General features: G+C 43.9%; 2 pseudogenes; both read right to left on the minus strand.

The window, feature by feature from the left end:
- Positions 1 to 36,884: 36,884 nt before the first annotated feature.
- LOC147965812 (uncharacterized) lies at positions 36,885 to 38,582 on the minus strand (annotated as a pseudogene).
- A 913-nt stretch (positions 38,583 to 39,495) lies between these two features.
- LOC147965813 (uncharacterized) lies at positions 39,496 to 60,996 on the minus strand (annotated as a pseudogene).
- Between the last annotated feature and the right edge of the window lie 83,183 nt (positions 60,997 to 144,179).

Genomic DNA, 144,179 nt, shown 5'->3' on the forward strand with positions numbered 1-144,179 from the left:
CATTATTTTGGGAGGATCGCTGGCCGGACGGATATCGCATCGAAGATCTAGCACCTGCAGTGTATGCGAAGGTTACAACGAAAAAGAGGAGCTCGAGAACGGTACAAGAGGCGTTTGTGAACAACGCATAGGCACTAGACCTGGGGCCAAACCTGGGGATTCAGGTGATTGAGGAATACTTGCGTCTGTGGCCCCGACTGCAGGAGGTGGATCTCCAACAAGGTGTCAACGACGTGGTCTCCTGGTCCTGAGAAAGACAGTGTGATTACACGGTACAATTAGTGTACGCGGCCCGGTTCGTAGGCCGGGAGGTGGTTCCTACAGCAGAGTTCACGTGGAAGTCGCGTGCACCGCTCCAATGTCGATTCTTTGCATGGCTTGTCATGCGTAACAGATGCTGGACATCGGATCGGTTAGCAAGAAGAGGGATACCCCACCAAGACGCCTACCCCTTCTGTCACCAAGAGGAGGAAAGCATCGACCACATATTATTGAACTGTGTGCTGGCCACAGAGGTATGGTACCAAGTTGCGATAGCAATGGAGGCACCAGGATGGACCCCAACAACGGATGACTCTCTGTGCGTCTGGTGCCCTAGCAGAAGCAAGGATGGACAACATATTAAAGATACAAGGGCCATCCTTTTGCTAGTGTTTTGGGAGATATGGAAGAATAGGAATGCAGTCGTCTTAGATCGAGCGACACCGGCTGCAACTGTGGTGTTACAAAAAGTGGAATGCGAAGGAAGGGCATGGCAAGCTGCATGCAAGTTCAAAGGAGACATGGGGAGGTTCTTAGGAGCACTCCATCGGTGGGCTAGGCATGAGTAATATGTAGCATGTATCTATGTGTGGATGACTGTCAGCGTGTGGGTGTGGCTTGAGCCACTAAGCTATAATTTGATGTAACTGTAAATGGTGGCGGGTTTCTTATATCCTTTCACTTTCTATATAGATGATACGCATGCTATGCGTATTTGAGAAAAAAAACAATGATTTGTTACGGTGATGTCACATGTCGATTAGTCTTTTTATGATGCGGCATTTTCTATCAATGACAAATAATGTTACAAAACATATTTACGACAACACATGTATGACTATCTTGATTTTATCATGAAACCGTCACGGATGTATACGAATCACTAAAAACATGATCTACTATGACAAACTTGTATCATCAAGGATATGTCTTTTCTTTAGTGTACATAACCATATCCAAATAGATCCATCTATTAGATATGTTTTTTGCAAGAACCATCTATTAGATCTTCTTAATTGTATCTAAATAGCCCAAGCCGGTAGATCAATAGATCATCATAGTTACACTTACATAGTTCTCAAACAAGAAATATTTATAAGTATATATTTCAATTATTAGTTGGACTATAAAATACAACTAAAGTCTTGAAGTAAATAACTTTTTTATGCCAGCTACACAAAAATGACAAAATCATGTATTTATAGCACATGCACTATTCACTATAAAATTACGTGTTTTTTTACTAACCATATAAAAACGTATTTCGTGATGAAATTTTACACACATCTAGTATATACATCAATAAGTACTTGTGTATTTTTCTCCAGGTTTTTTTGAAACTTAAAAGGTTGACTGTGAATGTTTGAAAATTTCAGACTCCATGGAGCCCAAGAGCAAAAAAAATTCTCACTCAGAAATAATCAATAGCATTAGATTTTCTGTAACAGATGTTTCAAAATATTTTGTAGATTATAATTTATTTATTTACTTAGAAACAATCAATATCATTAAACCTTTGTTATTTCAAAATAAAGTCCAAGTACACATATAGGAATGTAAATTTGTGTATTTTGCAATGAATGAGTAAACCAAAGAAAACAATATCTTCATAAGATACTTACTAGTCTTTGGATTCACTGACGAGTCCGTCGATTCGTCTCCCCTCCCCTGACGGTGGCCGGTAGCACAGAGGGGAATCCCGGTGCCTTCGCTCCGGTTAGTAGTTTAGGTTAGGATTTTTTAATCAACACAGGCGCGATGACCGGATGGATGGAGATGCTTCTTCTTTGAGTTTGTTTTCCGAGCTCTGATCCTCCTCAAGTTCGTCCTTCTGGACGTAGTCGACAGAGCTCCGACGTGGATTCCTGTCATCTCCTTGGGGCGATAAGGTTATGTTTTCTCATCATGTGGCAAGAGTTGGTGTCAGCTGCTTTAGATCTATGCAAGGGTCTAATGGTGACAACTACGCCCCAGGGCGCTGGTCCATAGGAGGCATGTGCACGAAGACTTCCCGGTTGTCGTCGGCAAGGTCAAGCCGGCTCCGATAGGAAGCTGCGACAGTGGTGCGTCGACGACTCATTCTGACGGTAGTAGTGGTTGCTTAGTTTTCTTGAAATTTCGATCTCATTTTTATTATGTTTGATATGTTGTGTACTTCCGGTGAATTTTTATGACAGTTCTGATTTTTTGAAAAAGTAGTTTGATTAGAAGGAATCGTCACTACCTCTTCCATCACCATATCTGTTTGTTCTATGACCAGGCCATCGAATCGATGGAGCACTTACTGCTAGCCTGCCCCTTCGCGCGGCAAATCTGGCATGACTCAGTCGCATGGTGCTACCCCAATCCTGCCGTGCCCGCGCCACTTGATTGCTTCCTGGATTGGTGGCTCACCACTTCATCTGATGCCCCGTCTGCCCGCGAAAAGGGCATGAGTATCATATGGTGGTATTGTAGTACGAACTCTAGGGTTGTTTGTGAAACTTATAGGGATGACTCAATAGATTGTTCAGAAAGATAACTTTGAGGTGGTTCGCTACCTACAACAATTTCATCTTATGTTCACCGCAATTGATAACAATTTTGGAGTAATTCATCTATTCAGATCATTCCATCTGCATCACCCGAGGGGTAATTAAAAAACATTAATACATGGATTAATTGATGCCAAAAGATGCATGCGTAAATCACAAGATTTTATTTTCATAATTATCGAGGGCGCTCCATATTGTTATCCAGCCGTGCGATGACAAAAAATAAATGGCCAGTCAATTTACACAAAGAGTACTACAATACTACCCTTATGAATTGAATACCATAATTAAGCCACTCAACGAAAAGAACACCTTAATTAATTAGTCGCGCGGTAACCTCCACCCAGCAGACAGAGAAGCGCAATGCAGCGACATGCTGAGACAACATGGTCGAGGAGCAAACCTTAGTGGGGCAACCACCTGAAGTTCGAGATCCACTATCCCGCCATCGATCGTGATGGATGTGCTCCAATCACGCTGCCGCCGACCACGAGGATTGAGCTCCATCTATCTCCTGCCGCCGACCGAGGATTAGCCTCCTATCACGCCGCCACCGCCGACCGACCGATGATTGACCTCCTATCCAGTAGCCGCTGCCTAGGCCGCCACCGGCATCACTATTTGCAGAGAGGCTGTTTTTATTTTTTGACAGATATCCGTAGAGCGGCTACCCTAAGTATCAACTCAATTAATGCATGCTCAAATGTACAGGGTAGTACATCATATACGGTTATGTCACGGCAACCATGTCTCACCTACGTTGTCTTCTCACACGGATTGTTTTGGAAATAGTGTGTGAAGTTGTAATACCAAACACAAACGACATGTATAAACCGTGTGTCATATACAATAGAGCGCGATAAGTAGTTCCCGACCATTAGCAGACCCCCACAGTTTCCCCATTTCCCCCAAATCCCTAGATAGCTTCAAAATCCCTAGCCCCCCAAATTCCCCCACGTGGTGCTAACATTGGGGGAATGCGGACGAGTGGTGCTGATGGTTTCGGTGTGGCTGCTCCTACTCGTATCGCTGCCACGACAGCGGTCGCTGATGAGCACTTGCCTAAGGTCATCAGAAGGTTGGTGTACTACGGATCCGAATTTTCCCGTCAGCTTTCAATCTATCCCAATGTTTTTTAGCATGTCCAAAGTAGCTCCTTGCTAAATCCATCCTGAATGACCCCCCACCAGGAAAGCGATCTGCCGCCGGATCCAGAGCATGACTCCAGACTCCAGCAACATGAGTTCGGCTCCGAGTTTTGCGCCACCGAGAAGTACCAAAAGCTGAGTTGTGTGCACGGGCACACTCCCGCTCGACGTGTATGCATGGAGGGATTCGACATTGGCAGGCGGTTACTCAGTTGCCCCTTAGAGGTTAGTGCTAAGTTCATCATTTTACTTGAGTTAATGCCACTGCTCATCCTGAATACTATTTAACATTGGCAGGGATATGAGGCTTGGGCCTTTGTTGACTGGCTGGATGAAGAATGGCATGGCAAGGTTCGGAGTGTTATCAGCAAGCTCACAGAAGATAACGTAAAGCTGAAGAAGAAACTTGCTGATCTGGAATGTACAATCAGTATGATGAAGCAAGAAAGAATCAATCATAGGCAATAGATGAAAGAAAGAGACAAGAAGGAACTAGCATGTGTAGTTGTGATTGTCGCATTAGCCATGTTCTGCGTTGTTTGCAATGATGATTAGGGGTTTTGTTTGATTATTACTGGCTTCATCAATACGAAGAGCTCAACGTATTGCTTGCCAATTGTCCTACTCCCTTTGTACCGGTGCATAAGTCACATTAGGAAAACCAAAAAAAATCCCAAAACTTGTTCCCTATTTTTCCCCTGAAAAAAGAAATCAACCAATAGGAGTTGTGGGCCATGTATGCATTCAATGACTTCAGACTACGTAGCATAACATGCAACGGTCAATTCTCTGCATGCAATGGTATTGTTTAGCAAATAAACATCAAGTTCACTCATTTTTCCCCACCTTGGTCGTTGGTACGAAGGGAGTATGAAAAATGCTTGTTTCACATTTGGATGCTCCAACGTAGGTGCATAATTATCACATTGAGAACCATGCAACTATGGGAATTTGGAGCGACTCGGTACTAATAATTGCGGCGGTTAGATAATCCGCCAATCCCCCGCTTCAATTGACATTCCTCTTCTCTCCATAACCCTCTTCATTGCCCACCATCTTCATCGTCCTAGCCGGTCGCGCTACACACTCTGCAATCTTACTTTCTCACAGTTTGTATACATACCGCAGCCATGTCGAGTGACAACGAGAACGACAGTTCCGCCAATAGTCTTGCGCCCGATGATAGGTCAACACCGGAATCATCCCACTCGTCTTCCATGAGTCCGCTGTCGAGCCCAGACCTCGATTTTATCCGGATCATGGAAGGGACGCCACCGCCCAAGTCGTCAGACGACAACCAGATGGAAGAGGAGCCGTCAGAGGATGAAGAAGAGGACGACAATGATGATGAGGAGGAATGGTTGAACGAGGAGGATGACGACGACATCAACGGCGATGACGACGACGATGGCGATGAAAAGCTAACTGTCAACGAAAAGAAGCGTCGTCGCCAAAACGATGTCCCGGGGCAATCCAACAACAACAACAAGAAGAAGGACTAAATTAAGTAGACTATATATATCTCTGTTGTCATTCGCTCATAGTAATTCGTTATCTATGTTTCCCCTATCAATCCCATCGCATATGGTTAGCAGTACGCAGTCGACAGAGATCTTCGACATTATCGCCCGTAGGTTGGTTTCTTGAATTGTGTGCCTTGTCGAGCACATAATTCACAGAAAAAAGTTGTATGCGTTGTCTATAATGATCGCACACAATTCTGATTACTGACCCGTTTGCCGGATATCACACACATCTTGTTACGCCGAATCGTTTATGTTCTTGTCGATCATCGAAAACAATTTATCCGAGTGAACTGTATGCCGTATATCACACACACCTTGATATGGCTATCCGTTTCTGTTGTTTTGGCTCATCACAAATAGTTCATATGGATCAATCGTATGCCTCGCATTGCAAATGCAACTATAATCTGAATTGTGTTTGATGTCTCCGCCATCGCAAAATATTTCGTATTATTTTGGATGGTTTTATTAGATCACAGTTTGCGATTAATGCATCACACATAGTTTCGTCGAAGGCTCTCTGATTGTAGTGTCGCATTAGCAGCATCTTGCAGTAGTGCTGGTGAAAGTATGAACCCTAGGCCTTGTTTCTAAGCATTGATATACCATTTTGCTCGTTGTTTACTACTTGCTACCTTGTTGTTTTGATTATTTCAGATTACAAAAACCTATATCTACTATCCATACTACACTTGTATCATCATCTCTTCGCCGAACTAGTGCACCTATATAATTTACCATTGTATTGGGTGTGTTGGGGACACAAGAGATTTCTTGTATTTGATTGCAGGGTTGTTTGAGAGAGACCATCTTCATCCTACACCTCCCATGGATTGATAAATCTTAGGTCATCCACTTGAGGAAAATTTTCTAATGTCTTACAAAACTCTACGCTTGGGGATATTCAAGGAGACCCAAGTGTTGGTGTCAAAACCGGCGGATCTCGGGTAGGGGGTCTCGAACTGTGCGTCTAAGGCGGATGGTAACAGGAGGCAGGGAACACGATGTTTTACCCAGGTTCGGGCCCTCTTGATGGAGGTAAAACCCTACGTCCTACTTGATTTATTCTTGATGATATGAGTATTACAAGAGTTGATCTACCACGAGATCGGAGAGGCTAAACCCTAGAAGCTAGCCTATGGTATGATTGTATGTTGTCCTACGGACTAAAACTCTCCGGTTTATATAGACACCGGAGGGGGCTAGGGTTACACAAGGTCGGTTACAAAGGAGAAGATATACATATCCGTACTGCCTAGCTTGCCTTCCACGCCAAGTAGAGTTCCATCCGGACACGAGACGAAGTCTTCATTCTTGTATCTTCATAGTCCAACAGTCCGGCCAAACGATATAATCCGGCTGTCCGGATACCCCCTAATCCAGGACTCCCTCAGTAGCCCCCAAACCAGGCTTCAATGACGATGAGTCCGGCGCGCATTGTTGTCTTCGGCATTGCAAGGCGGGTTCTTCTCCATATTTTGAACGTTTGTTAAGTAGTGTCTGGTCCCATAAATGTTTGGACCTCTTGGCTTTTGTGCCCAATAAGGGCCATCTCCCATGCGTCGAATGAATACGAGGCGCCAGGGCGTTTTTACATTCGCCCCCCTAGCCAGATAAATAAATTGTCTATTAAAGGGATGGGGATTCTTAGATCTGATCCATACCATCCTCCCTCAGCGAGAATCCATCAAAGCGCGTTTCGGAAAGATCCATTCCAGCACGGCCGACCTTGCAGCTCCTCCTCCCGCCCCCGTAGCCCTAAGCCCGGTGATTGGGAGAGGTGTTCAGTCCCACACAGTCGATTAGTCGAACTGCAGACTAAGGGATTTCTCCCTCCGGCGTATATGGTGCCCGTTCGAGCCGGGCTTGCCACCTACAGTGGCGGGGAGCAAGCGGAGAGCTTTCCCTGTCCCTCTATGGGGGAGCGGGTCTGCCTTGTTCCTTATTTATTAAGGGGACTCGGATTTCCAATTCATCCGTTCCTCCGCGGGCTCCTGTAGTTCTATGGCCTCCAATTACACAATTTCACCCCTGCCTCCATTGTACATATCGCCGGCTATGTTGCTCTCTACGAGTTGTTCCTGGGCTGCGAGGCTCACTTCGAGCTGTGGAAAAGGCTATTTTGCCTCGTCCCTCGCACACAGAGGGGGTCACTTTATCAAGTGGGCGAAGCCGAAATATGGCGCATCGCCGGTACCGGATACCTGTCCGGTACCCCGAAGAAGTCGTCCGAAGACTGGCCTTCGGAATGATTTTATATGGAGGACGTTCCCCTTCCGGACCCTGTTCGGCAGGGTCTTCCCGAGTTCAGCAATGCTCCTTTGAAGAAACGCCGAAGTTGGCGCCCACGGAGCCCCCAGGTGGAAGACAATGGAGAAGTCCTCTACCTGATGAACCGGATTAAACCACTGGCTCAATCAGGATTGATACTAATTGAAGTTATGTCGATTTGCATAATGCGGGGAGTGCAACCACTTCAATATCATGGGCACCCCTTGTGGTGTTTTAACGGGGCGAATGATGCCACTCGCTGCGGGCGTAAGGGTCCGGACAATGTTGCCGCTTTAGCAAAAATTCTATCCGAATTGTTCAAGGGATAGGAAGAGGAGTTCATCCGCATCAAGCCACGGGATGGATTCTCCATGTACAATCCTCCAAGCTAGGTAAGTTATATCTCCTTACTACCATTTTCCCCGCATTCTTTGTCGTAAGTACTCACCTTGCCACTTTGCGTCAGGAACTGCGAAAAGCCATAAAGGAGGTCAGCAGCCCTTCTCCACAACCAGAGGACCCTGACCGGGCCCTCGACTCCAGACTTGAAGAAGATCCGGTTATATTCGTGGAGCTGATAGACCGGAAGTTCTATCAGTTAAGCTGCGATGATGCCATGGTGGCCATTACGGCCGCTTATCCCGGACTGCTTCCTGCATCGCACGTAAGAAAACCAAAAAATCCCAACTCCAAAAACTAGGATCCCCTGTTAGACACTTCACCTACCATATACATATGGCGTTTTTACAGGGAAGGCATTCGAGACGCCCTGCCGAACCCACAGCAACTTGCCAACAAGAGGCACCGAGGCTGGGCAGGCCAAAAAGGAAGGCGGTCAGGACGGAGACGCTGGCGCAAAGGTATAATAGAAACCCTGCTCCGTGGTTGTCTTCTTTCTCGAAATGTAACGACGCCCATGTTTCTTTAACAGAAAAAACGCTCGCCAGAATATGTCCGGCGATGTTGCTAATCACGCTTCCACCAGTCGGGCGCTAGGACCGGACATAGAGGCGGAAGCGGATATGGGGCGGGCGCCGGATAATCCCCCTATAGAGGATGCAGATAGATTATCCACTACAAACTCCGAAGTGGAAAGCGCCATGAATCATAGGCGCCACCAGGCCGTACTCCGTGACGCTTGTTTCTCACCAGAGGCATTTGATGCCTTCAATTCTGGAGAGGCGTACCTCCGTGCTGCTCAAGATGGTCTAGCCAGAGCCACGGATCAGTCTGTAAAGGATGTACGGGTAAGTAAATCTGACGATTTATATGTATCAGTAGCCCCTGAGACTTGAAACAGTTAGTAGAACTGATTTAAGGATCATCTTTATTGTGCAGGTTCTTACAGAGAAGAATACTAGGCTGTCACAGGAGCTGGAGGAATGCAAGACCCAACTGCGGGCCGCTGTTGCCGCATTGAAGGAACCGAAAAGGTCTCCCGCTGGTAACATTTACTTTAAAGAATGATGGTTACCATATAGTGTGCGGCGTGGCTGCAGATCTAACAATAGATGTTGCAGGTGAATCCGGAGGACCAACATGTCGTGCGACAACTAGAGGTTGGCAAATGCGTGCTGACTGAGGTTAGGTGGGAGAAAAACAATCTCCAAGATGCCAATATCAAGTTGAGCATGGAACTAAAAGACGTTCGAGCCCAGCTTGCAGACTCTGAGAAGGAGAATAAGAGGCTTCGGCGCGACATTTTCAGTAAGTGCTTGAACGAATCCTTTTGAAGGAGTTCGGCGAAGAAGCCAACTAACAGCGTTATGTCTGTAGGTATGCTGACAGGTCGTCCCGCGGAGGAAATGCCCGGGTCTACGGGTGATCTTCTATCCGAGCTCTCACATCTGCACGAACAAGTTCGGCAGGTGATGCAAGGTGTTGCCCAGGCATTGTGGCCATCCGTCTCCCTGCCAGAAGGCGTTGTAGAGCTTACGGAGAAGCTCAAGGGAGCACGGCGGCGCTTCCGATTATGGAAGATATCGGCCTGCCGTCAAGGTGCCAGAGAAGCCCGGGCCATGGTGAAGACGCGGTATACCAAGGCTGACCCAAATCACATGGCCGAGGTCGGACCTATGGGGCCTGACGAAAAAGAGATCCCCGTTAGCTTAGTTTATGGGCAAGTAGAATTAGCCGCGAAGTATTCCCAGCAGGATTGTAGGCTAGACCGCCTGTTGGATGGTATAGAGGAGGAATTTAGTCAGTTTGCATGACTATGTAATTAAAGTGACATGTATAATGCCTTCTAGCCGGATTGTAGATCATTTGTCTTGGCGGACCTTTTCGCTTCAACCTCGGGACCCGATAGTCCGGAGTGTATCCGAATACCCGTTCAGTTATATAAGAACCGGGGTATGTGTGGAGACCAGGCGTAGGGGTCATTAGTGCTTGAACACACAAGTGCCCAACTAGTTATGTTATATTACATGGGTAGTAAGAAACATCTTCCAGGGAGAATAGTTCCGTTAAGGGTTCCTTTCCCTGGGTAAGCATGCCCTAAAGTGCATGTCCAGACTGTGATAGGAAACGTAGGAAAAACATCTGGGGGCAGATATGGAAAATAAATAAAAATCATCTTTTGTTCACCGACCGAATATTCCCTTAAGAACGCTAGCTTTCGGCTTCACCCAGTCTGAGGTACACATCCGGCTGACCCGGCAGTAACAATCGCAGAGGTGCTCCCCTTATGCCCTAGCCAAATTAACGGAAACGTAGGGCATAAATACAAGAGCCAGGCAACCCATCTTGGCCAAAACTTAAGTCATATTGATGCATATAATGGCGAAAAAAGGTACATGTGGAAGCATAACACATGTGCGGGGCACGAGGCTCAGATAAATAAATAAGCTTCTGTGAAAGAAGCCCCCGGGTATGATGAGCGCGGCTAGCGCATCTATAATGTGCAAGCGAGGCACAAGTTGGCCTTTGAAGGCCTAAAGAAGGAATAAAAGAAAGAGAGAAAGAAAAACAAGGCAGATAATGTATATGCAAAAAATGGACAGAGGAAGTAGACGAACATAGACTCCGGCACTAGGCTTAGAATCTTCGGAGCCTGGCCGCGTTCCATGGGTTCGGCTCGAGTCGATTAGTCGACGCATCCCACAGTCGGTACGCTCCACCGATCAGAACTTGGTCAATAATGAAGGGACCTTCCCATTTGGGCTCGAGCTTGTTCTTTTTCTTATCCGACAGGCGTAGAACTAGTTCGCCAATGTTATAAGTTTTGGCCCGTACTTCTCTGCTTTGGTATCTGCGAGCCTGTTGCTGATAAAATGCGGAACGGGCTTTTGCTACGTCACGCTCCTCCTCCAGGGTGTCCAGACTGTCCTGCCGATCGAGCTCGGCTTCTCTTTGTTCATACATGCGCACTCGAGGTGAGTCATGAATTATGTCACAGGGCAAGACTGCCTCTGCGCCGTACACCATAAAGAAGGGTGTATATCCGGTACTACGATTCGGCGTGGTCCGCAACCCCGAGAGTACGGAGTCGAGCTCCTCTACCCAGTGCGTGTTAGACTCCGTTAAGGAATGCACTAATCTGGGTTTAATGCCGCTCATTATAAGACCATTTGCTCGCTCAACTTGGCCGTTGGTTTGTGGGTGATAGACTAAAGCATAATCGAGCTTGATGCCCATTTTGCTGCACTAGAGTTTTACCTCATCGGCAGTGAAGTTCGTGCTGTTGTCAGTGATGATGCTGTGGGGGACGCCATAACGGTGTACGACCCCGGATATGAAGTCTATCATCGGTCCGGATTCGACTGTTTTAACAGGTTTGGCCTCTATCCATTTGGGGAATTTATCCACCATGACCAGTAAGTATTTTGTCTTGTGGGTTCCCCCTTTAAGGGGTCCAACCATGTCAAGCCCCCAGACCGCGAAGGGCCACGTAATGGGGATTGTTTGGAGGGCGGTGGGTGGCATGTGGCTTTGATTTGTAAAGAGCTTGCAACCGGCACAACATTGGACCAAGTCCTATGCATCTGCCCGGGCGTTGGCCAATAGAATCCTGTACGGAAGGCCTTGCTTACAAGAGCCCGGGCTGCGGCGTGGTGACCGCCGAGTCCGTCGTGAATTTCTACCAAAAGGTTCCGCCCTTCCTCTTCGGAGATGCACCTTTGAAGGACTTCGGTAGTGCTTTTTTTATACAATTCTCCCTCATGGACCTTGTAGGCCTTAGATCGCCGCACTATGCAGCGTGCCTCATTTTGGTCCTCCGGAAGTTCTTGCCTAGTTTGGTACGCCAGGCTATGATGGCCATTATTATGTGGGCTGAAGGTGTTATTTCGGTGGCGGAGCCTCCGATTGTGTCAGAGTGTTCGGTATCGGGTATTTTGGCCGGGTCCGGACTATTGTTACCGATGTCCCCTTCCCATACTACGGATGGCTTGAACAGCCTCTCCAAAAATATGTTGGGGGGACTGCATCGCGTTTTGCACCGATGCGGGCGAGGATATCCGCCGGCTGATTGTTTTCCCGAGCCACATGGTGAAATTCGAGCTCCTTGAATCGAGCTGACATTTTTAGGACGGCGTTTCGGTAGGCCGCCATTTTCGGATCCTTGGCGTCAAAGTCTCCATTTATTTGGGATATTGCGAGGTTTGAATCCCCACGCACCTCCAGGCGTTGAATGCCCATGGAGACTGCCATCCGAAGACCATGCAACAGAGCTTCGTATTCGGATGCGTTATTGGAGTCTGTATACAATATTTGCAGTACGTACTGAACGGTATCTCCACTTGGGGACGTCAGGACGACGCCAGCCCCTAGACCAGCCAACATTTTATAACCGTCGAAGTGCATGATCCAATTGGAGTATGCGCCGTACTCTTTAGGGAGTTCAGCCTCCGTCCATTCGGCGACAAAGTCGGCCAATACTTGCGACTTAATGGCTCGTCGAGGTTTGTATGTTATGTCGAACGGGAGGAGCTCAATGACCCATTTGGCAATCCGGCCCGTAGCGTCGCGGTTGTTTATAATATCATTAAGTGGCACTTCCGAGGCTACCGTAATTGAACACTCTTGAAAGTAGTGTCGCAACTTCCGGGATGCCATGAATACTGCATAAGCTATCTTTTGATAATGTGGGTACCGTGATTTGCATGGAGTGAGGACAGTGGATACATAGTATACCGGCTTTTGAAGAGGGAATTTATGTCCGTCAGCTTCTCGTTCGACGACGAGCACTGCGCTTACAACTTGATGAGTTGTCGCAATGTACAACAACATTGGTTCGCCGATGTTTGGCACGGCCAGGATTGGGTTGGTTGCCAAAATGGCCTTTATTTCTTCCAATCCGACTGTGGCAGCGTCCGTCTACTCGAAGTGTTCGGTGCACCGAAGGAGGCGATAAAGGGGTAAAGCCTTTTCTCCTAAGCGGGAGATATAGCGGCTTAGAGCCGCCACGCATCCAGTTAACTTCTGGATTTGTTTGAGGTCTGTTGGGGTAGCCAACTGTGACAAAGCTCGGATTTTGGCCGGATTAGCTTCAATACCTCTACTGGAGACAATGAAACCAAGGAGCTTTCTGGCTGGTACGCCGAAAACGCATTTTTTTGGATTGAGCTTGATGTCGTATGTTCGGAGGTTGTCGAATGTGAGCCTCAAGTCGTCTATCAAAGAGTCGACGTGTTTGGTTTTGAGGACCACATCATCTACATATGCCTCTACAGTTTTGCCGACTTGTTTCTCCAGACATGTCTGAATCATGCGCTGATATGTTGCGCCGACGTTTTTGAGCCCAAAAGGCATTGTGTTGAAACAGAAGGGACCGTATGGTGTGATGAATGCCATTGCGGCTTGGTCGGACTCCGCCATCTTGATTTGGTGGTAATCGGAGTATGCGTCGAGGAAACAGAATGACTTGTGTCCTGCGGTAGCGTCAATAATTTGATCGATGCGGGGGAGGGGGAAGGGATCCTTTGGGCAAGCTTTATTGAGGTCCTTGAAATCGACACAAAGGCGCCAGGATTTATCCTTCTTTGGTACCATCACCAGGTTTGCTAGCCAGTCCGGGTGTTTTATTTCTCTGATGAATCCGACCTCCAATAACTTGGCTAGTTCCTCTCCCATGGCCTGTCTCTTAGGTTCGGAGAAACACCGAAGAGCTTGCTTGACCGGCTTGAATCCTTTTAGGATATTGAGGCTATGCTCGGCCAGCCTACGTGGGATTCCTGGCATGTCTGAGGGATGCTAGGCGAATATGTCCCAATTCTCGCACAGGAACTCTCGTAGTGCGGTGTCCACGGCGGGGTTTAACTGTGCCCCGATGGAGGCTGTTTTTGTAGGGTCCGTTGGGTGGACTTGGAATTTGACTATTTCATCCGCTGGTTTAAAAGAGGTGGACTTGGATCTCTTATCGAGTATCACGTCGTCCCTGTCCACGGTGGAGTGTAGCGTGGTTAATTCCTCGGCTGAGAGGGCTTCGGATAATGCCTCAAGGGCCAATGCGGCTGTTTTGTTTTCGGCGCGGAGTGCTGTGTCCGGATCACTGGCGAGGGTGATGATTCCGTTGGGCCCGGGCATTTTGAGCTTCACGTACCCATAACGGGGTACGGCTTGGAAGATCATGAACGCCTCACGTCCTAAAAGGGCGTGGTATCCACTGCTGAACGGGGCCACTTGAAATGTATTTTCTTCGGACCTATAGTTCTCTGGCATACCGAATACCACATCTAGTGCGATTTTCCCAGCACATCGTGCCTCCCGACTGGGTATGATTCCCCTGAAGGTTGTGCTACTTTGCTCAATGCGGTTCCAGTCTATTTCCATTTTTTGAAGAGTTTCCTCATAGATGAGGTTTAATCCGCTGTCGCCGTCCATGAGTACTTTGGGAGTCGAAAGCCGTCCATAATTGGACTGAGGACCAGTGCGGCTGGTGCTCGGGCTGTTTGGAATTTAGGTTCGTCACTTGCATTGAAGGTAATAGCCGTGTCACTCCATGGATTTATTACTGCTACATGGCAGATTTCGGCCATGCTGCGGAGTGTTCGCTTATGCCTATTATTTGACGCGAAGGTCTCAAAGACTGTTAACACCGATTTGTTATCCACGGGATGGTGCTCTGTGGCATTTGGGATAAGAAGATCCTCACCACTTTTGGCCACCTGCTAGAGTATCCAACATGCTCTAAGGCTGTGCGTTGGTATTGTATCCGCTGTACTATGAATTTTGCAGGGTCCGTTAAGCCATCCCTCTAGTACGGTTCCATGCCCTGTAGAGGGTTTTTGTTTCTTTGCAACTAGCTCGGGTGTCTTATGATAGTGCACCCTTTTACTTCGGACTGGGTGTATATTCGGAGCCGGATTATCCCAAAATTTCATTTCGGTTTCCAGGCGCTTTCCATCGCACAATACTTTCATACTATGGACGCCAAGTCAGCGAAGTGTGATATGTCACGGCGACTTAAGGCGTTAAGGAATCCCTTGTCCGTGCAATTATTGCAGAAAAGTGAGATTGCATCTTCCTCACGACAGTCCTTAACCTTGTTCATCACAAGGAGGAATCTGGCCCAATAATGATGTACTGTTTCATGGGGCTCTTGCTTGATGTGGGAAAGATCGTTTATGTCTGGGTGTGTGGGTGGATTTGAGTCCGAACCCCTACCCGATCTGAGACCCAGGGGCCGAGGAGTTTCCAATCTTGGAAGTTCGGGTTCTGGAGTGCTGCCCGATAAGTTTGGCCCGCTGCCTAATTCTAGGTTCAGGGCTTGGGTGATGCCCTCCCGTAAGCGGGTATCTGGCACGGAGAGCTCAGGAATCCGTACATAGTCAGTCCTCAAAATAGAGGATGAGTTGTCGCATTGTTCCTCCACCACCGCAACGTGATGGGTGACCGATGGAGAGTTAATCTCCCTTTGATCAGGTTTAAGCCCAATCCGATCATAGTCCATAGCGACTCCCAAGGCGGCGATGCGATCCAAGAGTTTGTTTAGGAAAGAGAGCTCCATTGGATCCATCTGCTCGGCGAATTCCGAGCCGGCATGGAGGCTGTTTTTGATGACCCGAGAAGTCATCGTCGGTGCAGCGGCCGAACAGGCAGTCATGACGAAACTGCCTAGCCGGAGAGTTTGGCTGACAGCCAGAGCTCCCCCGGCGGTAATGTTGTTTTAAACAATGAGATGAGGCATCCTTCCTTACGGCGACGTCACAGAGGAACTCTCAACGAAAGCACCAATGTCGGTGTCAAAACCGGTGGATCTCGGGTAGGGGGTCCCGAACTGTGCATCTAAGGTGGATGGTAACAGGAGGCAGGGAACACGATGTTTTACCCAGGTTTAGGCCCTCTTTATGGAGGTAAAACCCTACGTCCTGCTTGATTTATTCTTGATGATATGAGTATTACAAGAGTTGATCTACCACGAGATCGGAGAGGCTAAACCCTAGAAGCTAGCCTATGGTATGATTGTATGTTGTCCTACGGACTAAAACCCTCCAGTTTATATAGACAACGGAGGGGGCTAGGGTTACACAAGGTCGGTTACAAAGGAGGAGATATACATATCCGTACTGCCTAACTTGCCTTCCACACCAAGTAGAGTTCCATCCGGACACGAGATGAAGTCTTCAATCTTGTATCTTCATAGTCCAACAGTCCGGCCAAAGGATATAATCCGGCTGTCCGGATACCCCCTAATCTAGGACTCCCTCACCAAGCGTCTAAGCTTGGGGATGCCCCGGATGGCATCCCCTCTTTCGTCTACAAACCATCGGTAAATTGCTTGGAGCCTCGTGTATTATACGAGTCATTGCTTTGTTTGCTTTTTAGTTTGAAACAATCATATTTTGCTGGACACACCTTTTGAGAGGGACATGCGTTTATTCGTGATTTGTTAGAATACTCTATGTGCTTCACTTATATCTTTTGAGCTAGGCAGTTGCTCTAGTGATTCACTTATATCTTTTAGAGCACGATTGTGGTTATATTTTAAAGAAATAGTTGCACTCTCATGCTTCACTTATATATTTTCAAGAGTCTAATAAATAGTAATGGCGATATGCATGGGTTATTAAATTGGTCCTAGTATGATAGGTATTCGAGAGGGATGTAACAAAAACTTTCATGTAGATCACTGAATATGATAAGTTTGATTCCTTGCAATAGTTTTGCGATATTAAGATGGTAATATGTGGGAGGTACTTGTGAACGATTGTGGTTTAGTAAGAATATTGGTGTTAAAGTTTGTGATTCCCGAAGCATGCACGTATAGTCTCTAGTTATGCTAAGAAGTTGGAGCATGCTTTATTATTGATTGTCTTCCTTATGGGTGGTGGTCGGGGAAGAGCGATGGTATTTTCCTACCAATCTATCCCCCTAGGGGCATGCATAGTAGTAGTACTTTGTTTTGAGGTCTAATAAAGTTTCACAATAAGTATGTGAGTTCTTTATTACTAATGTGAGTCCATGGATTGTACTCACTCTCACCTTTCCACAATTTGCTAGCCTCTTCGACACCGTGCATTGCCCTTTCTCACCTCGAGAGTCGGTGCAAACTTTGCCGGTGCATCCAAACCCCGTGATATAATACGCTCTATCACACATAAGCCTCATTATATCTTCCTCAAAGCAGCCACCATACCTACCTATTATGGCATTTCCATAGCCATTTCGAGATATATTGTCATGCAACTTCCACTGTTCCATTATAATGACACACATCATCATTGTCATATTGCTTTGCATGATCATATAGATGACATAGTATTTGTGGCTCACAGGGACGGAGCCAGAAAATGAAGATAGGGGGGGGGGGCAAGAACTCGAAGCACTAAAATCATAATAGGATACATGGTCATATACCTAGTAAATAATGAAATATCTAGATATTTAATATATGTCTGTTGTTCTATAATAATAAAAAATTCATATCTATTACCCCGCAAAAAAATCATATGTATTACTTTGAGTCGGTGTTTCGTTGCATTTCGTTTGCATTAGCATCATGTTCACATGGCAGCGAGCTTGAAACAATTGGCTTAAAAATATGAATTGATTCAACCCTTTCTCTTTGTGTCTACACAAATGCAATCAGGCGTCTATTGAACAAACGTTCAAGTAATATCCATCCAGCAGGATAGAATGTGCATCATCTGATTTTGGCTAGCGCGACCTGAATGCCTGATTACGAACACATATTGCCAGCACGTCATTGGCAAAGACGCCTGCACACCATAGCATGCACCCTAGTAGATTCCTTTGACAATTAGACTAATTAGAATTTACTAGTTAGTTGATGTTTTCAGTTCTACAATTCCACTTATACAATCTGAAGGCATAGATAAACTAATCTAATGCTGAAAGTAAACTAACCCCTTTTTCTTTTGGTTTGGTCGCTCCCTGTGGCCAGCCGGATGGCAGCACGCTCGTGATCATGGATCGGCTACACTATGGCTGCCTGTCCCCTCCCCTCAACGAAGAGATTCGACTCAAGATCTCAGGCGGCCGGCGGTACACTCGATCTCAGGCTAGTAGCGGGGAGGTTGGAAATGAAGCGATTAGATGAGATCTAAATCATGCGTATGTTTTTTAGGGATGAAACTATGTGTACGTGCATAGTGTTTCTAGCCTGGCCCTTTCTCCTTTCTTATAAGATTTGGGCCTTTTATCAGTATACATGGGACCTCGCAATGGGAAGGACAACCGCACAGGGGGGCGAGACATGCCATGGACTCTGTATGTACACAGAAAATTAGCTGGTAACTGATCGGTATAACGGGGCGACGCGATCGTTAGGGGGGGGGTCTCGCCCCCCTCGTCCCCCTTGAATCCGTCCCTGGTGGCTCAGCCACCGTTCATCATTTTTTATACATGTTACTCTAGCATCATTGCACATCCTGGTACACTGCCAGAGGTATTCATATAGTCATATGATTTAGTTTCATCGAGTTGTAAGTAAATAGAAGTGTGATGATCATCATTATTAGAGCATTGTCCCAATGAGGAAATAAAAAAAGAGAAAAAAGAGGCCAACAAAAAAAGTGAGAAAAAGAGAGAAGGGGTAATGTCACTATCCTTTTCCTTACTTGTGCTTCAAAGTAGAGAGTCCAATGTTGTCACTTTAATATACTAGTGGGAATTTTTCATTATAGAACTTGGCTTGTATATTTCATTGATGGGCTTCCCCAAATGCCCGAGGTCTTCATGAGCAAGCAAGTTGGATGCACACCCACTTAGCTTTTAGTTTGAGCTTTCATACACTTATATATCTTAGTGCACCCGTTGCATGGCAATCCCTACTCCTCTCATTGACATCAACTGATGGGCATCTCCATGGCCCGTTGATTAGCTGCGCTGATGTGAGACTACCTTCCTTTTTTGACTTCTCCTTATTAATATCTACCACTGCATTCTATTCCACCTATAGTGCTATGTCCATGGCTTGTGCTCATGTATTGCGTGGGGGTTGAAAAATTTGAAGCACGTTAAAAAGTATGAACCAATTGCTTGGCTTCTCATCGAGGTTGTGCATGATAAATACTTTGTGTTAAGAAGATGGAGCATGACAAGAAGATATGATTTTGTAGGGACAAGGTTCTTTAGCATTTTTATTTTGTAAGACATGATTGTTTGTTAGTATGCCTGAGTATTGATGTCTTTATGCCAAATTATAGACTATTGCTTTGAACCATTCGGATCTAAATATTCATACCATAAAAGAAAGATTACATGATGAACATGTTAGGTAGCATTCCACATCAATTTTTTGTTTTTGTCATTTACCTACTTGAGGATGAGCAGGAATTTAGCTTGGGGATGCTTGATACATCTCCAAGATATCTATAATTTTTTATTGTTCCATGCTATTATAATATCAATCTTGGTTGTTTTATAGGCAATTATATGCTATTTTATATCATTCTGGCACTAACCTATTAACCTAGTGCCTAGTGCCAGTTCCAGTTATTTTTGCCTATTTTTGGGTTTCCGGGAAATCAGTACCAAACGAAGTCCAAACGCTATGAAACTTTTTGATGGGTTTTTTCTAGATAAGAGAGACCCTAGAAGCTTCGAGAGGAGACCAGAAGGCAAACGAGGAGACGTCAAGGCAATAGGGCGCTCCCTGATACCTTATGGGCCTCGCGTGGCTTCGTCTAGCCTAATTCCACTTCTATAAATTCTTAAATATTGGGAAAATAACAGAGGGCCACCCGAAACAGTTTTTTCGCCACCGCAAGCTTCTGTTCTTCCGCGATCCCATCTAGAAGCCTTTTCCGGTACTCTACTAGATGGGGAATTGATCACGGAGGGCTTCTACATCATCCTTGCCGCCCTTCTGATGATGCGTGAGTAGTTCACCACAGACCTACGGGTCCATCGCTAGTCTCTAGATGGCTTCTTTTCTCTCTTTGATCTTCAATACCATGTGGTCCTCATCTTCTTGGAGTTCTATCCGATGTGATATTCTTTTGCGGTGTGTTTGTTGGGATCCGACTTATCCATTTGGTTTGGCCAGCTAGATTGATTTATCTTGCAATGGGAGAGGTTCTTTGTGATGGGTTCAATCTTGCAGTGCTCTATATCCCAGTGACATAAAGGGACAAGACACGTATTTGTATTGTTGCCATTAAGGATAAAACAATGGGGTTTATTCATATTGATTGGGTTTACTTTGTCTACATGATGTCATCTTGTTGAAGGCGTTACTCTGTTTTCTATTTCATACCATAGATGTATGCCTATATACATGATCATTGCCTTGAATATTGTCAAAACTATGCGCTTTTCTATCAATTGCCCAATTGTAATTCGTTCACCCCCTGTATGCTATATGCTTGAGAGAGAAGCCTCTAGTGAAAACTATGCCCCCCGGGTTTACTTTTATCATATATAAAAACACAAAAATACCTTGCTGCAATTTTATTTCTTTTATTTTGTTTTACAATTTATTTATCTGTCTACCACTACAAGATTTAATCCTTGCAAGTAACCACCAAGGGGATTTACAACCCTCTTGTTCGCGTTGTGTGCAAGTATTTACTTTAGTGTGTGTGCAGGTGGTGCTAACGAGGTTCTGCGTGGTTCATATTGGATTGATAACCTTTGTTGTTAACTGAGGGAAATACTTATCTCTACTATACTGCTTCATCATCTGCTCTACGAGGAAATCCCAACGCAGCTCACAAGTAGCAAGAAGCACTCTCAAAGTGCAGTAATAGTAGTAGATGAAGATGGATGTCGGTCTACTTGTCACAGACGTAATGCCTGTGTACTGATCATGCCATGAATAACATCATAATTATGCACTTTTCTATCAATTGCTCAACAGTAATTTGTGTACCCATCATTGCTATGTTCTTGAGACTCTAGTGAAAGCTATGGTCCTCGGGTCCATTGACCTCGTATTACTAAAACCCTAAAAATCTTGCTGCAACTCATTATGTTTTTATTTAGTTTTACAATTCACCATATTATATTAGTTCTACCACTTTCAGAATTAATCCTTGCAATTAACGAGTATAAGGGGATTGACAACCCTCTTACCTGCATTGGGTGCAAGTATTTGTTTGTGTGTGTGCAGGTACTATCGACCTTTGTTTGCATGAATCTCCTATAGGTTCGATTAACCTTGTTTTTTTACTTAGGGAAACTATCTGCTACTATACTACTTCACCCTTCCTCTTTGGGGAAACCCCAACGCCTATCACAAGTAGCAAAAGAATTTATGGCGCCATTGCCGAGGAGACTTCATCAAACAAATAAATGTCCCTTCACACACATTTATCATTTACTTGTTCTACTTTTTATTTTCTTTATTAATTTCACTAAAAATGAAAAATACCAAAAATATCTTGTGTGCTTTATTTGCTCGTTGTTATGGCTAGTTCTTCACATGTTAGGACGTAATAAACAATTCTGAAAAATTAGGACACAATAAAAAAATTGCATAGCAGTAGTGTGTATGATTTTTGGACATTCCAGTAAAATGTGAAAATTCAAACACTATAGGAAAAGCTTTTGGTTTTGCACTGCACTACACATACCAAACAAGCAATTTAAACACCCCAAAGGTAATTCTTTGCACATTTTTTATAATACAATGGATTTGTACAAGGGGACAATTATGTTTGTTGAAAAGTTTCTATAATTCAAGATTCACAAAGTTTCCGTGGGCGCGCACAAAAGTTCAAGGATATTCCCCACTTCAACGGTGCTCGTCTTTCTCACTTTCACTTTTCTTTCTGAAAAGTTTTAGGTTCCCCTCTATATTTTTTTGTAAACTTTTTAAAAGCACACAAAATAATAAAACGACCCTCTAAAACCGTCGGGTTGTGTCCCAAGCAACGCTTTCTTTAAAGTCATTAAGCTAGGCATAAAGTGCTCAAGTAATTGATCCATCCGAATCCCAAGGTATATCAAAGCCAATTTTAATTAACAATGATTTATAACTTAGTACTGATAACAAAGCAATATATATCATAGAAAAATGGAGTCTAACTCTCTTCCTATGAATCAACATGTCATAAAAGCACAATTCATGCATACAAGTAAAGGCCAATGCATAGTATAAATAGTTTCTTGCAACTTTATCGCATTAGAAATATAGAGAGGTGGAGATGTCGTTCCTCTCTCATAATAATTGCAAGTAGGAGCAACAGGCACTTGCATATTATATTCATTATAATCATCACATGTAACGGTAAACACAACCCATCAATATGGTTCTTAATAAGTGCAAACTTCTCTGATATAATGTAGTTGGGAGAATTAAAAAAACATAATAGCACTATCATGTGTGGGTGCAATAGAAAAAAGTTTAATTTTTAACATGAGGAACTATAGCAAGTTCATCTTCATAAGAATCATTCATATTGGCATCTTGGCCATAAGCATAGCAACCATCAAGTTCATCAAAAAGGGATATTTCAAAAAAAATCTAAGGGATGATAGCATTCATCCTTCGGTAAGTACAAAGGGAAATTGAACAATGTATGAGTTGAAGAGTTAATATCATTAGAAGGTCGGCATGAGTAGCTAATCCGTTGTTCATCCTTTTGTTCTTCGCCCTCCTCCTCATCTTTTTCATCTAATGGTCTCACAGTTTCATCAATTTCTTCTTCCATAGATTTCTGCAAAATATTAGTCTTGTCTTGGACATCGAAGACTTTCTCAATAAATTCATTTATATCGACATTGTATTTATAATTCTAATAGCAATATTTAAGTATATCATAATTTTTAAATCTGTAAAGAGCATCATCACACTTTTCATATTTTTCAAACAAAGATTCAATTCATAAGCACACTTAAAAGCAACAAATTTTTCTATTTGCTCCACATCATAGTAATCATATACACCATTAGCATAAGAAGCCAAGGTTTCATTATCATTAAATTCACATTGAAAGGGAAGGTGTGGATCCTCCATCTTAGAGCAACAGGTATAATCATACCTTAAGCACAAATTCCGAGCATACCAACGCAAAATTTTAATTTGATCCCATAAGTGTTTTGCTTTTTGAGACGAGCGATAATCCTTAAAGTATTCCCGGTGATCCAAAGTATCTCCCATTATCAACTTGAATGGGGATTTATCAGTATTATCAAAGTAGTGTTTAATGTTTTCCACATAACCAACATCGAGGGTTTTAGGAGGTTCCCCATCTCCATGAATATCAAGTACAACTAATTTTTTTGGTATTTCATGTTCCATATCCATAATTAATTAAAGATATAAAACAACTTACAACATAAATAAAATCTACTTAGAGATAAAGCCAACAAGCGCACACGAGAATATTGCCCTATGCTATTGCTCCCCGGCAACGCCACCAGAAAAAAGGTGTAGATAACCCACACGTATAGGGGACCGTTTGTAGCCTTTTTTGATAAGTAAGATAAGAGTGTCAAACCCAGCGAGGAGCTAAAGGTAGAATTTATATTATCTTCAAGTTCTATCAACCACCAATACACTACACACACCAACATTTGCTTTACCTAGAATAACAAGAAATAAAACTAATTTGCAAGAATTAAACTTGAAGTATTTTGCGAGATAATAATAATTAGTTGTTTAGTAGAAAGGTTTTTGGAGAACAATAAGAGAGATTGTCCATAGGCAATTGAATATAACACGATAGATACTTAGCATATGCAATGAGGGAGAGCCATACACTAACATAGTTTTCGTATTTGGATCATATGCACTTATGATTGGAACTCTAGCAAGCATCCGCAACTACTAAAGTTCATTAAGATAAACCCAACCATAACATTAAGTAAAAAGTCCCCTTTACTCCCATACTCAACAACCCCCTTACTCGGGTTTAAGCTTTTGTCACTCTCGCAACCTACTATAAGTGAATCATGAACGTATTCCAACACCCCACATCGGTAATTCCCACCTGTGTGCGCGTGACAGAGGGCACCATAGGACAACACCACATTAACATCCAACTCATATCAATCACACCATACCACAATAACCCGTGGGACAAAAAAATCTACTCAAACATCATAAGATGGCAACACATCATTGGATAATAATATGTGGCATGAAGCACCATGTTCAAGTAAAAATTAAAGAGGGAAATAAGAGGTTACACTGCTGCATAGAGGGGGAGAAACTTGGTGATGACAGCGACAAAATTGTTGGTGTAGATCACCATCATGATGGCTCCCCCGGCGGCACTCCGGTGCCACCGAAAGAGAAGGGGAGACGGCCACACCCTTCTTCTTCCTTGGCCTTCCCCTTACATGGGAGAAGGATTTCCTCCTCTGGTCCTTGGCCTCCCCGCCCACCTAGGGGCAGGAGCCCCTCTAGACTGGATCTCTCTCTCTATCTCTATTTCTTCTCTACTTTGCGTCATTGTTTTCTGGACAAACACTGTTTCTTAAATATCTGGAGATACGTAACTCTGATCAGGCTGAAATTTTAACATGATTTTTTCTAGACGTCAGCTTCTTTGCACCTGAAGGACAGCTCCAACCGACATCTGAGGTGGCCACAAGCCTGCCTGGCGCGCCCTAGGGTAGGGGTGTACCCCTTGAGCTTGTGGGGCCTGTGGGCCACCCCTTTTGTTGATTCTTGCGCCAAAAATCCCATATATCCCATACAATTTCTCCGTAAAATTTTATCACGTTTGGACTTTGTTTGATATGGATTTTCTAAGAAATACAAAAACATGCAAAAATAGGAACTGGCGCTAGGCAGTAGATCAATAGGTTAGTCCCAAAAATAATATAAATTGTTACCAAAAGTATGTGAAAGTTGGAAAATAATGTCATGAAACAATCAAAAATTATTGATATGACGGATACGTGTAATGCACTCGCAAGACCATCTGATTGCTTTGATCTTCCTTGTGTGAACCTTCTTGTATTTGGTCATTGCTTCACAGTCAGTGAAGACGATCCCCTGCGTGAAAACTTGTTGTTGCCATGCGGTGTTCGTGGACGAACCCGGTGCATCACCGCGAATGGCACGTGCAGACCTCCTCGAAAACATCTACAAAATAATTTTTCAGTCCAATACAGTGAAACAATATTGATCCTACGATAATCACAACATCATACTCCTCTAAAAACATCTATGAATGCAAGACAAACTCAAAATTTAGATATAAAATATGCATACCCTAGACATGGCAATGCTAGGCATGTAGAACATGGATTCACGAAAAATAAGTTGGGGATTGGAGGATAAACATACCGTAGATTGATCACGAGGAAGGATTTGAACTGAAATCATATGAGTAGGGAGATCAGGAAAAGTCGTGGTAGGGTTTCGATAGGTTTGGAGGAATAAGAAGAAGAAAGGAAAGAGATTAGGGAGAAATACTGCTACTTGTGAGCTGCGTTGGGATTTCCCCGAAGAGGAGAGGATGATGCAGTACAATAGAGATAAATATTTCCCTCTATTATGAAACCAACATTATCAATCCAGTAGGAGAACCAAGCAACACTATGTAAACAACACCTGCACACAAACAACAAATACTAGCTACCCAACGCGTAGAGGGGTTGTCAATCCCACAACGGTATTGAGAAAGATTAAATTGTATAGGTTTTGATAAATATATCTAATAAAAATAAAAAATAAAATAAAATAAATAGAAGAAAATTGTAGCAAGGTCTTTTTGGTTTTAGTATATGATAGAAAATATACCCCGAGCCATAGTTTTCATTAGAAGCTTCTCAAGAAAATAACATACGGTGGGTAAAGAAATTAATGTTGGGCAATTGATAGAAAAGCAAATAATTATGACGATATCCATGTCAATGATCATATATATAGGCATCACGTCCAAGATTAGTAGACCGATTACTGCCAGCATCTACTACTATTACTCCACACATCGACCGCTATCCGACTTGCATCTAGTGTATTAAGTTCATGGAAAAACGGAGTAATGCCTTAAGCAAGATCACATGATGTAGACAAGAAAAACTCACGTATGAATAAACCCTATCTTTTTACCCTTAATAGCAATGATACATGAGTGTAATATCTCTTTTTGTCACTGAGATTGAGCACCGCAAGATCGAACCCATCACAAAACACCTCTTCCCATGGCAAGAAAAATCAATCTAGTTGTCCAAATCAAACCAATAATTCAGAGAAGAAATATGAGGCTATAACAATCATGCATAAAAGAGTTTAGAGAAAACTCAAATAATATTCATGGATAGATTTGATCATAAAATCACAATTCATCGGATCCCAACAAACACACCACAAAAAGTCATTACATCAAATAGATCTCCAAGAACACCAAGGATAACATTGTATTGAAGATCGAAAAAAGAGAAGAAGTCATCTAACTACTAACTACGGACCCGTAGGTCTATGGTAAACTACTCACACATCATCGGAGGGGCAACAAGGATGATGAAGAACCCCTCCGTGATTGTTTCCCCCTGTGGCAGAGTGCTGGAAAAGGCCTCTAGATTGGAACTCGTGGTTCTGGAACTTGCGATGGCGGAAGTGGACTCCCCTAAGGGTTTTGGGATCTTAGAGTATTGAAAGTGCAACTATCCCTAGGTGGTTTTGGTAATTCTTAACAACATATAGCTCATTGAGCTAATGCTATTCCAAGATTAATATTTCAGGAAAAGCTCAATGAATGGCATGGCATGGATGAGGAATGTGGACCCCTCAAAATATTAGGGACAAAAGGATTGGCTCAAGCTCAAAGCTCAAGACTCTACATTTTATATTTTAGTGGTCCAAGATCACATTGAGTCTATAGGAAAAGCCAATATTATCAAGGAGGGATGAGGTGTTGTTTAATGAGGTTCTTGCTTCATAGTGCTTAGTGATATGCTCCAAAACCCTCAACTACCTTCCCACATCCACATATGACCTAAACCAAAAGTCAAACTCGGCCCTACCAATTCTTTCTATCCGGCGCCACCCAGTTTCAAATGTCATAGCCACTGCCACAAACCCTAGGCAAATCGGTCTCACCGATAGGGATTTCGGTCACACCGAGATGGGGTTGTAATCTCTCTGTTTCCCTTCGTAACATTTCGGTCCTACTGAGATGAGCGATCGGTCCCACCGATATTGCAATGTAAACTCTTTGTTTCTCTTTCATAACATTTCGGTCCCACCGAAATGAGCGATCGGCTCCACCGAGTTTACCTGACCAACTCTCTGGTCAGCTTATTACCAAAATCGGTCCCATCGAGTTTGTGTAATCGGTCATGCCAAGATTACGTTATGCCCTAACCCTAACCATATCGGACCTACCGAGTTGCACCTCAGTCCCACCGAAAACCCTAACGGTCACTAGGTTTGCTAAATCGGTCTGACCAAGTTTTTCACTTTGGTCTCACCGAGATTGGTAAATTGTGTGTAACAGTTAGTTTTTGTGTGGAGACTATATATACCCCTCCACCCACTCTTCATTCATGGAGAGATCCATCAGAACATACCTACACTCCCAACCTATATTTTCTGAGAGAGAACCACCTACACTTGTGTTGAGACCAAGATATTCCATTCCTACCATATGAATCTTGATCTCTAGCCTTCCCCAAGTTGCTTTCCACTCAAATCATCTTTCCACCAAATCCATATCCTGTGAGAGAGAGTTGAGTGTTGGGGAGACTATCATTTGAAGCACAAGAGCAAGGAGTTCATCATCAACACACCATTTGTTACTTCTTGGAGAGTGGTGTGTCCTAGATTGGCTAGTTGTCACTTGGGAGCCTCCGACAAAGATTGTGGAGTTGAACCAAGGAGTTTCTAAGGGCAAGGAGATCGCCTACTTCGTGAATATCTACCGCTAGTGAGGCAAGTCCTTCGTGGGCAATGGCCATGATGGGATAGACAAGGTTGCTTCTTCATGGACCCTTCGTGGGTGGAGCCCTCCGTGGACTCGCGCAACCGTTACCCTCCGTGGGTTGACGTCTCCATCAACGTGGATGTACGATAGCACCACCTATCGGAACCACGACAAAACATCCGTGTCTCTGATTGCGTTTGAATTCTCCAAACCCTTCCCTTTACATTCTTGCAAGTTGCATGCTTTACTTTCTGCTGCTCATAGACTCTTTGCATACTTGCTTGAATTGTGTTAAGACTGCTTGACATGTGATAAGATAGCTAAAATCTGCCTAAGACTAAAATTGGGAAAAGGATATATTTTTATTTGGTCAAGTAGTCTAATCACGCCCTCTAGACATACTTTCGATCCTACAAGTGGTATCAGAGCTTTGGTCTCCATTTTCTTTGATTTCCATAGCTTTTGGTGGTCATAGCCTTGGTTTCACAACCTAGGAGGGTATGGCGTCTAGCGAGGGAAATTATCACCATAGAGGTCCTTACTTTGATGGTACAAATTTTGCTAGTTGGAAGCATAAGATGAAAATGCATATTCTTGGACATAACCCCGCCGTTTGGGCTATTGTGTGTGTAGGCTTGCAAGGTGAATTCTTTGATGGGAGAGAACCGAATCGTGAAGCTACCGCGAATGAGTTGAAGATGCTACAATACAATGCTCAAGCTTGTGATATCCTCTTCAACGGATTGTGCCCCGAAGAATTCAACAAAATCAGCCGTCTTGAGAATGCAAAGGAAATTTGGGATACTTTGATTGATATGCATGAAGGTACCGACTCCGTCAAGAAATCCAAGTTGGATGTGCTTCAAAGTCAACTTGACAAGTTCAAAATGAAGGATGGTAAAGGTGTCGCTGAAATGTACTCTAGGCTTGCTCTTATCACAAATGAGATTGCCGGCTTAGGAAGTGAAGAGATGACCGACAAATTCATCATCAAGAAGATCCTAAGAGCCTTGGATGGAAAATACGATACCGTATGCACATTGATCCAAATGATGCCAAATTACAAAGATCTCAAGCCAACAGAAGTCATTGGAAGAATTGTTGCTCATGAGATGTCACTCAAGGATAAGGAGGAGCTCCATAACAAGTCAAGTGGTGCTTGCAAAGCCTCATGTGAAGTTCCCACATCATTAAGTGAGAAACAAACCTTCAATGAAGAATTGAGCCTAATGGTGAAGAACGTCAACAAGTTCTACAAGAGTAGAAGCAAGGAAAGGAGTTCCAAGTCAAGGTCCTACAATGACAAAAGATCTTCTAGTCGAGAGCGAAACTGCTACAATTGTGGAAGACCCGGACACTACTCCAATGAGTGTACGGCTCCCCACAAGAGAAGAGAAGATTCTCCCAAAAGAAGAAGTAGAAGAGAAGAATCACCATCAAGGGAGAGAAGGAGTAGGGATGATCGATATGAATGAAGACACCCTCGGAGAAGCAAGGATTCGGAAAGGAAGGACAAGTCATCAAGGAGCTACACAAAACGAAGACATCAAGCTCATGTTGGTGAATGGGTATCCGGCTCCGACTCCGACAATGACTCCGAGAGAAGCTATCACTCCGACTCCGAATATACTCAAGATGAAGGTGTTGCCGGACTAGCACTTGTGTCAACCAACTCCTACGACATATTTGATTCACCAAATGAAGGAATTGGAAGATGCTTCATGGCCAAAGGTCCAAAGGTATCACATCCTGATTATGTTGATTTCAATAGTGATGAAGATGACTTGTTAGGTGATGATGAGTTACTTGTTGACAACTATAGTGATGAATACTATAATGAAACGAATGACAATGATAAGGAGAAGATTGAGTCTCTAACTAAAGAACTAAACACTCTTAAGTTAGCTCATGAAACTATCTTAGAAGATCATCGAGAACTTTTAAGGACTCATGAGAAATTACATTTTGAGAAGCTCAATCTTGAGCAAGAGCACGAGTTCTTAAAGGCAATCAATGATGATCTTCACAAGAAAAGTTCTTCTTACATTGCCAAGCGTTTACTCTTATCCACTTACATGCCTCAAATCAACTCTAGTAACAAGAACAAGAAGGATTCTCCTTCTAGTAGTAACAATAATCATGCTAAATCCAATGTTGTTGCTTCTAGTAGTTCTCTTGATGCCACTAATGATTCTCTTAGCCAAGTTACACTTGAGCAAGAAAATAGCTTATTGAAGGGAATTATAGAGAAAGGTGTTTACAAGAGCCTTGCTGGGAGTAAGCAATTTGAGGAAATTGTACGCAAGCAAGGAAGGCACCGGAAGAATCAAGGTATTGGTTTTGAACGAAAGTTCAATGCCAATGGAGTTGAGTGGGAAGAAGATCAATACCCCAAGATGAAGTTTGTTCCTCAACAAGAGAAGTATGATCCTACTTCATCCAAAGGGACACAAGCTCAAGATGATCTTCCACCACAAGACCACAAGTAAAAAGGCAAGGACAAGCTTGAAGAGGAAATTGATGCATTTGAAGAAGCTCCTAAGGCCTTGGTAAAGTGGGTTCCCAAGACTACATCAAGTTCCACTTCATCAAGTACAACTACAACTCCGAGGATTCCCATCAAGATGGTGTGGATCCCGAAGAAGAAGAACTAGAGAGTTCTTGAGGGTGACTCCGCCAATACACTTCACTCTTATCATTTTGGCAAGAACAAGTGCAATCAACTTCCACATCTTGCACTAGTTCAAGGAGTCACAAACCCTCTTGTTGGTAAGACAAGGGACAAGGTAATCTAAAGCTTTCATAGACATCATCTTGTGTGTGCATCACTCAATGTCTATGGATATCCTTGTTTGTTCCTTGTGGGACTAACCCGTGTAGGTATTGAAAGTGCAACTCACTCCAAAGGATAGCTTCAAATGATCTACATCAACATAGAGCATCCACATCTTCAACACCTACATGAAGTCATCATCGACAAAACCCAAGGTTAGTTCATCCCTCTTAGGGGGGGATCTCACATCTAGGGGGAGCTTTACTCTAACAATTGAGTTAAAGCAACTCTAATGGTCTGAACACAACAACGCTTTATGTAAAAGTGGTAACCCCACTTGTGCTAAAACGATGAGTATGACCTATGATCAAATGTTCTCATTTGACTCCCAAGTCAATATACTCATATATAGATGACCTAGTCATCACCAATTGCTTGATAGATGCTAGAATTGTTTGTGTATGCTTTGCCACATATTTCATTTGCCATTTTATTGTGTGAGCATGTTGGTTGTATAATTTACCCATTCGAGGACATCCACTTGTTGTTTTGATTGATTGGTTTCCTTTTCTTTTGGCCAAGTGGATGGACAAGAATGCCTAAGAACCTTCTCTAGCTATCTATGCTTTTCTCATCTCAAAATCTATTCATGCTGCATCACAAAATTTGATCAAGTCAGATTCGAACCACTCTGCGTGAGGAGCACTCAGAGTCCCCGATTCGTCATAGACTTAAACTTCCCAAACTTCTTTGTGCGTTTCGGTCTGACCGATTCACCCATTTCGGTCATACCGAGATCACTAAGTCGATCTAGGTTTTCTACCTCGGTGCAACCAATTCGAACCTTTCGGTCACACCGAGTTTCAGTAACTGCTTGCAGTTATGAATCTCGGTGCCACCGAGTTGTTCCACTCGGTCACACCGACAGGGTCGGGCTATATATACCCACGGGTCAAATTTTGGAAAACTTTCCGAACCTCCTCGACCCGCGCTTAGCCCGCTCTGCCTCCAGGGTCTCCGGATCGTCTTCCTCATCGCCAGCGGCCTCGTGCCGCTGGTCTCCGCGCCGTCAACGGGAATCAACCCTGCCGTTGCCGCCGTAGCGAGTTCATCACCGAGCTAGGGTATGAACTCGATCACTGTGTTGTTCTATCTCCGATTTCCCAGCACATTGCTTTGCCATGTATCTTGCCACGATTGAGATCATTCTATCCAGTCAAAACACTCCGTAGTTTAGTCGTGAATTAAGAATTTAGGGTTAGGTTTCCGCTGAAACCATCTCATACCCACCGAGTTGTGGAACTTGGTACCACCGATTCGGCTCAGGCCATTGCACATGTGGTTCTCGGTCTGACCGAGAATTGCAAATCGGTGTGACCGAGTTCAGGACTTTGTGAAACCCTAGCAGTCTCGGTGCCACCGAACTGTGACTCGGTCTGACCGAGTTCACTAGTTTAGGTTCCAACAGCTGCTTCGGTATCACCGAGTTTACAAATCGGTTGATCCGAAATGCTTGCTGTGGAAAACTAAAAGTAAGTTTTTGACTCATTCTTTTGCAAAAACCTCTGCATTTTGTGATGCTCATCCACTCTATCTCATCTATATCTATTCACAGGGTATGCTGTCAGTGTTTGCAATATGTCTGATCAGAGTGACAGCCAGAACAGGTCAGAGGAGCAGGTTCACCTGAGTGAGGGCACTAGTCCCTCTAGCAGTTCAAATGATGGTAGCAGGAGCACCCCAAGCAACATACCCAAAGCTGCCACCAGGGCCAGAAAGAAGAAGACCTCTGAATCTGAGGATGAAGACTATGTGGCAGTTGAGGATGAGGCCACTTCCAACAAGAAAGTGGTTAAGAAGGAATATAGCACTGCTGCTGCCACCAAGCCAGGCATGAAGCAAAAGGTTCCTGCAAATAGGATTCCAATGTCTAAGGCCAGAGCATCTACTCAAGTCCCTTTGGAATCTGAACCCAAAGAGGCTGCTGCAGAAGAGGAAGGAGAGGGTCAAAAATACCACTGCTAGAGTGCTTGGGAGATCCTCAATCATGAGAGATTCTGAAGAGGAAGAAGAAGATGCTGCACCAGCACCCAAAGCTCAGAAGCTTATGGGTGATGCCATCAGGGAAGGGGTTGTTCCATCTAAGCCTAAGACTGCTCCAAAGGCTGAAAGAACAAGGCCTCAGTGCCTGAAGCTGAAATGGAAGAAGAAGATGATGCGTCACATGTCTTGAGGAAGCTGAAGCCAAAAATCCCAGATCACAATGATGCTCATCCAGTTGCTGAGAATATGAAGATCAGGAAGGACTCGGGTATGATGCTATGGAGAGAGTCAGATCCATATGCCACCAGGAGAAGGACTGCTGTGGATTACATGTTCCATACAAAGGAACAACAGGACTTTTATGAGACCATCTTGCTTGACAAGAAGCCCATAGTGTGTGACATGAGATGGGTCGACTGGGATTACATCAAGAAGAATGAGGATCACTATCCAGGTGTACATGACAATTTCAAGGCTTGTGGAGTCGATGAGTTTGTGGCTGAGAAGCTCACAAAATGGAATGATGAGCTCATCATGCAGTTTTACTCCACAGCTCATTTCTACCCAGATGGAAGGATTGTCTGGATGTCTGAATGTACGAGGTACCAGTCCACGGTTGCTGAATGGGCGAAGTTGATCAATGCCCCAAAAGAGAGTGAAGATGACTTGGATGTCTATGCCAACAGGAAGAAGGATCACAACACAATGGCACACATGTACAAGGAGATCCCAGATGTTGCTCTTGAGACACATAAGTTTGGATCTGTACATTACCTTCTGTCAGGCTTGCCAACCATCAACTGGATCCTCAGGCACACTCTCTTGCCAAAGTCAGGTGATCACAAGATGATCAGAGGCCATGCAATTAACTTGCTTCACATCTTTGATGTCCCACAGAAGTTCAAAGTCATGAGCCTAATAGTTGAAACTATCAAGAGGACAACTTTAGATCAGAAGAGGAGTTGTGGGTATGCCCCACAGATCCAGGAGATGATCAACTCCAAGATGGGTACTGGTACATATCTTCTGGACAAGGAGCACATGCCTATCTATCCAGACTTCAAGGACAACACCGTGGTTATGAATGAGGATGAACCATCTTTTGTGCACGCACAAGCCAAGAAGGAGAAGGCAAAAGCTGAAAAGGCTGCAAGGATGCCTACTACTGAAGAAGCATCTCAGTATCTCCTGAAGAGCAAGCAAGATCAGCTTGGCTACCTGATTGCATCCACTCTGAGGATTGAGAAGGGACTGGCCACTCTGACTCAAAACCAGGAGAGCCTGGAAAGAATCGTGGAGCAAAAATTCTATGACTTGGATGTGAAGGTAACTGAGATTCAGTCTATTGTGGAGCAACTTCAAGATGATATGCAGGAGAGGAAGGGCAAGACAACCACTGATGCATTTGCCAGAGTGCCTAGAGCTCAGAGGTCTGCTGCAGTGCCTGTTGCAGACACCAGAGCCACGTCATCTGCACCAGCTACAGCTTCTGTGCCACCAGCTCTAGCACCTACTCCATCAGCTCCGTCTACTTCGACTGAAGCCTTCGTTCTTGGAGTTATCTGGACACCACCACCTGAAGACCAAGCCTGAGAGACGATTTAGTACTATGCATTTTCTAGGAACTTTTTGGTAACTTGTTGCCAAAGGGGGAGAAAAATGTATAGATCAAAGGCTTCGAGAGAGAGCGTTGCTTCTTATTCTCTCTTGCTTTGGTGGTTGAACTTTATTTGCTTTGCCTGTTTGAGATACCTTTTGTCTATGTGATACTTGGATGATCATGTGTTTGATCATATGCTACCTTAATGCCTGTTGGATGACATTATCTTTTTATCCCTATATAATGCTTGGTGATGAGTGCATGCATTTAATTATTATCATTTTGAGCGCTCCACCAAGATGTATGTGACATGGAAGAGTAACCCATGAGCCTAACTATTTGTGCATTTGCAGTCCAAAGCAAATCATAAACTATGCACAAATTTAGGGGGAGCTCTTGCTTTTCGCATACTTCTCAAAGCGACAATGTTTTTCACTCTTATTATCATTTGTCGAAGCTTTGATCTATATGTTGTCATCAATTACCAAAAAGGGGGAGATTGAAAGTGCAACTATCCCTAGGTGGTTTTGGTAATTCCTAACAACATATAGCTCATTGAGCTAATGCTATTCCAAGATTAATATTTCAGGAAAAGCTCAATGAATGGCATGGCATGGATGAGGAATGTGGACCCCTCAAAATATTAAGGACAAAAAGATTGGCTCAAGCTCAAAGCTCAAGACTCTACATTTTATATTTTAGTGATCCAAGATCACATTGAGTCTATAGGAAAAGTCAATACTATCAAGGAGGGATGAGGTGTTGTTTAATGAGGTTCTTGCTTCATAGTGCTTAGTGATATGCTCCAAAACCCTCAACTACCTTCCCACATCCACATATGACCTAAACCAAAAGTCAAACTCGGCCCTACCGATTCTTTCTATCCGGCACCACCGAGTTTCAAATGTCATAACCACTGCCACAAACCCTAGGCAAATCGGTCTCACCGATAGGGATTTCGGTCACACCGAGATGGGGTTGTAATCTCTCTGTTTCCCTTCGTAATGTTTCGGTCCTACTGAGATGAGCGATCGGTCCCACCAAGATTGTAATGTAAACTCTCTGCTTCTCTTTCGTAACATTTCGGTCCCACCAAAATGAGGGATCAGTCCCACCGAGTTTACCTGACCAACTCTCTGGTTAGCTTATTACCAAAATCAGTCCCACCGAGTTTGTGTAATCGGTCACATCGAGATTACGTTATGCCCTAACCCTAATCATATCGGTCCTATCGAGTTGCACCTCAGTCCCACCGAAAACCCTAACGGTCACTAGGTTTGCTAAATCGGTCTGACCAAGTTTTTCACTTTGGTCTCACCGAGATTGGTAAATTGTGTGTAACAGTTAGTTTTTGTGTGGAGACTATATATACCCCTCCACCCACTCTTCATTCATGGAGAGATCCATCAGAACATACCTACACTCCCAACCTATATTTTCTGAGAGAGAACCACCTACACTTGTGTTGAGACCAAGATATTCCATTCCTACCATATGAATCTTGATCTCTAGCCTTCCCCAAGTTGCTTTCCACTCAAATCATCTTTCCACCAAATCCATATCCTGTGAGAGAGAGTTGAGTGTTGGGGAGACTATCATTTGAAGCACAAGAGCAAGGAGTTCATCATCAACACACCATTTGTTACTTCTTGGAGAGTGGTGTCTCCAAGGTTGGCTAGGTGTCAATTGGGAGCCTCTGAAAAAGATTGTGGAGTTGAACCAAGGAGTTTGTAAGGGCAAGGAGATCGCCTACTTCGTGAATATCTACCACTAGTGAGGCAAGTCCTTCGTGGGTGATGGCCATGATGGGATAGACAAGGTTGCTTCTTCGTGGACCCTTCGTGGGTGGAGCCCTCCGTGGACTCGCGCAACCGTTACCCTCCGTGGGTTGAAGTCTCCATCAACGTGGATGTACGATAGCACCACCTATCGGAACCACGACAAAACATCCATGTCTCCGATTGCGTTTGAATTCTCCAAACCCTTCCCTTTACATTCTTGCAAGTTGCATGCTTTACTTTCCGCTGCTCATAGACTCTTTGCATACTTGCTTGAATTGTGTTAAGATTGCTTGACGTGTGCTAAGATAGCTAAAATCTGCCAAAGACTAAAATTGGGAAAAGGATAGATTTTTATTTGGTAAAGTAGTCTAATCACCCCCCCTCTAGACATACTTTCGATCGTACAAGTATTTATAGAGGCGGAGGTAGGTCAAAACAATGCTCGTGGGCCCCACTTTCATCTTCTCGTGGCCTCCAAAAGCTTCGAGGGTCTCTTATCACGAGAAAAAAAATCTCCAAAAAGTTTCGTAGCATTTGGACTTCGTTTGGTATTAATATCCCGCAAAGTAAAAAAAATAAGCAATCCTGCAAAGTAAAAAATAAGCAAAAAACAACAACTAGCACTAGGCACTGAGTTAATAGGTTGGTCCCAAAAATGATACTCTCCCCGTCATGAAATTCACGTCGCAGGGGGTTTCAAATTTTAACTACCGCATATTTTACAAAAACACCCATCTGCAAATTCGAATTCTCTCAAAGCAACCCGCACGCAGGCTCAGGTCGCGGGAAGATCCTGCCGCCGACCGGGCTCAAGGCCGGTGGAGCTCCTGCCGCTGCTGCATCTTATCCTGTAGATTCTCCCCTGCTGCCGGCCACTGACTCCGCACAGGAGCTGCCCCCACTCCAAAAATGATCCCGTCTCCTCCTCCTCCGGCAGCGGCGTCCGCACAGGGGCTCGGTGTCGTCGCACCTCCTCAGTCCTTCCCGAGCATACCAGGAGCTCCACCACGCCGATACCTACGCCCTCCTTGAGCCACGCTTGCTGGGAAGCCGCTGATCGACGGAATCAGTCCCGTCTGCTCCCACTCCGGCTGCCAATTCCGCACACGAGCTCAACGCCATCGCTCCTCCTCTGGTTTCCCCGAGCGGCTCAACAGCTTCAGGGTGATCTTCGGTTCCTCCAGGTCACTTTTCCCCTGTCCATTGGTTGCTAGTTCGCCTAGCCGTGGTGGTCCGCCGCTTGCTGCCATTGGAGCTCGTCAGTAGCTCCTCCGGTGATCAAAAACCGATGCCACTGCCATTGGAGTATTACCGACGGTCGGGTGCGTGCACGCTCGCCCATGCTGCATGCTTGCCGGTGGAGCTCGTGCTTGTGCTGACCTGCTGTTCTTCGCTGTTGATCTTCTCTGAAGAAGGTACAATATAATCTCTGGTCTTCTGCTATCCTTCCCTTGTCGATTGATCTGTAGTAACTGTTATTGTTGTAATCCCTTCGTCATGCTGTTGCTTGTTGTATCAAAAATTAACTCATAAGATATGTGACTTAGATTAGTCATTCAAGATAACACTATTTATGCATGGCACATGAGTACAGACCTAATAATTAAGTAACTAACTTGTGTTAAAAAAATGCACTCCACTCCAATTTAGCATGGATTCACAAGCACATAGATGCATCCACAGCTCTGGGACCTCTATCAGTACTAGAGGAACAAACAAGAGAATGGCTGTAGAAACTATTTGTACTATGATTTATTAGAAAGAATGTTGTCAAACTAATGGAATATCGTCCGCAAAATGATCTGGCAAAATATTAAAACAATAAGCAAAAATAAGAGAGTAGAGATGTTTAACTACCCAAAATCCACCAGTGGAGTGGTACAAAGTTCAATAGCTAACAATACGTAGTAAGGAGAATTTTGCATGTCCGGCTAAACCACTTACTGCAAGAAGAATATGTACTTACCCCTTGCTCCATGATCCAATAAGTCCTTCAGATTCTTGCCTGCTGAATGTGGTACCATTATGACAGGAATTGTCACACTAAGTGAAGTATCATTGTTAGACAATTTTGAGCTACTATCTGGAAATGTTTAGGTTGTAAAAATGTTCAGTTTCTGAATATTCTAAATAGGCCTTCGTAAAAGATACGAAACCGAATTGAAACAGTTTTGGCAATGCTTGGCAATCCTCAGATGTCAATCTAGAAACTACTCCCATCTCTTTGAATACTTCTTCACCCTTATGATTTAGCTGCTGATATTATCTGGGTTATTTAGATTAACTGAATTATTTGGATTACATAAGTACATAAACCTTGTTCACACTCCTTGGTATGTCTAGCTTTGTGATTTACTCCAGTATCTGCAGTCCCAGCTTTTATGTTTAGCTCTACTGATGATTATCTCTATTGGCATGGCCGTGATCTTGCCTTACTTAGAAAGGCTACTGAATTTATATTCCTAGGACTAAACAAGTAGCATAGTTTTATTCCTAGCTATTTCTTGTTATACGGATTAGATGCGTCCGCTGTCCATGAGTTGTGCAACCGACAAATTCTGTCAAATATACTATAGCTATCTATTAGTGCTGTATATTATTCAGGTACTAATCAATTATGAGAGGTTATAGACATATTGCAAAAAACAAAGTTTTAAATCATGGTTATTGCACGGCCATAAAAATGCAACTGAAGATACTGGAGGCTACTATACATTGTGTAAGTGTTCAAAAGACATCAATTACAATAATTTATAACTAATCTAAGATATATCCCCTATACTCCTATTGGTGTGTGTTTGTTTAAAAAATGAGAATGTTTCAGTTTCTCAACGTATAAAAAATGCCTGGGTTTTGTGAGCTGAAAAAGATCATGAATGATCTGTTATGGTTCTTTTTCTGAAAAAAGTTCACCTTGAGCATGAGTGGTACTTCTTGTCCGCATAGAATTCACCAACTATCATTTCTCTCTATGCCTGGCTAGTCTAGTGAACTGATGTATGTGGTTGCAATGGGAGGATGGATTGGGCTTCTATTCTCGGTGACGCTATCGAGTACCTCAAGGAGCTCCTGCACCAGTGACAACAAGGCTGATTTCCTAGGGGTTTCATACCTACTATGTGCTTATGTACTGAAATGCAACTGGCATGATGGAACGTCAGGCACACCACATGAGCTGAAATCAATGCATAACAATGGAACTTGAATTGAGTTTCAAAACAAAACAAAGCTTTAGTCTGAATCATTGGATCAAACTAGAAATGCTCACATCAAGGAGAAAATTGAAAGTTTTGACACTAACTTTAGTCTGAATCTTAGCATCGACTAGTTTCAGTACTCATCTCTGAATCTGAAATCTTGAACAGGAGCTCCAGGCGATGTCGGCCTTGAGGTGCTGGACGATGGTGCAGTGGCTGAACATGAGTGGACGGCGTCTTCTACCTTCTGGCGACGGCGACACAAGGTGGACGGCGGCGTCGACTTGCTGGCGAAGGAGCTGCGGCATGGCGGGGCCATCGGCCGAAGATGACGCAGAAGGGACGAGGTGGGGCTGCGGGGGAAGGGATGAGGTCGATGGAGGCTAGCCGGCGAGGAGGTGATCCACGACCCGCAGGGGAACCAGGTGGCGGCAAAAATTGAACCTTGTGCTTTCTCTGTTTTGGCATGGGAGACGAGGTGACGACGTGGTGCGGCGGAGAGGGGCATGGTACGTGGGATGGAGGGGGGAGGCAGCACCGTCGCCGGCGTGGGGCGTGGGACGGAGGGGGGAGGTAGCGCCATCGCTGGCGTGGGGGAGCGATGAAGAGAGCGAGGAAAGAGACGTGGTGGACTGCAGGTTTGGTTGGGACAATTCGAAGGACGAAAATGCAAAAACGCCCTTGCGACATGAATTTTGGGACGGAGGGAGTATAAAATTGCTTGTAAATGTATATAAAACATTCAAGATTGATAATATAATAGAGTGGAACAATCAAAAAATATAGATTCTTGGAGACATAGCAAATACCTTCTTCGTCAGGCTGTTTATGGCCGCCAGAGCATCATACGACTGGCCATACGAGCGGGATGATACGTCTCCAACGTGTCTATAATTTTTGAATGTTCCATGCTATTATATTGTAACATCCCAAATTTTCAATTTGGAATGTTATACATTAGGTCATCATGCATATCATATTTTATTTTGCTTTTGGTTTTGATCCTAGAAAATCCTAAGCAACTCAAGGACCCACGGAGAGAGTTGGGGATTTCGTTATTTACATATTTGAGTTTTCTCAGATTATGTAAACAGGATCATTTGATTTTATTTATTTTATCATCAATTATTTCTATTACAAAAATATGAGAGAGGGAATAAAATGACTTTCCCAAAATATAGAAATATTGAGGATTTAATAAAAAAATCAAATAAGTTTTATTTCGGAGTTTTTCGATATTTTTATTTGAATTTAGGAAAAATGCGCATTTTTCAAAGTTGTAGTTTGGGCCCAGATAAATGTTCACTTTATCGGGCTTGATTTTAGGAACCCGACAAAATTTATTTCGTGATTTTTGGAGTCCGTTTAGTATTTCTTTTTATTTTTCTTCCGAGCGGATTTATAAAAAAAAAACTGGAACCGACTCCGGGCCGTACCCGGCCAGGAAACCTCCGCCCGGGGCCTTTATATAGCGCCCGAGCCGGCCCAAGGAGGAGCCCCGCCGCCAGCGCCCGACATAACCCTAGCCCCAGCCCCAGCCGCCGCCGCCACCGCCGCCGCCACCGGAGTGCGCGCCTTTCGAGGTTCGCCGCCGCCTCGTTTTCCGTGCAGTTTTTTTTAGAATTTTTTTTCTGTTCGTCGTTTTTTTCTTTTTCGTCGGATTTTCCGCGGTTATTTTTTGATCGCGATTTCTGATCCGATTTTCGTTTTAGTATAACTTTTCGCTCGTTTATCGGAATCAGGCGATTCAAGCGCCTGGAGTTTCGTCTCGAAACCCTCTTTCCGAATAATCAACTTAAACAAGTTTTTGCTACAGTAAAATTTGCCCTAGATCCAGATTACTAGAACGAAGTTGTTTTCTTTCGCCATTTGATTTCTTTTGCTTCGTTCGATTTGATTCTTTTTGCAAACCAGGGTTCTTAAGTTGAACTTTCTGGTTAGATCTTCTATTTGAGTTTTACCTGTGCATTAGATGAGTACTTATTGTATGCTTGTTGTTTGTCTGCGATAGAATACCCGGAGTGCGCTGCTTGTTACTTCGAATCTCTAGGTTACTCGGATCATCAGCAAGGCAAGTAACACTTTGATCATACCTTTTCTACAACCCAGTTTTATTGCATTAGATCAATCCTCACACATTGCATGATTAGGATCTAATTAAATTGTGGGATGGGATGTAGATGAGGTAGTACCTATTACCTGTTTATTATCAAACCTTTGGGAGTTACTTCTACGTTTGCTTATTATGCCATGCTATGCCAGTAGACGTGGATTGGGTGAGTGATATCCATGACAGATGTGAGATTTATAATTAAGGGTTTATCTAAGGTGGCAACCTAACACACATCTGGGTGGATTGAGGCACCTGGGGTTACCAGGACTTGCCTGTTTTCTTTTGGACCGCCACCCAGGCTCAAAGGGATCATGAGATTATTCATACTAGAAACTTCCGTGTGCAGCCACAAGCTATTATGGGCTCTAGCATAGTTGACTAAGTCGTGTGAACTCTTACAGTGGTAGACTAGCAGATGTAGGGGTTGTAGGTGGTACGGTCTACCCATCGTAAGGTGCAAACGCTTCTGAAAGACTATGTCTCGGTCATCCGTTTTCTCAAACACCCTGTAGTGCGAGAAACCAAACGGAGGCGATCGAGTCTTGTGGGGAAAAGTGCGCAAACCTCTGCAGAGTGTAACAAACTAATCATGATTAGCCGTGTCCCCGGTTATGGACATCTTGAGTATCTAGTACCTGGATTATCATGTGAATCTCAACATGTTACTCTAAATTAATTTTGTGGGATTTTAATGATGTTACTTAATTGGGATTGAGGATGCTGTCAACCATTCTCAATGTTTCACAACCACCATGATAGTAATTAATTTTATTCCTTTGCAGTAGGGAAAAATTGGCTTTACGCAAAACTGTAACCATAGAGCTTTCCACCAGCCAAATATGCATATAGTATAGTTGTTGCATTCCATTACTCTCTATGTGTTACCTTGCCAGCATATTCCATGTGCTGACCCGTTTCGGGCTGCAACGTTAATGTTGCAGACTTTTCAGACGATGATTGAGGAGTTTTAGGTCATGGTTCTATACTCAGTGATGCCGTTGGAGTTGATGGACTCACTTATCTTCCAAGCCTTCCGCTATTATCGTTATTAGATGGCCTTAAGCCATATTTATTGTTTTAAGTTCTCTTTTGAGACACTCGATGTAATAAGTGTGTGATTGCTACTCTGCTATAAATCCTCCGAGTACTGTGTGTTGTCAGCATTACTGATCCAGGGATGACACCGGAGCACAGAGATCAGACTGTTTGAGGTCTGGTCGCTACATATATTATCTGTGTTGGATGTTTTATATGCATTAATATGCTATTTTATATTATTTTTGGGACTAACTTATTAACCCAAAGCCTAGTGGCAGTTTTTGTTTTTTTCCTTGTTTTGGAGTTTTACAGAAAAAGGAATATCAAACGGAGTCCAAACAGAATAAAACTTTCACGCTAATTTTTCTTGGACTAGAAGACACATGTAGGACTTGGAGTTGAAGTCAGAGGAGTCCCGAGGTGGCTACAAGCCACAGGGGCGCGCCCCGGGGAGCGTCCTGAAGGATTGTGGGCCCCTCAGAGGTCCTCCAACCCTAATCTTTCGCCTATAAATCACAAATATTCCCAAACGACTAGAAGCGTCCACCAAAATACTTTTCCGCCGCCGTAACCTTCTGTACCTGTGAGATCCCATCTAGGGACCTTTTCTGGCACCCTCCCGGAGGGGGATTCGATCACGGAGGGTTTCTTCATCAACTCTATTGCCCATCCGATGAAGCGTGAGTAGTTTACCACAGACCTAGGGGTCCATAGCTAGTAGCTAGATGGCTTCTCTTCTCTCTTTGATCCTCTATACCATGTTCTCGTTGATGTTCTTGGAGATCTATCCTATGTAATCTTCTTTTGTGTTGTGTTTGTCGAGATCCAATGAATTGTGGATTTATGATCAATTTATCTATGAATATTATTTGAATCTTCTCTGAATTTTTATATGCATAATTTGATATCTTTGTATTTCTCTTCGAATTATTCGTTTGGTTTGGCCAACTAGATTGGTTCTTCTTGCAATGGAAGAGGTGCTTAGTTTTGGGTTCAATCTTGTGGTGATCTCACCCAGTGACAAAGTAGGGGTAGCGAGACACATATTGTATTGTTGCCATCAAGGGTAAAAAGATGGGGTTTTCATCATATAGCTTGAGTTTATCCCTCTACATCCGTTGCATGGCAATCTCTACTCACTCACATTGATATCTATTGATGGGCATCTCCATAGCCCGTTAATACGCCTAGTCGATGTGAGACTATCTCCTTCTTTTTGTCTTCTCCACAACCACCATATTTTATTCCTCTTATAGTGCTATATCCATGGCTCACGCTCATGTATTGCATGAAAGTTGAAAAAGTTTGAGAACATCAAAAGTATGAAACAATTGCTTGGCTTGTCACCGGGGATGTGCATGATTTAATACATTGTGTGATGAAGATGGAGCATAGCCAGACTATATGATTTTGTAAGGATAACTTTCTTTGGCCATGTTATTTTGAGAAGACACAATTATTTTATTAGTATGCTTGAAGTATTATTGTTTTTATATCAATATTAAACTTTTGTTTTGAATCTTATGGATTTGAATATTCATGCCACAATAAAGAAAATTACATAGATAAATATGTTAGGTAACTTTCCACATCAAAAATTCTATTTTTATCATTTACCTACTTGAGGACGAGCAGGAATTAAGCTTGGCGATGCTTGATACGCCTCCAACGTATCTATATTTTTTTATTGTTCCATGCTATTATATTATCTGTTTTGGATGTTTTGTATGCATTAATGTGCTGTTTTATATTATTTTTGGGACTAACTTATTAAACAGAGCCCAGTGCCAGTTTCTGTTTTTCCTTGTTTTTGAGTTTTACAGAAAAGGAATATCAAACGGAGTCCAAACCGAGTAAAACTTTCGCGATGATTTTTATTGGACCAGAAGACACTCATAGGACTTGGAGATGAAGTCAGAGCAGTCCCGAGGTGGCCACAAGCCACCGGGGCGCGCCCCTGTGGGGGGCGGGGTGCCTTGAGGGCTTGTGGGCCCCTCGGAGCTCCTCCAACCCTAATCTTCTGATGAAGCGTGAGTAGTTTACCACAGACATACAGGTCCTTAGCTAGTAGCTAGATGACTTATTTTCTCTCTTTGATCCTCAATACCATGTTCTCCTTGATGTTCTTGGAGATCTATCCGATGTAATATTTTTTGCGGTGTGTTTGTCGAGATCTGATGAATATTGGATTTATGATCAGTTTGTCTATGAATGTTGTTTGAATCTTCTCTAAATCCTTAGATGCATCATTTGGTATCTTTGTATTTCTCTTCGAATTATCGGTTTGGTTTGGCCAACTAGATTGGTTCTTCTTGCAATGGGAGAGGTGCTTAGTTTTGGGTTTAATCTTGCGGTGATCTCACCCAGTGACAAAGTAGGGGTAGCGAGACACGTATTGTATTGTTGCCATCAAGGGTAATAAGATGGGGTTATCATCATATTGCTTGAGTTTATCCCTCTACATCATGTCATCTTGATTAAGGCGTTACTCCGTTCTTGTGAACTTAATACTCTAGATGCATGCTGGATAGCGATCGATGTGTGGAGTAATAGTAGTAGATGCAGGCTGGAGTCGGTCTACTTGACACGGACGTGATGCCTATATTCGTAATCATTGCCTTGGATATCGTCATAACTTTGTGCTTTTCTATCAATTGCTCGACAGTAATTTGTTCACCCACCATATTATTTTCCTTCAAGAGAGAAGCCTCTAGTGAAACCTATGGCCCCCGAGTCTATTTTCCATCATTTATTTTCAGATCTATAAACCAAAAAACCTAAAAATACCTTGCTGCAATTTATTTACTTCTATTTTTTTACATTTAATAATCTTTTATATCTATCCCTATCAGATATCACCTTTGCAAGTGATCGTGAAGGGATTGACAACCCCTTTATCGTGTTGGCTGCAAGTGTTTGATTGTTTGTACATGTGCATAGATTGAGGCTTGCTTGTATCTCCTACTAGATTGATACCTTGGTTCTTAACTGAGGGAAATACTTATCTCTACTTTGCTGCATCACCCTTTCCTCTTCATGGGAAAAACCAACGCAAGCTCAAGAAGTAGCACGTGACCACTCGTATGGAAGGTCGTCGTTCTCTCTGCCAATGAAATTCTTTCCGTGCATACCTCATACGACCGTCGATGCGACCGGCAATGCTCGCATGAACACCGTCAAATGCTCTATTCTTCTTTCTCTTCTGGTCAAGGGTGTCATATGACCGCCCATACGAGTGCTTGTGCTCGCTCGAAGCATCGTCATATGCTTTGGACTCTTTCTCTAGTTCTGCGAACAGATCATACAACCGCCCATATGAGCATTAGCACTCGCATGATACGCCGTTCATGACTCTGTTGCCTCTTGTTGTTTTCTGTTGGAACCACCAGGAAGGCATACGACTAGCCATACGACCACCTTGGTCGCATGAAATTCCATCTTTGCATCTGTTTCTTTCGAAACTTCTCTTCTCTAAAAATTCTGGTGGGGTTAGTTCCAACATAATACATAGGCATATATCTAGGAATCCAAACATAAGTACAACACATAATAGTTTTGCACATATCAAAGCCTTCATTAGAACGACTCTTCCAAAGTCAACCTCTTTAACTAGAACTTCAACACTCTTTTTAATGAAACAAAAATAAAACTTACTTTTCTACTTTATTTGCGTGGGTTGCCTCCCACGAAGCGCTTATTTTCGACTGGATAGCTCGACCATAGTGAATATCATGTATGTGCAAATGCACCGAGACTATAACTTCTAGCATTGACAATAATGTTGTCTCTAGTGTAGGTATTCATTTTCTTTTTCCTGGCGAAATGTCTCACAAATGGATCTTTTGCAGGCAAGTCAAATCGTACATTCCCCTCAAACACATTTATCACAAATTTAATAGACCTTAGAAACGGCCCACCAAGAATTATAGGAGCAATTAGATCTTCATGCATATAAACTATCACAAGATTAATCATGATAGGGCAATCATTTATTTGAACTATAACTCCATGCTTAATTCCTACTGAATGAGTAAAAGTAGATTAGCCATAGTCAACCTAATCACAGTAGTAACATAAGGACCTAGATTGAGACTATCATAAACTAACTTAGGGATAGTGGAAACACTAGCACCTAGATCACATAAAGCATTGAATTTATTTAAACCAATATCAATCTTTATAGTAGGTTCAAAATCATCTTATTGCTTAGCAGGAAACTTACTGTACAACTTCTTTGTTTCATCATCTAACTCATGTACCTTGGATGCAATGTGATCAACAAAGACATTATATGCCTCGTTATTTGTTACCTCAGGTAGTGGGTGCTTCATTGCTATCATCTTCACAAAGTCTGCAATGGTGTAAGTGTATTCTGGCTCATGGCTCTTATCAAGCTCTTCTGCGTTTTCTTCATTGCTTACCATCATGTTGACATCTTCAACTGGGTTGGGTTCCTATTTCCCTGCAAACTTGGCTAAGATTAAGGTTTGGCTCTCTACAATTTTAGCCACTTGTGCTTCCATATTCTTGGTTCTTCCATCAAGAATCTACACATCATTTGTTATTCCAAAAATCTTAACGGTCAAATGACCAAGTAAGTTATCATGTTTTTCAGAATATTTTTTTAAGGTGTCATTCTGCTCATTTTGACTAGCAATAAAAAAATCAGAGTATCCTCAAGAGTATTTGTATTGCTTTTGCTACCTCCATTAAAATTGTTGGGTGCTCCTCTATTATTAGGATAAGGTAATCTAGGAGCATATCCATTATTTTTCCAGTTCGGATTATAGCTATTGCGAACAATAAAATTAACATCATTCACTTCGTCATCAGTGATGGCATTCACTTTTACCTCTTCATTACCTTTCATGACGTAGATGAGTTCATTAATTTTATCTGTCAACTTCATATTCTTTTCTTCCACCGCATTGACTCTTTCGGTGGTGATACGTCTCCAACGTATCTATAATTTTTGATTGTTACATGCTCTTATATTAACAATCTTGGATGTTTTATAATCATTTTATATCATTTTTGCTACTAACCTATTGACATAGTGCCAAGTGCCAGCTGCTGTTTTTTGCATTTTTTTACATCGTAGATAGTCAATACCAAACGAAGTCCAAACGCAGCGAAACATTTTGTGGAATTTTTATGGACTAGAAGACATCCAATGGGCCAGAGAAGCACCTCAGGGGTTCCCCAAGGGGGGCACAACCCACCAGGTTGCGCCTAGGCCCCCAGGCGCGCCCAGGTGGGTTGTGCCCACCTCAGTGGCCTCCCGCACCGCCTCTTTGCTCTATAAATACCCAATATTCCAGAAACCCTAGGGGAGTCGACGAAAATCAATTCCAGCCGCCGCAGAGTCCAGAACCACCAGATCCAATCTAGACACCATTACGGAGGGGTTCACCACTTCCATTGGTGCCTCTCCGATGATAGGTGAGTAGTTCTTTGTAGACCTTCGGGTCCGTAGTTAGTAGCTAGATGGCTTCCTCTGTCTCGTTTGATTCTTAATACAATGGTCTCTTGGAGATCCATATGACGTAACTCTTTTGCGGTGTGTTTGTTGGGATCCGATGAACTTTGAGTTTATGATCAGATCTATCTCTTTTTATCCATGAAAGTTATTTGAGTTTCTTTGATCTCTTATATGCATGATTGCTTATAGCCTCGTATTTCTTCTCCGATATTTGGATTTTGTTTGGCCAACTTGATCTATTTATCTTGCAATGTGAAGAGGTGCTTTGTAGTGGGCTCGATCTTACGGTGCCTGATCCCAGTGACAGAAGGGGAACCGACACGTATGTATTGTTGCTACTAAGGATAAAATGATGGGGTCTATTTCTACATAAATAGATGTTGTCTACATCATGTCATCATTCTTATTGCATTACTTTGTTTCTCCATGAACTTAATACACTAGATGCATGCTGGATAGCGGTCGATGTGTGGAGTAATAGTAGTAGATGCAGGCAGGAGTCGGTCTACTAATCTTGGACGTGATGCCTATATAATGATCATTTCCTGTATATCGTCATGATTATTTGAAGTTCTATCAATTGCCCAACAGTAAATCGTTTACACACCGTTTGCTATCTTTCTCGAGAGAAGCCACTAGTGAAATCTACGACCCCTGGGTCTCTTTCTCATATTATTTTCCTTTGCGATCTATTTTATTTAACTTTTTTTTCAGATCTTTTAAACCCAAAAATACCAAAATACCTTGCTGCAATTTATTATTATTTATTTTATTTGGTGTTAGATCTATCAATCTACTACAATTTATTCACGCCCGTTTGCCAATTTCTGGCGTTGTTACCCGAAAGGATAACCCCTTTAATATGTCGGGTTGCGAGTATTTGTTATTTGTGTGCAGGTGCCATTTACGTGTTGTAGCTTGGTTCTCCTACTGGTTCGATAACCTTGGTTTCATCACTAAGGGAAATACCTACCATTGTTGTGCTACATCATCCCTTCCTCTTTGGGGAAATACCGACGTAGCTTAAAGCCGTGATCAAAAGGAATTTCTGGCGCCGTTGCCAGGAGGATCTTCAACATATACCAGGTTCCTAATCACAAATCTCATCTCCTCGCAATTTACAATATTTGCCATTTGCCTCTTGTTTTCCTCTCCCCCACTTCACGAAAATTTGCCATTTTATTCGCCCTCTTTTTCGTTTGCCGTTTTCTTGTCGGATCTGTTTTTGAGTGCAATCTTGTTGTGTAGTCATCATGGCTCAAGAGAACACCAAGTTGTGTGATTTCTCAAATACCAACAACAAAGTTTTATTGGCACTCCGATTGCTCCCGCCACTAGTGCGGAATCTTGTGATATTAATACTGCTTTGCTGAATCTTGTTATGAAATATCAATTTTCCGGTACTCCTAATGAGGATGCCGCATCCCATCCTAATACCTTCGTGGAATTATGTGATATGCGAAAGAGAAAATATGTGGACAATGATATTGTGAAGATGAAATTATTTACGTTTTCTTCGCGTGATTCTGCAAAAAAAATTCTTCTGCGGCTCGCAATAGTATCGATTCTTGGAATAAGTGCAAAGATGCTTTTATAACTAAGTATTTTCCGCCTGCAAAAATTATTTGCCTTAGAACCCTGATACGTCTCCAACGTATCTATAATTTTTGATTGTTCCATGCTATATTATATCCTATTTTGGACATTATTGGGCTTTATTATACACTTTTATATTATTTTTGGGACTAACCTATTAACCGGAGGCCCAACCCAGAATTGCTGTTTTTTTGCCTATTTTAGAGTTTCGCAGAAAAAGAATATCAAACGGATTCCAAACGGAATGAAACCTTCGGGAACGTGATTTTTGGAAGAAACATGATCCAGAGGACTTGGATCCTACGTCAAGACATCAACCAGGAAGGCACGAGGTAGGGGCGCGCCTACCCCCCCCCCCCCCCAGGCGCACCCTCCACCCTCGTGGGGCCCATGTTGCTCCACCGACATACTTGTTCCTCCTATATATACCTACGTACCCCCAAACTACCAGATACGGAGCCAAAACCCTAATTCCATCGCCGTAACTTTCTGTATCCACGAGATCCCATCTTGGGGCCTTTTCCGGAGCTCCGCCGGAGGGGGTATCGATCACGGAGGGCTTCTACATCAACACCGTAGCCTCTCCGATGAAGTGTGAGTAGTTTACTTCAGACATTCGGGTCCATAGTTATTAGCTAGATGGCTTCTTGTCTCTTTATGGATCTCAATACAAAGTTCTCCCCCTCTCTTGTGGAGATCTATTCGATGTAATCTTCTTTTGCGGTGTGTTTGTTGAGACCGATGAATTGTGGGTTTATGATCAAGTTTATCTATGAACAATATTTGAATCTTCTCTGAATTTTTTATGTATGATTGGTTATCTTTGCAAGTCTCTTCAAATTATCAGTTTGGTTTGGCCTACTAGATTGATCTTTCTTGCAATGGGAGAAGTTCTTAGCTTTGGGTTCAATCTTGCGGTGTCCTTTCCCTATGATAGTAGGGGCAGCAAGGCACGTATTGTATTGTATTGTATTGTTGCCATCGAGGATAACAAGATGGGGTTTATATCATATTGCATGAGTTTATCCCTCTACATCATGTCATCTTGCTTAAAGTGTTACTCTGTTCTCTTGAACTTAATACTCTAGACGCATGCTGGATAGCGGTCGATGTGTGGAGTAATAGTAGTAGATGCAGGCAGGACTCGGTCTACTTGTCTTGGACATGATGCCTATCACTACAAAAAAATACACTTCCGTGATGATACGTGTTTGTCACAGTAGGTCGCGTTTTTTATCATGCATGTACATCCATGACAAATTTATGACAGAATCAAGATAGTCATACATGTGCTGTCGTAGACGTGTCAGGTCCGCGTTGGCACATGTGTCACTCATCCAATGGGCGAGACGCGCTGATGATATGTTGACACGTGGACCGGCCCATCAAGTTTAAATGGGCCGGCCCAACTGAAGGTCCACAAGATTTTGCGGACCATAATGGGACGGCCCAGCTAAAGGCCCACGAGATTTTGTGGACCATAATGGGCTGGCCCAGCTAAAGGCCCACAAGATTTTGCGGGCCATAATTGGTCGGGCTAGGTAAAGGCCCACAAGATTTTTGTGTGCCATAATGGGCCGGCCCAGGTAAAGGCCCACAAGATTCTTGCTGGTCATAATGGGCCGGCCCATCTAAAGGCCCACGAGATTTCGCCGACATTATTGGGCCGGCCCAGCTGTAGGCCCACAAGATTTTGAGGACCCTAGTAGGCCGGCCCATTAACTGGTTGCCATGTTTTGGGCCAAATGCCGGCCCATATTTGATCCGGTCCATTAATGGCCTGCCATGCTCCGGGCCTAATAGTGGCCCATATGAGATCCGGCCCGTTAAAAGCCTACCATGTTCTGGGCTAAATTACGGCCCAGATCAGGTCCGACCCTTTAAGAGGCTTTGGGCTCAATTATGGCCCATATCAGATTCGGCCCGTCAACTGGACACTATGCTTTTGGGCCCACTTGCTAAAGGCCCACTTAGTAATTCGGCCTGATATTAGTTTTGGCCTGTTAAGGGCCCGTTTAACATTTCGATCCTATATTAATTTCGGCCTGTTAAAAACCCGTCATATAGTTGGGCCTAACTACGGCCCGGTTTGCATTCGGCCTGCTCGCAGCCAATATCTGATTGGGCCAAACAAGGACCGAGACAATTTTGGCCTGTTAAAAGCCCGTGATTTGATTCGCACAATCATGGGCCGGGGTTCAGTTCGGGCTGCTGCCGGCCCGTGAGCTATTCGGCACGTTTTAGGCCCAACCTACATCGTGATTGCATGATGACCCGATTATGTACCGTAATTTTACGGTTTGGCCGGTTTACTGCGAAGACAGGATATATATATATATAGTAAAATAACTGCAGCATCGTGAATAAGAAAAAACGTAGACTATACAATAAAGAAATTACGGCATATTACATCCACTGGGCATCAAAGTTCGCCCCTATGATAATAAAGCACAAGCAGATAGCAGATTACATACACTGGGCATCAAAGATTGCCACCAGTGCAAATAAACACGCCGACAAAATAATATACAAAATCGACAACACTTCAATAGAGTTCAAGAAAGGTTAGCCCTGCTGGGGAGCTGCAGCGCAAGCAGTTGCACAAGGTGATGATACTGCGCTTGTTCAACACTTATATCTTCCTGACTCTGAAATATAAACAAGCAGACAGATGACAAGTTTTGCACATAAAAGTATAAGTGCTGACAATTCATCACATTTCTTACTGACAAATAAAGTGACACAGTTTAAAATTGCATTAACACAATATGGTATTGTTCAGGTCAAGACATGGCAGGAAATGACATTGTGAAGGAGTTGGCAGCTTCACGACACCACTGGATTACAGATCAAGAACTCATAAGTATCAATGGTTAGTGTGCTGTCAATTTATACCATTTCAGATTGGCAAATAAAGAGACGGTTTAAATAATAGTAGAATGATATGACATTGTTCATAGTTAAGACATTGCAGAATATGACATTGTGCTGTAGTGGGTAGGTTCCCCACATCACTGGATTACAGATGAAGAACAGAAGCATACATGCAGTGCAAAAGAAGATCACTTGCTCTGTATAGGTTAATTTACATGGTATGAAGAAGGAACTAGGTTGTACAACTGAAAACTTAAATTGAGAAAGGACAAACTTTTGTTTATGAACTACATAATAAACTTTAAATAAGCAATTTGATGCAAACACCAAAAATAAACAGCTGTTGCAGTCATGCCTAACCAAATATATACAACAAAGTCTGAAGGCTTGAGATGGACAAACGTACATTATTGGTGAAGACAGGCTCTATAAAGGCCTTGTCCATGCTGATGGTGATCGGGGGGCAATTCAAGAAGTTTACCACAGAATCTTCTTCAAAAGCATTGCCTTTATTCTACATTTTGTTAAGAGTAAATATAGATGTGATAATATACAAAAAATGGAGAATATTTAAGATAAGATGAACAGTGATGCTACATAACCAAGTAGCTATAAATGTAAGTGCAGCGATACAGGCAAAAGGTACATCCAAGAGCAATGCACAACTAAACTTCTTCAGTACCAACCTTATGGTAAGAGTAAATATAGATCTGATGTGTAGAAAATGGAGAGCAAAGGAAAATAAGCTGCAGAGTGATGGTACATGAACAACTACCTGTCATTATAAGTACACTAATAAAGGACAACATGTACTTACAAGAACAATGCAGAGCTAAAAAAACATTGGCATTGGATATATTCTACACTAATGTAACCATTCATACAGTCAGATAATTTGGAGCGAACAATTGATAAGCAAGCTATCATGCATACTGCTGTCACATAATGAACCAGGTATGTATGCAAGTACTGTGATACAGGACAACAGGTACTAACAAGAGCAAAGCAGCGGGCATCATATTTGCGATATCCTATCGTTCTTGTCAAACCGGAATTCTTCTTTGAGCAGATTTCCTGCAAAAAAGATCCGTAAGGCACATGCGTAAAAGTAGAAGTTCAAATTGTCATGTGATTTCATAGACAATACCTCATCCTGGGAACGAAACCAGTGCATAACAAGGTTTTTCCATTCAATGTCTTCTAAATTTAGCACAGGAGACTTCACCGAAAATTCGTTTATAGACTTGCCATCAAAGTGTGATTTCCTCAGGAAACACCGATATTACTGCAATGCTTCCTTGAAAAAAACAAGCAAGCTTTGCTCGTCATGACTATCCAGATTGACAATCAGCAGAAAACAGGAAAATAATAACCATGAATAATAGCACTTACACGTAAGTTGGACAGGAAGATGTGAAAATGGTGTTTGTCTTCACAATAATCTTCCCATGATGGGAATATATGCACGTAGTCCCGAACAACATTGAAAGCATTGTCTTTTAAACTGGGAATAAATGGAACGGGGTTCCAATCTGCATGAATTGGTCATCTCTGCAGTTGGGATAGGTCTTCGGCCGGTGGACTTGTTGTACTTTTTGCTGGAGTGGGATTTTTCTGTGGTACAGCTGGTGCTATGGCAAATGAAATCGGTATTCCTTTTGCTGGAGTGCAGGTCATGTGTGGTGGGGCTAGTGGTGGGGCCAGTGAAGTATGGGTACAGTCTGCTGGAGTCGGTCCTACATTTTGTGTCACTGGTTGTACAACCAATATAAGTGGGGTGCTGTCTGATTTCTCCCGCACCACCACGTTTTTCAAGGACTTTGCTGGTGCTCCTTCAGGTTCGGCAATCACCCTCTTCCTTTTTGATGTCTGATGCACATGAATAACATTTGAGTGGAAAAACATGGTATGTTGACAGATGGAATATGTATTGATAATGGATGTGCATGGCATCTCGACATATATGATGAGTAAACTAAGCAGATGGCGGTGCAACAAAGTAGAAGAAATGCAAGACAACATATGCAAGATACCCGCAATCAATAAAACATCGCCAAGTTAGAACAGGCACCTTGATGGGTGAACAGGACAGGCCATCTGCCTTTGACTCCTCGAGGTTAGAATAGTCATTAGGATCATATTCTGAACAAGAATCAACAGGTGGGGAGCGTATGAGTTTCATTGCATCCAGAATGGCACTCAATGCCTTGGTGCCAATTTTGTAAGTCATTGCAGTGTTTAGCTTCAAGAGTGGACTGCTGCTAGTGCGACACAAAGCAGCTACACAGATCATAGTGTAGATATAACAGGAAAACCTTAAGCATCAGAGTAAAATCAGTAAAGTGGAACTTGCTGGAATATATGTGCTAGTATTGCCGGTACGGCTAGAAAGGCCTCGGATACCAGCTCTCTTCAAGTGACGGTGCGGTACTGTTAATATCAGTGTAACTCTCAAAGGCGACACAGCTCCCCACATTTCCTTGCTATTCTTATAGGATTCAAGTGGGCAGGCCACTACAAATCCTATTCCTATGTCTACAAGATCCTACGAATCAAAGAGGCTCAAAGTGTCCATCACAACCGACCGTATAAACCTCTACACTGCAAGTCCCTTCTCATCTTCAGTACAAGGAACATACTCTACTACTATCATACTCCCTCCGTTCCAAAATATAAGTCTTGGTAGAGATTTCCACTATGGATCACATACAGATGTATCCAGATACATTTTAGAGTGTCGATTCACTCATTTTGCTCCATATGTAGTCCATGGTGGAATCTATACAAAGACTTGTATTTAGGAACAGAGAGAGTACATATTAAAGAAGAACGGAAGAGGAACATGGTAAAGAAGAGCAAGCAGATTTTGGATAATAAAATGTTGGTTGCGCAGTGCCCACACATGATGAACCAGAGTGCATTAAGAATGCAACTCCCAGCTGTCTCTCGACCATTTCAGACGGTTGGATGAAGATCCTACGTCTCCTAACCCTTCTTCTTCCTCGTCTCTGATTCTTCCCATACAGAACACCGCACGGGCCGCCGGCCGGACCACTGGCCCCCACCGCATGTGTTCCTCCGCCACCCCCACCCCACCCCCGCCCCAACCCCCACCCGCGTCGATTTTTCTTCATTCGGCGAGGCCCCACAACCACCCGAGCCCCTTCGATCGCACCAGCGAACTCTGGCGATCTCTGAAAAATCGACTGACCCAATTTTGAAATTTAGTCTACTGTGATTTAACTAGTGTGGAATATAAAAGGGGAAAACCATAAGCATTGGGAGTATAGTGTTGAGCGTGCCATGGCGGATCTGAAGGTGCAAACCGGACAAAGGCAACTTCGCAACCAATACAAGAAATCAGAGTAAAGCAGTGGCGATCTATTTCTTGCTGCGATAAATAAGTTGAGCAGATACGAAAGAGTACCGCCTCTGGTGCGGCGCCGTGTACGCATCTGCTGGGAATTTGACGGTGCTGCGGTAGCGATGGATGTCGGCGGCGTGGAAGTAGATCTAGGAGGGTAGACGGTGGCGGCGGGGCGCGGTGGACGAGACGGTCGTAGGAGCGGCGCCGGCAAGGTGGACGATGGCGAGGATGAAGGGAGAGGACGGGATGCAAGGATCCTGGTCTGAAGCCGTGGATGAGAGAGGTCGATCTCTTGTAATGGACGGCGGTGTCGGGGTATCAGCTCCAGCATGGTGGAGGAGGACGGCGGTGGATGGGGTGGGGTACGGCGGCGGACGGAGGAGGGTGGGGTGGAGAGGGTGTTTTGGCGCCCACGGAGTACGAATGGGGAAAATGGAGGTGGAGAGGAAGGGGGGAACCATGTATTCAGGGCGCGCTTGTCTCAAATGCGAGGAAATTTACTAACTTAGCCCTTGTTTCAAATTTCTACTACATCACAGCAACATTAGTCGGTTGGGGATAGGACGGTAATCTCGCACACACCGAATATTTGCCGACAAGAGTTTGTTTTTGGCGCCCACCGTGTATGAATATGAATCGGGGAGGGAGTCGATTTTGGCCGAGGACACACTGTGTTTTGGCGCCCACCGTGTGTGAATCCAGGTGAGAGGCGGTTACGACACGTTTGGGTGAAATTACAAACCTACCCCTATCGAAACCTATAGAAATCCAGCAGATAGGCTTTGCATGGCAGGGATAGGTAGTAGTGATTTCCATCTCGCAGATTTTGGTTTTGGGCGGTTACTGTGACTTCCCCTGCTTCGTTCAAATTTTGCAGAGTGCACGTTTACCGTGCCAACTCAATTCGAATCCCGTTTGTGTTCTATTTTTTTTCCGGGCGGGATCCATTTTCAATTGGAATTACATTCTATATACATCATTTTTTATATATACTTTCAAAAGCACAACAAAGAATTATGCTCCTTTATATGTATAATATGATTTACAAATACAACGATCTCGAAATCATAAGGTTGAATTCGAAAAAATTTAACCAAATTATGTTCTACTAAAATGTATGGATCAGTAATATCTACATATTAAATAACATAGATGTGCGTGAATTCATATGAGTATGCATGTTTGATAGATCAATTTTGGTTCGAGTATGGATTACATGTATCATCATCTCGAATTCAAATATTTGAATCCGTTTTTTGTTCACTCCTTTCACGCCCATCTCTCTCGCATGCATGCTCCTTCAGGTAGCTATCACTCTCTTTTCTCCAGCTCACCCGCACGCTCACTTCATGTTTCTCCTATCCTCGCAAACATGGTCTCTCGACGTCTCCCTTGAGAAGTGTCACACTCTCCCTATCATTATACATTACACGGTTTTCATTATCTCTCACGTCTCTACTGTTCTCTGGTATCACTCGGTACCTAAGCTTTATTTTTCACCACCACACACACAGTCTCCACTCGTCTTTCACTTTGTCTTTCTCTCCATGGGATTCTCTCACACACCCTATATGTCTCTACATATGACTCATACCACTAAAATTACTCTCTCTGTCTCTCCTGTAGACACAACATTTGTTGCGGTCTCCTTTTCGTCTCCATCCCAGACTGACAGTATTCATTTGTTTATCGATCAGACAACCCCGACTACCGTCTCCTCTCTCTTTCTCATAGACACACACACAACACCTGCTTCCACTCCCCTTCCCGACTACCGTCTCTCTCTCACACACAAAACTCTCGCTTTCGCACCCCGACTCGTATTTCTCTCACAAACATTTATCGACTAGCTAGCCTCTAGATAGGTTTATACACCCGCACACTCGTGCTTCCACCATCGCATACATGTCTCTCTCGCGCTCCTTGTATCTATGTAGATTTTTCTTCCCTTCTTGAGACACGCCCTCTCGATCATGCACACACACACTATCGCCTCATTTTAAGCTGATACCTATCGCACACACACTCCTTGTGTCTTTGTCACACATGCACTCTGTCCTCCTCCACTCTCCCTCTCTCTCACACACACATGGGCTTTTTGCAACAACTAGCAAGATGCACATGCGTTGCATGGAACATCAAGATGCATTTGTATGAGTAGTTTATCTTGTGGGGGAAAAGGATGAATGTGGGAAAGCCTTATTAGCAAATGTGGAGAGGGGTGTGCGTATCTTTTTGCAAAATTGCCATAGTTTCCTTCCTATCCGTTAGATATAGATCGGACGGCCTATATTGCAGGATGGCAGGCACACGATCATCACCGACAATGCTCTTTATAAGAGTAGGGATAAAAAATAGTGTTGGTGATGATGGTGGGCCTGCCATCCTGCAATGGAGGTCGTCCGATTTATATCTGACGGATAGGAAGTAAAATATGGCAATTTACCCGCACTCTTCACCACATTTGCAGATAAGGCCTTCCCTCGTTCATCCTTTTCTCCCAGAAGATCTTGATGTTCCGTGCAACGCACGGGTATCTGCTAGTAAGAGTAGAAATTAGACATATACCACTTCTCGAATCTTGAAACCAACAACATTCCTCCATTATCTTGTCAAAACCACCAAAGGAATATATTTTGAGTGAAACATAACATATTTTTAGTGATATACGTATTTCAAAACTAGACTTTTTTCTATCAAATCGGTGAATATGTATTAATCTACTTTGATCGTGTGGCAAAGCATTGGCACATTGCTAGTAGTTATTATAATTTTTTGGACACCAGAAAAATGGTGGAGTACATATACGAAGAGAAGAGGCGCACGCACGCAGTCGACCTCTCGCTGTCTCGCACACATGAGTGTTACGTAAAGGCGACATTAACAAATAAACCCTAAAACCCTAGGTGCACGATTGCTGCATTTGCGGGTACCGGGTACGTGGTGGAGCACCTTTGTAGGAATAGTTAGCTTGCGTGATAATTTGATCCATAGGAGTTGATGGTCGGGACCACAGGTGAACGACTTGGAGCGCGGTGGCTCGCCAGTTGCCACAGATTGAGTAGCCACGTTTAAAATATCATTTTTTTAGTGGGGTTAAGAGTTCCGATTTTCAATGGCGCGTTATAAGTAGTAAGTAATTTTTAGAACGATTGGTATGGAGCGAAAATGGAATTCATAGTACTACGTACCTCCTTGGCGTATGGTTGTATGGTTTCTTTTTGCGATGGAGGTTGTATGGGTTTATATTGCTAGATGTTGAACCTGGTAGTTCTAGGGCAAATACTATGGTTTAGATTTAGATGTTGGTTTTCAGTAATGAAATTCGGAAGGGGAAACCCTTCTTTGATTAAAAAAAACTACTACCTCCATTCTGGTTTACTAGTCCCCATCGTACTTTGGGTCAAAGTTTGTCCACGAATTTTACTTGTAAAATGTGAATGGAAAACGAGATTTTGTTATACCCAAACAAAAAAGGACTGGAGGGAGTGATTTCTATGACACGGGCGCGACCTCTCATAGCGCAGGCATTGAACCGGCGCGCCGGCCAAGAGGGCCGCACTCGCTGCAGGCCCGACTGAGCGCGCCTCCTCGCCGCGTGCAACCAGCTTAAGACTGCCCCGCCTGCCTTCATTGAATCCGCGTGTGTGCCGGCAACATGTCCTTTCGCGAGCCGACAGGCATTTTAGAACACAAAAAATGACTAAAATATAATTAATTTACGCATGGTCTTGACTTGTTGTGCTCGCACTGGTAGCAGGGACTAGTAGAGGATTTTCTTTATTTATAACTCTCCTCACATTTTTTTGGCTTTGAAGTGAATCATGGTTGTGGAAATTATGTATGAATGTGCAGATATCTATGAACATGAGTTTGATGTGGAAATTGAACTTGGAATGTCGGGCTTGCGCGTGAATTATACCATCTCCAATGCTTCATCTGTTATTGTTCGGAAAGTAATTGCTGTTATTACATGACCCAAAAAAACATTTTGTGCCACATCAGTAGATGCACGGACATCACAACAGGCATGCTGACTGGATAAACATTTGAACCTAGCTATTATGAAGGACATTTTGTATTGACAATAGTTTTAGATAGCAGGAGACACCTGGCTTGCTCTGCCTCTGCTAGCTTATTTCTGGCTTCTTCCATCTCTTCTTTGGCTTGGGTGAAGAGAGCATCTAATTGCTCTTTTCGCTTCTTCAGGAACTCAGTTACATTCTCAAGGGCTGCTGCACGCTTTCTTTCAGCATTTACTAATGCCACGAGGACACGAACAACTGACGACTCCACCTGGCTTGTGTGTAATCCAGCATCATCTAGGAATTTGCACCTTGTGTCTAATCCAGCATCATTAGGGAACTGGCATGCAACACCCCGGTTATGATTTACCTAAGATGTAATCCAACTCTTGTCGTTTCCGGCGTTAAGTTATTTTATTTTCTCGGGTTCGGGTTTTTGTCTCCGTGTGTTGTTGTCGTTGTCATGCATCTCATATCATGTCATCGTGTGCATTGCATTTGCATACGTGTTCGTCTCATGCATCCGAGCATTTTCCCCGTTGTCTGTTTTGCATTCCGACGCTCCGTTCTCCTCCGGTGGTCATTTCTACCTTTCTTTCATGTGTGGGGGTTAAACATTTCCGGATTGGATCGAGACTTGCCAAGCGGCCTTGGTTTACTACCGGTAGACCGCCTGTCAAGTTTCGTACCATTTGGACTTCGTTTGATGCTCCAACGGTTAACCGAGGGACCGAAAAGGCCTCGTGTGTGTTGCAGCCCAACACCCCTCCAATTTGGCCCAAAACCCACCAAAACCCTCTCCATCATCTAGAGTGTTCGATCACGATCGTGTGGCCGAAAACCGCACCTCATTTGGACTCTCCTAGCTCCCTCTATGCCTATTTAAAGACCCCCTCCGAAATTCTCCTTCTCCTCTCCCCGAAACCCTAGATCCGCCACCTCGCGCCACGCCGGACACGTCCAGTCCGGCCGGACACGTCCGCCGCCCCTGATGAATCGCAGGCCGCCACGTGGGCAGCCGCACCCACCTCGCCGATGGCCCGCCCGAGCCCGCGGGAGGCCCCCGTGGCCCATCCCCGCACGCCGCCCCACGCCCTTCTCCTTCCCCATGCCCGGTGCCCGGCGCCGCCGCGCGCCATCGCCGGCCTCGTTGCTCCGGCGAGGCACCACCGCCCGACGCCACCACTGCACCGTCGCCCGACGCCCCATCGCCGGCGCCCCTCTCCGTCGCCTCCGCCGCACCGCCCCAAGTCCCACTCCAGCCGCCCCACGATCTCCTTCCACTCTGGCGGTCTACTTCGTCTCGGGCGAGCTCGAGGCGAACCTCGGGAAGCGTGCAGATCTCAGATCCAAAACATCTTGGTTGACTTTTTGCCCCGAAACCCTAACTATTTTGCTATGTTCGTCGTGCCGTTACTCCGCATCCGTAGCTCCGTTTTGGGCATATAGCATATCAAAATGTTCGTCTCAGGGAGCACATCATTTCATCTCATTGCATCATTTTCATTTGAGTTCATCTTGATGCCCGAAATGCTGTTGGAAGAGTGCTATTTGAGATAATTGTCAGATCTGCTGCTCCATTTAGATATTTGTCATTTTTGCCATGATTATTGTGTGCACCATATGCCCCTGAGCTCTACATGTGTTTTGTTATATGCTTTGCCATCTTTCCAGAGGTGCAACCCATGTATTTTTGTGATGTGTGTGGTGACTAGCACAAGCTTGCAAACTGGTGCATTCGTTAATGCTGATTTCAGGGACTTAGCAATTCCACTAAGTCCTTGATCTGTTTATCTCAATATGCCATATGTTCATGTTGTTTCCTAGTGATCCGTGCCTCTTTTGAGGATGATCAGTAAGGATGTTTTGTTAATCTTGTAGTGATCTATCCATCCATGTCTTTGTTTGCAATTATGGAGCACCCTAGCTTGAGTCAATCGAGCTCTACTTTTGCTATTTCGTGAATCTGGGAAGATTGTCTAGTTGTAAGCGATTTTGCCGAGGATGTTGTAGTTGATCCGTGCATGCTATGATATTGTTCTTACCATGTCTAGCTTGTATAATGTGTATTCTTAACGGGTGTATGCTTAGATTGTCATGACTTGCTCTATAGTGAGTGCATCGAGCTCGTAAACATGCCTACTTGATATCTATTTTGCATGCTCCAGTTTTTCACTAAGTCTGAGAACTGTTTATGTTTTTGCCATGTTCACATGCTTGCAATTGTATTTTCTGATCCCTTTTGGCTCAAGGTCACTAAGGGACTTTTGTTAAGCTCTTTGAGTAGCTCCATGCCATGCTTTACTTTGCCATGTTCAGGTCCTGTAGTATGTAGTTTTCATGCTCCAAAGTGTGCTACCTGATCTGAAATTCCAGACAAGTGTTAATTTCACTAAGTCTGAAATCTGTTTACCAAATGCATTTTTGCCATGCTTGTTTGAACCTGTTAATGGATGAATTGGCCGTAGCTCAGTGTTCATCTTTTGTTAAGCATCATGAATGGATCCCTGCCATGTATTTTGTTGTCATGTTTGAGTGCTGTAGCATGTTCATCTTGTTGCATTTGGATGGCTACTTGCTGTATATCGCAGACCGGTGCCATATTTGAATTGCTTGCCATTTCCAAACCGTGACTCCGATTCCGGCGTTCTTTATATCGTTTTCAAGCGATTTAATCTCACCTTTCCAGTGGCACACTTGGTTTTCAAAGTTGAGGCCAGGTTCATTCATTCCTTGTCAAATCTTGCATATGCATCACATATCGCATCCCGCATAGCATAGCATGTTTGCCTCATGTTGTTTGAGCTTTGCACGTGGTTGATTGTGTTCCGTTTGCTTGTTTTTCTTGTTTGGGAAGAGCCGGGATACGAGTTCGCTAACGAGGAGCCCGTTGCATTTGCTTTCGAGGATCCAGTCAACTCTGACAAGTTTGCAGGCAAGATGATCATACCCTCGAAATCACTACTATCTTTGCTTTGCTAGATGCTCGCTCTTTTGCTATGCCTATGATATGATGCCTACCACTTGCTTATCATGCCTCCCACATTGCCATGTCAAACCTCTAACCCACCATGTCCTAGCTCAGCCCCTCTTATAGCGTTACTAGTTGTAGGTGAAGATTGGAGACCGTTCCTTGATGGAACATTATTTACTTGTTGGGATATCATTATATTGCCTTGTTATCTTAATGCATCTATATACTTGGTAAAGGGTGGAAGGCTCGGCCTTTCGCCTAGTGTTTTGTTCCACTCTTGCCGCCCTAGTTTCCGTCATATCGGTGTTATGTTCCCGGATTTTGCGTTCCTTATGCGGTTGGGTGATAATGGGAACCCCTTGATAGTTCGCCTTGAATAAAACTCTTCCAGCAATGCCCAACCTTGGTTTTACCATTTTCCACCTAGCCTCTTTTCCCTTGGGTTTCCGGAGCCCAAGGGTCATCTTATTTAAACCCCCCGGGCCAGTGCTCCTCTGAGTGTTGGTCCAACCGAGCGATGTCCGGGGCTACCAGGGGCAACTCTGGGCTGGCCTACCCGACGTCTTGCTCATCCGGTGTGCCCTGAGAACGAGATATGTGCAGCTCCTATCGGGATTTGTCGGCACATCTGGGTGGTGTTGCTGGATTGGTTTTAACTTGTCAAAGTGTCTTGTAGAACCGGGATACCGAGTCTGATCGGAATGTCTCAGGAGAAGGTTTATCCTTCGTTGACCATGAGAGCTTGTCATGGGCTAAGTTGGGACTCCCCTGCAGGGATTTGAACTTTCGAAAGCCGTGCCCGCGGTTATGGGCAGATGGGAATTTGTTAATGTCCGGTTGTAGATAACTTGAACCTTAACTTAATTAAAATGAATCAGCTGTGTGAGTAACCGTGATGGTCTCTTCTCGGCGGGGTCCGGGAAGCGAACACGGTGTTGGAGTAATGCTTGCCGCAGGTTGTTCTCTAGTTATCTGTGCATGCCTTGCCTTCTCTTCTCGCTCTCTCTTGTGAACAGGTTAGCCACCATATATGCTAGTCGCTTGCTGAAGCTCCACATATTGTACCTTGCCTTACCTATAAGCTTAAATAGTCTTGATCGCGAGGGTGCGAGATTGCTGAGTCCCTGTGGCTCACAGATTACTTCCAAACCAGATGCAGGGCCTGATGACTCCGTTCCAGATGACACGCTTGAGCTCAAGTGGGAGTTCGACGAGGACTCACGCCGTTATTATGTGTCTTTCCCTGATGATCAGTAGTGGTGCCCAGTTGGGGCGATCGGGACCGTGTCGCATGTTGGGTTGGTCTTTTATTTTGGCACCGTAGTCGGGCCATGAGTGTTTGGATGATGTAATGCTATTTATGTACTTTGATTGACGTGGCGAGTGTAAGCCAACTATGTATCTCCCCTTTTATTATCTATATATCACATGGTATGTTGTGAAGATTTCCTAACTTGCGACATTGCTTTCAATGCGGTTATGCCTCTAAGTCGTGCCTCGACACGTAGGAAATATAGCCGCATCGAGGGCGTTACATGGTACCTTGTGTGTAATCCAGCCTCATTTTGGAAACATGATCTCGAGGTTGACCATACTTCCCTTCTCGCAGGAACTGCATCCTGACATGAAGTTGCTTCTTTTTTAGATCAATACTCAGAGCAACCTAGATCCATTTAGTAGAAGCAAGATAAACAGAACTCGGAGAAGCGAATTCAAAAGGAAAAAAATAAAACAGACTACAAGGTGAGAACACCCACTTCCTACATCAAGCTAAAAATGAAAGCATTAGGACAATTAAGACTCTTCTTATTACACATCGAAGAACACCACGCTTAATAGAAATAGAAACTACAACATATACACATCGAAGAACACGAGGCTACATGAAAGTAATTGAAAGGGTGTTACTTACCAAAGCTCATTTTACAGGTTCGGTGCAGCTCCTCTTTAACTTGCCACGCTCCTTGAAGATGTCCCGAGTATCCCGTGTTTGGTCTTCATTGCTCCTCTGCATGTTCGCACTCGTGGTTTTAAAATCTCAACATGGCAAGAAAAATATACTACTAGTAATACTCGCGCATCTTGTGAGCAACATTAAAGCACTCGTCTGCCATGTTAGAGCATCTCCAACAGAATCGCAACGCGCGGCGCTTTAAAAATCTCAACATGCTATCTCTACTCTCTTCTCTACTGTTATATTTATTTAATATTTAATATTTAATATTTATCTCTCCTTCCTTTACTGCCTACTTTTTTTCTCTGTACTTTTTTTCTTGCAATATAGGCCGTCCGATTTATATCTGACAGATAGGAAGGAAACAAATGGGAATTTTGCAAAAAGATATCCATACCCCTCTCCAGATTTGCAAATAAGGCCTTCCCTCGTTCATCCTTTTCTCCCACAAGATAAACTACTCATACAAATGCATCTTGATGCGTGCAACGCATGGGCATCTTGCTAGTACTAAAAACCTTTCCATCATTTGCCACACTACTGGTTGCAGATGAAGAACCTACCCAAGCACAGCGCGATACAAGAGCGACGCACAATTACAAGCTGATATTCTGTTGGACAATGGAGGCTATAACCAATTACTTTTACGGGAACAATAGCACCCAGGAAATTTGAAGGGTAGGTATGAACAAAATTGGAACTGCACATGTACTGCTAAGTGATTCAATACACACATTACCAATCGAGGAGGAGAACGATGGTCACGGCGGCCTCTGTGAGTCATGGTCGGCAACGGGAGTCAGTTCATTATCCACGACGGTGGTACTTCTGCGCTTGGTGTCGGCTTCCGAGAAGCAGATCCGAGGCCGTGGAAAATGATGCCGGGGAAGAGGCTCCATTTATGATGACGATGGTGGACCAGCTCTAGTGCGGCGTACGAGGTCGTCGATGAGGTAGATGCGCTGCGGTGGACGACTACGCCGATGTAAAGGGGAGGAGCACGAAGGCTGCGGTGCCGTGGAGAAGTCTATTTTGCGGTGGGGATAGAAAATGGGGAGTATTCATGTGTACTACTCTGGGTGCCGGGGTGGGGTTGGCTGGGTAGGGTGAACCTGAAGTTATGAAAATAGCCCCCTACCAAGCGTCATCCGTAGGCCTGTTCCGAAGGCTATGATGGTAACTTCCCACTGCTCGAATCAGGGTCGCGGGAGATTTTCCCGCCGACCTCAAAATTTTGTGACACTGGACTCCCCGTGTGGCGTGTTGAGTGATTCGGCTAAGCAACTGGCGAGTAGTAGTAGTAAACTTTGCATATTAGTTTTGACCGAAGTCAAACTTGCTAAAGTTTGACCAAGTTTATAGAAAAATATAAACATTTACCATAACAAATATGTATGATGTGAAAGTACATTCAATAATGAATCTAATGGTATTTATTTGTTATTGTATATGTTAATATTTTTTGTTATAAGCTTTCCGAGAGTTTACAAAACTTGACTTTGACCAATGCTAATACGCGGACTTAAATAAAAACGGAGGGAGTACACATTTGTTTTCTTAGTTTGTAGTGAACTAATCATTTGTTGAAATTGTGAAATAAATATATTAGGCTATTGACTTCGAATGTAATGGTCTATACAATTCAATAGTTACAATCATTGTGAAATCCCAAGATGTATACAAGGTCTGTAGTACTTCACAACATGCTCAAACTCACATAATCCCAGTCAAATGAGAATCTAAATGCATTTCATAGTTATTACTTTGTAGGATGCAACAAAAACAACCATAACTCTACATCAGCCATTATAGAAGCAACATTTTGACATATCCCAATGTGTGAATGAAACATGCAGAGAGAGCTTTTGAAGATGGAGCAGATAGGGCGGGAAAGATTGTATGTATGTGGACGAGAGAGTAGGAGACAAACCTAACGAGACAGAGAGAGAGATAGAGAGAGGAGAGAGGAAGAAGTTAGGTCTGTGAGAAAGATGGATACATGTAATATACATGAGATGCGTGTGCATCTGGATTCTGTATACGTGGAAGGAGAAGATACAACATGTTTGATGAGAGAGCTTGAAAAACATGGACGAGAGGGGAAGGATCTCGTGGGTTGAGGGATTGAAAATTTTGTGCGGTGGAGAGAGGGATTCGTAATTTTGTGCAAGAGAGAGAGAGAGGGTGGGGGAGGAGTCAGTCAGCCGTTGTCACATCACCCTGCTTCCAAAGGACCCCGCATTCTCTAGCGTGGTGTGGTCGCCATCTTCGATCTGCTCGATGCCCTCTTTGAAGATTGAAGTATTGTGCATGTTGGGGTGCAAAGAAGCACAAGCAATAGTGGTCGCCGTATAACCTTGGATGGGGATGAATTGTGTGCTTGGGGGAGTGTGTGTGTGTGTTGTGTTGCGTGTGTCTCTCTCTGTGTGTGTGTGTGTGTCAGATATTGAGAGAAAACGAACATAAGGAGAGAAATGGGTACTCACGAAGAGATTGTGCGGGCCTTGAGGTGGGCAGGGGCCGGGTGAGGGTGTCAAAATGTGCGCGTTGATGCATGTGTTGCATGCGACCGTGCGGGGGACAGACGAATCGAGAGAGATGGTTGTTGTGTTACAGATGCTCCTCTCTCTGTCTCTCTGTCTCTCCCTCCCTCTCTCTCTGTCACACACACACACACACAAGTAAACTAGAAGACCGTTCTCTCATGTAGACACAACGTGTCGGCATCTGTCTATGTCTCACTCATGCATGATCATTTGCACATTCACACCTCTCTATGTCTGTATCACACGCACACCGTCTCCACATTGCCCTTCCGCCAAAACACACATATGGACACATACACACGTTCTCTCTCCGTCACACACACAAAATCAGTATTAAAAAAACTAGGGCACACCTAAAACGTCCAAATCCAAATAAACACGAACTGGAGCTAAACTCAAATATATGGAAATATTGCAGCGTCAAGAATTTTCACAGGAAAAAAAGTTGAGTAATATTCGAGGATTGTTTTCACACACACAAAAAGGTTCGGTGGATATCCTTCGAGCGCGACACGATGATGCACCGTTCGATCGACCACACGGTCGCGGTTCACGCGCTTGCACATGATTCCGTAACGTGGCTGTGGTACTAACTAATAAAAGCACTGCCTAAGTCTAATGCTTACGTGTACTAGCACGGTTTTCTTTTAAGTTTGACTAACCTTATATATAAAACTATAGTAAGCTCCCACACGCGCACTCATCAATATGCCGCCGCCGTTGCGCTTGCTGGCGCCCGCCTACTCCGGCCAACAATTTCTTGCCCATCACTGCCGTGTCGCCGCCATCCCTGTGCCATGAAGCCGAAGGCTCGCCCGCTCACGTCGTCTGCAGTCCCTCCTCGCGATGTCTCCGCGCTGCCAAGCACGCGAGCAGCTGGTGGAGCCGCGTCAATGCACGCAGCGTACGAAGAGGAGGACGAGCGCGTGCTCCAGCACGCCGGCGAGGAGGAACTAGCGTGTCATTGTCGTCTCCGCCCGTGCTGAGGAGGCGCGCATGGTGGCTGTCGCGGCGGAAGCCGGTCGCGCGCGCGTCGAGCCCGCAACCGGGTGTGGGCGCGGAATCTACCTTCGAGACCTTGAATGCCACGTGGATCCTGCAATCTGAAGGAGCAATTTGGGTCAGTCGACTCATGTGAGCCGTTTGATGGAACATGGATGGCTAGAAGGGCTTCTTCCACCTCTTCTGCCGTCTTCTTCCTTCACTTCGTCGAACTTCTTTCACAAATCGACTGACCCAAATTATACTACTAGTACGAACGTATTAAGTACAGTAGAAACACGAAGATATGAGCAGTAGTACCAACTGCAAGAAGAATAGCAGTAAGACATAGTACTAGTACTACTGTACGTACTAAAGAGTTCAAATAACGAGAAAGAACATAAACATAGTTCTGCTGGGGCCTCAGCACAACACACCCTTGAAATAAACTAAGCAACTAGTCCGCTTGACACTGCAGTAGAACCAGCATGAGCGACGGCACTGCCACCTACTCGGAGTCCGAGTCCACGTCCTCGACTTCATCCTCGTCCCTCTTCCTCTTCCTCTTCGCCGGTGCTTCTTTGCTTGAACCGGACACTGGGCTCTGCTTCTTCATCCAACCCTTGTAGATATTTAAACAAAGGTAGGCATCCATTGCTGCGTACAGGATGTGATCTTCATCTAATGTCTTCGACTCCCATGCATGATGAAACTCATGATGAGGTTTCTTAAGTTTAGCGTACGAAGGATCAATCATGGCTGCTGCCAGGGTCAGCATTGAAGGTTGAGAGGAGGACACCAGGCTTGCCTTCTAGAGATCGAAGGGCTGGCCTACAATGAGACCTATCCGATGCAGGACATCCCTGTCGTTCTTAAAGCCTACAGTAACGAATTTCACTCTTTTGTCCTTGAGTAAGTTCTTAAAATGCTGGCACTCAACGTCGGCATGGCATATGTGGTAGACCAAGCAAACGTTATGTACGCAAACCTGGATCACGGCGGGCTTCTTCCTCTCTTCGTCCTTTAGATCCTTCTCTCGTCCCAGGACTGTGGTGTACTCAACATCTAGCCCAGCGACCCACTCATCCGTTGAACTGTTGAACATGCGTAGGAAGCGAGCAAGCCATGCTTACACCGTCTCGCATCCACGTGTGTAGATGACGATGAACTGATCATCGGTGATGGCTCTAACCTGGTACTCAGCGGCGACCATGGAGATTTGGGAGGCCATGGATTTTGGAGGAGGGTTAGGAGAAGTTGAACTGTTGTACCCCACACAAAACACTGGGAGCGAACTAATGTGAAAGGACGGGACGACTGGGAGCGAACTGTTGTAAGGTAGAAGACTGGGACGAGTAGGGCATGCGAATGGCGTGGGGTTGCTGGCTTGCCCGGTGGATAAATGGCTGCAAGCCCCCAAAGAGTTCTCGAGAACTATGCGGGACCCAGTAGATGTCATGTCTACTTGACCCATATCATAGGCCTGACGGTATAGCTTCTGCCTGTTCGCACGCCATGCCGGCGCGTGGATGTAACTTCACTTAATTCCGTCAAACGTCGCGCCTCCCACGACCTTCGCCTCCCTCGCGCGGTCGCGCCCTTTGTGACTTCGACTGGCTATAAACGAGCAATTTTTTTGCCTTTTTTTAGACAAGCAATTTTTTTGCCTACTCCGCATGCATGATACTCCCTCTGGTCCTTTTTACTCCCGTCAACCGTTTGCAAAGTGTTTGACCAAATTTGTACTTTTTTTTGAATACCAGCTTATATTAATTAACCAGCCACACCAGTACACTCATTTGATACAATATTCACCACACAAGGTGGTACGTTATTTACAAGAATACCATCTAATCTATTGTCAAAGCTATACTTAGTGATTAAGTGTGCCACCTTCTTGGCCGAACGGCTAATCTTTGACAATTGAAGATTGTTGATCAACTTCGAGATGCTTAATGCTTTCATCTTCAGGTCACGCATAGCAGACCTGTCATAGTCCCCCGATGCAAGAGACGCTACCACAAAAGCGCAATTAGTCTCTAAAATTATAGGAGTATGAAGAGAAATACCTATATAGAGACCGACAATGCAAGCGCTAAGCTCCGCTTCCTCCACGCTTTGACAGGCATCAATGAAATCCCAGGACCAAATTTATACTAAAAATATCAATATCTACAATACTGATTATAATGAGTATAAGAACTATGTTTTATAATGAGTGTAAAAATATTGATTTGACATTGTGAATGTTGACACATTTTTCTATAAGTCTGGTGAAAGTATAGGTACATTGACATCAGACAAAACTTAAATGCACAATGCAGACTAGTTCCTCCGTCCAGGTGCATGCCATGTCCTATCTTGTCATCACAACAAGGTTAGTGTCGGTGTCAAAACCGGCGGATCTCGGGTAGGGGGTCCCGAACTGTGCGTCTAGGCCGGATGGTAACACGAGGCAGGGGACACAATGTTTTACCCAGGTTCGGGCCCTCTTGATGGAGGTAAAACCCTACGTCCTTCTTGATTAATACTGATGATATGGGTAGTACAAGAGTAGATCTACCACGAGATCAGAGAGGCTAAACCCTAGAAGCTAGCCTATGGTATGATTGTTGTTTGTCCTATGGACTAAAACCCTCCAGTTTATATAGACACCGGAGAGGGCTAGGGTTACACAGAGTCGGTTACAATGGGAGGAGATCTACATATCTGTATTGCCAAGCTTGCCTTCCATGCCAAGGAAAGTCCCATCCGGACACGGGACGAAGTCTTCAATCTTGTATCTTCATAGTCCGAGAGTCCGGCCAAAGGTTATAGTTCGGCTACCCAGACACCCCTAATCCAGGACTCCCTCAGTAGCCCCTGAACCAGGCTTCAATGACGACGAGTCCGGCGCGCAGATTGTCTTCGGCATTGCAAGGCGGGTTCCTCCTCCGAATACTTCATAGAAGATTTTGAACACAAGGATAGTGTCCGGCTCTGCAAAATAAGTTCCACATGTTGTCGTAGAGAGAATAATATTTACACAAATCTAATCGGCTGACGTATTCTGTAGCGTGTCATCACGCCACAGCCAAGCCTTTATTTGAAGCGTTTTTCTTCAACCAGCTCCACACATAACGCGAGGCGGTTTCTTGACATGTCTTGTCAAAGCAGAGATCGTGTTCCCCCAATTACGGGATTCTCATTAATACGGTCGTGGGTAACCCAACCATGTCTAGGACTCCTAGATTATAGGTAAGTCCAAACGGGCATGGTGAGGACGCTTGATATTCACCCTCTTTATAAAGGGACAAGATTTTCGTTTTTCCCTCTCGTGCTCAATCGAACCCCTCCCCCGCCTCGAGTTCTAACACCCAAAGCCCAGGTCAGGTGCTCCGGATCTTCAATCATGTCCGGATCCAGCCTTCAAGGCCGATGGATGCCCTCCTCCGTCACGGAAGAGGATATCAAGAAGTTGAGGGAGGCCAGATACCTGATCGCCGAGGTTTCGCATCGGCTGCCTGCTCGAGGGCAGGTCGTCCCCACTCCCGAACCCAACGAGAACGTCGTGTTCGTCTCCCACTTCCTCCAAGGCCTAGGCCTCACTCTGGATCCCTTCGTCGGGGGTTTGATGTTCTATTACGGGCTAGATTTCCATGATCTAGCTCCGGACTCCTTTCTCCACATGTCGATATTTATTGTCATGTGTGAGGCCTTCCTCCGCATTACCTCTCACTTCGGCCTGTGGCTCAAGACCTTTGAAGTGACGCCGAAGATGATCGGGGGGCAACATGCAGCGTGCGCAGGCACGTCAATAAGCAAGATGGTAGGAGCTCCGTGGCCGAAAGGTTCCTTTCCAGAGGTGTCCGGATTATGGCAACGGGAGTGGTTTTACATCACGGCTCCCAGATGTGCCAAGTGGGCGGCTGCCCCCGCTTTCCGCTCGGGCCCCCCACCACAACTGATGTCATGGATTAGCAGAGGACTGAGCCAAGGACGTGCCTATACTGCAAAGCCGCATTCAAGATCTCTTCGAGGGAGATTTTAATTTGGTTGTGGTAGTGCAAGTTATGCTGGTTCATCGAGTCCAGCCCTGCAAACGCCGGCCCCTTCGCTTATGGGAGTTCAACCCAGAAGGACCACGTGCTATTCAAAGTTTCCCCGGCCTGACGCACGAGGAAATGTACAAGTCATTCTTCGGACCTCAAATAGAGTGTCCGGATACTACCGAGGACGTGGGCCTGAGCAATAACCGCACCGCCGAACAAGTAAGTAATCCTCTAGCCGAACACACCTTCTTTTATTTATCATGACGTCATTCTGAGAAGTCGCTCTTTGACCAGGACTGGCTAACAAAAGCGAAGATGATTCGGTGTTCGGCCCCCCTCCCTGAGGGTTTGGAGAATCCGATACTGGAAAAGATGCTCGAGCTAGCACCCTGCCCGGAGCCCTCAAAGGAAGATAAAGGGGGGAATAATGAGGTCGAGAGCGGGCCCCCATCGCTACCAATTCCAACCGAGGGAATGAGCACCTCCGTGAAGGAGGATAACCAAGGATAAGAATCTGACCTTCTCTCGCTTCGGGGAAGGAAGAGGACTGCCTCTGAAGATCTGGAAACCGAGGGTTCCAAACGGGAGAAGAAGTCTCCACTAGAGGGTCTTGCCTTGGAGGGTGCTTTTGCCGCATCAAGTCCGCGCGAGGATCAGCTCTCCAACGAGCTGTAAGTAATCAGAAAGTATTTTAATAGAGGAGATATACTACCTTACCTCTGAGGAAAATGACCGAAGCGTTTATCTTGCAGTTCGGATCTTAGCCCTTCTCAGCAGAGCTCGTCTTCAGGGGATCTTCTTCTGGAGATGATGGAGAGCGGAACGCCTCCCCCGGACTCCCCCGCTCAAGAAGCGGGCGACCTTGAAGTGTCGCCGCGGAGGGCCTCTCCGGATCCGGCGAGGCCAAAAGATAATCCTATAGTCACCCGAAGTCCCCAGCGTTCGGCTCTTGAAGAGAGCAAACAAAAGAGTCCGGCACCGTCTGGTATGCGGTCGGACGTACTGAGGGAGCTGTTGGAGCGAGCGACCATCTCAGAAGAACACCGTATGTTGATGGGTACAGTGATGGAAAGAATTTCGTCCGCTGAAAGCGGATTGCATGGAGCCTTTATGAGTCTACTGACGGGCTTTGAGGTACGTGAAACGATATACTTTTTTATAGTAGCGCACATTTTTAGGTGTGCCCTGTGTAGATAGTAGCCCCTCAGACTATGGTCGTCGTCGAGAACGGCGGCGAACAGAGGATCGTAGTCCCAAGTAATAATCATACCGCTTTATGTGCAGGTGATGCGAGCTCCGGTGGCTGGCCGGACTAATGAGTTTGCCAAACTAAAGCAGCAACTGGATGCGGCAGATGCCGACATCGAGCTTGTTAACAAGCGGCTTGACGAGGCACATGGTAAGTAATGTTTGTCCGGTTAACATCACATAGTAAGAGCAGCATGATGCCAGTATCTTTAATATGTTGTGACTGCAGACGAAGCTGCCATCATGGAGACCCTTCGGGCGGAACTTGCCCGAGCCAAGGAACAAGCAAGAGTTAGTAATGTGGCTGCTTTGAAGGCGACCGAAGAGTTAAGAGCCGAGAAGGCCGCGCATTGCGAAAGCAAAGAGAAGATGGCCAAGATGGCCGTAGAATTAAAAGACACTGCCGACCATTGCCAGTTCCTTGAAAAGGAGAACCGAGTGAAGGCAGCGGATGTTGAAAAGGTCATGATGGTGACCAAAGACACTCGCTCTGCTATGAGGGAGAAGAAGGAGGAGTTGCGCGAAGCTGGGGATATTGCGGCTGGGAAGCCCTTTCTCCTGTAGAGGAAGTTCGGAGATCCGCGGTATGCCCCTCTGGATCGGCTGTGGAGTTCGGCAGACGCATATATGGACTTGGCGGCAAGCGCTGTCGATGCGGTCGAATACTTCCAAGATCAGACAGATCATGAAGTGGACAAGCTGTTCTGGTCGCAATTTAAAGTTCCAGAGCGTCCGCTTCCCTTGACTGATCAACTAGCCGAATGGGCCAAACTTAATAGGTTGTCCTGACTTGCCATGAGGTCCGTCGTAGATCATTTGTGGCCGGAGAAGCCGAAGCCGAACAACTATTTCAGCTTAGTGCAGCAGTTCCTTGGTGCGGTGCCGTGCATCAATGCGATGAAGAGGTCGGCGTTCATAGAATGCTCGCGGATGGCCTTTGCCCATGTTAAAGCATACTGGGCGGAGATGGATGCTACCACTGTTGCGGCGCAGGGTTCGGCCATAGGCCGAGTGGCTGCCGAGCACTATTTCGAAGAGGTTCTCGAGGGTGCTCGTTTGATAGAGGCCCGGTGCTCGAAGAATATTATGTTTGAGTGATATGTATTCCCATTGTAAACACAATGTTTTTATGAAATTTATTAAGGCTGTGTTTATACTTTTGCCTGAAAGTAATATGATGCCTCCTGTTCGGCCGTTTATGTATACATGTGTATAACCTGAAAGATTGCAGTCGTCGGCTTCAGCCCCCACGCATATAATGTGGAGGTGTTCGCAGAAGACGTGTGTTCACACTTAACCCAATGTCTTGGTCCTATTAAGGAGGTGATAGCGCAGCGAACGAGGCAACCGGACTATAATGCTTTAACACTTTCACTTAGCCATAGGAGTTTGACGGTGGGGCTACTATATAGCCCCTATTGGCTCCGCACTCTGCCAAATTTGGGATGCGTACATGCCTGGCCGGGAAACGGTCCTTCGTTAAGGCGGAGGAATTCTAACATTCCGATAAGTCATCGAGTGGTTGACCAGTCTCATGCTATATCATGACAGTCAGTTTTCGGCTTTCTCTACTGAGGTGCTCGTCCGGATGACCCGGGGCACAATCGCAGTAGTTCTCCTAGTGCTACCTTAGCCGATAGAGCTGAACTTAAGGTACCAAAACATAGGAGCCGGGCAAACCCAACATTTGACCAAAGACATGATTCGGAGCTGATGCATGTAAGGCCAAACTCGCAACGCCGAACACTCCCTAAGGTATTCGGTCTTTATTGTATAAACCGGGCCTAGATAGTGCCCTTTGTAAGAAGCCCCTGGTGTCCAGGTACGTGCATTATTCTGACGTGGCCACATGCCAAGACGCCAGCATCCTTCTCAATTGTACTGAGAATCCGAGGGATGTGTATCAACAAGAGACATTAAAAAAGGTTGACGCAGGGTCTTAATCTAAAAAGAATCCTTGAGGCGGGTCCCTGCTGCACGTCTGCGCCTGTGTCTCCATTGTGCCGTATCCTGGACGGGTGTAGCACGGTGGTCATCTGTAAAAGAGAGGAACTTAGGTGAAAAGTTGTCGTGTGAAAAGGTAGGTTTTAAAGAAACCATGTAAATTTTAAGATGAGTGAAAATTGCCACTTGTCTGCGCGCATTGAGCCCCTTGTGTTTGTAATATGGGTGTGGCCCTCAATCCGGTATGAATTACATATAGTTGTGCCAGACTCGTCTAACCGTGTCCGTGGTCTTGACGACCTATCGAATGGTTTAGTTGGTGAGGCCGTTTTTAGTGTGCGGCTGCTAAGGCAATCGCATTATTTTCGGCGCGCAAAGATCGCTCAATATTTCCGTTCACTGTAATGATGCCACGTGGACCGGGCATCTAGAGCGTGAGGGAAGCATAATGCGGTATTGCATTAAAGCGAGCAAAAGTTCCGCGTCCAAGTAGTGCTTGATAACCACTTTGGAACGGAGCAATGTGGAAGGTTAAATGTCCGCTACAAAAGTTACCGGGGAAGCCGAATATAACTTTTAGTAGCAGGGAGCCCGTGCAGTGAGCCCCTGGGCCTGGCATTACTCCTTTAAAGGTAGTGCTGCTATGGCGGATTTTCGTTGGGTCTATCCCCATTTCACGGATTGTATCCTGGTATATCAGGTTTAAACTACTGCCACCGTCCATCAAGACTCGTGTAAAGTGGTATCCGTTAATTATTGGGTCTAATACCAGGGCAGCCCATCCTGCGCGCCGGATACTTGCTGAGTAATCACGATGGTCGAAAGTGATCGTTTGAGACGACCAGTGGTAGGACTTCGCTGTGATAGGCCCTTGGGCATGTCTCTCTGGGAGTGCCGCTTTGCTTCCCTTGATCATGTGTAACACGTTGACTGTTTTGACTTCTGGTGGAAACTTCTTTTGTTCCCTAGTGTCTTGCTTGAGAGGCTCATCCTCGTCTTCGCTTGGTGTATCCTCCCCCTTGTGTACGGCGTTGAGCTTGCCGGACTGCTTGAAGACCCAACATTCTCTATGGGTATGATTAGCGGGTTTACCAGGGGTGCTATGGATCTGACATACTTGGTCCAGAATTTTGTTTAGGCTGGACAGTTCGCCTCTGGCGCCTTTAGAGGGCGGCTTTTACTGACTTGGCCGAGAGCTTTTGAATCCGGCATTTACTGCCATGCTCTTCGTGTTGTCTTCTTTATTCCGGCGTTTGTTATTGTTGCTGCGCCGTGATTTCCCGTTTCCATCTCTAGCTTCGGATGTACTGGGGTCGCTGGTGCTACATTTGGCTAGCCAGCTATCCTCACCCGCGCAAAAGCGGGTCATGAGGCTTGTTAATGCTGCCATTGTTCTCGGCTTTTCTTGGCCGAGGTGTCTGGCAAGCCATTTGTCACAGACGCTATGCTTAAAAGCTGCCAAGGCTTCGGCATCCGGACAGTCGAATATTTGGTTATTTTTAGTAAGAAACCTGTTCCAAAGCTTTCAGGCTGACTCTCCTGGCTGTTGAGTTATATGACTCAAATCGTCCGTGTCCGGAGGTCGGACGTAAGTCCCTTGAAAATTTGCGCAAAAAGCGTCTTCGAGCTCTTCCCAGCTTCCAATGGAGTTTTCGGGGAGGCTTTTAAGCCAGTGCCGAGCTGGCCCTTTGAGTTTGAGGGGTAAGTATTTAATGGCGTGGAGATCGTCTCCTCGGGCCATATGGATGTGGAGGATATAGTCCTCAATCCAGACCCCAGGGTCTGTTGTTCCGTCGTATGCCTCTATGTTTACGGGTTTGAATCCCTCTGGAAATTCAAGGTCCAGCACCTCATCGGTGAAACATAGGAGGTGTGCGGCACCCCTGTATCTGGGCGTGCCGTGGTGTTTGGATGTTTGGTGTGTTGCATCGTGTGCTGGAGTGCGCTTGCGCGGTCCATAGATGGATCTAGTTGCTCCGTCCTTTTGATGCGAGCACTTGCATGGATCACGTATTGGCTTTTGTGCGGCGTTGCTTGCCGCTCCATGTTGGCCGTGAGGTCATCTATCCGGCGGGGTGGCCGTTTTAATTTTTGGTTGCGGGGGATGTAAGGCCTCCTCATCGAATTCAGGTAGCAACTTCCGCTTTGGGTAGCTCTTGGTGAGGCGATTACCGCCATACTTCGCTGCTGTGTTGAGTACTTTACTCCATCTGATTTGGAGTGTGTCTTGCACCGCCTTAATCCTTTGCTTCTGCCTTTTTAGACTCCTCGCGGTGGCAACAAGCCTTTGATGGGCATTCTGTTGCGCCGGGCGTCTGTCCGGTGTTATGTCCTCCGGACTATTATCCTTGACAGAGTTGGTTTGTTCGGTTTGATTCTCCCCGTTGCCGTGGTCCGGCAGTGGTTCGCCCTGCTCTAACGCTGGGTCTATATGATCATTATTTATCTCAAGGTGGGATTTGGGGCGGCGCTTACACCGCCGCCATGACTGCTTCTTGAGGGGACAACCCTTCGTTGCGTCCTTCCGTTCCTCTTCGTCGTTTTCCTTTGGTGTGTCCACCATGTATACGTCATGTGATGAGGTGGACGTCCAGTGCCCTATGGGCAGTGGTTCCTCTTTGTCTCTCGCATCGTCGTCCATACCGTTGATGTCTTCGGAGTCGAAGTCGAGCATGTCGGTTAAGTCATCGACAGTGGCTACTAAGTGGGTGGTGGGTGGGTCGCGAATTTCTTCGTCATCCGCATCCCAGTCCTGCCGGACATAGTTCGGACAGGATCCTCCTGATAAGGAGAGATACCTTAACGAGTTCAGTATGTCGCCAAAGGGCGAGTGCTGAAAAATATCCATGGAGGTAAATTCCATGATCGGCGCCCAATCAGATTCGATAGGAACGGGCGCAGGCAGTTCGGAGTCCGTGGCCGGAGAAGGATCTGGCAGTTTAACAACACGACTCTCGTGCAAGGTAAGGTCGATGTTAGGCTCGATCGCCGCTGAGGGTAAGGCCTCCGTGGCGGGGTCCATCCACCCGTCCGCGGAAGGCGCAGCTGGCTCCAAATTGAAGGTCTCAGCGGCTGCCGGTGCGATCTCCTTAACACTGTCCGATGGGAGAGCTAAGTCATACTCATCGTGACCGCATGGCGCACAAGGCAGAGGCTCGAATCCATCGAAGATCAAATCTCCATGGATATCGGCCGTGTGGTTTAAGCTTCCAAACCTGACCTGGTGGCCAGGGATGTAACTTTCAATCTGCTCCAGATGGCCAAGCGAATTGGCCCGCAGTGCAAATCCGCCGAACACGAAGATCTGTTCGGGGAGAAAAGTCTCACCCTGGACTGCATCGCTATCGATGATAGTAGGAGCCATCAAGCCTAATGGCGACGACACAGAGGAACTCTCAATGAAAGCACCAATGTCGGTGTCAAAACCGGTGGATCTCGGGTAGGGGGTCCCGAACTGTGCGTCTAGGCCGGATGGTAACAGGAGCCAGGGGACACAATGTTTTACCCAGGTTCGGGCCCTCTTGATGGAGGTAAAACCCTACGTCCTGCTTGATTAATATTTATGATATGGGTAGTACAAGAGTAGATCTACCATGAGATCAGAGAGGCTAAACCCTAGAAGCTAGCCTATGGTATGATTGTTGTTTGTCCTATAGACTAAAACCCTCCGGTTTATATAGACACCGGAGAGGGCTAGGGTTACACAGAGTCGGTTACAATGGGAGGAGATCTACATATCCGTATTACCAAGATTGCCTTCCACGCCAAGGAAAGTCCCATCCGGACACGGGACGAAGTCTTCAATCTTGTATCTTCATAGTCCGAGAGTCCGGCCAAAGGTTATAGTCCGGCTATCCGGACACCCCCTAATCCAGGACTCCCTCAGTTAGCTATTATAGTACCACTACCTCCCTTCTAGTTTAAAGGGATCGATTCAAAAATTTCACCTACTCTTAGCAAGATAGTAGAGGCGGTGGAATAGTTTTTGAAGTCTGCAAAAGTACTCAACTAGTGCTGTCGTTCTTCACAAAAAAATGTGTTTACCAATGCATGCATGAACAGTAGTTACTCTAATCCCCCTCTCTTCTTTAATTCTTTGCCACATCAGCATGTTTGCTATTCCCGTGTGCATGATACCAGCTAAGATACCACCATTATGGCCATCCTTAATCATCGCATGCAATAATTTAGTGCACCTTGAAATATGAACATCTGTGGGGCGTGTATGTTTTTAATGACTTGAGACTCTACCTAGCCCGGCATGCAAGATGACTTATTATGCACCATTCCCCATACCTGCAGGAAGCCCGTTCGTCTCCAAATCTTTTCCTCTCCATGTGTGGAAACAATATGCCTGCCAAACTCTCCTTCTCCCTCCGGCGGTCCCACCACTCCACCCCATGTGAAAAAATCTGCATGCATGACTCTCCTCCCCCACGCTCGTCCAATCCGTTGTGACCAGCAATATTTCCACCCCTTCGCTCCCCCGTAATTTACTCCAACAAATATGCCCACGTAGCTGTTACTTAACTGCAGGTGCATTGGGTCACTAACATAAGGGCCCAACAGGGGTCTGGCCCACATGTCAGTGACGCAACTGGACCTGCAGTTAAGTCAGTGCAGCTCAGTCCATATCTTACGTAGGTGTGCCATTGCTCGCTATAAATACTGCGCCTCCCACGACATCGCTATCTCCTCCCCCTCACGTTCACGTTCATCGCTATCTCCTCCCCCTCCGTCTCACGTCGACCACCATGGCATCGCCCCTCCCAAGCCCTAGGAGCCCCTCGCTGCACTGCGCGGACGGTCATCCGTCGCTGTTCCATTCCTCGCCGCCACTAGTCGAGGAGGACGCATCGGTGTTCTGCTCCTCGTCGCTACGCGACGCGTCGCCATTCCGTTCCTCGCCGCCACTAATCGAGGAGGACGCGTCGACGTTCCGTTCCTCGTCGCGACGCGACGCGTCGCCATTCCGTTCCTCGCCGCCACTAATCGAGGAGGACGCGTCGGCGTTCCGCTCCTCGCCGCGACGCGTCGAGGTGGACGCGTCGGCATTCCAAATCTCGCCAGCACGCACGCCGGAGGACGCGTCGGCTCCCCGCTATGAGGAGAACACCGCGCCGCATGCCGAGCCCCCTAGCCTTGAGGAGCTTTGGAAATAAATTGATGTCACCTTGTGGGAGGCTTTGCCTCCAGCAGAGCGCTCCAAAATAGAGGCAGAGAGGAAGGTCGAGGAAGAGAAGCGCACCGCGGAACAAGCTGCCTAGGAGGCCTATGTCGCGTCCGAGAGAGTCAGGCGATTGGCTCTTTGGCAGAAGGCTCATGCGAGGGCCGTGAGGGTGGCGGAGGATGCCCGTGCTGACGCCCTGAGTGCAGTTGGGCCCAAGTGCCTCATCTTCGCTTGGCGGTACGTGGACCGGGTGCACGCCTCCAGCGAGTAGGAGTACCTGTTGGCGCCGGATCACCACACCGGTGAGATCGCGCTCGCCCGCCGGCAAGCCGCCAATCAGCACCTGCTAGTTGTGAGGCTGAGGAAGAGGCGTTGTGTCGGCGCGCTGGGAAACGGCCGCGCACCAGGGCACTCGTGGCGCGCTGCAAGCGCTCCTGCGAGCACCGTGGCTTTTAGGAGGAGTATAATTTTTGTTTCGTAAGGCGATCTCATTAGTTTTGGGACGCGAATGATAAATCCCGAACGTTCAGGAATTTTTAGCGTCCTTAATTAAGTATGTAAAAGGGAAAGTTTGGAAACCTTGTGTATTCGTACGCATTTTGCAAGTACGTGCATATAGCACAAACTTTACTATATACTATCGCACTACACGTCTCTCTCGATATATACTTGCAGACTGTGCTACTCCCTCCGTCCAGGTCAATAAGTCATCTTTGGTTGTGCACCGTGACCAAGAAGGAGGGAAGATTTATACACATAGACAGAGGGCGTACTACTATTACTTATGTACGTGCAAATGCACATTTTAACATTAAGATGCGGTTTTTGTAAAAGTAGAAAAACAGCACTAGTCAAGCTTGTGAAACGATTCAATGCAAAACAAATGCAAAAATGCTCATTTGATTGTTTACTTTTAACTTCCTTCTCTGTGGTTATTTCTCTGTCGTACTTTGTATGGAGTATCTCACTGGTTGGAAAGGCATGCAAATTCCCAAACCGCTTCCTACACCCTGTATCGAATTTTTTGCCTAACAAGTCGTGCCGTGCAATTGGAATTCCAACTTGAGTACTACTACTAGTAGGAGTACCAGGGGCCAATTCTTTTAGGCTTCTAGATTAGTAATCCCATAACTACTACCTCCGTCCTGGTTTATTGGTCCCCATTGTGAGCTGTGTCAAATTTTGATCATAAATTTAACTAATGAAATGTTAGTGCATGTCACATGCACTACTCCATCCGTCTAGGTGAGTAAGTCATCTTAGGCTGTGCATCGTGACCAAGGAGGAGGAGAAAACGAGAAATGTTTATGTTTATTTGCTAATTAATAGTATTGCATGCAATGAACTAACCACTACATGTCGTGTTTGATATCTCAAGTCATTAAAAGCATGCACACTCTTTATCTCTTATTGGTTGATATGTCAAGAAACAAGAAACGAGGTAGAAGTTAATGCACCGCGCCTAAGTGTTTTGGGATTATTTGGTTTTCGTAAGATGACTTACACACCTAGACAGAGGGATTACAATGGTGAGGAATAAACCAATTAAATCTTTGGTCAAAATTTAGCACAAATTACAATGGTGAGGAATAAGGTGGTGTTTGGTTCTGTAGTCCTAGGACTTTTTCTAGTCCCAACTAAAAATTCCCTAGTCCCTAAAAAGTCCCTCCCTGTTTGTTTCCAGAGACTAAAAAGTCCCTAGTCACTTCCTAGAGGTTATTAAATGACCATGTTGCCCCTAGTATATAGAAAAATTACAATCAAACAACACCATGGGTGGCGGGCCAATGGGTGCATGAAGGGGCATTGTTGGAAAAGTCCCAAAAAGTCCCAAAAAGACTCTCCTGGAGTGTCTTCTTCATTTAGTCCCAAATGCCTAGTTTAGTCCCTAAAAAGTCCCTCCCGTTTGGTAAAAAAGTCTCTAAGAGGGACTTTTTCTAGTCCCTACATAAAAAAGTCCCTGGAAACAAACACCCCCTAAACCAGGACGGAGTAGTAGTTTAGAAGCCCAAATAAATGAGTAGTACTCTCCACTGTGACTAGTCTTGTGGGAAAAGTTGGGGAAGCCGCCAAAAGAACTAGCCCTAGGAGTAGTAGCTAGGGATCGAGTGTGCGAGATGAACCGGAGAAAGTAATTGTAGAGAAATGAAATGCAAAAAAGACGGAGGGATGTGATGGTTGCTTGTCCGATTATTTTACCAGGCCACTTATTACTGGGAGTGGTTGGGTTTTGTGATATGACGGCTTTACTGCCGCGCCACGAGCGGGGTGAGAGGTGAGACTCCCGTGCAGCGCCGCCCTCTACACTTGTACTACATAGATCGTGGTTTATTAGTCCCCCATTGAATTTGACTGAAGATTTAACTGACAAAATGTTAGTGCATGTCAACGAAAACTATATCGTTGGATTCGTATTTGAACATAGTTTTGAATGATATAATTTTAGGTGACATGCACTGATCTATAATGTTAGTGCATTTATCGTACTATATATAATGTTAGTTCCATTTTTGGTCGTACTAATCTATAGTAGTAAGGTGCCCGTGCGTTGCACCGAAGAGTGAAATGCATTGATCGGGGAGTTGTTTATTTTGACAAAGGATGTGGGGGTCATCTCATGTGTAACGGGTATCGATAGGTTTCTTCGGATATTATTTCATCTCTAGAGCTCACAAACATCCGAGTGAAATAGATAAAAACGTATCTTTTGCAAACAAAAGCGTTCAACTGTTCAACCTGCATCCAAAACTTGTGAAGAAATAACACTTATTGTGCTTTGCAAGAAATGATCTTTAAGAATTTGTTTTTGAGTATCGATTATTATACATGTTGGCTACAGATGACATGGCACTTTCTTATAGTCAACAGTTGGCTATGCAATTAAGTAATATTAACCATGCCCTTATACACCTAGACGGAGGGATTAAATCAGGATGACTTGCAAGCGGGAAGAGGAGATGTAAGAAATGGTTCATCGTAAGTCTTTCACCAGTACTGTAGTAAAAATTCATACATGGAAGATTCTAGACTAAACCATAAACGGATACACTTTTATTCATGCGCGATACTCCAATAGAGCAAGATCCTGCATGGAAGTCTCCACATGCTTAGACAGCGGATTACATTGAGCGACTTCGAACAGGAAGGACAGAAACACATACGGTGCAACGGGAGCAGCACCGTTGGCATTGAGGTTGTCGCCCATGTCCAAACACCACGTAGACACGGTCTTTGAGCACGGTTTCGTAGTCGTTCCACGCTCGGGCATTGAAGTTTGTATCTATTTTAGATTAGAATATACTACTCCTCCGGTGCTAGTAGTAGAGCAGAGTCCTACTCTACTACTCTACTCAAGCAAGTTAGGGCATAGCACTGTAGGGAGTACCAGTACTGTGATCACGCAAGCAAGTTGTCTGGCATCGACATGACCCTACGCTGCTGGTATGTGTCTCGTAAGTCAAGCGACGTGCTGTAGTCATCATCACCTGTCCACTTCCCGCAACACATATTCGCTTCTCCATCTTTGTCCGCACATAATCTCGTCCAATCTTCCACTCCGCTAAGGCACCTCCCCCCCTCGTTCGAAACCCAAGCACTAACAATGGCAAAACCGAGCAGTGTCCGCTGAAAGAGTGGCTGGAATTCGCTCCCCACAGAGGTAATCAAGCTCATTGTTTCACGCGTGGACAATCTCAGTACCATGCCGCTCGCCGCGTGCTCGTCGGGGCTGCACCGTTTACTCAAAGCCCTCAGGCCGGAGCTTTTTAAGCCAGCTCTTTGCTTGCTGATGCCGCCTAATCTTCAGAAACAGCGTGTCACGCAGCATAACGATCGTAGGGTGGCGAACATCAACCCCCTTGACTGCGATCCGATCCCCGTCAACCTCAACTACATTAACGGTATGTATTGGGTCGACATGAACACATCTTGGATGGTGCTCGTCGACGGTCGCGGTAGCTGGATGCTCGTGGAGGTCTACACCCGGCGATTGACCCCCTTCCTTCGATTAACACTGCACTGCTTTGGCACCGCGGCCCAGAATACTCGGAATCTTACAGTAGCCAACATGATACCAAGTTTGATTTGCTCAAGGTTGTAATCTGCCAAGTGCCCACAAGATCTGCAAATTATAAAGACTTCAGGCTAATTGCGTTCTTCAACCGCGGTCTCGCCTATCTAACAGGTCACTGCGGTAAAGTGGATAAATCTGCACGTCCATCGCAGGATCATACATCCTCCATGGTTCTCTGATGCCATTGCACACAAGGGCTTCATTTACGCTGTCGACTCCTTCTATGGCTGGATGTATTGCTGGCCTACTCCAGTCATCGCTACAAACGACTATTACAGCAGTATGTTACTTTCCTATGATATCATGATGGCTTTCTTATATTACTGTCAACATTTGCTGAAAAAATATTCATGCTCATAACATGATGTTCTTAAGATTGACTAAATCAACAGCCCTTTTTTATTTGACTCCAACTTGATATGATGTTGTAGGCCGCCTGGTGTCCCTACCCTTCCTAATCCCAAAACCTTTCAAAGAAAAGCGGCATGGCAGTTGCAGGTAGTTCCTGGCTCGATCAGACAACGGCGAAAGATTGATGATCGTTCGTACGTACCGGACGTGTTGTTTCACGGAATACAATCACAGTCACTGCAAGGTCTTTGAGCAGGATCCCAGCTTCTCTGGGCCTTCAGGAATTTTTGACTGGAGGCTGGTAAGTAGCCTTGGTACACGCTCTCTGTTTGTCGGACTGAATTATCCGATTAACCAGGAGATAACCGACGGCAAGGATCATGATGGCAGCACGGTTTCGTTCATCAGGCAAAACTATGTGTACACAACGTACCATGCGTCTCTGCATGCACCATACCCTGATATATGCCGCCATGCTCTGCAGCCCAAAGTAGGAGAGAGGGTCGCAAGTATCAAACTTCGACCTGCTGGCTGGAGTTTCCCCCGTCAGGCACCCATCTGGTTCAAGCCGTCAGCCAATCTCCACAGCTTAATAAATAGTAACGTCTAACTGAGCCAGTTAGTTAGATGCGTACACTTGGTGTAGTAGGATATTTATTTAGTTTGATGCATACACTTGTTCTTTTTTGGTAGCCCTTTTGTAATGATGGTTGATGTTTGGTTTGGAAGAGAGAGCTGCATCTTCACTCTTCTGGCCTGCTTACTGCTTCTGTTGCACCCCCAGCCCTGGTTGCTGCTGCTGTTTTCAATGTACAATCAATAGTATATTTCGTCTATTGGTTGAATAAATGTGTTGTTAGAACGAAAAACAGAATGTTTTGGAAGTCATTGCACGGTTCGATCCTTTAGTGCCCCGTACCATACGTAGCGCATACTACTTTTCATACGGAACACATTTTCCAGTTGTTGATAACATGCAAACCAGTGATGAAGGCCCAATAGAGAAGCCCATAATTAACTGGAAGGGAGGCTCTCACATGAATTCGGCCCAGGTACATGCTCATGGTCCCCTAAACATAAATAAGTAAATAAATAAATAAGCTAAATGCTCATGCACCAGTTCTTTGGGAAAATAGGTAGCCCAGTATTTCTTTTTGAAGAATACCCAAGCTAGGCCTATTTGTTTTCTCTGAATTACTGGGCTGCAAATCTTTCAAGACGAGGAGGGATGCATTCCGGCCTGACTTAAGAGTATGGTCAATGTATGTTAAAAGTAATATCAAAAGGGGTTGAAAATTCCAAAAAAAATTATAGCAAATGGGATATAAGTTTCTTTTTTTGTTTTTGTTCTTCACTGATATCTTATACGTATTTCATTGGATTTAACATGACATAGTACTAATTTATTTTTAAATTTGTTTTAGTATGGCTATTAATTTTTGGATTAAGAATATCTCGTTCCCCAGCAAAAATTTGCGAACTTTCAAAATTTCCAACATATTTAGTTAAGTTTTTGACCCTGGTACTGACTAGAAAATGGCCAGCAATTCTAAAAATGGAAAATGGGTTGCAATAAATTCCATATGAATTAGAAAATGAGTAATTTTTTTAAAAATAATAGCAAATGGGTTGTACACACCACAGATTTCGAGGCTGACTTGTTTAGGCCAGGCTTTGTCAGTGAACACACGATTCTAGCAGCAGTGACTATTGGATGTCCATCCAACGGCCGACGTGCTTCTTCAATTTCTGATCTTCCTGCTCCAGCCGCCTAACTAGGGCCGGCGGGACTGCCTGCTCCCTCCTCTTGTGGCCCGCTGTGATGCCGCACAGGCTTCCTCGGCCCATCCTACTCCCTCCGCTGGCCTAACCGCACGCAATCAACTGCCTCCTTATTACGCGAAAAAATGATTCCTCCCACTGACATCTGGGGCACACCGGTTGGGAGGCTGACCTGTGGGCCTACTAAGTTGACGCATATGCAGGGCTTGTCAACTTAGTCAACAAATGATTCTAGCAGCAGTAACCGTTGGATTTGAATTGAACGGTCCTGCTGCTTCTTCAATCGCTGCTCTTCTTGCACCAGCCGCCCAAACCAGCGCCGGGGAGACCGCCTGCTCCTGCCTCCAGTGGCCGGCTGTGCTGCCGTTGAGGCCTCATCGCCCCTACTACTCCCACCGCAAGCCAGGCCCTGCGGCGACGGCAGCCTCACACCGCAGCCGAACGAGTGAACCCTCGTACTCCTCTCCGGGTGGGCATCCACTGCCGCGTCTTCCCCAGCTCTGCATCGTCCCCTTCCTAGGCCTCGCCGTCGTCCACCGCCTTGGTGCTCTCGGCGCGGCGTGGTCAACGTGGTCAACGACATTCCATCGGAAGAGTACTATACATGGAGAGGCTGACAGCTGGGTCCACGGCCACAACCTAGTTTTTTCGTGATTTGCCAAGTAAGTCGCTTTGTCAGGCCTGTTGGGCTGCAAATGTTTCAAGATGAGGAGAGCTTTCATTCGGCTGGCCGAGAAAATGGCCCATCAGTAATGAGAAATGGGCTGTACATTTTTAAAACACATCAAACCGGCAATTAGTTTCAAATATCTTTTTTTTCATTTCGAGATTTTAAATTACATTAATTTTTATGCATGGAGAATTTGTTGGATTTTATATTGATATACATTTATTTTTAAAATTAGTTTGAATGTGAGTCGAAATTTCGGGATTAAAAATAGTTTGGACCGCACCGAAATATGCAAAATTTCGTATAATTTTTTAACCGTGGCCACAATATGGGCTGTAATGCTAACAAAAAGAATATGGGCTCCAAAAAAACCTTAATAATTAGCAAATGGGCTGTAAATTATTAGAAATAATGGCAGATGGGTTGTATGCTGTTTTCCACAGATTTGAGGCTTTCCTAAAAAAAGGTTGACGCACAAGCAGTGACTATTGGATGGCTATCCAAGGACCGTCGTGCTTCTTCAATCTCTGCTCTTCCTGCTCCAGCCGCTCAAACAAGCGCGGCGGGACTGCCTGCTCCCTCCTCCCCGTGGCCGGCTCTGCTGCCGCGCAGGCCTCACCGCCCCACCGTACTCCCATCGCTGGCCTAGCCATCCCTCTACTCACCCACACCTACTGTTATTCTCCGGCGACGGCAGACGAACCAGTAAACCCTTGTACAGTCATACTCCCCTCCGCATGGGAAACAACTGCCGAGTCTTCCCTACCTCCGTGTCGTTCCCTTCCTAGGCCTCGCCGTCGTCCACCGCCTTGGTGCTCTCGGCATGGCCTGGTCAACATGGTCAACGACCGACATGCATCTGAAGTGGACTGTACGTGGAGAGGCCGACAGCTGGGTCCACGGCCGCACGCAAGGAAATGCCTCCTTATTACGCGCAAAATAATGATTCCTCCACCTGACATCAGGGACCCACCGAAAGGCCCTCTGTATTTCACAAAAAAAAACGTTACCGCCACTGACAGCTCGGACCCACCAGCTATATCTTCGCACGCAAGGAAGTGCCTCCTTATTACGCACAAAAAAATGAATACTCCCCCTGTTAGCTGGGACCCAGTATAGTGGCAGGCTGACTTGTGGGCCTACTAAGTTGACGGGGACGGAGGGCTTTGTCAACTTAGTCAATATGCACGATTCTAGCTCCAGTGACCGTACGATGTCCATCCAACGGCCGTAGTGCTTCTTCAACCTCTGGTCTTCTTGCTCCAGCCGCCCAAAGCAGCGCCGGTCGTGCCTCATGCTCCCGCCTCCCGTGGCCGGCTGCGATGCGGCGGAGGCCTCACCGCCCCCTACTACTCCCACCGCTGGCCAGGCCATCCCTCTACTCACCCACACCCCCTGTTATTCTGTGGCGATGGCAGCCTCACACCGCAGCGAACCAGTGAACCCTCGTACTCCTCTACGCGTAGGCATCCACTGCCATGTCTTCCACGGCTCCGCGTCGTCAATGTGGTCAAGGAACGGCTTCCATCGGACGTGGACTGTACGTGGAGAGGCTGACAGCTGGGTCCACGGCCGCAGCAAGGAAGTGCCGCCTTATTATGTGCAAAATAATTATTCCTCCACCTGACAGCGGGGACCCATCGGACGGGCCACCGTATTTCGCGAAAAAAACGTTTCCCCCCTGACTCCTGGGACCCACCAGCTACATCTTCGCACGCAAGGAAGTGCCTGACAGTCGGGACCCACCTGGTCGAAGCGTACATAGCGTTGTCATTCTGGTCGCGAACGTGTACGTACATATATAATGGTGGATGTAGAGGCGCGCACGTGTCGTAGTAGAGGCGCGCACGTAGCATGTACACATACGTACAGCGACCAGGGTGCAAGAAAGAAAATACGGCCACGTATGTGTACATACGAGCGGGGTCTCGAACGCCTACTCACGCATACGTACAGCCAGGGCTCGTGTACATGGCTGGGTCGGAATGGAGAAACATCATCGTCTCGTGTTCATGGGGAGGCAATGGAATGCGTCGTGTTCATGCGGAGGCAACGGAATGCGTCGTGTTCATCGGGAGGCAACGAAATGCGTGGGAGCCAACCGGCTGGGTCGGAACGAAATGCGTGGTCGTGTTCATCGGGAGGGCTCGGATGGAACAGGCGATGGAAACGAGGCCTGGCGTACCGCAAAACGGAGGAAACGAACCTCCTATGTTCGGAACAGGGTCCTGTTGATCGGGAGGGGTGTGGCGTACCGCAAAACGGAGGAAACGGACCTCCTACGGTCGAAACGGGGGTCTTGTTGATCGGGAGGGGTGTGGCGTACCGCAAAATGGATGAAACGGACCTCCTACGGTCGAAACGGGGGTCCTGTTCATTGGGAGGGGTGTGGCGTACCGCAAAACCGATGAAACGGACCTCCTACGGTCGAAACGGGGGTCCTGTTCATCGGGAGGGGTGTGGCGTACCGCAAAACGGGACTCCACGGGATATCGTTCATCTCCACCGCCGACCTCCTCCAGCCTCCACGGGCTACCGTCGACCTCCTCCAGCCTCCACGGGCTCCTGTTCATCCAGCCTCCACCGCGCGCTACTCCACCGGCTATTGTTCAACCACCCCTCCACGGGCACCCCTCCACCGTCTATTATTCATCCAGCCCTCCACACCACGGGGTCTTGTTCAACCACCCCTCCACGGGCACCCCTCCACCATCTACTGTTCATCCAGCCCTCCACCACACCACGGGGTCCTGTTCATCCAGAGGCAACGCCACCGCTCACTGTTCATCCCTGAGGCAGCATCGATCGGCTTCAGTTAGCAGCAGTAGCGAAGGAATCGCTCGATCGGGTTCCGTTAACAGCCATTGATCGATTGCTCGGGTTCAGTAACGCGTAGCCTGCAGTGCAATCGCTTGGGTTCAGTTAGAGCCCAACGCCTCACTCGGGTTTAGTTAGAGCCAATACCTCGCCTACACGCGCATACGCGTACGAGAGAAACGCGCATCGCTCGGCCCCCGACCTCCCACCATAACCGGGAACTCCCCGAAATTTTCCACGCCCTCACTTCTACCACGGTTTTTTCCGTCATGGACGGCCCAAAGAATGTCATGCAGCTGCGTCTCTAGCCCGCCCAGGACGAAAAGCCCAATTTCTGTCATGATTTTTTGTCATAGAAGTAGGAGCCAACCACATCTTTGATGATACCAGGTTTTGTCACAATTATCATCATAGAAGTGTCATATGTATGACAGGAAAAAATTTCGTTCGGCCCAAAATGTCACGGATGTCTTTTTTGTAGTGTATATACATGATCATACCTAGATATTCTCATAACTTTGCTCAATTCTGTCAATTGCTCAACAGTAATTTGTTCACCCACCGTAATACTTATGCTCTCGAGAGAAGCCACTAGTGAAACCTATGGCCCCCAGGTCTATTTTTCATCATATTAACCTTCCAATACTTAGTTATTTCCTTTGCCATTTATTTTACTTGCATCTTTATTTCTCTTTATCATAAAAATACCAAAAATATTATCTTATTATATCTATCAGATCTCACTTTCGTAAGTGACCGTGAAGGGATTGACAACCCCTTTATCGCATTGGTTGCGAGGAGTTTATTTGTTTGTGTAGGTGCAAGGGACTCGTGCGTGGCCTCCTACAGGATTGATACCTTGGTTCTCAAAAACTGAGGGAAATACTTACGTTGCTCTGCTGCATCACCCTTTCCTCTTCAAGGGAAAACCAACACAGTGCTCAAGAGGTAGCAAGAAGGATTTCTGGCGCCGTTGCCGGGGAGTCTACGCAAAAGTCAACATACCAAGTACCCATCACAAACACTTATCTCCCACATTACATTATTTTCCATTTGCCTCGCATTTTCCTCTCCCCCCACTTCAACCTTGTGGTTTTATTCGCCCTCTCTCTCTCCCTCCTCCTCCTCTTTCTCTATTTGCCTCTTTTTGCCCGTCTCTTGTTTTCTTGTGTGTTGGATTGCTTGCTTGTCACGATGGCTCAAGATAATACCAAATTGTGTGACTTTACTAATATCAACAACAATGATTTTATTAGCACTCCGATTGCTCCTCTTACTGATGTTGAATCTTGTGAAATTAATGCTGCTTTACTGAATCTTGTCATGAAAGATCCGTTTTCCGGCCTTCCTAGTGAAGATGCCGCTACCCATCTAAACAACTTGTTTGATTTGTGTGATATGCAAAAGAAGAAAGATGTGGACAATGATATTGTTGAATTGAAGCCATTTCCTTTTTCTCTTAGAGATCGTGCTAAAACTTGGTTTTCGTCTTTGCCTAAAAATAGTATTGATTCGTGGAATAAGTGCAAAGATGCTTTTATCTCTAAGTATTTTCCTCCCGCTAAGATCATCTCTCTTACAAACGATATTATGAATTTTAAGCAACTTGATCATGAAGATGTTGCACAAGCTTGGGAGAGGATGAAATTAATGATACGTAATTGCCCTACACATGGTTTGAATTTATGGATGATTATACAAAAAATTTATGCCGGATTAAATTTTGCTTCTAGAAACCTTTTATATTCGGCCGAGGGAGGCACTTTTATGGAAATCACTTTAGGAGAAGCTACTAAACTCCTAGATAATATTATGGTTAATTATTATCAATGGCACACCGGAAGATCTACTAATAAGAAAGTGCATGCGATAGAAGAAATTAATGTTTTGAGTGGAAATATAGATGAACTTATGAAATTATGTGCTAATAAAAGTGTTTCTTCTGATCCTAATGATATGCCTTTGTCTACTTTGATTGAGAATAACAATGAATCTTTGGATGTGAGTTTTGTTGGTAGGAATAATTTTGGTAACAACGCGTATAGAGGAAACTTTAATCCTAGGCCTTATCCTAGTAATTCCTCTAATAATTATGGTAACTCCTACAACAATTCTTATGGAGATTTTAATAAGATGCCCTCTTATTTTGAATCTAATATTAAAGAATTTATTACTTTGCAAAAGAATTTCAATGCTTTGATTGAAGAAAAAATGCTTAAGATTGATGAGTTGGCCAGGAACATTGATAGAATTTCCCTTGATGTTGATTATTTGAAACTTAGATCTATTCCACCTAAGCATGATATCAATGAGTCTCTCAAAGCTATGAGAATTTCCATTGATGAGTGCAAAGAAAGAACCGCTAGGATGCGTGCTAAGAAAGATTGCTTTATAAAAGCGTGTTCTTCTAGTTTCCATGATAACAAAGATGAAGATCTCAAAGTTATTGATGTGTCCCGTATTAAATCTTTTTTTTGTAATATGAATCTTGATAATGATGGGACTAAATATGATCCACCTTTACCTAGAAGGCGTTCCAAAAATTCAGAGTCTTTAGATCTTGATGCTAAAATTGTTAAAAGTGGGCTTGAAGAAGTCAAAACTTTAAATATCGATGAACCCACTATTTTGGATTTCAAGGAATTTAATTATGACAATTGCTCTTCGATAGATTGTACTTCCTTGTTGCAATCCATGCTAAATTCTCCTCATGCTTATAGTCAAAATAAAGCCTTTACCAAACATATCGTTGATGCTTTCATGCAATCTTATGAAGAAAAACTTGAGTTGGAAGTTTCTATCCCAAGAAAACTTTATGATGAGTGGGAACCTACTATTGAAGTTAAAATTAAAGATCATGAGTGCTATGCTTTGTGTGATTTGGGTGCTAGTGTTTCCATGATTCCTAAGACTTTGTGTGATTTGCTAGGTTTCTGTGATTTTGATGATTGCTCTTTAAACTTGCACCTTGCGGATTCCACTAGAAAGAAACCTATGGGAAGAATTAATGACGTTCTTATTGTTGCAAATAGGAATTATGTGCCTGTAGATTTTATTGTTCTTGACATAGATTGCAATCCTTCATGTCCTATTATTCTTGGTAGACCTTTCGTTAGAACGATTGGTGCAATTATTGATATGAAGGAAGGGAATATTAGATTCCAATTTCCGTTAAGGAAAGGCATGGAACACTTCCCTAGAAAGAAAATTAAATTACCATATGAATCTATTATGAGAGCCACTTATGGATTGCCTACCAAAGATGGCAATAGCTAGATCTATCTTCGCTTTTATGCCTAGCTAGGGGCGTTAAACGATAGCGCTTGTTGGGAGGCAACCGAATTTTATTTTTATTCCTTGCTTTTTGCTCCTGTTTAGTAATAAATAATTTATCTAGCCTCTGGTTTGGTTGTGTTTTTTGTGTTGAATTAGTGTTTGTGCCAAGTAGAAACGTTGGGAAGACTTGGGGAAAGTCTTTTTAATCTTGCTGTAAAAAACAGAAACTTTAGTGCTCACGTGAATTGCTGTAATTTTTATTTTGAAAGTTATATTTAGTTAATTCATTTTGCAGATGATTAATAGATAAATTCCTCACGTCCAGAAATTTATTTTGGAGTTTTTGGGGTTCCATATCTTGCGTTAGCTACAGATTACTACAGGCTGTTCTGTTTTTGACAGATTCTGTTTTTCGTGTGTTGTTTGCTTATTTTAATGAATCTATGGCTAGTAAAATAGTTTATAACCATAGAGAAGTTGGAATAAAGTAGTTTTAACACCAATATAAATAAAGAATGAGTTAATTACAATACCTTGAAGTGGTGTTTTGTTTTCTTTCGCTAACGGAGCTCACGAGATTTTCTACTTTAAGTTTTGTGTTGTGAAGTTTTCAAGTTTTGGGTAATGATTTGATGGATTATGGAACAAGGAGTGGCAAGAGCCTAAGCTTGGGGATGCCCATGGCACCCCCAAGATAATCTAAGTACACCTAAAAGCCAAAGCTTGGGATGCCCCGGAAGGCATCCCCTCTTTCGTCTACTTCCATCGGTAACTTTACTTGGAGCTATATTTTTATTTACCACATGATATGTGTTTTGCTTGGAGCGTCTTGTATTATTTGAGTCTTTATTTATTAGTTTTACACAATCATCCATGTTGTACACACCTTTTGAGAGAGAAACACATGATTCGGAAATTGTTAGAATACTCTGTGTGCTTCACTTATATCTTTTGAGTTATATAGTTTTTGCTCTAGTGGTTCACTTATATCTTTTAGAGCACGTTGGTGGATTTGTTTTTATAGAAACCATTGTTCTCTCATGCTTCACTTATATTATTTTGAGAGTCCTACAAAACAGTGTGGTAAATTGCTTTAATTATGTTAGGCATTCAAGATTAATAAAAAAATATGAGTGTGTTGAATACTATGAGAAGTTTGATACTTGATAATTGTTTTGAGATATGGAGATGGTGATATTAGAGTCATGCTAGTTGAGTAGTTGTGAATTTGAGAAATACTTGTGTTAAAGTTTGTGATTCTCGTAGCATGCACGTATGGTGAACCGTTATGTGATGAAGTCGGAGCATGATTTATTTATTGATTGTCTTCCTTATGAGTGGCGGTCGGGGACGAGCGATGGTCTTTTCCTACCAATCTATCCCCCTAGGAGCATGCGCGTAATACTTTGCTTTGATAACTTGTAGATTTTTGCAATAAGTATATGAGTTCTTTATGACTAATGTTGAGTCCATGGATCATACGCACTCTCACCCTTCCACCATTGTTAGCCTCTCTAATACCGCGCACCTTTCGCCGGTATCATACACCCACCATATACCTTCCTCAAAACAGCCACCATACCTACCTATCATGGCATTTCCATAGCCATTCCGAGATATATTGCCATGCAAATTACCACCGTTCTGTTTACTATGACACGCTCCATCATTGTCATATTGCTTTGCGTGATCATGTAGTTGACATTGTATTCGTGGCAAAGCCACCATTCATAATTCTTTCATACATGTCACTCTTGATTCATTGCATATCCCGGCACACCGCCGGAGGCATTCACATAGAGTCATATTTTTTTTCTTAGTATTGAATTGTAATTGTTGAGTTGTAAGTAAATAAAAAAGTGTGATGATCATCATTTTTAGAGCATTGTCCCAAGTGAGGAAAGGATGATGGAGACTATGATTCCCCCACAAGTCGGGATGAGACTCCGGACTAAATAAAAAAATAGGCCATAAAAAAGAGAAAAGGCCCAAATAAAAATAAAAAATGAGAGAAAAAGAGAGAAGGGACAATGCTACTATCCTTTTACCACACTAGTGCTTCAAAGTAGCACCAAGATCTTCATAGAGAGTCTCCTATTTTATCACTTCCATATACTAGTGGGAATTTTTCATTATAGAACTTGGCTTGTATATTCCAATGATGGGCTTCCTTAAAATGCCCTAGGTCTTCGTGAGCAAGCGAGTTGGATGCACACGCACTTAGTTCTTTTTGTTGAGCTTTCATATACTTATAGCTCTAGTGCATCCGTTGCATGGCAATCCCTACTCACTCACATTGATATCTATTAATGGGCATCTCCATAGCCCGTTGATATGCCTAGTTGATGTGAGACTATCTTCCCCCTTTTGTCTTCTCCACAACCACCATTCTATTCCACCTATAGTACTATGTCCATGGCTCACGCTCATGTATTGCATGAAGATTGAAAAAGTTTGAGAACACCAAAAGTATGAAACAATTGCTTGGCTTGTCATCAGGGTTGTGCATGATTTAAATACTTTGTGTGGTGAAGATGGAGCATTGCCAGACTATATGATTTTGTAGGGATAACTTTCTTTGGCCATGTTATTTTGAAGAGACATAATTGCTTAAGTTATTATGCTTGAAGTATTATTATTTCTATGTCAATATTGAACTTTTGTATTGAATCTTTCGGGTCTGAATATTCATACCACAATTAAGAAGAATTACATTGAAATTATGCCAAGTAGCATTCCACATCAAAAATTCTGTTTTTTATCATTTACCTACTCGAGGATGAGCAGGAATTAAGCTTGGGGATGATTGATACGTCTCCGATGTATCTATAATTTTTGATTGTTCCATGCTATATTATATCCTACCCCCCTAGGTGCGCCCTCCACCCTCGTGGGGCCCACGTTGCTCCACCGACATACTTCTTCCTCCTATATATACCTACGTACCCCCAAACTACCAGATACGGAGCCAAAACCCTAATTCCACCGCCATAACTTTTTGTATCCACGAGATCCCATCTTGGGGCCTTTTCCGGAGCTCCGCCGGAGGGGCTATCGATCACGGAGGGCTTCTACATCAACACCATAGCCTCTCCGATGAAGTGTGAGTAGTTTACTTCAGACCTTCGGGTCCATAGTTATTAGCTAGATGGCTTCTTTTCTCTTTTTGGATCTCAATACAAAGTTCTCCCCCTCTCTTGTGGAGATCTATTCGATGTAATCTTCTTTTGTGGTGTGTTTGTTGAGACCGATGAATTGTGGGTTTATGATCAAGTTTATCTATGAACAATATTTGAATCTTCTCTGATTTTTTTATGTATGAGTGTTTATCTTTGCAAGTCTCTTCAAATTATCAGTTTGGTTTTGCCTACTAGATTGATCTTTCTTGCAATGGGAGAAGTGCTTAGCTTTCGGTTCAATCTTGCGGTGTCCTTTCGCAGTGACAGTAGGGGCAGCAAGGCACGTATTGTATTGTTGCCATCGAGGATAACAAGATGGGGTTTATATCATATTGCATGAGTTTATCCCTCTACATCATGTCATCTTGCATAAAGCGTTACTCTGTTCTCTTGAACTTAATACTCTAGATGCATGCTGGATAACGGTCGATGTGTGGAGTAATAGTAGTAGATGCAGGCAGGAGTCGGTCTACTTGTCTTGGACATGATGCCTATATACATGATCATACCTAGATATTCTCATAACTATGATCAATTCTGTCAATTGCTCAACAGTAATTTGTTCACCCACCGTAATACTTATGCTCTCAAGAGAAGCCACTAGTGAAACCTATGGCCCCCGGGTCTATTTTCCATCATATTAATCTTCTAATACTTAGTTATTTCCTTTGCCATTTATTTTACTTGCATCTTTATTTCTCTTTATCATAAAAATACCAAAAATATTATCTTACCATATCTATCAGATCTCACTTTCGTAAGTGACTGTGAAGGGATTGACAACCCCTTTATCGCATTGGTTGCGAGGAGTTTATTTGTTTGTGTAGGTGCGAGGGACTCGTGCGTGGCCTCCTACTGGATTGATACCTTGGTTCTCAAAAACTGAGGGAAATACTTACGCTGCTCTGCTGCATCACCCTTTCCTCTTCAAGGGAAAACCAACGCAGTGCTCAAGAGGTAGCAAACCCAGATCATGAGTTTCAAGAAATTTGAACATGAGCATGTTGCAAAATCTTGGGAAAGGATCAAAAATGATGCTAAGGAATTGCCCAACTCATGGGTTAAATCTTTGGATGATCATACAAATTTTTTAGGCGGGGTTGAATTTTGTTTCTCGTAATCTTTTATACTTCGCCGCGGTTGGTACTTTTATGGAAATTACTTTGGGTGAAGCCACCAAATTTCTTGATAATATTATGGCGAATTATTCACAATGGCATACCGAAAGAGCCCCTACTAGTAAAAAAGTTAATTTGGTTGAAAAAAATTCTTCTTTGAGTGAAAAAGTTGACGCTCTTATGAAATTGGTTGCTAGTAAAAGTGCTCCTATTGATTTCAATGATACGCCTTTGTCTACTTTGATTGAGCAAAATAGTGATGTTTTAGATGTGAATTTTATCTCGCGAAACAATTTCAATAACAATGCTTATAGAGGTAATTTTAGTCCTAGGACTTTTCCTAGTAATTCCTCTTAATTATGGTAATTCCTATGCAAATCCTTCTTATAATAATAATAGGAACACCTCTGATCTTGAGAATAATATTAAAGAATTTATCAACTGACAAAAAGCTATCAACACTACCATAGAAGAAAAGTTAAATAAGATTTATGATTTGTCTAGAAGTGTTGATAGAATTTCTCATGATGTAGAAAATCTCAAGATGAAAATTTTTGTGCCTAAGGTTGAGGAATCAATTAAAGCTCTTTTTGTTTCTATGGATGAAAGTAAGAAAAGAACCGCTATGCTTAGATCTATAAGAGAATTTTTAGAAAAAACGTTTTCTAGTGATTACTTTCGTAAAAGTGATGAAGATCTGAAAATGATTGGTGTTTCTTCTATTGATTCCTTGTTTAGTAAAGTTAAAATTGACAAAAAAGGGATTGGAGAAGAGTCAACTTTAGTTAGAACGCGTCCTGATAATTCGGAGGGTGAGAATCTTGTTGAGAAAATTGATAAAAGTGGGTTTGAAGAGGTCAAAACTTTAACTAGTGATGTACCCACTCTTTTGGATTACAAAGACTTTAATTATGATAGTTGCTCTTTGATTGATTGTATTTATTTGTTGCAATCCATGATAAATCCACCCCATGCTTATGAACAAAATAAAGCTTTTACTAAACATATTGTTGATGCTATGATGAAAGCTTTAGAAGAAAAGTTGGAATTAGAAGTTTCAATTCCTAGAAAATTGCATGATGAATGGGAACCTACTATCAAAGTCAAGATTAAAAATTATGAGTGTTTTGCTTTGTGTGACTTGGGTGCTAGTGTTTCTACAATTTCGAAAACTTTATGTGATGTGCTTGATATTACCGATATTGAAGAATGTTCTTTAAATTTTCACTTGGCGGATTCTACTATTAAAAATCCTATGAGAAGAATTAATGATGTTATTATTCTTGAAAATAGGAATTATGTGCCCATATATTTTATTGTTCTTGATATTGATTGCAATCCGTCTTGCCCAATTATTCTTGGTAGACCGTTTTTACGCACTATCGGTGCCGTGATTGATATGAAAGAAGGCAATATTAAGTTCCAATTTCCTTTGAGGAAGGGTATGGAAAACTTCCATAGAACAATAATTAGGCCACCATATGAATCAATCATGAGGGAATCTTGTGGATCTCGAAACAAAGATGACAAAACTTAGATCCTTTGCTTTATGCCTAGCTAAGGGCGTAAAACTTTAGCGCTTGTTGGGAGGCAACCCAATGAATACAATTTATTTTTACTTTTTTCTTTCTGTTCTTGAGTGTTAGCACAATTATGCTAGTGTTATAATTGTTTGTTTTATGTTTTAGTTAGTGTTTGTGCCAAGTAAAGCCTTTAGGATCTTCTTGGGTGCTAGCTGTTTGATCTTGCTGAAAAACAGAAACTTTTGCGCTCACGAAAACAATTATCATTTCTAACCAGAGAGCGATAAAATACCAATTCTTTTTGCAGAACATTAATATACAAATTTCCCAGGTCATCCTAATGTTTCAGAGATTTTTGGAGTTACAGAAATATTCGAAATATCCAGATTGCTACAGACTGTTATGTTTTTGACAGATTCTGCTTTCTTTGCATTGTGTGCTTGTTTTGATGATTCTATGGTTTTATTTGATGAGTTTTTGCCATAGAAAAGTTGGAATATAGTAGATATAATGCAAGAATAAAATATGAACTGATTTTCTACAACACTTATAGTTGTGATTTGTTTTCTTATACTAACGGATCTCACGAAGATTTTGTTGAGTTTTGTGTGATTGAAGTTTTCAAGTTTTGTGTTATCTTACGATGGATGAAGGAATAAGGAGTAAGAAGAGCCTAATCTTGGGGATGCCCCGGCATCCCAAGCTATTATCCAAAGAGAGCAAGCAACTAAGCTTGGGGATGCCCCGAGTGGCATCCCCTCTTTCTTCTAACGACCATCAGTATTTTACTCGGAGCTATATTTTTATTCGTCACATACTATGTGTTTTGCTTGGAGCGTCTTGTATGATATGAGTCTTTGCTTGTTTTATTTCATATTTTTAGTCTTGATCCCTTGCTGTACACACCTATTTGAGAGAGCCAAAATTATGCCATGACTTGTTAGAATTGCTCTCTATGCTTCACTTAAATTTTTATGAGCTATGGATTTGCTCTAGTGCTTCAATTATATCTTTTTAGCACAGTGTGATTTAGTATTTTTTGAAGAAATTCTATCTTGCTTCACTTAAATTAATTTAATAGAAATAAATTTTATACTCATGATTTTGACGTATATTTGTTTGAGCTTGTCAGAAGCAACACATGAAAATTAGTCCCAAAGTGATAGATATCCAAGAAGGATATAATAAAAACTTTCATGAAGATCACTGGACAAAATAAACTTGATTCTTAGTAATTGTTTTGAGATATGATGATTTGATATGCGAGTCATCTTGATGAGTAATTATGCTTTAGTAAGAATATTGGTGTTAAGGTTTGTGATTCCCTATGAAAGCACAAAATTCAATAGTTATGCAATGAAATTATATCCTACCTGTGGTGCATTATTCAGTGTTAATTATACTTAATGCTCGCTTATGAGATTATTTGTTTCTTGGCTGGTCGCTTCTCAATCTTTTGCTAGCCTTCATTTTGCACTAAGTATGATCACTACTTGTGCATCCAAAATCCTTTAAACCAGTTTTGCCACATGAGTCCACTATATCTACCTATATGCGGTATTCTTTTGCCGTTCTAAGCAAATTTGTATGTGCCTTCTCTAATATTCAAAATAAATTTCTCTTTTGTGTGCCCGTACCGCTCGCGAGGCGGTGAGGGGTGGCTAATATTTTCCATGCTAGATGTGTTATTCTCACGATGAGTGTATATTCACTTGTCATTGCACGAGAGTAAGGGAAAGGTATTGGAGATGCCCAGTCCCGAAATGAAAAATGAATTTACTTTATGTTGTCAAACAATAAATTCCTTGGATAGTGTTGGTATGGAAGGCACCCGTGGATACGGTTAGCCATGGAAAGTGAAAGTATGGTGGAAAAGGGAATAAACTTTAACTTCTGTTTGGAAACCGCCTATGATATATCTAGCATGGAAAGTGTTGGGAACGCTTAGTCGTTTTCGTTGGTGGGAAAAGTATGCCTCTCAAAATGTCTTTATCTCTCAATTTCGCTTTGAGCTCTGGCACCTCTACAAATCCCTACTTCCCTCTGCGAAGGGCCTTTCTTTTACTTTATGCATTTTTTATTTTTGAATTTGAGTCTCCATCTTCTCTTATAAAAGCACCAACAAGGAGGCACTATGATCGTACTTGAGCATTGGGTGTAGTTAATATGTCAGTGTGTTTCATGAATGGATCAATGATTGAGCATGATGGTGTAGGGATAACTTACTTTAGCGTCGATATTTTGAAAGACATGGTTGCTTGTTGATAAGCTTGAGTATTTAAGTTATCATGTCAAAACTAGACTATTGGTTTGAACAATATAAAAGTCCAAATGTCCATGCTATAATGAAAAGAATATGATATGACATGTTAGGCAACATTCCACATCAAAAATTCTGTTTTTATCATTTACCTACTCGAGGACGAGCAGGAATTAAGCTTGGGGATGCTGATACGTCTCCAACGTATCTATAATTTTTTATTGTTCCATGTTGTTATATTATCAATCTTGGATGTTTCATAATCATTTTATAGTCATTTTATATCCTTTTTTGGTACTAACCTATTGACATAGTGGCAAGTGCCAGTTGCTATTTTTTTGCATGGTTTTTACATCACAGATAATCAATACCAAACGGAGTCCAAATGCAGTGAAACTTTTTGTGGAATTTTTATGAACTAGAAGACATCCAATGGGACGGAGAAGCACCCGGGGGGTGCCCCGAGGGAGGCACAACCCACCAGGGCGCGCCTGCCCCCCCCCCCCAGGCGCGCCCTGGTGGGTTGTGCCCACCTTGGTGGCCTCCTGCACCACCTCTTTGCTCTATAAATACCCCAATATTCCAGAAACCCTAGGGGAGTTGAAGAAAGTCAATTCCAGCTGCCGCAGAGGCCAGAACCACCAGATCCAATCTAGACACCATCACGGAGGGGTTCACCACTTCCATTGTTGCCTCTGCGATGATGCGTGAGTAGTTCTTTTAGACCTTCAGATCCATAGTTAGAAGCTAGATGGCTTCCTCTCTCTCATTTGATTCTCAATACAGTGGTCTCTTGGAGATCCATATGATGTAACTCTTTTGCGGTGTGTTTGTTGGGATCCGGTGAACTTTGAGTTTATGATCAGATCTATCTCTTTTTATCCATGAAAGTTATTTGAGTTTATTTGATCTCTTATATGCATGATTTCCTATAGCCTCGTATGTCTTCTCCGATATTTGGGGATTGTTTGGCCAACTTGATTTATTTGTCTTGCAATGGGAAGAGGTGCTTTGTAGTGGGTTCGATCTTACGGTGCTTGATCCCAGTGATAGAAGGGAACCGACACACATGTATCGTTGCTACTAAGGATAAAACAATGGGGTCTTTTTCTACATAAATAGGTCTTGTCTACATCATGTCATCGCTATTATTGCATTACTCCGTTTCTCCATGAAATTAATACACTAGATGCATGCTAGATAGCGGTTGATGTGTGGAGTAATAATAGTAGATGCAGGCAGGAGTCGGTCTACTAATCTTGGACGTGATGCCTATATAATGATCATTTCCTGGATATCGTCATGATTATTTGAAGTTCTATCAATTGCCCAACAGTAATTCGTTTACCCACCGTTTTCTATTTTTCTCGAGAGAAGCCACTAGTGAAACCTACGGCCCCCGGGTCTCTTTCTCATATTATTTTCCTTTGCGATCTATTTTATTTGCCTTTTATTTCCATATCTATTAAACCCAAAAATACAAAAATACCTTGCTGCGATTTATTCTTATTTATTTTATTTGGTGTTCGATCTATCAATCTACTACAACTTATTCACGTCCGTTTGCCAATTTCTGGCATCGTTACCCGAAAGGGATTGACAACCCCTTTAATACGTTGGTTGCGAGTATTTGTTATTTGTGTGCAGGTGCCTTTTATGTGTTGTTGCTTGGTTCTCCTACTGGTTCGACAACCTTGGTTTCATCACTAAGGGAAATACCTAACGTTGTTGTGCTGCATCATCCCTTCCTCTTTGGGGAAATACTGATGTAGCTTAAAGCCGCTATCAGGTGGTTCTTTCAACATGCCATTGGGCATGATTCTCTTGCATATCATCAAGTAGTTTATTAACATTATCTATGGGCTTACCCATAATAGTCCCTCCTGCAATTGTATCAAGCGTAGTTTTTGGCATAGGACTTAGACCATTATAAAACAAATGAAGGATCGACCATTCTTCCATTCCATGATGTGGACAATTCCTCATGGCTTCCTTCATACGATCCCAGCCAGCGCTAGTGGCTCATGATCCTCCTTCTTAAAACTTGTTATGTGAGAATGATGTTGCATTATTTTTGCAGATGGGCAAAACTTAGATAAAAGCTAGCTACAACAATCATCCCATAAATTATATTACCTCTAGGTAAAGCTATAAGCCATTATTTTGCTTTTCCTCTCAAAGAGAAAGGAAGTAGACACAACTTCAAAGCGCCAGGATCATAATCTCTGATGCGTGTCATGTTGCACAATTCAGTAAAATTATGCAAGTGCATACCGACATCCTTAGAAGCAAAGCCTCCAAATTGGTCTTGTTGAACCATAAAGACTAGGTTTGGTTTTATCCCATACTCAGTGGCAGCAACATCATGTTGTGCTATTGGTTCACGCATAAAGTTGTTGCTAGGAGTAGCAAAACTTCCAAGATTACGAGCCATCATAACTTTGGTGTTTTCAAATGACAAGACTTGCGAAAAAAGTAAAACTTAAACTAAAGCAAAAACTAAAACTAAAATTTAACAAAATCTAAACACAAAGACTATAGACACAAAATCCTCCCCGACAATGGCGCTAGAAAAAGGCTTGATTACTTCCTTCGGTGATCCGGAAATAAAGCAGCAAGGTTCCTCTCCCTTTTTGCAGAGGTGGCCCTGTGTAATCGAACCCATAGGAGGAGGATCCACTTGAAGCTAGGGTCTCAAGCAAGATTTTGTTAAAGAAACTATTCCAGCTTTTGGCCAGGCCAAAATCAAACAAACTATAGGAGAATAGTTGTGATCAAAATATTTATAGGTATGAGGTCTTAATGCTTACAACCATTTATTTGTGATGGGACCAAATATGATCTTAATTTGTGCACTGGAAGTCACCCATCTAGATGTGCTTGTTACGAACCAAATTGGGGATATGTCCAAATTAAGTCATGACCGACACGTGTCATGCATCAAGCGTGAGTTGTATAACTGAAGGCCCTATCTATCTCATGGGATTGCCTCGATAATTAAGATTGCAATAATCAGAAAAGAGAATTGGGCACTTAATGACTACACCTGTTGAATCTCTAGAGATAGGATCTATGTTACTGTACTAAATATTCTGTCACTGGCGTTCAGAACAACCACTAGTGCACGTCGGTTCTAAACAAATGGTTTAAAACCCCTTTCCGCGACGGCATCTGGAACCGTCGCCAAGTGAGTGTGGGCGATAGGGGGAGTCCTTTCCACACGACCCAGAAACCGTCGGGGATATGCCCTCCTGGCACACATGTTCGGCAAAATGAGGTCGTGTGCGACTGGCGAGCACTCAAATATGGAAATACGTATAGTAGATCTAAAAATACAATTATACGGTGAAATCGTTTCCGGTCGCAAGTACATCCCACACAGTCAGTCCCCGCTAAATGTTTCCGTTCGTATGCACATCCCACACAGTCGCTCCAAGGAAAACGTTTCCGTTCATAGGTACATCACACACAATTTTTCCCGTTAAATCGTTTGCGTTATTGAATATATCACACACGATCCGTAGAAGAAACTGTGTGGCAAAGGTTGTCCATCACACATAGTTTTTATGTGGTAAACATTTGCGCAAGGTGGCCTAACGCAAACAGTTTCAAGAGAAAGTCGTGTGTGATTGTTCATTGATCCAACACGGTTTATTCCTAGAAACTGTGTGCGTTGCCTGTCATCGCCCACGGTATTTTTTCAACAACCGTTTGCAATAGTAAAACACAATTAGCAGGCTAATTCGCCATTAGCAGGATAATTATCCGATCATTCATAATCCATTTATTAATCTAATTGACATTTCATATTAAGCACACAATATATTTCATTTCCATATTAAGGAAGCATAATTTCATAATTGAAATACATCAGAGTACAACATGATATAGCTTCAGCACTCAGCAACCCCATTACACAACTGCACCAGCAACAAGTTCCACATGCAACATGTAGAACCTTTCGAAATTAGCATCATAGATGGTATATAGACAGACACATCTCATCTGGAAAACTGCTGAAGCGGAAGGCGAATATTGAGCCTTCATTCATGTTGAAGGTCTTCACAACTTTAGGCCAGTGCCTGTGGATGATTGACCATCCGTCCTTCGTCCTCTTCAGGAACACTTCAATATTGAACCGTGGGTGTTGTATGAAAACCTTCCTTGCCTCCTGACCATAGAGGTGGTTTGAGAGGTAATCATTAGTGAACTGCTTTGGAAAGGCCTAAAAACAAGGATGTGCATAAATATCTTCTCTATATTGGAAATGGGGCAAAGGAATAAAAAAAGGCAAGGTATAATAGTTAGTACCATCTTGTAGTGAATTGATGTCTTCTCCATTGTGCAGACAAAGATCTTGTTGTTTTTTTATCGCTAATTTCTTTATCCTAACAATCTTTCTGAGTTTCTTGATTTGATTGATATTCATGGACAACTCATTTCCCCATATGCAAATGGGTCAAACAGTGGGTCAAAACCTCTGACAGCAGGACCTACATGTGAAGACCAAATTGGTAAAAACCAAAATATTAGAATGGTTCCTGCAATTTCACAGTAATGTGCTATTAGACAACGGACCATGCATGTGCTAACCTCGATTGTAAACCTCAGTGCTTCCCATTGTTTCCCTGCAACGCATATAAGGTAGTTAGTCATCAGGTTAAGTAAGGGTTCGCATGCTATCAGTAAAATATGTTGATGAAAAATAAGCACATTACAGATTCATCAGATTAATTGAAGCCACACGAAAAACCCACTTACCAGAACCAAGCATGATTAAGAACTAGGAAATACAGAACTTGTATATGTTTCTCATGTATTAAGTGCATCCAAATTCGATTTATTCCTCACATGCACAACAATACAAAATTCTACCCACGACAATTGGACATCGCATTGCAGAATTGAACTAAGCAGTTAACTAAACACCACAACAAATGAACCAAACATTAACTGAGCACCACATTGCACAATATAACATGCTCCTAATAGAAGATCAGAGAGTTAACCAAACAGTTAACTACAACCAATTGTATTTGTTTCTCATGTATTTACTATACCCAAATTCAATAAATTCCTCACATGGTATACAATAACAGAATGCACCCACAATTCTGTAAAGATAAATACGATTTATTTCTCACATGGAAGACAATACAAAATTGCAGCCTGAAGAATTGAACATCACATTCACAGAATTGAACCAAACAGAAAAGTGAAGACAACAACTAATTAATAAAACAGTTAATAAGTGAGCACCACACTACACGATATATAGAACATATACACTAGAGCAACAGATTGCATGGTGAAATTAGATAGCACGGTTCACTAGAATTTGTGAAGGAAAGGCAGGAGCAGCACACACAATGGGTAAACCAAGCATGCTTAACCGGCGTAGCTAGCAATTTGCAAGGTGCTCCTTCAAGATCTGGGGGTCGGCACGAATGGCAGCCATCGTGACCTCATCCGCGTGTGCGGCCGCGATTTTCTTCTCTGCTGCCAAATGCTCCTTGAGGTCCTGGCTATACTACATGCACCATGGCTTAGGCCGGCGCTTTTTTGGTGGAGGGGTCGGTGATTTGGGTGGAAGGTGTCGCGCTCGCGCCGGCGGTCGGGGCATGTGGGATGTGGAAGGAGGAGGAGGATGGGGTCGTGTGTGGATTACCTGCCTGGAGAGAGGAGGCCGAGCAGCGTGAAGGAGGGTCGCCGGTGAGGAGGCGGCGGTGCTGCAAGCAAGGAGTGAAGGTTTCAACTTGGAAAGGAAGGCGGAAAGAGGGAAAATATGGCTTTTGGTAAGGGGGAGGGGGCGGGGAGGTAGAAATTTCCGCGGAAGCCGAAAATTTGGAATCGCTTCAGCCAAAAAACTGGCGCACAGAGTGTCATCAGACACGGTCCCTTATTCAGAACTGTGTACGATACGTGGACATCACAAACAATTCAGATAGCTTAACCCGTGTGTGATGAGTTTGAACGTCAAAAGTATTGGTTTGAATTTCCATGGTTATAGTGGTCATCCACGTCATTGCATAATTTGGGTACACAAAGGAGACTACAACACACCCACACTTCTTAATCGAGCAAGTTCAGCAATTAAACAAAGCTAGCTGACCTAAACATTACTCTAACAAATTAAAGACCGACACTCTTAATTAAACAAAACAAAGAGTACTACCATGGCTAGTGCTCGTTGATCTCCGCTGCCACCTCCATGTCCAGCTCGCGCCCGATGGTCTCGTGGGGAAGAGGCACCATGGCATCCATCGCACCATATTCAGCAAGCATCTCGCCATCCGCGTCCACCATCTCTTTGGAAAAGGCCGCCAAGAGCTGGGCGTGGGCGGACGCGATCTGGGCTACGGGCTTTGTCGTTGCAAGGTATGCGGCGGAGGAACAGATGGCTGCTCGAACGCTCTCGGTGATTGCCAGCTCTTCGGTCGTGGGTTGCCGACTGTTGTTGGAGAAGCTTCATTCGATTTGTGCGATGACCTCCAGGAGCTGGGCTTGGGTGGCCTCGACATGGTCGTGGGCGGCCTCCATCAGGGCTAAGGACGCCGCTGCGGAATGGACAACTTTTGTGCCGCTCTCGCCAGTTGCTATCCCCGAGGCACATGTTGCTGCCGCCACCTAAGAAGCAACAGCGGCCGTTTGGGCTGCCTTTGCTGCCCGATCGCAGATTGCGGCCGCGCTCATGCACCCTGTTAGCACGTGCAAGGCGGCTGCGGCCGCGCTCTCGCCGGAGAGGGCCACCGAAGTTGCCCTCACAATGTGGGTCCACGTGCCCATCTTTCACCATTGATGATTGAACAGTCAAATGATATTTCGGGAGCGAGCTAGTGTGCTTGAGACGCCGGCTGTGGACTGTAGCCGACGCATCTTCTCGCGTAAGCCATAGGCGTACTATACACCACGGCGCTCCAAGATATTTTGTACTACATCTCACACGGTTGCTGATAATAAACTGTGTGCGATTGACTTGATTTTTCATCTTGATTTGAATTACATAATGGGGTCACAACGGCAATGGACGGTGTTTGAATTGCTAGACCTTTTATCCGGAGTGAACATGCAACTATATGTGTGTCGTAAAAGAATTGGAATTATTCAGGGTTTGTTTGAACATTTTGTACATTAAATTGGGTTTCTAGCCATTTCAGGTGAACAATTCAAATTTGAACTACATGCACATGCTCCGGTGCATATAAATTGGTTGAAAAATCAAATCTGTGTCCTTGGGTGCATGCTTAGGTCCCATGCAAGATATGGGAATGAACTTCAAACACCAGGGCACCGTTGATTGTCGGCAAAACATTGAGATGCCCGGTTTTTAAATTCTAGTAAATCCAAAACTCATCTAAAATTCATGAAACTTGGCATGCTATCATGGAGCGGCATCAACATGTCATGGTACAAATTTTGTCCCATTTGGCGCAGGTTTGGGTATATGCTTCTCACAAACCGGACCTTCTCACAACAAGCATGATGGTTTTTGGTAGGGAACGTCCCACCTTTGGGGACGAAACGATATCCACTGCCTCTTATTGCTTTCAAGTTTTTTCTCGTGTCAACATAGAACATCACGAGTGTTGTGTGAATTTTTGTGATTTTTCGCAGTTCATTTGGACATTTTTATGCATTAACTGAGTTTTCAATGCATTTTATGTGCATAATTCAAATGTGAACTACATGCACATGCTCCAGTGCATATAAATTGGTTGAAAAATCAAATATGTGTCCTTGGGTGCATGTTTAGGTCCCATGCAAGAAATGGGAATGAATTTCAATCACTGGGGCACCGTCGATTGCCGGCAAAACATTGAGATGCCTGGTTTTTAAATTCTAGTAAATCCAAAACTCGTCTAAAATTCATGAAACTTGGCATGCTATCATGGAGCGGCATCAACATGCCGTGCTACAAATTTTGTCCCATTTGGGGCAGGTTTGGGTATATGCTTCTCACAAACCGGAGCTTCTCACAACAAGCATGATGGTTTTCAGTAGGGAACGTCCCAACTTTGGGGACGAACCGATATCCATTGCCTCTTATTGCTTTCAAGTTTTTTTCTCGTGTCAACATAGAACAACAGGAGGTTGTGTCAATTTTTTGTGATTTTTGGGGTTCGATTGGACATTTTTATGCATTAACTAAGTTTTCAATGCATTTTATGTGCATAATTCAAATTTGAACTACATGCACATGCTTGAGTGCATATAAATTGGTTGAAAAATCAAATATGTGTCCTTGGGTGCATGCTTAGGTCCCATGCAAGAAATGGGAATGAATTTCAAACACCGGGGCACCGTCGATTGCCGGCAAAACATTGAGATGGCTGGTTTTTAATTTCTAGTAAATACAAAACTCGTCTAAAATTCATGAAACTTGGCATGCTACCATGGAGCGGCATCAACATGCCATGGTACAAATTTTGTCCCATTTGGGCAGGTTTGGGTATATGCTTCTCACAAACCGGGGCTTCTCACAACAAGCATGATGGTTTTCGGTAGGGAACGTCCCACCTTCAGGGACGAAACCATATCCATTGCCTCTTATTGATTTCAAGTTTTTTTTTCTCTTGTCAACATAGAACAACAGGAGTGTTGTGCGAATTTTTGTTATTTTTCGGGGTTCGTTTGGACATTTTTATGCATTAACTGAGTTTTTAATGCATTTTATGTGCATAATTCAAATTTGAACTACATGCACATGCTCCAATGCATACAAATTGGTTTAAAAATCAAATATGTGTCCTTCGGTGCATGCTTAGGTCCCATGCAAGAAATGGGAATGAATTTCAAACACCGGGGCACCATCGATTGGCGGCAAAACATTGAGATGCCTGGTTTTTAAATTCTAGTAAATCCAAAACTCGTCTGAAATTCATGAAACTTGGCATGCTATCATGGAGCGGCATCAACATGCCATGGTACAAATTTTGTCCCATTTGGGGCAGGTTTGGGTAGATGCTTCTCACAAACCGGAGTGTCGGTGTCAAAACCGACAGATCTCGGGTAGGGGGTCCCGAACTGTGCGTGTGAGGTTGATGGTAATGATGTCTACTACACAACCTTCTTCTTGTAGACGTTGTTGGGCCTCCAAGTGCAGAGGTTTGTAGGACAGTAACAAATTTCCCACAAGTGGATGACCTAAGGTTTATCAATCCGCGGGAGGCGTAGGATGAAGATGGTCTCTCTCAAACAACCCTGCAACCAAATAACAAAGAGTCTCTTGTGTCCCCAACACACCCAATACAATGGTAAATTGTATAGGTGCACTAGTTCAGCGAAGAGATGGTGATACAAGTGCAATATGGATGATAGATATAGGTTTTTGTAATCTTAAAATATAAAAACAACAACGTAATTAATGGTAAAAGTGAGCACAAACGGTATTGCAATGCGTTGAAACAAGGCCTAGGGTTCATACTTCCACTAGTGCAAGTTCTCTCAACAATAATAACATAATTGGCTCATATAACTATCCCTCAACATGCAATAAAGAGTCACTCCAAAGTCACTAATAGCGGAGAATAAACGAAGAGATTATTGTATGGTACGAAACCACCTCGAAGTTATCCTTTCTGATCGATCTATTCAAGTGTCCGTAGTAAAATAACATGAAGCTATTCTTTCCGTTCGATCTATCATAGAGTTCGTACTAGAATAACACATTAAGACATAAATCAACCAAAACCCTAATGTCACCTAGATACTCCAATGTCACCTCAAGTATCCGTGGGTATGATTATATGATATGCATCACACAATCTCAGATTCATCTATTCAACCAACACATAGTACTTCAAAGAGTGCCCCAAAGTTTCTACCGGAGAGTCAAGATGAAAACGTGTGCCAACCCCTATGCATAAGTTCAAGAGGTCACGGAACTCGCAAGTTGATCACCAAAACATACATCAAGTGGATCACGTGATATCCCATTGTCACCACAGATAAGCACATGCAAGACATACATCAAGTGTTCTCAAATCCTTAAAGACTCAATCCGATAAGATAACTTCAAAGCGAAAACTCAATCCATTACAAGAGAGTAGAGGGGGGAAACATCATAAGATCCAACTATAATAGCAAAGCTCGCGATACATCAAGTCGTATCACCTCAAGAACACGAGAGAGAGAGATCAAACACATAGCTACTAGTACATACCCTCAGCCTTGAGGGTGGACTACTCCCTCCTCATCATGGAGAGCACCGGGATGATGAAGATGGCCACCGGAGAGGGATACCCCCTCCGATAGGGTACCGGAACAGGTCTAGATTGGTTTTCGGTGGCTACGGAGGCTTCTGGCGGCGGAACTCCCGATCTATTCTGCTCCCCGATGTTTTCAGGGTATATGGATATATATATATAGGCGAAACAAGTCGGTCAGGGGAGCCACGAGGGGCCCACGAGGGTGGGGGCGCGCCCAGGGGGGCAAGCGCGCCTCCCAGTCTCGTGGCCACCTCAAAGCTTCCTTGACTTCAACTCCAAGTCTCTTGGATCACGTTCGTTCCAAAAATCACGCTCCTGAAGGTTTCATTCCGTTTGGACTCCATTTGATATTCCTTTTCTGCGAAACACTGAAACAAAGGAAAAAACAGAAATTGGCACTGGGCTCTGGGTTAATAGGTTAGTCCCAAAAATGATATAAAAGTGCATAATAAAGCCCATAAACATCCAAAACAGATAATATAATAGCGTGGAACAATCCAAAATTATAGATACGTTGGAGACGTATTAGCATCCCCAAGATTAATTCCTACTCGTCCTCGAGTAGGTAAATGATAAAAACAGAATTTTTGATGTGGAATGCTACCTAACACATTTATCCTTGTAATTCTCTTTATTGTGGCAAGAATATTCAAGACAAAAGTTTAATATTGACATAAAATTAATAATACTTCAAGCATACTAACAAAGTAATTATGTCTTCTCAAAATAACATGGCCAAAGAAAGCTATCCCTACAAAATCATATAGTCTGGCTATGCTCTATGTTCATCACACAAAATATTTAAATCATGCACAACCCCGATGACAAGCCAAGCAATTGTTTCATACTTTTGATATTCTCAAACTTTTTCAATCTTCGCGCAATACATGAGAGTGAGCCATGGACATAGCACTATAGGTCGAATAGAATGGTGGTTGTGGAGAAGACAAAAAGGAGAAGATAGTCTCACATCAACTAGGCGTATCAACGGGCTATGGAGATGCCCGTCAATAGATATCAATGTGAGTGAGTAGGGATTGCCATGCAACGGATGCACTAGATCTATAAGTGTATGAAAGCTCAACAAAGGAAACTAGTGGGTGTGCATCCAACTCGCTTGCTCACGAAGACCTAGGGCATTTTGAGGAAGTCCATCATTGGAATATACAAGCAAAGTTCTATAATGAAAGATTCCCACTAGTATATGAAAGTTACAACATAGGAGACTCTCTATCATGAAGATCATGGTGCTACTTTGAAGCACAAGTGTGGTAAAAGGATAGTGGCATTGTCCCTTCTCTCTTTTTTTGGGCCTTCTCCTTTTTTATGCCCTTTTTTCGTCCGGAGTCTCATCCCGACTTGTGGGGGAATCATAGTATCCATCATCGTTTCCTCACTTGGGACAATGCTCTAATAATGATGATCATCACACTTTATTTACTTACAACTCAAGAATTACAACTCAATACTTAGAACAAAATATGACTCTATGTGAATGCCTCCGGCGGTGTACCGGGGTATGCGGTGAATCAAGAGTGACATGTATGAAAGAATTATGAACGGTGGCTTTGCCACAAATACGATGTCAACTACATGATCACGCAAAGCAATTATGACAATGATTAAGCGTGTCATAGTAAACGAAACGGTGGTAAGTTGCATGGCAATATATCTTGGAATGGCTATGGAAATGCAATGATAGGTAGGTATGGTGGCTGTTTTGAGGAAGGTATATGGTGGGTGTATGATACCGGAGAAAAGTGCACGGTATTAGAGAGGCTAGCAATGGTGGAAGGATGAGAGTGCGTATAATCCATGGACTCAACATTAGTCATAAAGAAGTCATATACTTGTTGCAAAAATCTACAAGTTATCAAAGAAAAGTATTATGTGCATGCTCCTAGGGGGATAGATTGGTAGGAAAAGACCATCGCTCATCCCCGACCGCCACTCATAAGGAATACAATCAATAAATAAACCATGCTCCGACTTCATCACATAACGGTTCACCATACGTGCATGCTACGGGAATCACAAACTTTAACACAAGTATTTCTCAAATTCATAACCACTCAACTAGCATGACTCTAATATCACCATCTTCATATCTCAAAACAATTATCAAGCATCAAACTTCTCATAGCATTCAATGCACTTTTGATGAAAGTTTTTATTATATCCCACTTGGATGCCTATCCCTATCATATTAGGACTAGTTTCATAACCAAAGAAAACTACCATGCTGTTCTAAAACCTCTCAAAATAATATAAGTGAAGAAAGAGATTTCATCTATTTCTTCAAAATAAAACCACCGACGTGCTCTAAAAAGAAATAAGTGAAGCACTACAGCAAATGACAAAAACTACTCCAAAAGATATAAGTGAAGATCAATGAGTAGTTAAATAATTATGCAACTATATGAAGACTCTCTAACATCTAATAATTTCAGATCTTGGTATTTTATTAAAACAGCAAGTAAAGCAAAAGAAAATAAAATGACGCTCCAAGCAAAACACATATCATGTCGTGAATAAAAATATAGCTCCAAGTAAAGTTACCGATGAATGAAGATGAAAGAGGGGATGCCTTCCGGGGCATCCCCAAGCTTAGGCTCTTGGTTTTACTTGAATATTACCTTGGGGTGCCTTGGTCATCCCCAAGATTAGGCTCTTGCCACTCCTTATTCCATAGTCCATCGAATCTTTACCCAAAACTTGAAAACTTCACAACACAAAACTTAACAGAAAACTCGTAAGCTCCGTTAGTATAAGAAAATAAATCACCACTTAGGTACTGTTGTGAACTCATTCTAAATTGATATTGGTGTAATATCTACTGTATTCCACCTTATCTATGGTTCATACCCTCCGATACTACTCATAGATTCATCAAAATAAGCAAACAACACATAGAAAACAGAATCTGTCAAAAACAGAACAGTCTGTAGTAATCTTCATCAACCGCATACTTATGGAACTCATAAAATTCTGAAATAAATTGGTGGACGAGAGTAATTTGTCTATTAATCATCTGCAGACAGAATCAACTTAATCGCACTCTCCAGTAAAATCTGGCGGCGAATCTCGTGAGCGCAAAAGTTTCTGTTTTTTACAGCAAGACCGCAAAGACTTCACCCAAGTCTTCCCAAAGGCTCTACTTGGCACAAACACTAATTAAAACATAAAACCACATCTAAATATAGGCTAGATGAATTATTTATTACTAACAGGAGCAAAAAGCAAGAAACTAAACTAAAATTGGGTTGCCTCCCAACAAGCGCTATCGTTTAACGCCCCTAGCTAGGCATGATGATTTCAATGATGCTCACATAAAAGATAAGAATTGAAACATAAAGAGAGCATCATGAAGAATATGACTAGAAATTTAAGTATAACCCACTTCCTATGCATAGGGATTTCGTGAGCAAACAACTTATAGGAACAATAATCAACTAGCATAGGAAGGCAAAAGAAGCATAACTTCAAAACTTTAAGCACATTGAGAGGAAACTTGATATTATTGCAATTCCTACAAGCATATATTCCTCCCTCATAATAATTTTCAGTAGCATAATGAATGAATTCAACAATATAACCAGCACATAAAGCATTCTTTTCATGATCTATAAGCATAGAAAATTTACTACTCTGTACATAAGCAAAATTCTTCTCAATCGGAATAGTGGGAGTATCATAAGAGACTCGAATACTATAAATTCTTTCCGCATTAAAAGAGTAATGTTCAGAAAAAGGGTAATCATAATCATGACAAGTTTTATAAATATAATCATCACTACTTTTTATAGCATATGTATCATCACAATAATTATCATAAGTAGCAACTTTGTTCTCATCATAATCGATTGAAACCTCTTCCAAGATAGTGGAATCATTACTAAATAAAGTCATGACCTCTCCAAATCCACTTTCATAATTATCACAATAATATTCAACATCCTCCAAAATAGTGGGATTAGTACTTCCTAAAGTTTACACTCTTCCAAACCCACTTTCATCAATATAATCATCATAAGTAGGAGGCATGCTATCATCATTATAAATTTGCATATCAAAACTTGGGAGACTAGAAATATCATCCTCATTAAACATAGCATCCCCAAGCTTGGGACAAACATTAATTTCAGCAAATATATTCTCAATCATGTCATTCTCATCAAACATAGCATCCCCAAGATTGGGCCTTTTCATATCATAAGCATAATCACTCTCATCATTAATAGTATTGATAGCACCAATAGTATAGCAATTATCATCATCACAATGAGTAATAGGAGCAACATCATTTGGTAGGGATACCTTTTTACCTTTGTTTATTCGTCTTTTATTTTTCTTCTTCACATCATGTGTGGGTTTAACCCTCTTTTTTGAGCTCCTTATTAATGAGATTGGTTGAATAGAAGGCTCCTCCTCGTTACATGATTCATCATAAGAAATAATAGGAGGATATTGGGAAGCCTCTTACCTTTCATTAGTATTCTCTTCATCCTTTATTTGTTTTATTTTCTTTATATACTTGGCAATATAAGGATTTTCAATGCAATTCACCGCACACTACATATAATTTTCCTCTAGATCAAAATTAAGAACTCTATCAAGGGAAAATTCTGGAATAACCTTAGATATACATTTCATTTCTTCATAACCCAAGAGCAAACTAAGTTCATTATGATGTGCAAGGGAAATCAAGTCATCACAATTTTTGGACACGATACGATCATGAAACAATTTGCATTGGGTACTGAAATGATCACATTCATTGCAAAGTTCACAAGTACGGCCAAGAAAGTTTAAATTTTCAGCACAAACAGCTAGCCTTTCTTGCAACCATTTAGTTTCCAAATACTTATGCCTCTTGCAAAATCTTTTTCCCTAATTGGTGTGTACTTGCAAACTCTATGCACTCCATAAAAGTTGACATGCTTATAAGAGACATTTTCATCATGACTAGTGCCATCATCATTAGTACTATGGATATTCAAAGAGTTCATACTAACAACATTGCAATCATGCTCATCATTCAAAGATTTAGTGCCAAACATTTTATAGACTTCTTCTTCTAGCGCTCGAGCACAATTTTCCTTTCCATCATTCTCACGAAAGATATTAAAAAGATGAAGCGTATGAGGCAAACTCAATTCCATATTTTTTAGTTTTCTTTTATAAACTAAACTAGTGCTAAAAAAGAAACAAAAAGATTATATTACAAGATCTAAATATATACCTTCAAGCACTCACCTCCCCGACAACGGCGCCAGAAAAGAGCTTGATGTCTGCTACACAACCTTCTTCTTGTAGACGTTGTTGGGCCTCCAAATGCAGAGGTTTGTAGGACAGTAGCAAATTTCCCTCAAGTTGAGGACCTAAGGTTTATCAATCCGCGGGAGCCGTAGGATGAAGATGGTCTCTCTCAAACAACCCTGCAACCAAATAACAAAGTGTCTCTTGTGTCCCCAACACACCCAATACAATGGTAAATTGTATAGGTGCACTAGTTCGGTGAAGAGATGGTGATACAAGTGCAATATGGATGATAGATATAGGTTTTTGTAATATTAAAATATAAAAACGGCAAGGTAACTAATTGTAAAAGTGAGCACAAACGGTATTGCAATGCGTTGAAACAAGGCCTAGGGTTCATACTTTCACTAGTGCAAGTTCTCTCAACAACAATAACATAATTGGATCATATAACTATCCCTCAACATGCAACAAAGAGTCACTGCAAAGTCACAAATAGCGGAGAACAAACGAAGAGATTATTGTAGGGTATGAAACCACCTCAAAGTTATCCTTTCTGATCGATCTATTCAAGAGTCCGTAGAAAAATAACATGAAGCTATTCTTTCCGTTCGATCTATCATAGAGTTCGTACTAGAATAACACCTTAAGACACAAATCAACCAAAACCCTAATGTCACCTAGATACTCCAATGTCACCTCAAGTATCTGTGGGTATGATTATATGATATGCATCACACAATCTCAGATTCATCTATTCAACCAACACAAAGTACTTCAAAGAGTGCCCCAAAGTTTCTACCGGAGAGTCAAGACGAAAACGTGTGCCAACCCCTATGCATAAGTTCACGAGGTCATGGAACTCGCAAGTTGATCACCAAAACATACATCAAGTGGATCACGTGATATCCCATTGTCACCACAGAGAAGCACATGCAAGACATACATCAAGTGTTCTCAAATCCTTAAAGACTCAATCCATTACAAGAGAGTAGAGGGGGAGAAACATCATAAGATCCAACTATAATAGCAAAGCTCGCGATACATCAAGATCGTATCACCTCAAGACCACGAGAGAGATAGAGAGAGAGATCAAACACATAGCTACTGGTACATACCCTCAGCCCCGAGGGTGGACTACTCCCTCCTCATCATGGAGAGCACCGGGATGATGAAGATGGCCACCGGAGAGAAATTCCCCCTCCGACAGGGTGCCAGAACGGGTCTAGATTGGTTTTCGGTGGCTACGGAGGCTTCTGGCGGTGGAACTTCCGATCTATTCTGCTCCCCAATGTTTTTAGGGTATATGGATATATATAGGTGAAAGAAGTTGGTTAGGGGAGCCACAAGGGGCCCACGAGGGTGGGGGGCGCCCAGGGGGCAGGCGTGCCTCCCTTCCTCGTAGCCACCTCGAAGCTTCCTTGACTTCAACTCCAAGTCTCCTGGATCACATTCGTTCCAAAAATCACGCTCCCGAAGGTTTCATTCCGTTTGGACTCCGTTTGATATTCCTTTTCTGCGAAACACTGAAACAAAGGAAAAAACAGAAACTGGCACTCGGCTCTAGGTTAATAGGTTAGTCCCCAAAATAATATAAAAGTGCATAATAAAGCCCATAAACATCCAAAACAGATAATATAATAGCATGGAATAATAAAAAATTATTGATACGTTGGAGACGTATCAGGTAATAGGAGACAAGGGACACGAAGTTTTACCCAGGTTTGGGCCCTCTCGATGGAGGTAATACCCTACGTCCTGATTGATTAATATTGATGAGTATGGGGGTTACAAGAGTTGATCTACCACGAGATCGTAATGGCTAAAACCCTAGAAGTCTAGCCTATATGATTATGATTGTAATTGCCTCTATGGACTAAACCCTCTGGTTTATATAGACACCGGAGGGGACTAGGGTTGTACAAAGTCAGTTACACAGAAAGGAATCTTCATATCCGAATGCCAAGCTTGCCTTCCATGCAAAGGAGAGTCCCATCCGAACACGGGTGAGAGAATCTTCAGTCTTGTATCTTCATGGCCCAACAGTCCGGCCCATGTCCAACATGCCGGACGTTCGAGGACCCCTTAGTCCAGGACTCCCTCAGTAGCCCCTAAAGCAGGCTTCAATGACGAGGTGTCTGGCACACAGATTGTCTTCGGCATTACAAGGCGGGTTCCTCCTCTGAATACTCCAAAACAGCCTTCGAACACAAAGAACGTGTCCGGCTCAGCAAAACAAGCACCACATATATCCATAGAGAGCATAATATTTCATGAGTCTAATCCACTGACAACTTTTTATGGAGTGACATCATGTCAGAGCCCGATCATTATTTCGAACCGTTTTTCAACCTCCCGCTTCATGTTTTAAGATGCAGTTTTATTGGCACGTCTTGTCGGAGCAGAGATCGTGTCCCCTTATTACGGGATTCTCATCAATACAGGCGTGGATAACCCAATCGTTCCGTTGGCATAATTCCTTGGGAATAGGCAGGCTTTAAAGGAGGCGTTTGATATTCATTGCTTTTATAAAGGGGCACTGGCCCATCTTTCTCCTCTGTGCCTTCCTCTTCCTCAATCCTTCCAACCTCGAGTTCTAACACCCAGGTTTCAACTTAACTATCCCGAGGCTCCTAGTCATGTTCGGACCCATCCCTCAAGGCCGGTGGGTGGCCTCCTCTATCACAGAGGAGGATATCGCGAAGCTCCGGGCTGCTAGATACCTCACCACGGAAATCCCCCATAGGCTTCCTGCTAAAGGATAGGTTATTCCTACCCCCAGATCCGGCGAGAGGGTCCTATTCATCTCCCACTTCCTCCGAGGGCTAGGGTTCGCTCTCCACCCTTTCGTTCGCGGTCTCATGTTTTATTACGGGTTATATTTTCACGATCTAGCTCTGGACTCCTTCCTTCATATCTCGGTGTTCATTGTCATGTGCGAGGCCTTTCTCCACATTACCCCTCACTTTGGTTTATGGGTCAAGACCTTTAACTTGAAGCTGAAGGTAATCGAGGGGGAGCAAATAGAATGTGGAGGTGCCATGGTGAACAAGCTCCCTAATGATTTTTGGCCCGAAGGCTCTTTCACAGAAGTTTCCGACCTATGGCAGCGGGAGTGGTTTTACATCACCGAACCTCGTGGTACCAAGTGGGCAGCTGCAGCTGCGTTCTGACCTGGCCCTCCATTACAGCTCACATCATGGATTAATAAGGGATTGGACTGGGGATCCATTGATGAAGTGCAGACGCTACAAAGCCGCATCCGGAGCCTCCTTGAAAAGGACACCGGCCTCATCAATGTAATCCAGGTAATGCTAGTCCGCCGGGTCCTGCCGTGCCAGCGACGGCCCCTCCGCATGTGGGAGTTCATTCCGGAAGGACCACGGATCCTTGAGCACTTCTTCGGCACGACGCACAAAGGAATGTGAAAGTTATTCTTCGGGACACGAAGGCAGTGGCCGGATACCACCGAATACATCGGCCTTGACTACAATCATCTGGATACCTCGGTAAGCACTCGACTCCCGAACACAGCTTAGTTAAACATCTCGTAATACTGAGAAAACCATCTTCGCACAGGGCTGGGTGAAGAAGGCGGAACGAATTAGGTGTTCGGCCCCTCTTCCCGAAGACTCAGCCGATCATGCGTTAACAAGGATGCTGGCTCTGGCGCCATATCAAGTGCCGGCGAAGGAGAACAAGGAGGAGAACAAGAAGGCCAAAGGTGACCTCCATTCTAAAGGTAGACCAGACGCTATGTCCGGGGAGATTCGGGCTCCCTCTTCCGAAGACAAAAGAGAAGGGGAAGCCGACATCGCTTCCCCATATGGGAAGAAGAGGACCGCCTCTGAACATTTGGAGGAGGGTGCTCCTAAGCGAGGGAAGATGTCCTTGCCGGGCAGTTCGGGTTCGGAAGACGATGTAGACGCGAAGTTCCTCCATAAGGACAAGCCTTTAGCCGAATCGTAAGTGAACAAAGGTGTCCTAAACATATCCCGTTCCTTTCTGCTTATAAGGGCAACATCTGAAAATATATGTTTGCAGTCTGGCGCGCAGTCTTCCTCAACTGTCCTCCTCCTCGGGGGATCTTCTTCCGGAGATGATGGAAAGCAAGACACCTCCCCAGACCCTCTCACCCGATAGGGCGGACGACTTTGAGGCGTCGTCCTGGAGGATTTCTCCTGATCAACAAGTGGTGCGAGGGACAATGAAGACCATGCCCGAAGGTGATAATTCGGCGGCCCAGGGTTTGGGGCATGCAACCCCTTTGGGGACCAACAATAAAGGCCCCGGACTATCCGGTTTACAGCCGGAGACAATTCTAGAGTCGAGCAAACACGTCCCTTTGAAGGGAGTCCGTACTCCCATCGTCGCTTCCAGGAATCAGGGGGCGCCGGATACCTTGATGGATGTGTTGCAACATGTGTCCATCTCAGAGGAACATCGTACCTTGATGGGTATGGTAGCCGAGAGGATTCTGTCCGCGAGAAGCGGATTGAATGAAGCCTTCACGGGCCTGCTAAGAGGCTTCGAGGTATGCAATGTAATATCTTCAATTTGCACTTTACATGCAAAAAAAATACACCCGTGTATAGATAGTAGCCCCTAAGACTCTGGTTGACGTCCGATAGGAGGCAATCAGAGGATCAAAAAATATATACCCAGGAAATAATCTGACTAAGTGGAACACAGGCTGTTTCCTCCACGCGACTGCCCGTGCTACAGAGGTTGCCAATCTGAAGCGGAAACTTGATGTGGCGGATGACGAAATCAAGCTTATTAGTAGGCGGCTTGACAAGGCGCAAGGTATGTTTTGGGGCAGTCAGTATATGTATGTATACTAATATGAGCACGAAGCTGAGAACTATATACTGAAATATGCATAACTGCAGATAGTGCTGCCGCGGTTGAGGCCCTGCGGGCTGAGCTTTTCCGGGCCAAGGAGCAAGTCAGGATGAGTAATGTGGCTACCCAGAAGGCAGCTGAGGAGTTGAAGGCCGAACAGGCTGCTCGGCGCCAGTGCGAAGAGAGAATATCTTCCATAGAGCAAGATCTAAAGGATGCCACTGGCAAATGCCAAGCACTCGAGGAGGAGAACAAGGCCAAAGTAGCCGACCTCGAGAAGGACTTACGAGAGGCGAGAGAGGCACGATCCGAGTTGAGAGCGGCTCGGGAGGAGATCTGGCAAGCTGGGGAGATAGCGGCCGGTAAGCCCTCTCTATTACAGACTAAATTCGGCGACCCGAAGTATGCTCTATTTAATCAAATGTGGAGCTCTCCAGACGCATTCTTTGACTTGCCAAGGAGTACCTCCGATGCAGCGCAGTTTTACCAAGCGCAGGAAGGGTGTGCAACGGAGAAGCTTTTCTGGTCACAATTCGGCACACCAAAGTGCCCGCTATTGCTGAACGAACAGATGGCCCAGGGGGCCGAGCTCCACAAGATATTCGGTTCTTCCATGAAGGACATCATGGTCCGGCTATGGCCGACTGAGCCAGTTCCGAACAGTTATGTCAGTTTGGTGCAGCGACATGTGGATGTGGTGCCGCGTATCAACGCCATGAAGCAATCAACGTGCATTGAAGGTGCACAGATGTCCTTTGCGCGTGTCAAGACGTATTGGGCGTAGATGAAGGCCACCGATTTTGTAGCAAAGAGTCCACCCGGGGGCAAGGACAAACACACACTGGAGCATTATTTTGAGGATGTCCTAGAGGGCGCCCGCTTAATTGATTGTCAGTGTTCGAAGCATATGATCTTTGAATGAATGTACCAAGATTGTAAAAAACAATATTATGATATATTAAGGCTACGTTTTTTATACTTTTGCCTAAAAGTTTTGGTTCCTCCTGTGCGGCCGTCCTTGTATAATTTGAAAGTTTTCCAGTCATCGGCTTCGGCCCCCATGCATAAAATACGGGGGTGTTCGGAAAAGCACTTGATCACTCTTGACCCAACGTCTTGGTCCGTGAAGGAGGTGCTAAGACGGTGAACTAGGCAATCAGACTATAGGGATTTAACACTATCACTTAGCCATAGGAGTTTGACGGTGGGTCTACGACATAGCCCCTGATATGTACACGGTTATCCCAATACGGTGCGCTACATAGGTGACCTTAAAAACGGTCCTTCGTGTAATACGGAAGGAATCGCAAAAGATTCTTATAAGTCATCGAGTGGTTGACTAGCTCTCGCTGCACCATGACAGTCAGTTTTTGGTTTTCTCTACTGAGGTGCTTGACCAGATGAACCGGAACACATTCGCAGTAGTTATCCCTTTACTATCCTAGCCGATAGAGCAGAATGTAAGGTAGTAAGTACAGGAGCAGGGCAACCCAACTATTGACCAAAGACATGATTCGAAGCTGATGCATATAAGGCCAAACTCGTGACACCGAAGTGTGCTGTAAAGCTGTTCGGACTTGTCGGCGACTCACTTATTCCCATATCGAGCCCCTGGCAATTTGTGTCGAGGTGCGTGTGTGAAACAACCGAAGAAGCAAGATTTGGTTCTGTAGAAAAAGTGAATGCTGAATACAGATTATGTTCACTGGGACCTGATTGTTACGTCAATCGCCATCTTACAGATAATAACGCCTCAACCCAGGCTATTTGACATGCCGAGGGTCGAAGGCTGAGGAAAAAGGCACTTTACAGGCTCGAAATAGAGAGTGTGGTCTACAAAGAATTATTTTGACCTCCTATCGCACATCTGCGCCGCCTTGCCTCAGTGAAAGGACTCCTTAACAAGAATAGCCTTTGAGTGAGTGTATGAAGCCAAACTCCAAAAGATTCCGTGAGATGACCAGCCTTTGAGCGACCTGTGGTAAAAGATAAAAAAATGTTTAGAAAATAAAAAGAGGTTGTGGGAGTGCTTGTAGGCCTGTCCGTATTCTTCCTCCGCTGATGACCAGGGTACTTTTAAGTGCGTAATTATGTATGCGCAGTACAGACTTCGCAGGCATATGAGGCGAATGACAAAGGACGAACTGATAATCCAGCCCTGAGGTTGATCGGTCCTGTTAAATAGAGACCGGCGGCTTAATGGCCGATAAGATATGCGGCTTGATGAGGCCGCTTTGTACTTCTGCTGTACAAGCCGTAGTATGACCCTCTGTACGGAGAGAGCGTTCTGTATTTCCATTTATTGTTATGACACCGCGTGGACCGGGCATCTTAAGTTTTGCATGGGCGTGGTGTGGGACCACATTAAAGCGAGCAAAAGCAGTACGCCCCAGAAGTGCGTGGTAGCCAATGTGGAACGGGGCAATATCAAAGGTCAAGCTTTTGCTTCGAAAGTTTTTCGGTGAACCGAAAACTACTTCCAATTTGATGATGCCCGTGTAGTGAGGTTCTACGTGTTCGGGAACGTTGTGAAAAACAAAATTTTCCTACGGTTTCACCAAGATCCATCTATGAGTTCATCTAGCAACGAGTGATTAGATGCATCTACGTACCTTGTAGATCGCGAGCGGAAGCGTTCAGAGAACGGGGATGATGTAGTCGAACACGACGTGATCCAAATCACCGGAGATCCTAGCACCGAACGGACGGCACCTCCGCGTTCAACACACGTACGGAACAGCCACGTCTCCTCCTTCTTGATCCAGCAAGGGGAGAGGAGAGGTTGAGGGAGATGGCACCAGCAGCAGCACGACGGGGTGGTGTTGATGGAGCTGCAGTACTCCGGCAGGGCTTCGCCAAGCGCTATGGAGGAGGAGGAGGTGTTGGAGAGGGAGAAGGAGGCAACCAAAGGCGTGGATGAAAAGCCCTCCTTCCCCCACTATATATAGGAGGTCCAAGGGGGGGGGGCGCCGGCCCTAGGAGATCCAATCTCCTAGGGGGGTGCAGCCAAGGGGGAGGAATCCCTCCTCCCCAAGGCACCTAGGAGGTGCCTTCCCCTTCTAGGACTCTTCCTCCCTTGAAACCCTAGGCGCATGGGTCTCTTGGGGCTGGTGCCCTTGGCCCATGTAGGCCAAGGCACACCCCCTACAGCCCATGTGGCCCCCCGGGATAGGTGGCCCCACCCGGTGGACCCCCGGGACCCTTCCGGTGGTCCCGGTACAATGCCGATAACCCTGAAACTTGTCCCGATGCCCGAAACAGGACTTCCCATATATAAATCTTTACCTCCGGACCATTCCGGAACTCCTCGTGACGTCCGGGATCTCATCCGGGACTCCGTACAACATTCGGGTTACTGCATATACATATCCCTACAACCCTAGCGTCACTGAACCTTAAGTGTGTAGACCCTACGGGTTCGGGAGACATGTAGACATGACTGAGATCGCTCTCCGGTCAATAACCAACAGCGGGATCTAGATACCCAAGTTGGCTCCCACATGCTCCACGATGATCTCATCGGATGAACCACGATGTCGAGGATTCAAGCAACCCCGTATACAATTCCCTTTGTCAATCGGTATGTTACTTGCCCGAGATCCGATCGTCGGTATCCCAATACCTCGTTCAACCTCGTTACCGGCAAGTCACTTTACTCGTACCGTAATGCATGATCCCGTGACCAGACACTTGGTCACTCTGAGCTCATTATGATGATGCATTACCGAGTGGGCCCAGTGATACCTCTCCGTCATGCGGAGTGACAAATCCCAGTCTTGATCCATGTCAACCCAACAGACACTTTCGGAGATACCCGTAGTATACCTTTATAGTCACCCAGTTACGTTGTGACGTTTGGTATACCCAAAGCACTCCTACGGTATCCGGGAGTTACACGATCTCATGGTCTAAGGAAAAGATACGTGACATTGGAAAACTCTAGCAAATGAACTATACGATCTCATGCTATGTTTAGGATTGGGTCTTGTCCATCACATCATTCTCCTAATGATGTGATCTCGTTATCAATGACATCCAATGTCCATAGTCAGGAAACCATGACTATCTGTTGATCAACGAGCTAGTCAACTAGAGGCTTACTAGGGACATGTTGGTGTCTATTATTCACACATGTATTACGATTTCCGGATAATACAATTATAGCATGAATAAAGACAATTATCATGAACAAGGAAATATAATAATAATGCTTTTATTATTGCCTCTAGGGCATATTTCCAACACTACGCCGGGTACTGCTCCCTTGAGGGTGGTTGTGGTGGGCTTGATTCTTGAAGGATCAATGCCCATTTTGCGGACGATGTCTTGGCAGAGTAGATTAAGGCTGTTGCCGCCGTCCATAAGGACTTTCGTGAGATGTAACCCATTGATGATTGGGTCGAGAACCAGAGCTGCGTGATGGATACTGACTGGGTGATCCTTGCGATCAAAAGTGATTGGGTAGGCCGCCCATTGGTTAGATTTTGGGGGGACCGGCTCTATGGCGTAGGCGTCCCGTGGTGTGTACTTGCGCTCCTCTATAGGGGTGTGTGTCACGTATACCATGTTTACCATGTTTACTTCGGGGGGAAATTGCTTCTGACCCCTGGTGTTTGGTGGGCGAGTCTCTTCGTCATCGCTATCACTAGGCGGACCCTTCCCCTTGTGTTCGGCATTAAGCTTGCCGGCTTGTTTGAAGACCCAACAACTTCTTTTGGTATGATTTACGGGTTTATCGGGGTGCCATGAATCTGGCAGGGCCGATCCAGTGTCTTGTCTACATTGGATAGTCCGTCTCAGTTTGCCTTGAATGGCTTTTTACGTTGACCGGGTTTGGAGCCGCTGAATCCGGCGTTGACCACCGTGTCGTGCGTTCCTTCATTATTATTTTGACGCTTGTGTTTATTGCGTCGTGGCTTGCCATTGCCGTCTCGAACTTCAGAAGTGCCCGGGTCACTGGTGTTGTTGCTTCTACGAGTGAGCCAGCTGTCCTCTCCTACGCAAAAGCGGGTCATCATAGCGGTAAGGGATGCCATGGATTTTGGTTTTTCTTGTCTGAGGTGGCGGGCGAGCCATTTTTCTCGAACACTAAGTTTGAAGGCCGCAAGGGCTTCGGCGTCCAGATAATCGACAATTTGGTTCCTTTTAATTAAGAACCTAGTCCAGAGCTTCCTAGCTGACTCCCTGGGTTGCTGGATAATGTGACTTAGGTCATCGGCATCCGGAGGCCGGACATATGTACCTTGGAAGTTATCACGGAAGGCGTCTTCCAAGTCTTCCCAGCTGCCAATGGAATTCTCGGGCAGACTGTTCAGCCAGTGCCGAGCTGGCCCCTTGAGTTTTAGTAGGAGGTATTTGATGGCATGAAGATCGTCGTTGCAGGCCATATGAATATGGAGGATAAAGTCTACAATCCATACCGCGGGATCTATGATTCCATCATATGATTCGATATTCATGGGTTTGAACCCTTCTGGGAATTCATGTTCCATTACTTCATCAGTGAAGCAGAGGGGGTGTGCGGCACCTCTATATTGGGCCAGGTCGTGACGTAGTTCGGATGGAGTCCGTCTGCGGCTTTCAGTGCCGACGTGATTGTGCTTGCCATGTTAGTCTCGATAGCCGTCGTCGCGCGTCGGGGCACGCCCCCGCAATCCATAGATTGATCTGGTCTGACCTGCTCCACTGAACAGGTCCTGCCATAGGTCATATGTATGTCCCCAAGCTGTTTCCTTTTTGCCTTTATGGTGAGGTAGTGCTAGCTGGTGTTCGGCTTGAGTTGTCGTTTTGTCTTGGCCACGTTGTGGTCGATCAGCTGCATTACGTGCTGACAGTACAGGCTCCAGCACCTCGTCGTCCCATTGGGGTAGCAATTTGCGCTTCGGATAACTTTTGGATGGGCGCTCGAGGCCGTATTCCTCGGCTGCCAGGACATGAGTCCATCTATCGATGAGTAGATCTTTGTCAGCTTTAAGCTGCTGCTGCTTCTTTTCCAGGCTCCTTGCAGTGGCTATTAGCCGGCGCTTGAAGCGCTCCTGCTCGAGAGGTTCCTCAAGCATGATAAATCCTCATTGTTGAGGCTCTCCTCAACCTCTGAGAGCGGAAGATAATTACAGTCCTCCGAGTCTTCATTAATGGCCTGTTCATCGGGGCTAACTTGCCCGTCTTCCCGTTCGTCCTGTTCTGAAGTTGGCTTAATGGGGTCTTCATTGTCTTCGGCATCGTTTGAAGTGTTGTTTTTTCCTGTGCCGGTATTGCTGTCTTTTCCACGGCGTGACTTGGAGGGGCGCCGTTGACGTTGGTGCTTTGATTATATCTCAGGAGGTTTATCCTCGACTGGGTCCTCCTCATCGTCGCTGCTATTCTCTTTGGGTGTATCCACCATGTATATGTGGCGTCTACTACGCAACCTTCTTCTTGTAGACATTGTTGGGCCTCCAAGTGCAGAGGTTTGTAGGACAGCAGCAAATTTCCCTCAAGTGGATGACCTAAGGTTTATCAATCCGTGGGAGGCGTAGGATGAAGATGGTCTCTCTCAAACAACCCTGCAACCAAATAACAAAGAGTCTCTTGTGTCCCCAACACACCCAATACAATGGTAAATTGTATAGATGCACTAGTTCGGCGAAGAGATGGTGATACAAGTGCAATATGGATAGTAGATAATGGTTTTTGTAATCTGAAAATATAAAAACAGCAAGGTAGCAAGTGGTAAAAGTGAGCACAAACGGTATTGCAATGCTAGGAAACAAGGTCTAGGGTTCATACTTTCACTAGTGCAAGTTCTCTCAACAATAATAACATAATAAGATCATATAACTATCCCTCAACATGTAACAAAGAGTCACTCCAAAGTCACTAATAGCGGAGAACAAACGAAGAGATTATTGTAGGGTACGAAACCACCACAAAGTTATTCTTTCTAATCGATCTATTCAAGAGTTCGTAGTAAAATAACACAAAACTATTCTTTACGTTCAATCTATCCTAGAGTTCGTACTAGAATAACACCTTAAGACACAAATCAATCAAAACCCTAATGTCACCTAGATACTCCAATGTCACCTCAAGTATCTGTGGGTATGATTATACGATATGCATCACACAATCTCAGATTCATCTATTCAACCAACACAAAGAACTTCAAACAGTGCCCCAAAGTTTCTACCGGAGAGTCAAGACAAAATTGTGTGCCAACCCCTATGCATAAGTTAACGAGGTCACGGAACTCGCAATTTGATCACCAAAACATACATCAAGTGGATCACGTGATATCCCATTGTCACCACAGATAAGCACATGCAAGACATACATCAAGTGTTCTCAAATCATTAAAGACTCAATCCGATAAGATAACTTCAAAGGGAAAACTCAATTCATCACAAGAGAGTAGAGGGGGAAAAACATCATAAGATCCAACTATAATAGCAAAGCTCGTGATACATAAAGATCGTACCACCTCAAGAACATGAGAGAGAGAGAGAGATCAAACACATAGCTATTGGTACATACCCTTAGCCCCGAGGGTGAACTACTCCCTCCTCTTCATGGAGAACGCCGAGATGATGATGATGGCCACCGGAGAGGGATTCCCCCCTCCGACAGGGTGCCCGAACGGGCCTAGATTGGTTTTTGGTGGCTACGGAGGCTTGCGGCGGCGGAACTCCCGATCTAGGTTTCTTTCTGGATGTTTTGGGTTATATAAGAGGTGTTGGAGTCGGGAACAAGGCAGGGTGGTCTCCGGGCTGTCCACGAGGCAGGGAGGCGCGCCCCTTGCTACGTCTTGAGCTTGCGTTGGTTTTCCCCAAAGAGGAAGGGATAATGCAGCAGAGTAGCATAAGTATTTCCCTCAGTTTTTGAGAACCAAGGTATCAATCCAATAGGAGCCCACGCTCAAGTCCCTCATACCTGCACAAAGCGATAGCTACTCGCAACCAACGCGATTAGGGGTTGTCAATACCTTCACGGTCACTTACGAGAGTGAGATCTGATAGATATAATATTTTTGGTATTTTTGGTATAAAGATGCAAAGTAAAAAAGTAAAAGCAAATAAATATTAAAGTGATGGAAATTGATTTGATGAGAATAGACCCGGGGGCCATAGGTTTCACTAGTGGCTTCTCTCAAGAGCATAAGTATTCTACGGTGGGTGAACAAATTACTGTTGAGCAATTGACATAATTGAGCATAGTTATGAGAATATCTAGGCATGAGCATGTATATAGGCATCACATCCGTGACAAGTAGATCGAAATGATTCTGCATCTAGTACTATTACTCCACTCATCGACCGCTATCCAGCATGCATCTAGAGTATTAAGTTAAAAACAGAGTAATGCCTTAATCAAGATGACATGATGTAGAGAGATAAATTCATGCAATATGAAATAAACCCCATCATGTTATCCTTGATGGCAACGATACAATACGTGCCTTGCTGCCCCTTCTGTCACTGGGAAAGGACACCGCAAGATCGAACCCAAAGCTAAGCACTTCTCCCATGGCAAGAACTACCAATCTAGTTGGCCAAACCAAACAGATAATTCGAAGAGACTTGCAAAGATAACCAATCATACATAAAAGAATTCAGAAAAGATTCAAATATTATTCATAGATAGACTTGATCATAAACCCACAATTCATCGGTCTCAACAAACACACCGCAAAAACAAGATTACATCGAATAGATCTCCACAAGAGAGGGGGAGAACTTTGTATTGAGATTCAAAGAGAGAAAAGAAGCCATCTAGCTACTAACTATGGACCCGAAGGTCTGAGGTAAACTACTCACATTTCATCGGAGGGGCTAGGATGATGTAGAAGCCCTCCGTGATGATGGCCCTCTTCCGGCGGAGCTCCGGAATAGGCCCCAAGATGGGATCTCGTGGATACAGAAAGTTGCGGCGGTGGAATTAGGTTTTTGGCTCCTCTTCTGATCGTTTGGGGGTACGTGTGTATATATAGGAGAAAGAAGTACGCCGGAGGAGCCACGAGGGGCCCACGAGGCAGGGGCGCACCCTAGGGGGGGCGCCCCCCACCCTCGTGACCGCCTCTTTTGTTCCTTGGAGCAGGGTCCAAGTCTCCTGGATCACGTTCGGTGAGAAAATCACGTTCCCGAAGATTTTATTCTGTTTGGACTCCGTTTGATATTCCGTTTATCTGAAACAATGAAATAGGCAAAAAAACAGCAATTCTGGGCTGGGCCTCCGGTTAATAGGTTAGTCCCAAAAATAATATAAAAGTGGAAAATAAAGCCCAATATAGTCCAAAACAGTAGATAATATAGCATGGAACAATCAAAAATTATAGATACGTTGGAGACGTATCAGGCATCCCCAAGCTTAATTCCTGCTCATCCTCGAGTAGGTAAATGATAAAAAGAGAATTTTTGATGAGGAGTGCTACTTGGATAATTTCAATGCAAATCTTCTTAATTATGGTATGAATATTCAGATGAGAAAGATTCAAGACAAAAGTTTATATTGACATAAAAATAATAATACGTCAAGCATACTAATAAAGAAATTATGTCTTCTCAAAATAACATGGCCAAAGAAAGTTATCCCTACAAAATCATATAGTCTGGCTCTGCTCCATCTTCACTACACAAAGTATTCAAATCATGCACAACCCCGATGACAAGCCAAGCAATTGTTCTATAATGTAAAATTCCCATTATTAGAATATACAAGCCAAGTTCTATAATGTAAAATTCCCACTAGTATATGAAAGTGACAACATATGAGACTCTCTATATGATGAACATGGTGCTACTTTGAAGCACAATATATGAGACTCGCTATATCATGGTGCTACTTTTAAGCACAAGTGTGGTAAAAGGATAGTAGCATTGCCCTTTTTTATTTTTCTATTTTTTGGCCTTCTTTTTTTTTCTTTGGCCTTTCTCCTTTGTTTATTGGGACAATGCTCTATTGAATGATGATCACCACACTTTTATTTATTTACAACTTAATGATTACAACTCGATTCTAAAACAAAGTATGACTCTATATGGATGCCTCCGGCGGTGTACCGGGATATGCAATGAATAAAGAGTGACAAGTATGAAGAAATTGGTAGGAAAAGAGCATCGCTCATCCCCGACCGCCACTCATAAGGAAGACAATCAATAAATAAATCATGCTCCAACTTCGTTACATAACGGTTCACCATACGTGCATGCTACGGGAATCACAAACCGTAACACAAGTATTCTTTAAATTCACAACTACTCAACTAGCATGACTTTAATATTATCACCTCCATATCTCAAAACAATTATCATGCTTCAATCTTTTCTTAGTATTCAACACACTCAAAAGAAAGTTTCACAAATCTTGAATACCAAGCATATTTTATTAAGCAAATTACCATGCTATTAAGAGATTCTCAAAATAATTTAAGTGAAGCATGAGATATCAATAGTTTCTTTAAAACATATCCACCACCGTGCTCTAAAAGATCTAAGTGAAGCACATAGAGCAAAATTATAACACTCAAAAGATATAAGTGAAGCACATAGAGCAAAACTACTTAGCTCAAAAGATATAAGTGAAGCACATAGAGCAAAACTACTTGGCTCAAAATATATAAGTGAAGCACACAGAGCAAAACTACTTAGCTCAAAAGATATAAGTGAAGCACATAGAGTATTCTATCAAATTTTAATTCATGTATGGCTCTCTCAAAAGGTGCGTACAGCAAGGATGATTGTGGCATACTAAGACACAAAGACACAAATAATAGAATACGCTCCAAGCAAAACACATATCATGTTGGTGAATAAAAATATAGCTCCAAGTAAATTACCGATGGAAGTGGACGAAAGAGGGGATGGCTTCCGGGGCATCCCCAAGCTTTGACTTTTTGGTGTCCTTGGATTATCTTGGGGGTGCCATGGGCATCCCCAAGCTTAGTCTCTTGCCACTCCATGTTCCATGATCCATCAAAAGAATTCACCCAAAACTTGAAAACTTCACAACACAAAACTCAAAATAGAAAACTCGTGAGCTCCGTTAGCGAAAGAAAACAAAAGACCACTTCAAGGTACTGTAATGAACTCATACTTTATTTATATTGGTGTTAAACCTACTATATTCAAACTTCTATATGGATTATAAACTATTTTACTAGCCATAGATTCATCAAAATAAGCAAACAACACACGAAAAACAGAATCTGTCAGAAACAGAACAGTCTGTAGTAGTCTGTAGCTAGCGCAAGATCTGGAACCCCAAAAATTCTAAAATAAATTGCTGGACGTGAGGAATTTATCTATTAATCATCTGCAAAAATAATTAACTAAATATCACTCAAATAAAAATGACAGCAGTTCTCGTGAGCGCTAAAGTATCTGTTTTTTACAGCAAGTTCAACAAGACTTTCCCCAAGTCTTCCCAACGGTTCTACTTGGCACAAACACTAATTAAACACAAAAAACACAACCAAAACAGAGGCTAAATAATTTATTTATTACTAAGCAGGAGCAAAAATCAAGGAATAATAATAAAATTGGGTTGCCTCCCAACAAGCGCTATCGTTTAACGCCCCTAGCTAGGCATAAAAGCGAGGATAGATCTAGGTATTGCCATATTTGGTAGGCAATCCATAATTGGCTCTCATGATAGTTTCATATGTTAATTTTATTTTCTTTCTAGGAAAGTGTTCCATGCCCTTTTTGAATGGAAATTGAAATCTAATATTCCCTTCCTTCATATCAATAATCGCACCAACCGTTCTAAGGAAAGGTCTACCAAGAATAATAGGGCAAGAAGGATTGCAATCTATATCAAGAACAATGAAATCTACAGGCACATAATTCCTATTTGCAACAATAAGAACATCATTAATCCTTCCCATAGGTTTCTTAATAGTAGAATCCGCAAGATGCAAATTTAGAGAGCAATCATCAAAATTACGGAAATCTAGTAAATCACACAAAGTCTTGGGAATAGTAGAGACACTATCACCCAAATCACACAAAGCATAAAACTCATGATCTTTAATTTTAATTTTAATAGTTGGTTCCCATTCATCATAGAGTTTTCTAGGGATAGAAACTTTCAACTCAAGTTTTTCTTCATAAGATTGCATCAAGGCATCAACAATATGTTCGGTGAAGGCTTTATTTTGACTATAAGCATGTGGAGAATTTAGCACGGATTGCAACAAGGAAATACAATCAATTAAAGAGAAACTTCCATAATTAAATTCCTTGAAATCCAATATAGTGGGTTTAGCAACATCTAGATTTTTATTTCTTTCAATCCCACTTTCATCAATTTCATCATTAAGATCTAAATACTCCGAATTTTTAGAACGCCTTCTAGGTAAAGAAAGATCATATTCAGTTTCATCAAGATTAATATTGCAAAATAATGATTTAATAGGAGACACATCAATAAATTTTAGATCTTCATCTTGATTTTCATAGGTATTGGAAGAACATGCTTTAATAAAGGAATCTTTGGAAGCACACATCCTAGCGGTTCTTTCCTTGCACTCATCAATGGAAATTCTCATGGCTTTGAGAGACTCATTGATATCATGCTTAGGAGGAATAGATCTAAGCTTTAAAGAATCAATCTCAAGAGAAATTCTATCAACATTTCTAGCCAAATCATCAACTTTAAGCAATTTCTCCTCAAGTAAAGCATTAAAATTCTTTTGTGAATTCATAAACTCTTTAACACTAGTCTCAAATTCAGAGGGCATCTTATTATAATTTCCATAAGAGTTGTTGTAGGATTTCCCATAATTATTAGAAGGATTACTAGGATATGGCCTAGGATTAAACTTCCCTCTATAAGCGTTGTTACCAAAATTATGCCTATCAACAAAATTCACATCCATAGATTCATTGTTATTCTCAATCAAAGTAGACAAAGGCATATCATTAGGATCATAAGAAACACTCTTAGTAGCAAATAATTTCATAAGTTCATCCATCTTTCCACTCAACACATTGATTTCTTCTATCACATGCACTTTTTCATTAGAAGATCTTTCAGTATGCCATTGAGAATAATTAACCATAATATTATCTAGGAGTTTAGTAGCATCTCCTAAAGTGATTTCCATAAAAGTGCCTCCCGCGGCCGAATCTAAAAGATTTATAGAAGCAAAATTCAATCCAGCATAAAAATTTTGTATAATCATCCACAAATTTAAACCATGAGTAGGGCAATTACGTATCATTAATTTCGTTCTCTCCCAAGCTTGTGCAACATGTTCATGATCAAGTTGTTTAAAGTTCATAATATCGTTTCTAAGAGAGATGATCTTAGCGGGAGGAAAATATTTAGAGATAAAAACATCTTTGCACTTGTTCCATGAATCAATACTATTCTTAGGCAAAGACGAAAACCAAGCTTTAGCACGATCTCTAAGCGAAAAAGGAAATAGCTTCAATTTAACGCCATCATTATTGACATCTTTTTTCTTTTGCATATCACATAAATCAACGAAGCTATTCAGATGAGTAGCGTCATCTTCACTAGGAAGGCCGGCGAATTGATCTTTCATAACAAGATTAAACAAAGCAGTATTAATTTCACATGATTTAGCATCGGTAAGAGGAGCAATCGGAGTGCTAAGGAAATCATTATTATTGGTATTGGTGAAGTCACACAATTTAGTAGTATCTTGAGCCATCGTGACAAACAAGCAATCTAACACACGAGCAAACAAAAAGGCAAATGGAGAGGGCGAATAAAACGGCAAGGGTGAATTGGGGGGAGAGGAAAACGAGAGGCAAATGGCAAATAATGTAATGCGAGAGATAGGGATTGTGATGGGTACTTGGTATGTTGACTTTTTGCGTAGACTCCCCGGCAACGGCGCCAGAAATCCTTCTTGCTACGTCTTGAGCTTGCGTTGGTTTTCCCCGAAGAGGAAGGGATGATGCAGTAGAGTAGCGTAAGTATTTCCCTCAGTTTTTGAGAACCAAGGTATCAATCCAGTAGGAGCCCACGCTCAAGTCCCTCGTACCTACACAAAGCGATAGCTACTCGCAACCAACACGATTAGGGGTTGTCAATCCCTTCACGGTCACTTACGAGAGTGAGATCTGATAGATATAATATTTTTGGTATTTTTTGTATAAAGATGCAAAGTAAAAAAGTAAAAGCAAAGTAAAAAGCAAAGCAAGATTAAAGTGATGGAGATTGATATGATGAGAATAGACCCAGGGGCCATAGGTTTCACTAGTGGCTTCTCTCAAGAGCATAAGTATTCTACGGTGGGTGAACAAATTACTGTTGAGCAATTGACAGAATTGAGCATAGTTATGAGAATATCTAGGCATGATCATGTATATAGGCATCACGTCCGTGACAAGTAGATCGAAATGATTCTGCATCTACTACTATTACTCCACTCATCGACCACTATCCAGCATGCATCTAGAGTATTAAGTTAAAAACAGAGTAACGCCTTAAGCAAGATGACATGATGTAGAGAGATAAATTCATGCAATATGAAATAAACCCCATCTTGTTATCCTCGATGGCAACGATACAATACGTGCCTTGCTGCCCCTTCTGTCACTGGGAAAGGACACCGCAAGATCGAACCCAAAGCTAAGCACTTCTCCCATGGCAAGAACTACCAATCTAGTTGGCCAAACCAAACGGATAATTCGAAGAGACTTGCAAAGATAACCAATCATACATAAAAGAATTCAGAAAAGATTCAAATATTATTCATAGATAGACTTGATCATAAACCCACAATTCATCGGTCTCAACAAACACACCGCAAAAAGAAGATTACATCGAATAGATCTCCACAAGAGAGGGGGAGAACTTTGTATTGAGATTCAAAGAGAGAAAAGAAGCCATCTAGCTACTAACTATGGACCCGAAGGTCTGAGGTAAACTACTCACGTTTCATCGGAGGGGCTAGGATGATGTAGAAGCCCTCCGTGATGACGGCCCTCTTCCGGCGGAGCTCCGGAACAGGCCCCAAGATGGGATCTCGTGGATACAGAAAGTTGCGGCGGTGGAATTAGGTTTTTGGCTCCTCTTCTGATCGTTTGGGGGTACGTGTGTATATATAGGAGAAAGAAGTACGCCGGAGGAGCCACGAGGGGCCCACGAGGCAGGGGCGCGCCCTAGGGGGGGCGCCCCCCACCCTCGTGACCGCCTCTTTTGTTCCTTGGAGCAGGGTCCAAGTCTCTTGGATCACGTTCAGTGAGAAAATCACGTTCCTGAAGATTTTATTCCGTTTGGACTCCGTTTGATATTCCGTTTATCTGAAACACTGAAATAGGCAAAAAACAGCAATTCTGGGCTGGGCTCCGGTTAATAGGTTAGTCCCAAAAATAATATAAAAGTGGAAAATAAAGTCCAATATAGTCCAAAACAGTAGATAATATAGCATGGAGCAATCAAAAATTATAGATATGTTGGAGACGTATCACCCCCCACCCTCATGGGCAGCCCGGGACTCTTTTGGCCCAACTCTTTTACTCCATGGCCTTCTTATGGTCCAAAAATAAGCTCCGTCAAGTTTCAGGTCAATTGGACTCCGTTTGGTTTTCCTTTTCTGCGATACTCAAAAACAAGGAAAAAACAGAAGCTGGCACTGGGCTCTAGGTTAATAGGTTAGTCGCAAAAATCATATAAAATAGCATATAAATTAATATAAAACATCCTAGATGGATAATATAATAGCATGGAACAATAAAAAATTATAGATACGTTGGAGACGTATCAATATGTCATATGAGGGGGTGGTGGTCCAATGCCCGGTAAATGGCGGGTTTTCGGCTTGCTCCTCTCCGGCATCGTCGTCCATACCGTCGATGTCTTCGGAGCCGTAATGAAGCATGTCAGTTAAGTCCTCTACTGTGGCGATGAAGTGGGTGGTGGGTGGGACGTAAAATTCCCCGCTCTCAGCCCCCAGTCTGGGATGGGCGAGTTCGGACGTGGCTCCTCTGTAATCACGAGGGATCGCATCGAGTCCAGAGCCTCGCTTAAAGGCGAGTTTTGTTGAGGGAGAAAAGAATTCATGGAGTATGACGGGAAGGGAATTCCTTGGCCGAGGTCACACGATGGTGACTCCGAGAATTCGGAGCCGTCATCCAGGGAAAGAGTCCGGCTTGGCGATGGATGCTGGTGACGCTGCTTCCTCCGGCTCTCCTGTACTAGGCTTAGTGGCCACATATAGTCCAGCGGGTTTAGAAATCCCGTCTTCAGTACTGGCGAGGTGCTCTGATGTCTACTACACAACCTTCTTCTTGTAGACATTGTTGGGCCTCCAAGTGCAGAGGTTTGTAGGACAGTAGCAAATTTCCCTCAAGTGGATGACCTAAGGTTTATCAATCCGTGGGAGGCGTAGGATGAAGATGGTCTCTCTCAAACAACCCAGCAACCAAATAACAAAGAGTCTGTTGTGCCCCCAACACACCCAATACAATGGTAAATTGTATAGGTGCACTAGTTCGGCGAAGAGATGGTGATACAAGTGCAATATGGATAGTAGATAATGGTTTTTGTAATCTGAAAATATAAAAAAAGCAAGGTAGAAAGTGGTAAAAGTGAGCACAAACGGTATTGCAATGCTAGGAAACAAGGCCTAGGGTTCATACTTTCACTAGTACAAGTTCTCTCAACAATAATAACATAATTAGATCATATAACTATCCCTCAACATGCAACAAAGAGTCACTCTATAGTAACTAATAGCGGAGAACAAACGAAGAGATTATTGTAGGGTATGAAACCACCTCAAAGTTATTCTTTCCGATCAATCTATTGGGCTATTCCTGCAAGTGTCATAAACAGCCCTAGAGTTCATAGTAAAATAACACCTTAAGACACAGATCAACCAAAACCCTAATGTCACGTAGATACTCCAATGTCATCTCAAGTATCCATGGGTATGATTATACGATATGCATCATACAATCTCAGATTCATCTATTCAACCAACACAAAAACTTCAAAGAGTGCCCCAAAGTTTCTACCGGAGAGTCAAGACAAAAACGTGTGCCAACCCCTATGCATAAGTTCACGAGGTCACGGAACTCGCAAGTTGATCACCAAATCATACATCAATTGGATCACGTGATATCCCATTGTCACCACAGATAAGCACATGCAAGACATACAACAGCTGTTCTCAAATCCTTAAAGACTCAACCCGATAAGATAACTTCAAAGGGAAAACTCAATTCATCACAAGAGTGTAGAGGGGGAGAAACATCATAAGATCCAACTATAATAGCAAAGCTCGCGATACATAAAGATCGTACCACCTCAAGAACACGAGAGAGAGAGAGAGATCAAATACATAGCTATTGGTACATACCCTCAGCCCCGAGGGTGAACTACTCCCTCCTCGTCATGGAGAACGCCGAGATGATGAAGACGGCCATCGGAGAGGGATTCCCCCTCCGACAGGGTGCCGGAACGGGTCTTGATTGGTTTTCGGGTGGTACAGAGGCTTGCGGCGGCGGAACTCCTGATCTAGGTTTGTTTCTGGAAGTTTTGGGTTATATAAGAGGTGTTGGAGTCGAGAACAAGACAGGGGGGGTCTCCGAGCTGTCCACAAGGCAGGGAGGCGCGCCCCCACCCTCGTGGGCAGCCCGAGACTCTTCTGGCCCAACTCTTTTACTCCATGGCCTTCTTCTGGTCCGAAAATAAGCTCCGTCAAGTTTTAGGTCAATTGGACTCCGTTTGGTTTTCCGTTTTTGCGATACTCAAAAACAAGGAAAAAAACAGAAGCTGGCACTGGGCTCTAGGTTAATAGGTTAGTCCCAAAAATCATATAAAATAATATAAAACATCCTAGATGGATAATATAATAGCATGGAACAATCAAAAATTATAGATACATTGGAGATGTATCATTATGTCATGTGAGAGGGTGGTGGTCCAACGGTCCGTAAATGGTGGGTTTTTGGCTTGCTCCTCTCCGGCATCATCGTCCATACCGCTGATGTCTTCAGAGCCGTAATCAAGCATGTCAGTTAAGTCCTCTACAATGGCGATGAAGTGGGTGGTGGGTGGGACGTAAAATTCCCCGCTCTCAGCCCCCAGTTTGGGATGGGCGTAGTTCGGACGTGGCTCCTCTGTAATCACGAGGGATCACATCAAGTTTAGAGCCTCTCTTAAAGTCGAGGTTTGTTGAGGGAGAAAAGAATTCGTGGAGTACGACGGGAAGGGAATTCCATGGCCGAGGTCACACGATGGTGACTCCGAGAATTCGAAGCTGTCATCCGGGGAAGAGTCCGGCTTGGCGATGGATGCCGGTGACGCTACTTCCTCCGGCTCTCCCGTACTGGGCTTAGTGGCCACAGATAGTCCAGCGGGTTTAGAAATCCCGTCTTCGGTACTGGCGAGGTGCTCTGATGTCTACTACACAACCTTCTTCTTGTAGACGTTGTTGGGCCTCCAAGTGCATAGGTTCGTAGGACAGTAGCAGATTTCCCTCAAGTGGATGACCTAAGGTTTTTCAATCCGTGGGAGGCGTAGGATGAAGATGGTCTCTCTCAAACAACCCTGCAACCAAATAACAAAGAGTCTCTTGTGTCCCCAACACACCCAATACAATGGTAAATTGTATAGGTGCACTAGTTCGGCAAAGAGATGGTGATACAAGTGCAATATGGATAGTAGATAATGGTTTTTGTAATCAGAAAATATAAAAACAGCAAGGTAGCAAGTGGTAAAAGTGAGCACAAACGATATTGCAATGCTAGGAAACAAGGCCTAGGGTTCATACTTTCACTAGTGCAAGTTCTCTCAAAAATAATAACATAATTGGATCATATAACTATCCCTCAACATGCAACAAAGGGTCACTCCAAAGTCACTAATAGGGAGAACAAACGAAGAGATTAATGTAGGGTACGAAACCACCTCAAAGTTATTCTTTCTGATCGATCTATTCAAGAGTCCGTAGTAAAATAACACAAAGTTATTCTTTCCGTTCAATCTATCCTAGAGTTCGTACTAGAATAACACCTTAAGACACAAATCAACCAAAACCCTAATGTCACCTAGATACTCCAATGTCACCTCTAGTATCCGTGGGTATGATTATACGATATGCATCACACAATCTCAGATTCATCTATTCAACCAACACAAAGAACTTCAAAGAGTGCCCCAAAGTTTCTACCAGAGAGTCAAGACGAAAACATGTGCCAACCCCTATGCATAAGTTCACGAGGTCACGGAACTCGCAATTTGATCACCAAAACATACATCAAGTGGATCACGTGATATCCATTGTCACCACAGATAAGCACATGCAAGACATACATCAAGTGTTCTCAAATCCTTAAAGACTCAATCCGATAAGATAACTTCAAAGGGAAAACTCAATTCATCACAAGAGAGTAGAGGGGGAGAAACATCATAAGATCCAACTATAATAGCAAAGCTCGCGATACATAAAGATCGTACCACCTCAAGAACACGAGAGAGAGAGAGAGATAAAGAGTGAGATCAAACACATAGCTATTGGTACATACCCTCAGCCCCGAGGGTGAACTACTCCCTCCTCGTCATGGAGAACGCCGATATGATGAAGACGGCTACTGGAGAGGGATTCCCCCTCCGATAGGGTGCCGGAACAGGTCTAGTTGGGTTTCGGTGGCTAGGGAGGCTTGCGGCGGCGGAACTCCTGATCTAGGTTTGTTTCTGGAAGTTTTGGGTTATATAAGAGGTGTTGGAGTCGGGAACAAGGCAGGGGGTCTCCAGGCTGTCCACGAGGCACGGAGGCGCGCCCCCCACCCTCGTGGGCAGCCCGGGACTCTTCTGGCCCAACTCTTTTACTCCATGGCCTTCTTCTGGTCCAAAAATAAGCTCCATCAAATTTTAGGTCAATTGGACTCTGTTTGGTTTTCCTTTTCTGCGATACTCAAAACCAAGGAAAAAATAGAAGCTGGCACTGAGCTCTAGGTTAATAGGTTAGTCCCAAAAATCATATAAAATAGCATATAAATTAATATAAAACATCCTAGATGGATAATATAATAGCATGGAACAATCAAAAATTATAGATACGTTGGAGATGTATCAATATGTCATGTGAGGGGGTGGTGGTCCAACGCCCGGTAAATGGCGGGTTTTCGGCTTGCTCCTCTCCGGCATCGTCATCCATACCATCGATGTCTTCGGAGCCGTAATCAAGCATGTCAGTTAAGTCCTCTACTGTGGCGATGAAGTGGGTGGTGGGTCGGACGTAAAATTCCCCGCTCTCAGCCCCTAGTCTGGGATGGGCGTAGTTCGGACGTGGCTCCTCTGTAGTCATGAGGGATCACATCAAGTCCAGAGCCTCTCTTAAAGGCGAGTTTTGTTGAGGGAGAAAAGAATTCGTGGAGTATGACGGGAAGGGAATTCCATGGCCGAGGTCACACGATGGTGACTCCGAGAATTCGGAGCCGTCGTCCGGGGAAGAGTCCGTCTTGGCGATGGATGCCGGTGAAGCTGCTTCCTCCGGCTCTCCCGTACTGGGCTTAGTGGCCACAGATAGTCCAGCGGGTTTAGAAATCCCGTCTTCAGTACTGGCAAGGTGCTCTGATGTCTACTACACAACCTTCTTCTTGTAGATGTTGTTGGGCCTCCAAATGGAGAGGTTTGAAGGACAGTAGCAAATTTCCCTAAAGTGGATGACCTAAGGTTTATCAATCCGTGGGAGGCGTAGGATGAAGATGGTCTCTCTCAAACAACCCTGCAACCAAATAACAAAGAGTCTGTTGTGTCCCCAACACACCCAATACAATGGTAAATTGTATAGGTGCACTAGTTCGGCGAAGAGATGGTGATACAAGTGCAATAAGGAGAGTAGATAATGGTTTTTGTAATATGAAAATATAAAAACAGCAAGGTAGCAAGTGGTAAAAGTGAGCACAAACGGTATTGCAATGCTAGGAAACAAGGCCTAGGGTTCATACTTTCACTAGTGCAAGTTCTCTCAAAAATAATAACATAATTGGATCATATAACTATCCCTCAACATGCAACAAAGGGTCACTCCAAAGTCACTAATAGGGAGAACAAACGAAGAGATTAATGTAGGGTACGAAACCACCTCAAAGTTATTCTTTCTGATCGATCTATTCAAGAGTCCGTAGTAAAATAACACAAAGCTATTCTTTCCGTTCAATCTATCCTAGAGTTCGTACTAGAATAACACCTTAAGACACAAATCAACCAAAACCCTAATGTCACCTAGATACTCCAATGTCACCTCTAGTATCCGCGGGTATGATTATACGATATGCATCACACAATCTCAGATTCATCTATTCAACCAACACAAAGAACTTCAAAGAGTGCCCCAAAGTTTCTACCAGAGAGTCAAGACGAAAACATGTGCCAACCCCTATGCATAAGTTCACGAGGTCACGGAACTCGCAATTTGATCACCAAAACATACATCAAGTGGATCACGTGATATCCCATTGTCACCACAGATAAGCACATGCAAGACATACATCAAGTGTTCTCAAATCCTTAAAGACTCAATCCGATAAGATAACTTCAAAGGGAAAACTCAATTCATCACAAGAGAGTAGAGGGGGAGAAACATCATAAGATCCAACTATAATAGCAAAGCTCGCGATACATAAAGATCGTACCACCTCAAGAACACGAGAGAGAGAGAGAGATAAAGAGTGAGATCAAACACATAGCTATTGGTACATACCCTCAGCCCCGAGGGTGAACTACTCCCTCCTCGTCATGGAGAACCCCGATATGATGAAGACGGCTACTGGAGAGGGATTCCCCCTCCGGTAGGGTGCCGGAACAGGTCTAGTTGGGTTTCGGTGGCTAGGGAGGCTTGCGGCGGCGGAACTCCTGATCTAGGTTTGTTTCTGGAAGTTTTGGGTTATATAAGAGGTGTTGGAGTCGGGAACAAGGCAGGGGGTCTCCAGGCTGTCCACGAGGCACGGAGGCGCGCCCCCCACCCTCGTGGGCAGCCCGGGACTCTTCTGGCCCAACTCTTTTACTCCATGGCCTTCTTCTGGTCCAAAAATAAGCTCCATCAAATTTTAGGTCAATTGGACTCTGTTTGGTTTTCCTTTTCTGCGATACTCAAAACCAAGGAAAAAATAGAAGCTGGCACTGAGCTCTAGGTTAATAGGTTAGTCCCAAA

Source organism: Triticum urartu, chromosome 6A (genome assembly GCF_056163025.1).
Source record: "Triticum urartu cultivar PI428250 chromosome 6A, HENAU_Tu73, whole genome shotgun sequence".
Lineage (NCBI taxonomy): Eukaryota > Viridiplantae > Streptophyta > Magnoliopsida > Poales > Poaceae > Triticum > Triticum urartu.